Source organism: Marmota monax, unplaced genomic scaffold, assembly GCF_021218885.2.
Source record: "Marmota monax isolate L192 unplaced genomic scaffold, Marmota_monax_Labrador192_F-V1.1 WCK01_AAM20220418_F8-fsc00185, whole genome shotgun sequence".
Taxonomy (NCBI): Eukaryota; Metazoa; Chordata; class Mammalia; order Rodentia; family Sciuridae; genus Marmota; species Marmota monax.
The window spans coordinates 3,092,060-3,223,925 of record NW_026693278.1 but is presented as its reverse complement, the minus strand read 5'-3'; the positions used below and the strand labels follow the sequence as shown (position 1 = coordinate 3,223,925).

The 131,866-nt window shown below is 42.1% G+C and overlaps 7 protein-coding genes across 10 annotated transcripts; 4 read left to right on the top strand and 3 right to left on the bottom strand.

The window, feature by feature from the left end:
* The first annotated feature begins 14,890 nt into the window (after positions 1-14,890).
* On the top strand, positions 14,891-17,133 carry Pop5 (POP5 homolog, ribonuclease P/MRP subunit). Its single transcript, XM_046456435.2, has 5 exons — positions 14,891-14,957; positions 15,034-15,176; positions 16,241-16,390; positions 16,562-16,645; positions 16,750-17,133. Exons 1-5 carry the CDS (start codon positions 14,938-14,940, stop codon positions 16,860-16,862), a joined length of 510 nt encoding a protein of 169 aa, XP_046312391.1. The 5' UTR covers positions 14,891-14,937; the 3' UTR covers positions 16,863-17,133.
* Positions 17,134-18,794: 1,661 nt separating this feature from the next.
* Positions 18,795-54,754, bottom strand: Rnf10 (ring finger protein 10). Of its 2 annotated transcripts, none has more exons than XM_046456433.2 (17): positions 54,132-54,754; positions 43,547-43,743; positions 38,485-38,684; positions 36,534-36,624; positions 34,568-34,752; positions 34,352-34,488; positions 30,837-30,997; positions 29,959-30,084; positions 29,296-29,566; positions 28,950-29,083; positions 26,708-26,825; positions 26,384-26,485; positions 25,101-25,256; positions 23,026-23,126; positions 20,212-20,269; positions 19,954-20,112; positions 18,795-19,352 (listed from the first exon to the last, which is right to left on the bottom strand). In XM_046456433.2, the coding sequence occupies exons 1-17, from the start codon at positions 54,286-54,288 to the stop codon at positions 19,276-19,278; spliced, it is 2,430 nt and encodes an 809-aa protein (XP_046312389.1). In that variant the 5' UTR covers positions 54,289-54,754; the 3' UTR covers positions 18,795-19,275. The 2 variants fall into 2 exon arrangements, with proteins under 2 accessions (XP_046312389.1, XP_046312390.1); XM_046456434.2 differs by lacking the exon at positions 54,132-54,754 and adding an exon at positions 49,532-49,631.
* A 3,587-nt stretch (positions 54,755-58,341) lies between these two features.
* On the top strand, positions 58,342-79,650 carry Coq5 (coenzyme Q5, methyltransferase). The gene is made up of 7 exons (XM_046456432.2): positions 58,342-58,562; positions 59,240-59,389; positions 62,421-62,642; positions 68,321-68,427; positions 70,945-71,033; positions 72,675-72,786; positions 72,869-79,650. Exons 1-7 carry the CDS (start codon positions 58,376-58,378, stop codon positions 72,968-72,970), a joined length of 969 nt encoding a protein of 322 aa, XP_046312388.1. The 5' UTR covers positions 58,342-58,375; the 3' UTR covers positions 72,971-79,650.
* On the bottom strand, positions 78,277-110,062 carry Dynll1 (dynein light chain LC8-type 1). 2 transcript variants are annotated; one of them, XM_046456549.2, is made up of 3 exons: positions 109,764-110,062; positions 80,206-80,343; positions 78,277-78,697 (listed from the first exon to the last, which is right to left on the bottom strand). In XM_046456549.2, exons 2-3 carry the CDS (start codon positions 80,335-80,337, stop codon positions 78,560-78,562), a joined length of 270 nt encoding a protein of 89 aa, XP_046312505.1. In that variant the 5' UTR covers positions 80,338-80,343; positions 109,764-110,062; the 3' UTR covers positions 78,277-78,559. The 2 variants fall into 2 exon arrangements, with proteins under 2 accessions (XP_046312505.1, XP_046312504.1); XM_046456548.2 differs by lacking the exon at positions 109,764-110,062 and adding an exon at positions 80,548-80,704.
* A 168-nt stretch (positions 110,063-110,230) lies between these two features.
* On the top strand, positions 110,231-117,018 carry Srsf9 (serine and arginine rich splicing factor 9). The gene is made up of 4 exons (XM_046456544.2): positions 110,231-110,481; positions 113,330-113,490; positions 114,946-115,118; positions 116,524-117,018. Exons 1-4 carry the CDS (start codon positions 110,294-110,296, stop codon positions 116,665-116,667), a joined length of 666 nt encoding a protein of 221 aa, XP_046312500.1. The 5' UTR covers positions 110,231-110,293; the 3' UTR covers positions 116,668-117,018.
* Positions 117,019-118,015: 997 nt separating this feature from the next.
* Gatc (glutamyl-tRNA amidotransferase subunit C) lies at positions 118,016-126,504 on the bottom strand. 2 transcript variants are annotated; one of them, XM_046456545.2, is made up of 5 exons: positions 126,382-126,504; positions 126,128-126,300; positions 121,685-121,753; positions 119,427-119,530; positions 118,016-118,458 (listed from the first exon to the last, which is right to left on the bottom strand). In XM_046456545.2, the coding sequence occupies exons 1-5, from the start codon at positions 126,460-126,462 to the stop codon at positions 118,355-118,357; spliced, it is 531 nt and encodes a 176-aa protein (XP_046312501.1). In that variant the 5' UTR covers positions 126,463-126,504; the 3' UTR covers positions 118,016-118,354. The 2 variants fall into 2 exon arrangements, with proteins under 2 accessions (XP_046312501.1, XP_046312502.1); XM_046456546.2 differs by lacking the exon at positions 121,685-121,753.
* Triap1 (TP53 regulated inhibitor of apoptosis 1) lies at positions 126,472-128,826 on the top strand. The gene is made up of 2 exons (XM_046456547.2): positions 126,472-126,711; positions 127,853-128,826. Exons 1-2 carry the CDS (start codon positions 126,496-126,498, stop codon positions 127,934-127,936), a joined length of 300 nt encoding a protein of 99 aa, XP_046312503.1. The 5' UTR covers positions 126,472-126,495; the 3' UTR covers positions 127,937-128,826.
* The last annotated feature ends 3,040 nt before the right edge of the window (positions 128,827-131,866 follow it).

Sequence of the window (131,866 nt, the reverse complement as noted above, 5' to 3'; positions counted from 1 at the left end):
GGAGAGACTGGAACTAATCAAGGTCGGATTTATCCAAGACTCCATCAGGGAGAGGCTGTGGAGAGGCTGTGTGTCTCCAAGCAGGGACTGCAGGAGAGGAAAATAAACAAAAGATGTGATTCGCAGCTTCGAGGGGCTGTCGTCTTGGAAAACGGTGCCAAGCATAGAAGCGAGTCTTTCTAGGTGCTCATTCGGAGTGGCGCCTGTAGCCAGCATTTATCATGTGCCTACAGTGTGCCCTGGACTGCAACGTATGGCTAAGATTGGGCTCCAGAGTCGGCCTGCTTGGATCAGAATCCCTGCTCTATTTTTTGCTGTGGGTCCCTGGTGAAGTCAATGGCCTACTCTGAGCCTGAGGATCCTTACCTGGAAAGTGGGGATGATTCAAACCTGCCCCAGAAGGGAGTTGAGAACAGCAGCTCAATGTATGCAAACCTTTATCATGGATCTTCCCAGCAGAGCTGGGAGAAGACTGTTAGGTTTCTTTCCTTCCTTTCCTTCCTTTCCTCCTTTCTTTCTTCCTTTCTTCCTTTCTTTCCTTCCCCTCTCTCTCTCTCTCTCTCTCTCTCTCTCTCTCTCTCTCTCCCTCCCAGGGATTGAACTTAGGATCACTTGACCACTGAGCCCCATCCCCAGCCCTATTTTGTGTTTTATTTAGAGATAGGGTCTCACTGAGTTGCTTAGCACCTCGCTTTTGCTGAGGCTGGCTTTGAACCCATGATCCTCCTGCCTCAGCCTCCCAAGCCACTGGGATTATAGGCATCTGCCACTACTCCCGGAAAGTGTTATATTTCTGTCTCCCTATCTGAGGCTCAGAGAGCTCAAGGGGAAATGCCACCATTGGGGTTCAGGCGAGTCTGAGCCAGAAGCATGAGGAGCCAGGCAGGGGTTGCCCGCTGTCATTCCAGCAGCTGGGGAGGCCATGTCAGGAGGATTGCGAGTTCAAAGCCAGACTCAGCAACTTAGTGAGGCCCTAAGCAACTCATCAAGACCCTGTCTCTAAATAAAATATTTTAAAAAGGGCTGAGGATATAGCTCAGTGGTTAAGCACCACTGGGTTCAATCCATGGTACCAAAAAATAATAATAATAATAAAGAAGAAGAAAAGGGTCACTGCAGGCAGCCTCCCTTCCTTGCAGAATAATCCAGTAACCTGGTTTATACACTCACTGGATTATCCCACCACTGCTGATCACTGTGTGCCAGGCTCCGATCTAGGAGCTGGATGCAGCGGTGGACAAAATAGACCAAACCACCATCTTCCTGGGGCTCTCGTTCTCATTGGGGGAAATGGAAAAAAACTAAGTAAAGAACTCATAACCAGGATAACTTCAGAATGGGATAAGTGCTATGTGAACGACAAAACAAAACAACAACAGGAAAAAACCTTTAGGACTGGGCATGGAGCTCAGGGGTAGAGTGCTTACCTACATGCTGAGACTCCCTAGTAGGGCAACAATAACAACTAAATCTTTATAAAGCATCTACTGTGGGCCAGACATTGCTAACAAATGTGGAATAATTTAACCCTTACTACAACCCTATAAGATATATGCTATTATCATCACCCCAAACTTGTAGCTAAGGGAACTAAAGCACAGAGAGGTTAAGGAACTTGCCCAGGCCACACAGCTAACAATGAGGGGCAGAGCCGAGTTTCATTCCCAGGCCATCTGGCTCCACGGTGCTGGCTGGTGGGGAGAGCATTAAGTAGGGCAGTTTGTCCAGGGAAGAGATGTCTAGAGAGGTGACATTTGAGCTGAGACACGATGTTAAGACATGGGAAGTCCAGGAGGCAGAGAGTTCCAGATGGAGATAACATTGAGTGCAAAGGCCCTGAGGCAGGTAGGGCTTGGCAGCTTGGGAAAAGAGCAAGGAGGCTAGTTGGAGCTGTGGCAGAGGACACATGACAGCAACAGAGTGCTCAGCACAGACACGTGGGGGTGAGAAGGAGCTTGCTTTGTCCTCTAGGACGTTTCAGATCCCTGCTGCTTGTCCCACGGATGCTCAGGAAGCCTGGCCTAAACCAGTTCTGACAGGCGCAGGCCCCTTCTCTCCCAGAATCAGGCCGATTAGGCTCAGGCAAAGCTGATTTCCACCCTGGGCTGGGAAATGGCCCAGGCTGGGCCACTCAACCTCTTTTAGCCTCCACCCACAGCGCCCCCAGGCTGGTGGGCCAGGGAAGGGCTCCTCTCCTTCCTCACCCTAAATCTCCATCCTCCCTGGCCAGAGCCACAGAGGAGAGACTGCGGTCCTCAGCTGAGACAGGACCTCCTAGCTCCTGCCCCTGGGCTCCAGTCCTATCCAGGACAGAGGAGGGATGCCATGTTCCCCAGACTGGTCTCTGTGGGTCTGAGAGAGAAACCTAAAAGGGCGGATGATGGGTAGGGCTCCATGTTCCTATTAGATTCCAGATTCCTCCCCTTTGTGGTCCTGGGAATGTGGCTTCACCTCACCAAGTCTCAGTTTATTTCTCTGAAAAATGAGGATAATAATAATAACTAGCTCACAGAGTTGCTATGCAAATTGAATATAACATGCCCAAGAGGGAGATTTCTGGGGCCTCAAAATGTTCTAAGTCTCTCCCTGAGCAGTGTACATAAAAATGCAATGAATTATACATTTTAGATGTGGGCATGCATGTATACATTCTATACATTATAGCCCAATCATTTATTTATTTATCTATCTATCTTTTTATTTATTTATTTTTGGTACCAGGGATTGAACTCAGGGGCACTCAACCACTGAGCCCCATCCCCAGCCCTATTTTGAATTTTATTTAGAGACAGGGTCTCACTGAGTTGCTGAGCACCTCACCATTGCTGAGGCTGGTTTTGAACTCACGCTCCTCCTGCCTCAGCCTCCTGAGCTGCTGGGATTACAGGTGTGTGCCATGGTACCAGTTTTTTTTAAAGGGTAAAGTAGGACTGAATGGATGTAGCCCAGTGGTAGAGCACCTGCCTAGCATATGCAGAGGCTTGGCTTCAATCCCCAGCACTGAGTAACATAAAAAATAAAAAAGCAAAGTATGGCCTTGTTCATGGTTAGTACCCCATAGATGTTTGCTAGGAATAATAGTATACGAAACATTCCATAAATATTTGTTGAATATATTTGTTGAGAAGGCCCTAGTACCCTTCCATACTTATTTATTTGATTTTTCAGTGCCTAAGGCAGCTCAAATTCAAAAGGTCCATGATTGAGTTCTTCCCTCACCTTGGTCTTGCTCCACTCCCAGATTTCCTAGCTGCCCAGGGGCTCAGTTGAGAAATGTAGATGTCACCCTTTTCCCTGCTCTTGTGCCTAATACCTCACTGCCAACTTACTATTATTTCAGTAGTGGACTGTCCTCAGAGATGGCACCCAACACCCTTCCTATGAGGGCATGCTGACCCCATCAAAAAGTCATGGACATGATGGCCCTTGCCTGTAATCCCAGCAACTCAGGAGGCTGAGGCAGGAGGATGACAAGTTTGAGGCCAGACTCAGCAACTTAATGAGGCTCTATCTCAACAACAACAAAAGGCCAGCATGTAGCTCAGTGGTGGAGTGGGCTCCTGAGTATCAGGGAGGTGGGTACAGTTTAACCGCTTGCAAAAAAATGAAATCAAATCCTTACCTCACTCCACAAATGAAAACGAACTCAAGCCAGGCGTGGTGGCACACGCCTGTTATCCCAAGTAACTCAGGAGGCTGAAGCAGGAGGATCACAAATTCAAAGCCAGCCTCAGCAATTAAACAACTCAGTGAGACCCTGTCTCTAAATAAAATACAAAAAGGGGGCTGGGGATGTGGCTCAAGCGGTAGCGCGCTCGCCTGGCATGCGTGCGGCCCAGGTTCGATCCTCAGCACCACATACAAACAAAGATGTTGTGTCCGCCGAAAACTGAGAAATAAATATTAAAAATTAAAAAAAAAAATACAAAAAGGGCTGGGATGTGGCTCAGTGGTTAAGCACCACTGGGTTCAATCCTCCATATAGAAAAATAAAAAGCCAACAACAAAAACTAACTCAAATTGGATCAAGAACTTAAATATAAGAGCTAACAGTATAAAACAATTAGAAGAAAACACAGGGGTGGATCTTCATTAAGCTGGATGTGGTGGTATAATATAATATAATCCCAGCAGTTTGGGAGGCTGAGACAGGAAGATCGTGAGTTCAAAGCCAGCCTCAGCAAAAGCAAGGCACTAAGCAACTCAGTGAGACCCTGTCTCTAAATAAAATACAAAATCGGGCTGGGGAGGGGCTCAGTGGTTGATTGAGTGCCTCTGAGTTCAACCCTAATTCTCCTCCCGCAAAAAAAAAAAAATCTACATGACCTTAGATTTGGCAATGCATTCTTTATATATATATATATATATATATATATATATATATATATATATATAACTTTATTTTACTTGTTTATTTTTTTATGTGGTACTAAGGATCAAACCCTGTGCCTCATACATGCCAGGCAAGTGCTCCACCACTGAGCCACAACCCCAGCCCCTTGGCAATGCATTCTTGATTTGATATCAAAAGCAAGAACAATAAAAGAAAAAAAAGTTGGACAACAAAGTAAAAGTAAAAATGTATGTGAATCAACAGATGCTATCAAGAAAGTGAAAAAAAAAGCTCACATACTGATAAGAGTCTTAGTGTCCGCATGAATGAAGAACTCTTACAGCTCAACAACAAAAAAGACAAACAAACCAACTAAAAAATGGGCAAAGTAATTGAATAGACATTTCTCCAAAGACTAGATGCAAATATATGCCAAAAAGCACATGAAAAGAAGCTCAATATTATCTGTTATATGGTAATTGAAAAACAAAACTACAATGAGATACCACCTCACACCGGCTAGAGATGGCCTTAACTCTTTTTTTTTTTTTTTGGTGGTACTGGGACTTGAACCCAGGCGCACTTATCCACTGAGCCACATCCCCAGCCTCTTTAATATTTTTTTTTTAAAGAGAGAGAGAGGAAGAGAGAATTTTAATATTTATTTTTCAGTTTTTGGCGGACACAACATCTTTGTTTATATGTGGTGCCGAGGATCGAACCTGGGCTGCACGCATGCCAGGCGACCGCTTGAGCCACATCCCCAGCCCTTAATATTTTCTTTAAAGAGATGGTCTCACCGAATTGGTTAGGACCTCACTGAGTTGCTGAGTCTGGTTTTGAACTTCCGATCCTCCTGCCTCAGCCTCCCAAGCTGCTGGGATGACAGGTGTGCACTATCATAACCAGCGCCTTAACTTTTTTTAAAAAAGATGGTGGCAAAATAGGGATTTTTGTTGTCTTAGCAAGTTAGGTTTGTCTTAACAAAGTACCATTTAGGCACAACAACCTATGCCTGTGATCCTAGCTTCTTGGGAGGCTGAGGCAGAAGGATCTCAAGTTCAAGGCCAGTCTGGGCAATTTAGCAAAAAAATAAAAAACTTTTTTTTAAGTAAAAAAACTTTTTAGAAGTATTGTAGGGGCTGGGGTTGTGGCTCAGTGGTAGAGCGCTCACCTAGTATGTATGAGGCACTGGGTTTGATCCTCAGCACCACATAAATGTAAAATAAAGATATTGTGTCCACCTAAAACTTAAAAAAAAAATATTGTAGACTGGATGGCTTATAAACAACAGAAATATATCTCTCACAGTTGTGGAGACTAGAAGTCCAAATCAAGATGCCACCCGAGCTATTTTCAGACCCTGTCTGAAAGTAAAAAATGAAAAGAACTGATGATGTAGCTCAGAGGTAAAGACCCTGGGTTCAATTCCCAACACACACACACACACACACACACACAAAGCCAGCATGATCCAGTTCTGGTGAGGGCCCTCTTCTGAATTGCAGACTGCTGATTTCTCATTAGATCCTCACATGGCATAGAAAGAGCAGAATTGCTTTCTGGGGTCCCCTTTATAAGGGCTGCACCCTCATGATCTCATTAACTCCCAAGATCCCACCTCCTGATGGTATCATGTTGGGGGTTAGGATTGCCACAAATGAATTTTGGGAAGACACAAACATTCAATCCATGACACTCGTACTTTGCCAGCAGGAGTGTAAAATGGTGCAGCCGCTGTGGAAAACAGTTTGGCGGTTCCTCAAAAAGTTAAACATAGAGCTACCATATGACACAATAATTTCATTCCTAAAAGAATTGAAAGCAGGGACTCAGACAGATACTTGTTCACCAATGTTCACAGCAGCACTATTCACGATAGCCAAAAGGTGGGAACAACCCAGATGTCCATCTGCAGATGAGTGGATAAACAAATTGTAGTGTGTATAGACACAATGGAATATTATTCAGCCACAAAAAAGAAACGAGGGGCAGGAATATCCTACAACTTGGATAGTACTTGACAATACTATGTTAGGTGAAAGAACACAGATACAGAGAGTCACATATTGTATGAATCCTTTTATATGAAATGTCCAGAACAGATCTATCTGATGAAATAAAAAGTGAATTAATGGTTGTCAGGGGCTGAAGGAAAAGAGCATGGGGAACAATTGCTCAAAGGATATGGAGGGTACAAATGTTTTGAAACTAGGAAGAAGTGATTGTTGCACGTTGTGAATGTGTATAAATGTTACCATATTGTACACATAATTATATGTATATAGACTAATCACTGTAATAAAAGAGGTTAGCTTGTTTACCCTCCCCTTGAATCAGACTGGTCTTGAGACTGATGTTGACCATTAGGCTGCAGCAGAAGGAATGTTCTGGAACTTCTGTGGCCAAGCCTTAAGAAGGCTGCTTCTGCTTTTTGGAAGTCAGTTGCCATACTGTGAGCAGTCCTGCCCACAGAATCCTAAGAAATTAAAAAGATAGTTGTTTAAAGCCACAAAGTTGTGGGGAGATTTATTATGCAATAACACGTAAACAATTCTACCTCTAAAAACTTCTCAAGGCCAGCCGGGCACAGTGGAACACGCCTGTAATCCCAGCAACTTGGGAGGTTGAGGCCGGAGGATTGCTCAAAGCCAGCCTCAGCAATTTAGCGAGGCCGTAAGCAATCTAGCAAGACCCTGTCTCTAAATAAAAAGGGCTGAGGATGTGGCTCAGCGGTAAAGCACCCCTGGGCTACATCTCCAGTACCTCAAAGAATAAAAAAATAAGAACTTCACAAGGCCACCTATTTCTCTGTCTCCCCACCACCCTAGTCTGAGTCTCTCATCTCCCTCCAGACAGCAGACTCCAGCTAGAGTTCCGGATCTCAGTCCAGTTCTGGAACTTCACCTTCCCTTGTAGCCAGAGGGAAGCTTCTAGGCCCATCTCATTCTCTCAGTCCTCCAGATAGTAACCGGGCTCTTTGTTGTGAGCTGCAAGGCGAATGCCCCGTCCCTGCCCATCTCCCCAGGCCCAGCGCCCTCACCCACCTCCACCCCCTACTTTTTGCAGTTCCTGGACTCAGCACTTCCCCTCCTCAGCAAAGGCTGTTCCCTCCACCAGAACGTTCCTACCGCCTTTCTTCCTTCCGGCTCACTCTTTCTCCTTTGGGAGGAGCTCAGCTCAGACACCAGTGGCTCCAGGAAGCCCTCCCTGACCCCCAAGCAGAGTTAGGTTCCTCCTCTGGGCAGCCGTTGGCCGTTTTTATTCCTGTCCTCACAGCAGCCGCTTCTGGATGGTTCTTGCCTTTTAGAACCCGTCTGTTTCACCATGCCACGAATGATTTCAGGACAGGGAGAGACTAGTGTGGGGCCGGCACCCAGAGGTACTTATGGAAACCCAGGGAAAGGAAGAGAGAGGTCTGTGGTGTGGGCTGGGGCTGTCTAACTTCTCAGGTGGGACTGTTGTGTGAGGGCTGGGCTTCCCCCACCCCACCTGGCCCTGGCCACCTGGAGAGGCCTGGAGAAGAGGTCATGGAGGAACTGCTAGGGGCTTGAGTGATAAATGACAAGGTGTTGGGAGTGGAGTGCTCTTCTATGTGCTCAGCATCTCCTACCCAACCCCTGTACTGCAGCAACCCAATGGCTTATCCATCTCCCCAATAAAGAGTGTCATGCAGAGCTTATTTGCATAGGCTCTGCAGGTAGGCAGACCAGCTTTCAAATCCTGCCTCCGCTAGCTCCCAGCTGTGTGAGCCTGGAGGATCACTTCACCTCTCTGATCCATTCTCCCTTCATCTGTAATAAAGGGCATGATAATGGCACCTCATAGGTTGTCATGAGGATTAATGAGATAATGTGTCTAAAAAACACTTGTCACAGTTGCTGGCACACTGGCAGGTTCCCTGAAACGTTAATGAGATCACTTCCTGTCACCCTGTGAGCTGTACTCACCTAGGTCCAGCACTGTGCCTGGCGTGTGAGAGGTGATCAGCCAATGCCTTAGGAATGAAGGAGTGAGGGTTCCAGAAAGAACACAGGAGCGATCATAACTGCATGTAAATACCCACTCATTCATTCAGTCTTTACAACCTCTAAAGGACTCAGGTGGTATTATTGTACCTTCTTTATTGGAAAGGAAACTGAGGCTTAAGGGAGTGCAGGAACTAGGGCGTGGAGGATGGATTTAAGCCTGGCATTGCAAGTCCTTAGTCCTTGAGTCACCAACCCATGCTGTGCTGCCCCACTAAGCACCACGTTCACCTCTCCTGTCAGTGCGGCCTCTATCCCAATCTGTGACCTCAACCATGTGCACCTCTCGCTGGGCCAGTCACCCAGGGTACCAAAAGAGGACTGGAGGAGTCAGGGTTGAGGGCGCTTCCTACCAGTTTAATAATCTAGGCCTTGGCTGGCGCCTGCCCTTGCTAGTGACCTGATGACAGGTGGGTTCATGGGCTGGACTGTCACCAGGGGGTCATTGCAGGTAGACGGCTGCACTGTCCACACATACACACTGGGGGGGGGGGGGTCTAGCCTCTGCCTCTTCCTAGCCCCCTGAAGGCCCTGAGAGAGGCTGAGACAGCCACCCCCAGATGTCTATTCCTGTCCCTGGCCTAGTGCCGCGCTGGGGAAGCAACAGCTATTTTGAGGCCCTTCTCCCTCCAAGCGTGAGTGGTGGGAAGGCGCTGGGAACATCCCGAACTAGGAGGCTGCCCATCGCAGCCTTGCCCTGGATCTTGGCCACCCCAGGCCTCCGTGGCTCTGCCTCAATTTTTCAGCAAAGGCATTATGACCATCTCTGAACAGAGCCACCACACTGGGATAGCCCAGGGGAACTGATCCCAGGGGACTTCTGGTGTCTGGAGCACAGGGTGACTGGGCCTGGCTCTGTGGGGAAAGGACTGCAGCAGCTATAGCTGGACCCACCCAGCTGGTCTGAGCTTGACATTGGGAAACAGAATTATCAGAACAATGGCATAAAAATACCTGACGTTTCTTGAGTGCTCACAATGAGGCAGGCTCTGTTCTAAGCACTTGACACAGAAGTGATTTAACCTTTGCATAGAGGAAACTGAGGTTCAGAGAAGGAAAGCAACTTGCCTGAGGTCAAACAGCTGATGAGTGGCTGTGTCGGGACTAGAACCTAGGCAAGCTGGTTCCAGAGTCCATGTTATAACCACTTTTCTTCCCTTGAGCCCTCCAGGCCCAGGGAACTAATGTGAATAAGGAGAACGAGGCACTGGCTCCAGAATCAGTTCCCCTTTTCAGGTTTCCACCCACAGCACTGCTCCCTCATCTGGAAAATGGAGATAAGGATAGCGCCCACTTCCAGAGTGGAGGTAAACATTAGTAATATCATACTTTTAAGCTGGGGCTCAGTAACTTCTTAAAAATTGTGGAATTAACATGTATGTGCCCATTCATTCGTCCAGGCTGTCATAACAAAAACACTACAAACTGGGTGGCTTGCACAACAATTTATTGTTCATGGTTCTGAACACCCGGCAGTCCAGAATCAAGGCACCAGCAGATTGAGTGTGTGATGATGGCCCACTTCTTGGTCCATAGGTGGTGTCTTCCTCCTGTGCGCTCACATGGCAGGAAAGGGTGAGAGAGCAATTGGCATCTCTTACATAAGGGCACAAATCCTATTCTTGAGGGCTGCACCCTTATAACCTGATCCCTTCCAAAGGCCCCACCTCCTGATACCATCATGTTGAGGGTTAGGATTTCAACACAAGGATTTGGTGGGAGCTAGAAGACACAAACATTCAGTGCATAACAATGTGGTAAAATAAAATGGTACAAAAGGTACCAGGGATTAAACACGGGGCACTCAAACACTGAGCTCCATCCCCAGCCCTATTTTGCATTTTATTTAGAGACAGGGTCTCACTGAGTTGCTTAGCGACTAGCTTTTGCTGAGGCTGGCTTTGAACTCAAGATCCTCCTGCCTCAGCCTCCTAAGCTCCTGGGGTTATAGGCATGTACCACTTCGCCTGGCAAGTCCCTCTTCTTAATACACATTTTTTAATTTCTCTCCCCAGAGGTAACCACCATCAACAATTTCTTGTGTCACCTTTTGGAAATGTTCTATGCAAAAAAAGTCAGAAAAGCTCTATAGAATAATAGTTACAAACACAGTCTTCCTGGTCAAACCATAGCCCTGAGCTTCTAGCTTCAAGAAGCTTGGGCAACTTACTTCTTCTGAGTCTTTGTTTCCTCATATGTAAAATGGAATTAGTAAAATTAAGTACAGACTCGAGTGTGGCTCAGTGGTAGAATGCTTGTGTAGCATGTGCAAGGCCCTAGGTTTGATTCCCAGGACTACAGTGAAATAAGTATGTACTTTATAGGTAGCTGCAAGGACAAATGTATCAATCTTTGCAAAGTGTCTACAACACTCTCTGGCACATAGCTGTCCAATCACTACACATTCTGATAAACATTGAGGTGACTTTTTGCCATTGCAAACAATGCTGCAAGATACATCCTTGCTCACCTGTCCTCTGGCATATGCAAGAATCCTGTGGGATAAATTCCTGGTGGAGAAATTGCTGGGTCAAACAACAGTGCCCTTGGATTCTCAATTAGTTTTTGGATGAGCCAATCTCACAGGACACAGGGGTGGGATTGAGTGAGATGCAATGTTCTATCTCTGAGGTTCAGGGAGGGCTGTGTCTGCTCCAGCAACCTGGAGGAGGTGGTGGCTCCCCAGGCCCCCGGCCAAACAGACGGAGGGTTTAATTTTATCTAGATTGTCCCCATAAGTCTTTACAGGAAATTGGTTGATAGGATTAGAGGAGCAGGAGCCCCTAATGAGCAGCGGTTGCTTTCCAAAATGCTGAAGCAGATACAATTTTCCTTTGCCACCAATTTTCCAAGGCAGCATCCAGATGCTGGTTGGGACTTCCTAGATGCCAAAGGCACCTTAGAATGGCACCAGATCAGACTTTCCTTCCTTGAACATCCTTCTAGTTCCTGGACATCCCAGAGTTGGGAGTAGAGAATAAGGGGATAAGAGCACAGGTTTGGGGGTAAGAGAGAAGTTGTCCCAAATTACAGTGACCTTGGGCAAATCACTTCCCTTTCTAACCCTCATGGGTATGGAGTCACACCCAGAACAGAAAGTATTTATTTATTTATTTATTTTTAAAGAGAGAGTGAGAGACAGAGAGAGAGTGAGAGAGAATTTTTTAATATTTATTTTTTAGTTCTCGGCAGACACAACATCTTTGTTTGTATGTGGTGCTGAGGATCGAACCCGGGCTGCACGCATGCCAGGTGAGAGCGCTACCGCTTGAGCCACATCCCCAGCCCACCCAGAAAATATTTAATGCAGTGCCTGGTACATGTGAGAGTCTAGTAAATGGCCCTGCAGGAGACAAGCATGAAGAACAGCAGCTACTCTGGATCCCGCATCAGAAGACCCAGGGAACATCCCTGCCCCCTGGTAGCCTCCTACCCTCACCTAACTGCAGCTGCCCCAACCGCCTCCTAGGGAATGCTCCAGATTTTCCAGACTATGAAATGGGTTGTGTGAGTTGTAAGGAGCTAACATTCTGTTCTGTGTCTGATCCAAAAGGGTAAATGGGAGCAGGAACCCTCAGACAGGCAGGAGGGGAGGAATCCAAAGGAAGTTTTCCAAGCCCCAGCTCCGCCCCCCACCATTTATCTGATCTGATTTAGGATCTACGACTGTAATAAAGACAGTAATAATAGCAACTACCCCATTGATCCAGGCGGCAGATGAATCTGTTAAGGGCACAAGCTCCGGCTCAGGCTCAGACGGACCTATTCTGGAGTGAATCATGCTCAAGTTCACTTCTCTAAGCCTCAGCCCCTTTCCTCACCCTAATGCGGGGTAAAGGGATGGGAACCAGGAGGAGGCAGACTGGCGCATTGGGGACCGGGAGGCCGCCGCCCCTCCACGCCTCCGCAGGCGGAGTCCCCAGCGGCCTCCCGCGCCGCGCGGCGGGGACCCGGGTGATTGCAAACAGCCGCCGGCCTCATTAGGAGACGTGTAATTAGCGGCTGATGGAACCCGAGCCGCGCAGGCTAATTATCCTGGGAGAGGCTGCTCCGCCGCCGCGCGTCTGCACCCCAGCGGGGCCGGGAGGGGCCGGACCTGGTTCAGAACCAAAGACCGAACCCGCGTTTGCTCCCCGGGCCGTGCTGTGCATCAGGAGTAAATCGTTCATTCAAAACAGCGTTTACTATGCGTTCACGGTGCCGGGCACAGTGCCCGTGTAATCCCGCTTAAACTTCCATTCTAATAATTACTAATAATAGACACCATTATTAACCTATTGCAGAGATGGGGAAACTGAGATCTAGAGATGTGAATTAACCTCCTCGACAGCACCTGGCTAGTAAGTGAAAGAGGGGCTAGAACCTACGATGCCATCGCTCCATTTTATTACACCAAGTGGACTGTGAAACGGGGCACCGGAGGACAACAGTCGCGTAGATGGGATTAGAGACACTGGAGTTGGAAGATTTGGGGTTCGAATTCTGCGCCTGCTCCTTATTGAATACTTGACTCTATTCTGGACCCCAATTGCATCTATAAAATAAACGCGGCGTTAGGATTAAAGGAACGAAGGCTGAGAAGGGTTAAGGATGGGTATTTTTAGAGAGGTAGGAAGCTAGACACTCAGGCTGAGTCAGGCTGGGTCTTGAGCTCTCGGCAGAGGGCCTCTTGCGCCCCCTGCTGGCCAGAGGACGCTGGAGATCGTGTTTCTGGATCATGAGGTAGTTCTACAGTCATTGATCCCTACACAGCGCCACCACCTACCCTCCCGTTTTTCCTTCCGGTGGAAAAAAGAGTAGGGAATGATTGTCAATTATCAGTTGTGAAACCTGTCTCTCTTCTTGAACCGCACAGAATGAGCGTCATGACAAATAGGGGTGGACGTAAAGACCTAGCTAGCTACACGGCTATCCATCCAAGTATTGGGTGTAACCAAAAAATCTGGAGATGTTTTAAACGTCCATCAAGGGGATATTGACTAACTTATCAGTGATTCATTCAGACAATGTAATAATGCATAAGAATATTGTAACAGAACAACTGATATGATAAGTCAAACAAGAACGAGTCTTACAATGATGTTGGATGAAATAAGCCAGACACAAAACATGCTGTAAATTTTTTATATAAAGTTCAAGAACAAGCAAAACTAATCTATTGTAATAGAAGGCAGTAGTTCCTTCCTAGTAAGGGCTTTGACTGGGAAGAAGTCTACACACACATAAAAATTCATTTAGTTGTACATGTAAGAATATGCCATATACATTTTTTTTACATGAAAAGGAAAGAAATAGTATGATCCTCTATTCTTCAGTGTTTTATTTGTCTCAGGATTCCTATAGAGTCTTACTGAGGATTCCAAAGGATTTTTTTTTTTTTTTTGCGGGCTATTTCTATCAATATTTACCACGAACATTGGACTTTTTGTGTGCGTGGTGCTGGGGATTGAACCTAGAGCCTTGTGCATGCAAGACAAGCACTCTGCCAAATGAGCTATATCCTCCTCTCCTAAAACTGAGAAATGTTTAAAATAAATACACAATTCCATTAGATGTCAGAGCAATGGTGTCATCACATGTCACTCAACCTCTGGAAAAAACTTCACTGTCCATTTTGAGAGAATGAAAAAGGCAAATGACATCTTAATGCTATTATGAAAGTAATTTTGAAGCTGGGGACTCCTTGAGCGGTCTCAGTGGTCCTTGATCCATACTTTGAGAATCCCTGGCACAGGGGGAAAATGATGAGAAAGAAAACACTTCATGGCAGTTATTCTCTCTCCGTGCTGGGACTACAGTTTATTTTATTTGCTTCTCTGTGTATAGTTAAAAAAAAAAAAAAAATCCGGAAAAATGGGCTGGAGTTGTGGCTCAGCGGTAGAGCACTCATCTAGTATGCGCGAGGCTCTGTGTTCGATCCTCAGCACCACATAAAAATAAATTAAATACAGGAATTATTTTTAACTAAAAAATAAATATTTTAAAAATCCGGAAAATACAATGACTATATATTGTTTTTTTGCTAACAAAAAATGTTACTAAAGCATCCACCTTCATAAGACTGCTGAAAAGCCCAAATAGTAACAGAACTTTTAATTGTACAGAAGAAAAATCGAGCTCTAACCTGAAAATAAGAGTCCGATTTCCCGAGTGTTAATCCCTGGGCCTCAAGATTTTGGCCTCAAAAGTTCCACCGTCCGTTTGGGGGACAGAATATAATGGCATACATAACTGAACCGGAGGGTTCCAAGGGCACCAAATAGGGCGGCTGACACCAAAACTGTAAATCCCGGTGTGGAGCAAAACCACCCATCACGGCCACAAGCCACTCAATTGCCGAGCCCTGCCCCCAAACTAATTTAGGAAGGCTCCGAGGACGCACGCGCCCTCACAAGCGCAAGGGAAGGCGGGGCTTTGAGGAGACTGACACAGAACTCGGCCTCTCAAGGGCCTGGTTCCGCCCCCGTCCTGCCTCCCTCTCAGAGTGGCTGCGAGGCCGAGAAGGCCAACTTCCCATTGGCCACGGGCGGGACCGACATCCGGTGTGTACGTCGTGCCTGCTGGGGCGAGGCCGCCATGGTGCGCTTCAAGCACAGGTAAGCGGCTGCTGGGGCACCCCTGCCCGGCCCCCAGAGCCCCACCTCGCGCTCACCGCCTTCTCGTCTGCTGCAGGTACCTGCTCTGCGAATTGGTGTCTGACGACCCTCGCTGTCGCCTGAGTCTGGAGGACCGAGTGCTGGGCGGTCTTTTTCGGGACACGATTGCCCGCGTACACGGGACTTTCGGAGCAGCCGCCTGCTCTGTTGGTTTCGCGGGTGCGAGGGCGCTGGGGGACGGCGGGATTTGGAGCAGGCAGGCGCCGTAGAATGGGGAAAGAAGGGGCGCGAGCGACCCCTGAAGCAACCAACTCCCACCATCCTTTGTATTGGAGGTTTTGGGCGTCTGGGACCCGGAGCGGGAGATCGCTAGGAACCGGAAATTGGACAAAGAGCTTAGAGTGGGGACCTGAAGGCACTGGGTCTTTGGACAAGAATCTTTTCTGTACCTGACTTCTCTTGAAGATTAATACAGTTGAGGGAAACCATATATAACTCCTGATAAGAGCTACTATTTGGATGTATTGACACCACACGGAATGTGTCACAATTACCCCCTTAGACACACACACACCTGGAAAAACCTTGAAAGAGTAATATAGAACTCGATTGCTGTGTATATAAATGCAGAACGAGCCCACGCAGAGGCCCTTCTTCCAACAAGTACCACATAGTTTACAGTTCTCTTCCTTCCTAAGCCCAAACTTGAATTCTGAAAAATTAAAGGCATGTAGACATCACAGGTGAAGACTCATCTGGCTACTGAAAGAACCCACACAGCATAATCCCAGTTACTTGGGAGGCTGAAGCAGGAGGATACCAAGTTTCAGGCCAACCTGTGCAGTTCAGCTAGACCCTGTCTCAAAATAAACATACCCAAGAAAGGACAGGGTGTTGGTGTGTGGCTCAGTGGTAAAGCACCCCAGGGTTCAATCCCCAGTACCACAACCAAAAACAAACTAGAGCCCAATTGTAGTACAACCACCTGTTTTTCAGGTAAGGGTCCCTCTGCCCAGTGAGGATGGACCTCTCCCATCCCATTTATTTGGTCAGGGACAAGAGTATTTTAAATTCTAAATTCATTTTCCATTCATTGTGTACAAGGCAATGCCTCTCCATAAATAAAGGTTTGTCCTAAGGTTTTCTTTCAGGGATCCGTTTTTTACTGATGCATCCTCCCAAGTGCCACTTGTCTAGAAGTCTCTCTGGTACATAGGCTTTTCTCCCAAGATTATTACCTGCTGTGAATCCAAGGTTTTCCAAAAGTTTTTCTTTATTTATAGTTCGATACATCAATGCTTATACTGGAATAGTGCTACTTCGGTGTCGAAAAGAATTCTATCAGCTCGTGTGGTCAGCTCTTCCCTTCATTACGTACTTGGAGAACAAAGGACACCGTTATCCTTGTTTTTTCAACACCTTACATGTGGGAGGTAGGAGTGCCATGTGGTATGGCTGATGATTTTTAGTAGGTGACAGATTCAAAGATCAATCATGACAAATGGGTGGGCGGGCTTCCTGCTGACCCATTGAGAACAAGATACTTCTGCCTCTCTCTCTTTTAGAAACCTTTCACAAGCTGTTGACCACAAAATCTCTTTCAGGTACAATTAGAACTTGTCAGAAGTTTCTGATTCAGTACAACAGGAGACAGCTGTTAATCCTGTTGCAGAACTGCACTGATGAAGGTAAGCAACACTAGTTCAGTGCCTACCAAGCAGTGACTGAGCTTCAGTTGAATGAGATGCTCCCAAAGACATCCTTCATCCCTGGTTTGTATGCTTTTCTCCAGGAGAGCGGGAAGCCATCCAAAAGTCTGTCACAAGAAGCTGTTTATTAGAGGATTCTGGTGAGGAAGAGCTTTCAGACAGTGGTGGTGAAGAGGCTGCTGAAGCAATGGAGTGAACTTCTGCTTGCCACACAGAAGGCTACACTACTGTTCAGGCCTACTTGTGGAAACAGAACATTCTAGGAGGCACAGCATCTACATACAGTTCTCCAAACTGGAAGACTACCAACCAGAAGACAAGTAACCAGCTTGAAATGAAGGACTTAAGTTACCTTTATGTAACATCCCTTGGATCCTGGTCTGCAGGTTGTAAAGGCTCTCTAGTTACATTTTTGTATCTAATTGCTTGGTTAAACAATGCTATAAATTATAAAAGGGTTTACAGAATTCATGTGTGGCCAAGTCTCCCCATCTACAACCTGACCTTGGTGAGAAGACTAACTCCCTCTGTGGTATTTATTTTAGCCTTCCACTTGAGGCTTTGTACTCTCAACCCCCAAATTGGATCTTAAGCAAAACATGTCACCTGAAGTAGAAATATTAAGACAGCAACTAAACTTTGTACAGACCTATAGCTAATCTAATCTTGGCTTTATAAATACCAGATTCCTTCCCAATATTTAATCAGGTGACTTGATAAGAAATACAACTTTTGGGCTGGGGATGTGGCTCAAGCGGTAGCGCGCTCTCCTGGCATGCGTGCGGCCCGGGTTCGATCCTCAGTACCACATACCAACAAAGATGTTGTGTCCGCCGAGAACTAAGTAAATAAATATAGAAAAAAAAAAAGAAACACAACTTTTGCACTTTGGAGACTGGCCTCACTTGCCCTCATTATTTACATGGCCCTAGAGCACCTGCCAAATTCAGTGTTCTACAGTTCCACTCTTTTCCTGTGGCCTTAAACGTAACACCAGAAGAGACTGCCACACTCATAGGAAGGAGTAAAAAGTCTTGTGACCACATTTAGCCTGCTACCTCCTAATGACATCTCTAGGATCTCTTTTCTCCATAATAAAAGGATACAGAAGTTTTTTGTTTTTCTTGGTACCAGGGATTGAACCCAGGGGTGCTTATCCACTGAGCCACATCTCTAGAGCTTTTTTAAAATTTGAGACAGGGTCTCATTAAGTTGCTTAGGGCCTTGCTAAGTTGCTAAGGCTTGCCTCAACCTTTAGGATCTTCCTGCCTCAGCCTCCAAGCTATTGGGATTACAGGCATGCACCATCACATTTAATAGAAAATCTTAACATTTAATAAAGATTTGTGATATTTACTTCAGTATACCCCGTATCTAAGGCTAAGCACCTTCCTTGACCCAGGATTTCTCAAAAATGATAAAGCTAAATCCAGCTTTAAGCCTCATACCAGAGATGTTAGTCCATGCTAGCTGCTATGAGTTTGCACAATTCTGTTTAATCTAGAAATAATGTGCCTAGCTGACCTGTAAACTTTAAAAAACAAAAAAAACCCAGTATTACTTGTGCAGGTGATTTATTGCAACTTTGTCTTTTTTTAAGCAGCAAAAAGATTCTGAGCTAAAACCCAGGCATAGGAAGCTGCTCTAGGGCTGGGTATTGTTCCTGTTCCTGCTAGCAGAGAGGCAAGAGGATCCCAATTTTGAGGCCAGCCTGGGCAACTTAGCAAGAAAAAAAATAAAGGGCTGGCTAGAGCTCAATGGCAGGCCACTTGCCCATGATGCCTTGGATTCTACCCCCAGCAATCGGTATAGGGTTTGGGAGGATGGAGCTGCTCTAGATAAAAGAGAGGCTAAGTATTGGTGACCTGGCTATTAGCCTGCTCTCCAGGAGTGCTGGACTCTTTCCCATAATTCATGCTACTGTCAAAATAAGCTTGTCCAAAAGGAAGGGATGTCCCAAAGGCTTTCTTAGTGACAAGTACAACTTTTTTTTTTTTTTTTTTAAAGCAAAGCCAAGTTCAAGGGGCAAAACTCCCTCACACATGGCAAGTGTCCATCAAGCTGCCAACTCAAGTCTGGCACCACACCCTGGCCATTTGTCAGAAGAAAAACTTCAATTCAAACTGGGTGTCCTAAATCCATTTTATTCCCATCCCTCTGTTTCTTTAACAAGGAGAACTGAACAGGTAGGAAAGATTCAACCATTTTTAAAAAGACAACTAATAGTATGCAGAGAGACCAGGAAGCCTGACACATGATGTCACAGCAGAGCAGTGTTGTGGTTTGGGCTGCTCCAAGGGGTGCTGAAGGGGCTCAAAACTTGTTTGGGGTTAAATTACACGTGGATCAAAAAGGCTAACCTGGCAACAAACTAAAAGCTTTGGCAGGGAGAGATCTCATGTGAGTGTCAATACTTTATTTTGGTGTAAAGACGGGAAGCTGGAAAATACACTGTATTTAAAATTTTTTGATTCCCCCTCACATTGTGGAAACCCCCTCCCCCCACCCCAAGCTAATCTGTTCAAACTCAAATACTTAAAATTACAGCAGCAAAACAAAAGCACAGAAAAAAGAAAACCAGATGAAGAAGGTAGCCTTGGCCAGTAGTGTCACTTGGTATGGACAACTGAGGTGCTGAACAGGAGCTTCTGCTTCTGTTTTTTCCTTTTCTTCCCTCCTTTCTCTTCTAAAGGAAAACAGAAAAGAGAGCTCACTTAATTTACAATGCCATCTTGGTTCCCTGGCCTTTCCATTACCAAGTCATTCAATGTCAGCCAAAGTACAGGCTCTGGAATTACACTTCTGGACTCAAATGCCAGTAGCATATACTAATATTTGTCTTGATGCTACCTCCCTGGCCCTGGCTTTCTCAACTCTAAGAGTTACACCTATTCAATACGGTTGTCGGGAAATTAGCACAATGCTAGGGACATATAAAGCACACCATAAATTTGTAACTCTTGTTTAATCGTGAGTACCAGGGTGGATACTGACTTACACATCTATGAATTACCTTTTACAGACTGGTCGACCAGTTTAGGTCTTCAACATAGTCAAGTATCAACTAATTTGGTTTGTCAGAACCTGTTTACCAACCCACATAAATTCTTGAGGCCTAGAAGGAAAATTTGGATATTTTTTTCTTCCAAGACAGTGGAGAGTAGATCCTGCCTACACTTAGAATCTTGAGTTGGTAGTGTTTGCTGCAGAGTACAGGCAGGAATGGCAGCACCTGTGTGGTAAGTTTTTAGAGTCCTGTGTTGAGAACTCCAGTTCTCTGCCCTTACCAGAGAGGGGATCTGAAGTAGCTGGTGTGTCCAGTTTCATGAAGGCTGCTTCAATAGCTTGGCTGAAGGAATTTTGGAAACTGGGCACAGGAACACGGTCAGAGTTATCACTCTCTCCATCACTGTCCACAGGGGCAGGAGGAATTAAGCTGTTCTCATCTGGGGGAAAAAAAAAAAATCAGTATTACACTCCTATGAACAACTAGCATTTTAATGAAAAGAGGACAAACTCACCCTTCACCAGCAGGCCCTCCTCACCTTTCTTTGGATTAGGTCTGGGCCACACATCTGCTTTTGCTTTTCCAACTCTCAGCATCTATGGAAGTGGAAAATGAGGTAAGTTTTTAGTTCAACTTCTTTTCCAGACACCAGCCTTGACATCAACTGGTTAGGAGGGCACAGAACCAACCATCACCTGTGAAATCTTTTCTCATTAATATACTATTTCAGTCACATCCATTATTATCCTGTGTAAACCACAAAGTGGTAAGGCCAATCTGCTCCTTTGGGAAACAGGTAAAGAATACCACACAGAAGGAGTAAGCGTTTCTTACTCAGATGCTCAAGCTGGAAATGCTTTTTCTAATCAACTTTCCTTTTCTCCTTGAAACCCCTAAAAACATCAAAATGTTGGAATAAGCAACATCGTACCCCCTCCAGTTTTAAAACCATGTGGCTACTGAACTTCAGTTATTTAAAGCTATAAAACTCAATTTTATCCTGAAAGAGTAAAACAACACTCATTCATTACTTTTTTTTTTTTAAAAAAGGGTTTTTAAAAATATCATTATTTATTTTTATATGGTGCTAAGGATTGAACCCAGGGCCTCACACCTGTGAGGCAAGCACTCTACCACTGAGCTACAGCCTCAGGCCCTCATTCATTACCTTTTAATCTTTGCTTTTTGTATAGCTTAATCATTAACTTTCAGATTCAGCCACAGACCTATAAAATTCTTCCAAGTATAGTAAATCAGAACAACCCTTCTGTCTCTGGATAACTGGCTTCATCTCAGTCAAGGCCATGTTTTTTGGTTTAGGGTTTTTTTGGGGAGGGTGGGGGAATATTGAGGATTAAATCTAAGGGTACTATACTGCTGAGTCCTCTTCCTTTGTCCCACAAGTAGCATGGCATCTGAATTGTCTTAAGATGTGATTAAAACATATCTATCACCTATGCTTTACTCTTACCAAAAATGGTTTTCTAAGTATTTAACCTGAATCCACTCATGAGAAAACAAGCAGACAAATCTAAACCATTTGATGTTCCGTGAAGCAACTTGCCTCGATGCTTCAAAATTATCCATTCAAGGAGGAGGGGGAAGGAGGTCAGAAGAGCTGTTATGGACCAAAGGAAGCTGAAGAAACTTGGCAATTAAATGCACACAAGTAATCTGACTGCACCCTGAACTTAAAAAAAATGAAGATTGAAACAAATGGGCAAATAGAAACATGTACTACATTATTACATCCAAAAAATTCAAATTTTATGCTGTATAACTATAGTTTATAGGAAAATGTCATTTTACTTGACATGTATCCCCTAAGTACTAATGAAGTATCATGCTGTCTAGAAATTATTACATACATAACAGAAAGCAAATATAGCAAAAATAAAAATTGGTGTATCTAGGTGAAAGATGTGACTATTCATAATATAATTCTTTCAAGTCTTAAGTTTCTCAAAGCTGAAAGAAGAAAAAAAAAGTGGTTGAGGGCCCCCTGAGTTCGATTCCCAGTACTACTACAACAATAAAAAACCTAAGCATTTGGCCTAATTCCTGAAAGCCACTTGGTTTTGCCTATGAAATTCAGTAATTTTCAGAATTGCCCTCAATTATTTTCATCCTTCCTGCCTTTAGGACCTTTCTTACCCAAGTCTAATTCCTATTTATGTCAGCATAAACTGTCATTTCTACATGAGAAAATCCATATCAACTGCAGACATTAGGTCTTTTTTTTTTTTAAGAAAGAATTTTTAATATTTATTTTTTAGTTTTCAGCGGACATAACATCTTTGTATGTGGTGCTGAGGATTGAACCCAGGCCACACGCATGCCAGGTGGGCGCGCTACCGCTTGAGCCACATCCCCAGCCCCAGACATTAAGTCTTAAGATTAACAGTAACTTCTTACAGGGGTGTCTGTCCATCATCTTTAGTTATATGGATGCAGGAATGCTGAAGGTTAGCATGTTAAATGAATATTTGCTTAACAGAGTGATCTGACATCCAATCTCACTAGCTTGGTGTTTTCCCACCTTGCTCCATAAGGATGCTGCTTTGGCTAGTTACAGGATAACCCAGATAAACTTTCCCTTCTCAAAGTGCAGAGGAATGATTTATTTTATGTAACAAATACCAGTTGAACAAGAGATCCTAGAACTAGAGAACCATTAAAATTAATTGATGTATTCCCTAGCCTTTAGGACAGTGTCTAGTTTACAATGTAGTGGTTTATTTTGTTTTGTTTTGTTTTTTAATAATTAAAACTCAAGATTTTTCTTTCAGCTATTCTTGGCCTCTTTCCTGGGTAAGTCTATAGTAATTGTTGAGACTAAACCCAAGAACTTCCCTCTTAAGAAAGCCTCCAAAAGCTAGGTACAGTGGTACATGCCTGTAATCCCAATAGCTTGGGAAGCTGAGGTAGAAGGATCCCAAGTTCAAAACCAGCCTCAGCAACTTCACGAGACCCTGCCTCTAAATAAAATATAAAAAGGGTTTGGGATATGGCTCATGGTTAAGCACCCCGGATCCAATCCCTGTTACCAAAAAAAAAAAAAAAAAGAAGAAGAAAAGAAAAGCCTCTAACAATTATGTATTAGAATCAATGCAGCTTAAGCCTTAAGGCCCTTCCCTCTATCAGAGGGGATATCCACAGAATCTACTCTTAGCCACTCCTGGTGGCATACAGCTCCAAGAGGCAGGCAATTTCCCTCATACCTATTCAAAGGACTAAATGGGTTCAGCTGTTATTAGAATGAGGAACAATAATCCCTGGATGAAGTTCCCAGAAAAACCAGCAGCCGAATTCATGTTACATACCTTGGGCTGCTTCACAAGCAAATTATTACCTGGGCAAAAGAAGGAAAGGGAGTGTCTTCTTCCAGACTCCCAACGCAAAATGAAGGACTGCCCTGACTGGCAGTGGGTGACACAGGGGTCAGCAGAAAGTCTGAAAAAGAACCAGACACCTGATTATATAAGTTCCAAAAAGCTAGCACCTATGAAATGACGAGATGAACCCTTGAGTCAGATCTGAATAATTACCAAAACCCACCCATCCCTGGCCAAAGAGAACCTTGATCCAACCTTCAATTCTGCTATTTTTCCAAAGCCAAGAACACTAATGATTGTTTACATCAGTGATCAGTGGAGGGAGAGAAAAAGCTTCAGTTATAATGCTTTTAATCTGTTCCTACAGCAAGAATAACCCTTTTTCTTATGAAATGCTACACTTTTCCACAAAGAAACGTGATAAAATTTAATTAGATAAGACTTCATGTTCCAGCCAGCAGTTAATAATGTGGAAATGTTTGGTTAAGATTCACGACAGATGGTGGCGCATGCCTGGAATCCCAGCTGAAGCAGAGACAGGAGGATCGCCAAGTTCAAAGCCAGCCTTAGCAACTTAGCAAGACCCTGTCTCAAAATAAAACGAGTAAATAGAAAAGACTGGGAATGTGATTCAGTGGTTAGGAGCCCTTGGGTTCAATTCCCAGTAATCATGCACCCTCCCCACCCCAAAAAAGAGATGTCTAAAATGATGGTCAATAACTCTTTGTTTCATTTCATAACATGGTTATACTTAGGAGTGCTTGTCTAGCACATGTGGCCCTGGAGCCAATCACCAGAACTGGGGGGGGGGAAAAAAAAAAGGACAAAAATGAAACACTAATACATTTTTCTATAAGAATAAAGTGAGTATGTGTGTTCATTTTTTTACTTTAAAAAGGACAAGGGTGGGGCTGGGGTTATATAGCTCCAGCGGTAGAGCACTAGGTAATGGGTTCGATCCTCAGCACCACATAAAAAATAAATAAGATAAAGATATTGTGTCCACTTTAAAAAAAAAAAAGACAAGGGTATCTTTGAAAAATCTTTCAATCCTTATCCCAGAGTACTAGTCTGGAATGTACCTGTCCCAATATTCTATACACTTAGATAAATGCACAATGAAATGCTTTGTTACTTTTTTTAAAACCCACAAAATTCTACAACTGTTTTTTTGAGCAGTACATGGATTAAAGGCAGGGCCTCAAACATCCTAAGCAAATGCTCTACCGCTGAGCTACAACTAGCCCTCTACAACTTCCTTTTATCTTTCCATGGTTCATAAAGACAGCTATTATTTTCTTCTTCAATATGAAGTATTTCATAGGGAAATGACTAAACTGTAGCATTTACGCTATCAATAGATTCTGTAGGCCATTTCTTCTTTATTATTATTATATATGCTACTACAATAAAGAAATACATACAAAGAGGCTAAAACAAAGGGTAGTATCCCAAATGTGAACACTAGAGGTAAAACAGCTGGGTCAAAGTAAATTTCCTACATAGTGAGCTACCTTGAGGTTTTTATTTTTATTATTCCTTGGTACTGGGGATTGAACCCAGGGGCACTTAACCACTGAGCCATATCATCAGCCTTTTTTTTTTTTTTTTTTTAATTTTGAAACAAGACTTTTGTTACATTGTTAAGGGCCTCACTAAGTTTCTGAGGCTGAATTTAAACTTGCAATCCTACCGTCTCAGCTTCTCCAGTCACTGGGATGACAAGTGCCACCACCCGGCTACCTTGAGCTTTTTAGAGGTTGGCAAGGTATAAAAAGTCAGTACAGGGGATGAGTGGCTCAGTGGTAGAGCGCTTGCCTAGCATGTGTGAGGCACTGGGTTTGATCTTCAGCATCACATAAAATAAAGGTATTGTGTTCATCTACCAAAAAAAAAAAAGAAGTAAAGTCAACGTAAAAAGTAAATCAAATGGCAAGAATTTGATGTAGTTTAGAACTACCCAAGTAAAAGTCATCTGCCTGAAGAGAGCACCCCATGTTTATTGTCCACCCGAGTAAGTAAAACCCTTTAAGCAGCTGTGACCTAAAGTCTAACCAGTGGCTGAATATATTAAATCTCAATAGTTATTTACCTGTATGGGAACCTGGACTTCTGCTAAGAGGAGAAAGGGAGAGGGCTCCAGGCCCCTGGATGCTGGTAGGACCCAAAGCAGAATCAGAGGAGCAGGTATAGGAATTGAAGGCAGGAAACTGCTGTAGATTTTCTAGGGGAATGTGGACTTCTGGATCTGCAAAGGAAGACAATAACAGTAGGACCATTTACAATTCCTCAAATTTTCCCAACAGCTGAGGAAAGCCAGTATGTATAAACAACCTCAAGGTTCTGAAAGATGCAGACAGAAATTTAACAACTCAATTTATAGCAACTGCCATCCAATAATTCAGTTTTTTTTTTTAATTTATTTTTTTAGAGAGAGAGAGAGAATGAGAATTTTTTAATATTTATTTTTCAGTTTTCGGCGGACACAACATCTTTGTATGTGGTGCTGAGGATCGAACCTGGGCCGCACGCATGCCAGGCCAGCGCGCTACCGCTTGAGCCACATCCCCAGCCCCAATGATACATTTTTAATATAAAAATGCTTGTTCTAACTAGTCATAATTGAAGGTGGACGATAAACATGCGGTGCTCTCTACCTGCTTGTCTGAATATTTCCATAAAAAAGTTAAAACAAAAATCCTGTTCTGTAAACATTTGTTTTCTCCAAGTTTAAGACATGTTCCAAATATCTACAACAGTTTTGAAAGCCCAAGTATATATTTGGCACAGTTTGAGAAGTAAAATTTAGTGTTTGCCATACCATATGGAATCACAATAACTAAGTCCTTTCCCTACCCAAAGACTCAAATCCTTGTTTTCTAGTGGATAATTAGGCCTGTGGGTCACACTAATCCAGTGGATTCTCTTACACAGGAGAACCAGATCAGAATACTCTGTGCTTACTGACACAAGAGCTCTCAAGTTTAACTTCCTGCATGCATTTCCTGGTTTTCAAAGTTTCTACTTTATTAGACATTTCTGGCACTCACTGGCACTGTTCCCTTTAATAGCTTGGAGGTAAGATCCATGATCTACAGATCACACGGGACAACTGCCCCCAGCTTTCTCAACAGAGTTTCAATTCCCTTCCCTGGAACAGATTTTTGTCACTCACTATGCCAAGGTGAATTTCATTTCCATATGAATTGTGCTATGCACATTGTGACACATGAACTCATTAAATTTATCAAATGAGCCTATAAAGGAGGCTTTCATGACCTAGGTAAAAACTGAAGAACAAATGACAGAGCGAGACATGAACACAAGCAGCCTGGTTCCTGGTCACAGAGCCTTGTTGAGAGCTCCTGAACTTACACTTGCCCTGTTTCTTGTTCTCCTCCATTTCAATCCTACGCTCTCTGCGGCGTTCCTCCCGAGCCTTCTTCTGGCGTTGACGCTTCCTCTTCTCAATGTCATCTGTGGGTTGGTCAAGCTGTGAGAAGGCAGATCCCAAACCACCTGGCCATTAACTCTTCCCAGCTGATTAGCTGCTAAGCCCACACCAGTGGGCTGAGCTGAACTAGATAAATGGGGTGAGGTGTCTCAGGAGGAACTGCCCGCATTTGGTTTCCAGCATGATTTCCACCAAAGTCCCCGAACCCCACCCACTATAAAGAAAAGCAAAATGGGCGTTCTCACCTGAAAACATCTCTAGGGTTTCCTTAGAGACCACAGGAGGCTGCAGAGCCAGTTCACAGATGCTGAACTCACAGGTGAGAGGCAAGTGAGAGAGATATCTATGACGCTGCCGAACATCCTACATGGGAAAAGTGACCAATACTCCAGTAAGGCGTGACTTAACTCTTGAGAGTAAAGGCTGCCAACTCAGATTTCCAACAGTATACATACACTCACAGACAGCACTGGGCTTAAAGAGTAGTTCTCAAGTTACCATCTTTTTGAAAAGCAAAGCAGAAACTATGGATACAGTCAGGCAGAAAAAGCAACCAAATTCAGTTTTTGCTTGTGCTACAAGTGAGTAAATTCAGCCTGGTAACAATCTAATCAGCTGTTTCAGATTGCCTGGGGTCCACAACTGAGGGGAGAGAACAGGGAAGATAAAAGAAGGAAGATAAACATTTCCCACCGGGCGTGGTGGCGCACACCTATAATTCCAATGGCTTGGGAGGCTGAGGCAGGAGGATTGCAAGTTCAAACCCAACCTCAGCAACAGCAAAGTGCTAAGCAAGTCATTGAGACCCTGTCTTTAAATAAAATACAAAATAGGGCTGTGGATGTAGCTCAGTGGTCCAGTGCAGAGTTCAATTTCTAGTACCAAAAGCAAAAGAAAACAACCAGATTTCCTTACTAAAGTGTGGCCTAAAACAAAGAAGCCCATCAATTTAGTTTTTTTTCTTTTCTTTTTCTTCACATTTGAAAAAAACTGATAGTACTCAAAGAGTTTCTATTTTGAGGCATATAATAAATTTGTCATCAATACAGGATAATATCCAAAGGGAAAAAAATTCACATATGTGAATTATAAGACCATAACTCAGATATCTGCTAAGCTAAAAATGCATTTCAAGCCTATATACCTAACTTAAAGCCTCCATAGATTTTTTCAGGGTTTTTCTTTCGTTTCATTTTTTTCTGTATGTTTGTGCTGAGGACTGAACCTAGGGCCTCTGGTATGCTATGTATAGTGTTCTACCACTGAGCTACTACTCCCTCTGGACATTTTTTTTTTTTAGTTGTAGATGGACACAATACTTTTATAGTTTATTTTTATGTGGTGCTGAGGATTGAACCCAGTGCCTCACACATGCAAGGCAAGCTCTCTGCCACTGAGCCACAATTCCAGTCCCTGGACTTTGTTTTCAAGATTCCCACCTCCCTTCTCTGGTACTCAAGATAGAACCTAGAGGTGTTCTACCACTGAGTTAAATCCCCAGCCCTTTATATTTTGAGTCAATCAAAGCTACCTAGAGCATCACTAAGTTGCTGAGACTGGCCTTGAACTTGCAGTTCTCCTGCTTCAGCCTCCTGAGTTGCTGGGATTATATAGGTGTGCACGACTGTGCCTAGCTCCCAGGCCTTTTTATTTTTTACTTTTGAAACAGGGTCTCCCTAAGTTCCTGAGGCTGGCCTTGAACTTGCAGTCCACCTGCCTCAGCCTCCTGAGTTGCTGTGATGACAGGTGTGTGTTACCACACCCAGCTTCTTATTGTTTAAGAAATATCCTAGCTGAAGTCAGGTACAATGTTGCATGCTGGTAATCCTAGCGCTCAGGAGGCTGAGGCAGGAGGATCACAAAGCCAGCCTCAGCAAAGCGAGGCACTAAGCAACTCAGTAAGACTTGTCTCTCAATAAAATACAAAATAGGGCTAGGGGGATGAGGCTCGTTGGCCAGTGCCTTTGAGTTCAATCCCCAGTAGCCCCCACAAAAAAGGAAAAAGAAAAAATATCCTAGTTTAGAGGCCCTCAGCAACTTACCAAGGCCCCGTCTCAAAATAAAAAAAGCTTGGAATGTAGGTTGGTAAAGTGCATCTGGATCCAATCCCAAGTACTAAATAAATAAATGAGGAATGAGAAGAAATCTATATCTCAACACAACAAATGTACCTGAGAAGCAGGGGGCATAGAAAACTGACTTAACAAAATGCTGGCACATTAAGGAAGAACAATCTAATTTAAAAAAAAAAAAAAAAATTTCACAGCACCATCACCAACAAAAACAGACTTCAAAATACATAGGGCTGGGGGTATAGCTCACTAGAATGCACAAGGTCCTGGGGTTGATCCCCAGCCCATCACACACACAAATACATCAACTAAAGGCCTTGAAGGTTTAGGAACTTAGGCCAGCTCAGTCTACTCTAAAGAAATTAGTTTAATGTTGCTTCCCTAGCACCTCCTCTCCTAAAAGGCAAGCCCTTACCTCAGACATGGAGTAACCAGCAATCTCTACCACAGTCGCTGAGATCTTCTCTGGGCTCTGTTCCAGGCTGCCATACTCCCGCACGAGGCAACGTACATTCACAGGGTGCAGGAACATGTGTTGCCCATCCTCGGCTGAAGACAAGAGCTTTATCAACCAACAGTCTCTGCCAGCCCTCAGCACAGACCCTCTCATTGCTAGGCCCCCCTCCTTCCCAATGCTGAAAGGCACAGCTAGCTATCCAACCCCCAGGACCAGGAAAGAACCGTCTGCTCAGAAATCCAGGCCATCCCTCTCAAACATATCTATGGTAGGAAACCCCGTCTTCCTCCTTGGGGCCCCTCACCTTGGTAAAAGTAGTAACAAGGAGAGCTGCTCAGGTGTGTAAAGCCTGGCTTGGTGATGGGTTCCTGCTGGCTGGACTCAATACGAATGGTCCCTTCTCCAAGATTGTCAGCAGCTAATTCCAAGTCATCACAGGCCTCTGACAACCCCTCAGGCTCTGGTTCAGATACTGCTTCCTCTTCCTCTACCAGAGGGAGAGCAAGAGGATGAGAGTCCAGAGAACAAACTTCTGTGGTTTCTTCATCAAGAGCAGACAGATACTCTAGAACACCCTGTTGGAACAAACTCTAGGTCAACGGAAAGTCTATGTCCTGTTTTCAAGAAGCAATGCAACGGATTGGGGTTGTAGCTCAGTAGTAGTAGTAGAGTATGGGTGAGGAACTGGGATCGATCCTCAGCACATGAAAAAATAAAGGTACTGTGTCCATCTACGACTAAAAATATATTTTTTTAAAAAAGCAATGTGACATAAGGAGGAGACATAAGAAGCTCCCTAGATGTTTATCATATCGACTTAATACCCACAGTAAAAAATTACAAACCAAAGATAGTCATAGTCCACTCTCCTCCAAATAAAGTTGAGGTTTCACAGAAATACCTACCAGCTTAATAATAGCAACTGAAGAATGGCTGTCACTTAAGACTGTAACAGGGGCACACTAACCTTCCTGGGTTGAAAAACGGACTCCTTCGCCAAGGGAGCCATCAGCACCAGTTGTTCCAGAGCAGCCACAACACCAGTGACCTTCTCTCTGCTTTCACTCAATCCTGACAGAGCCTCTTCCCGAGTCTAGGGCCAGAGAAACCAGAGAAGGCTAAGTTTCCAGAAACATACTCAGTGTGGAGAGCAAGGACTCAGAATGGCCTTTCAACATGAGCTAAAGCCTGAATGGACTGAGGCTATACCTCAGTGGTAGAGCATTTGCCTTACACACATGAGGCAATGGGTTCGATCCTCAGCACCAAATAAATAAAAATTTTAAAAAGTGGGGGACTTCTTCACTTGGGTAATTCTTGCTACTTAAAGGATCCTCATCAGGTATTGCCAAGGCCCAAATGGGCAAGCACTAATACTTTCTCCACATTTCTCTCAAATAAAACATCTCTAAAAACAAATCTAAAAGCCTACCTTGCTTAACTAAGAGCAGGGCTAACCTAAAAAACCCTACTTTCATAATTAGTCATAAAATTTGAGATACTTTTTATTTGAGAAAGGATCTCACTAAGTTGTTTAAGGCATTGCTAAATTGTTGAAGCTGGCCTTGAACTTGCAATCCTATCTCAGCTTCCCTAGCCAGTGGGATTACAGGTGTATACCACTATGCATAAAATCATTTGAACTATTCCTTTCAGCTCTAGAAAAAGTTTGAAAAACCTCAGCTCTTCCCTTCCATTACAACATAAAGCCCAGAGCAGAATGCTTTTTTAGCCATTCTGGCTTATTAGCCTCAATGTGGGGTTGAAGTACCTAGGTCCCACTGTCCATCCCTGAATAGAAAGGTTTAACATCTCTGGCTTTTAGTTTCTAATGCATCCTCTGACCTTGAGTTCCTGGATAGCTGCCTCAATAAAGCAGGACTCGGGAGTGTGCTTCTCCTCTGCCAGTTGCTGCTCCAGTGCTACTTTCTCTTCCAGAACTACCCGGTGCAGCACCTGTTCCTTAGAGGCCAACAGTAACTTGGAGTACTGGCTGTGCTGTTCATCTACAAAAAAGTCAGTAACATCACAAAATGCAACACTCAATGTTTGTGACAATGTAGTTAAACAACTTTCTCACACGCACCTTTTTTTCCTAGGATTAAGATGGGGGTAATTTAACCTAACTTCCTGAAAAATAATTTAACAGAAATCTCAAAATAAGGTTTATAAGAGAAAGTAATCAAATGTTTATTGTATAATGTTTAATTACAGCATTACATGTAATATCAGAAAATCTAAAAATAACCCATAAACCCAACAATAACAAATGGTTTGCTACATGATGAAATATTTATAGAGAATTCCTCTGACACTAGAAATGGTTTTCTAAGAGAGCAACTAGTGAGACTTGGAGAAATACCTACATTCTGTGAAAAATGAAGATGTCAGATCACTCTAATCCAATCAAGTAGAAACATACATACATAGAAAAAAAAAGTCTGCATTTAACATTTTGGGGCACTTTCAGGTAAAAGGATCATAAATGATTTTCTTTACTTCCTTCCCCCATATTTTCTGTACTTTTACAAAGTTTTAAAAATGTTATCTTGAGGGCTGGGGATGTGGCTCAAGCGGTAGCGCGCTCGCCTGGCATGCGTGCGGCCCGGGTTTGATCCTCAGCACCACATGCAGAGATGTTGTGTCCGCTGAGAACTAACTAAATAAATAAATATTAAAAAAAAAAAAAAAATGTTATCTTGACAGTGGCTTGGGAGGCTGAGTCAGGATTCCAAGTTCAAGGCCAGCCTCAGCAACTAAGTTAGGTCCTAAGCAACTTAGAGAGATCCTTGTCAAAATTAAAAATTAAAAAAAGCACAGGGATGGGAGGGGAGGGGAGAAGGGGGGGCATAGGAAGGGAAGCACAATACAATAGACACTAGTATGGCCCTATGTATAAACGTGGCTGTATAACCAATGTGATCCTGCAATCTGTACACGTAGAAAAATAAGATTACGTACCCCATTTGAATCAAATGAATGATATGTCAAGATCACTGTAATGTTTTGAGCAACTAAAAAAAAAAAAAAAGCATAGGGGATGTAGCTCAAAAGTTAAGCACACCTGGGTTCAACCTCTGGTACCAAAAAAATGTTATCTTGAGACCCTCTTAAAATGCCTTAAATATTTGCCTTTCCTATCCTGGTGCCATTTAAAAGATGCCATTTACAAATTTGAAATGTAGCCTTCAATTTTTTTCCTATATATTTATACACATGTTCAGAAAAAAGGATTTCTTAAAAATGATAAACTGTGCATGTTGTTCTGCAGCTTATTTCTCAAAAATCTTCTATGTTGAAACAGATCTACTTCATCCTCACCTTCCAGTATGCAATGATGAACTATAATAAAGTACTTTTCACACAACATTAGATTACTGTCAATTTCTCACCATTACACTGTAACAAAAAAATTCTTCATGCCTATTAAGAATTTTATGTACTAATGTTAGATCAACTATTATAACTATCTTTAAATCTTACAAAATTGCAAAAGCCTGTTATTAATTTACACTGCCAAGAACTAGAGCCCCCACTTTCCCAATTCTTTACAAAATCCAGTGTTACTAATATTTTGGGGGGGGGGGGGCAGTGAATGCAAATCTGATGGACATCTCAGATATGTAGAAGTGGGTTTCCTTAACTGGGAAATGCTGTGTTACATGCTTAACTCATTCTTCCACTGAGTTAAAATAATTTATAGAACATCTCTATGTTCTGGACATTAATCTTTAGAGCACCCCTGGGTTCAATCCCTCGTACAAACACACACACACACAAAACAAACATACCAGTCTTACTTTATAGCATTTATGGTTTCAGCCTGGTTCAAAAATGAGAATATTAAATAAGAATGTACAAAGATAAAGTAATCAAATGTTGTCTTAGGGCTGGGGGTCTATCTCAGTGTCAAAACATCAGCTTAGCATAATTAAGGCCCTGGGTTCAAATCCCAGTACCAAAGTTAAAAAAAAAAAAAAAAGAAAGAAAGATATCCAATATTTTGTTTGTTTAGATCCCTTTTTTCTTTAGTTTTTTTTTTTTTCCTTTTTTTCTCCTTTGGGACTGGGGATTGAACTCAGGGGCACTCAACCACTGAGCCACATTCCTCGCCTTATTTTGTATTTTATTTAGAAACAGGGTCACACTGAGTTGCTTAACACCTCACTGCTGCCGAGGCTGGCTTTGAACTCATGATTCTCCTGTCTCAGCCTCCCAAGCTGCTGGCATTACAGGCGTGCACCACTGTACCCGGCACTTTAATTAGGTTTTGACTGCCATCCATTCCCCCGACCCTATATTTTCTTTTAAGGTTTAAAATTTTTGGACTTTAAGTTCAAGCTATCTGGAAGTACCTTTTATGACTGGTACGAAACTGGTATCTAATTTCATATTTTACCATGAGATCAGTCAATTGTTTCAAAAGCACTTATTGAGAGTTCCACCTTTACCCTAAAGATTGAAATGTACATATCACACTCTTATCCTGATGGCCTTTATGTGTGTCTACCAATGGCCTCTTCTTTTAGACTACCGAGTTCCTTGATGACAGGTGCCAAGACTTGCTGACTATGGAACCCCCAAGACTGGGCACAATACCAAACACTGTGCAGGAAAGCCTGGTAAAGCCGGGTGTGGGAGTACATGCCTATAATCCCAGCTACTCACAAGGAAAAGGCAAAAGGACTGAAGTTCAAGGCCAGCCTGGGAAACTCAGTGAAACCCTGTCTCAAAATAAAACGTAAAAAAGGACTGTGGATATAGCTCAGAGGCAGAGCACTTGCCTAGCGTGCACAAGGCCCTGGCTTCAATCCCCAGTACTAAAAACAAATTAAAAAAAAAAACAAATAAAGCTCAGTATAAAGAAAAATTAAAGAGAGAGATGTGTGTATGAATGAAAGAAATCTGAAACCAGAGTTAAACCACTCCATGCAAACTCTAACCTACTAGTATTCTTTCTTATTACTTTTAAAAATTTATTTATTTATTCTAATTTGTTATATCCTACTGGAATTCTTGACTAATCTGGAAATGCTGGAACTAGCTTGCCCAAAGGCTAAATTTCTTTTTTTTTTTTTTGTCAATACAAACTATTGAACCCACCCAGAGGCATTCTACCACTGAGGTACATCCTCCATCTCATCCTTTCCTTATTTTATTTTTTTGATCAAGATCTTGCTAAATATCCCAGGCTGGCCTCCAATTTGCCATCCCCCTACTTCAGCCTCCCAAACAGCTGTGATTATAGGTGTGTGCTACCACCTCTAGCTAAAGGCTCAATATTTGACGCTATAAAGATATTCAATAGTTTTAAAAGAGCATACTTGAGATTATCTGCCCCCAAAATTAATAGAACTCACCTCCTAGATGAATAGGGTGATCTACATTCATCCACTTGGATTTGGGCAAGGCCACCAACACTCCTTTCTCCCTCTTCATCAGCTGCATTGTAATGGTATCACCGACAACATACTGTCGAGATTCTGTAGCAACAACACTGTAACATGGATATTTAGGTGAAGCAGAACAAGGAGCAGGCTGACTGAGGTCTAACCCAATACATAGCTCCATCTTACCTCTTGAGATCCTTCTTATGCACAGAACTATAACAGATGGGACATTTACTCCAGGTCTTTTCACTCAGTGAAAGATAGTGCAGGATGCATGCCCAGCAGAAGATGTGTCCACAACGGGTTATCTTGGCTGCAGTAGGTGGATAGAGGCATATTGGGCAAGATGGCACTTCATGGCTACAGATGCGCTAAAACAAAATGCCACAATTTCATTACTTCTGGAATGACTAAGAGCTGTCAAAGTTAAAAGTCTCTCCTCTCTCATCCCCACACATTTGTACTCAACACATCTTTTTTTTGGCACTGGGTGCTTTACCACTGAGCTACATCCCAGTCCTTTTTATTTTAAGACAGGGTCTCACTAAGTTGCTGAGGCTGGCCTTGAACTTGCAATACTTCTGCCTCACCCTCCCAAGTCACTGTGATTATAGGTGTGTGCTACTGCACCTAGCCACTCAACACACCTTTATGTAACTGCCTAACAATGTAAGTATACAGATGACAGCACCTTTTCTTTTCTTTTCAGTACCAGAGGATTGAACCCAGGGGCACTTAGTTTAACCACTAAGCCACATTCAGAGCCCTTTGTATTTTTTTTATTTTGAGACAGGGTGTCGCCAAGTTGTTTAGGGCCTAAGTTGCTCAGGCTGGGCTGGAACCTGCAATCCTCCTGCCTCAGCCTCCCAAGCCACTGGCAAATGACAACACTTTAAGCAAATCATTAAGAAAACAAAAGTAATGATTTAATAAAACAAATACATAGCTGGCTGCAATGGTACACACCAGTAATCCCAGCAACTCAGGAGTCTGATGCAAGAGGATCATGAGTTCAAGGCCAGCCTGAGCATTTTATCAAGATCCCATATCAAAATAAAAATAAAAAACAGCTGAAGGGTGTAGCTCAGTGGTAGAGCAACCCTGGGTTCAATTCCCAGTACTGCCCAGTATTGGAAGGAAAGAAGAGAAACAAATACATAATGGGTATTCTGGAGGCTTTACATTAAAGGAAAATATGACAAGACATATAATATCAAAAAAAATACGTAGATACATATATAGAAAGGCATTGAGAAAGGTCCCGCAGTAATCTATCAGTAATTTCCAAAACACTAAGATTTTCACTTTATATTTTATTCAGTGTGTATCATACACACCCACACCGCAGACCCCCCCCACCCCCCCCACCCCCCCCCACCCCCCCGGGGTTTAACCCAATGGTGCTCTACCACTGAGCTGTATCCTCTTATTTTTTGAGATAGGGTCTTGTTAAGTTGCCCAGGCTGGCCTCAAACTTGCAATTCCTCAGTCTCAGCCTGAGCAGCTAAGATTACAGGCGTATTGTGCCACCATACCTGGCTATATTTTTGAACCATACATATATAAAATTTAAGTTTTATAGACCTTCTGTCATTCTCAGATGATTTTATAAATTTTCACAATAGTGAGCCCAAGAGTTGGGTACTTATTTTAAAAAAGAGAAAAAGAAAAATAATCAAATTTAGTCTATATCAGATTCCCTGTTAGGATCAACAGGGAGACACTGAGAGTTCATAACTTCAGTGCTAAACAAATAACAGTAGATTTGATGGAAAGTGCAGCTGTGTGCTAATTTGACACTGATTACACAAAGGGCTGCCAATGAAGAAATGTCCACATAATCGAGCTCCTCTGGGTAAGGAGGGAAATTAAGAGTCTCTCTCTGGGTTACTACTTCCCAGTAGTAGCTGGTAGACAGATCTGCTTATATACCTTTGGATCAGAGCCTTCTACACTCAATCTCCTGAGGCCAGACCAATTAGTAATAAAATAAACTCCAGGAAGAACCAGGAACTGACCTCTGAGAATGTCTATCATAAGGCCAGACAGAAAAGGAACTCAATCAGCAGTTAACACAGCCAGCAGCTGCTTTGTCACCACTGTCCCTATTTTGTTCTCTCACCCACAACTTAAAACTTTTTGAGCTACTTACCACTTGTTCCACAAAGTCCCAGTTGACTAAGGTATCAGGATCAGCAAAATGAGCTGTGTAGTCTTGGTCTTCAGACACCACAAATTGGCAGCTAGAAATAGGGAAGAAAACAGAAAAAAGGCCGACTGTGAGAATCGCCACATCCTCAGCTGAATTCAATCAGCTCTTCATTTAGAATTCAAATATAAGTCATTAGCAGCCCTGATTTGTGAAGTACCATCTTCACAATGCCTCAATTGTGAACCCTGAACCCTGATTCTGGAAGAAACTCAGCAGACCGAGGTCCAAGGCCAGCCAAGTTTTCTGTTGGTCTCCTTTGAACTAGAAGTAAACAGATTTCCTCCCTCAACCCCTGGAATCCCAGAACTCGACTCATTTTCAAGGAAGCTGAAAACTGTTCTCAAATCATCTGTGATCAGTTTTATAAAGCATACAATGGTTACTTCAGTCTCAATACAAGGTCAAACCATCATACCTAATGCCACACATGAGAAAACAAAGGGGAGCTGGGATGGAGTCATACATCCCTAGTCCCAACTACTCATAAGGGTGACACAGGAGATCACTTGAGCACAGAAGTTGAATGCCAGCTTGGGCACCAACACAAGATCCCATCTCACAAAGTGGGGAGGAGGGCTGGGGTTGTAGCTCAGTGATAGAGCACTTGCCTAGCACATGTGAGGCACTGGGTTCAACCCTCAGCACCATATAAAATAAAGTATTTTGTCCATCCATAAAAGTGGGAGGTGCAGTTGCGCATGCCTATAATCCCAATGACTCAGGAGGGTAAGACAGGAGGATAGCAGTTCAAAGTCATCTTCAGCTACATGGCAAAGCCCTGAGCAAAAACTGTCACAAAATTTAAAAAAATAAAAAGGGCTGGGGATGTGGCTCAGTGGGTGAGAGTCCCCTGGGTTCAATCCCTGGTACCAAAAAAAAAAAAAAAAAAATGCAGAGGTGGGGAAAAGTTGGGGATTTAACTCAGTGGCATAGCACTTGCCTAGCACATGCAAGGCACTGTTTTTGATACTCAGCAATTAAAAAAAAAAAAAGGAAATCAGTATTTCAGCAAATGTCTGCTAAGCATTTCAATCTGTCATTAAATTATTCCTTAAGAAATTTCCTCTTGGGGGCTGGGGATGTGGCTCAAGCAGTAGCGCGCTCGACTGGCATGCGTGCGGCCCGGGTTCGATCCTCAGCACCACATACAAACAAAGATGTTGTGTCCGCCAAAAAACAAAAACAAAAAAATAAATAGTAAAAATTATCTCTCAAAAAAAAAAAAAAAAAAAAAAAAAAAGGAGGAAAAAGATAGGTAGAGGCCTCCTTTAAAAAAAAAAAAAAAAAGAAATTTCCTCTTCTACGGGCTGAGATTGTGGCTCAGCTTGCCTCGCATGTGTGAGGCACTGGGTTTGATCCTCAGCACCACATAAATAAACATAATAAAAATATCGTGTCCAACTAAAATATAAAAATATAATTTTTTTGTATATACACACACAAATTTCCTCTTCTAGCCAGGCACAGTGGTACACACCTGTTAATTCCAGCTACTCAGGAGACTGAGGCAGGAAGAATACAAGTTTGAGGTCCCATCTCAAAATAAAAAATATAAAGGGGTGGGAATGTAGCTCAGTGGCAGAGGTCAAGGGCATGCTTACAATGTCCCACCCTAGGCTCAATCCCCAGCACCAAACCAGAGGGAAGAAAAATCTCTTCTTTATAAGGAGATTAAAATCAGGTCCAATTCTACTTTTTCCACCTTTTCAATATACTAATGCCATTTATTAAAGCACCAAAAACATCTACTTGGAAAGAAAATGAAAAAGGCAAAAAAGAGGCATTGGTTTCCTTTCTGCTTCTCTCCTATAGTTTAAAGGAGTGCTCCTCCCAGCAACCCAACTATCTCGAGTCTCTCAATTCCACTTTCTCCCCCAGAAGCAATACTTACTTGGCCTGTAAAAAGAGTTCCTTGTTAAAAGGCTTATGTCCCCACTTGTTCCTTTTTCCCCAGCTGCCATGTCCACTGCCTTCAAAGTGACCTGTCTGGCCACGAGGTTCAAAAGTGAAATTCAACAAGTGATTCAGGTTGATCTTCTTAGGACCAGAGAACTGGGCAGGGCTAAACTCTGCCCGTTGAGCCTCTGCTACCTAGGGAGAATTAAAGTGTTTAGGATCAGGACAAAACCAATTTATAGTAGAAACCAAAACAAACCCTCCTTTGACACAGCTTAAAATATTAAAAAAAAAAAAAAAAAAAAAGACAAATATTATCTTCCTAGGAGGAGATAATGCAAAACCCTATTCCAGACCTAGATGAGAGTGAAGTGGGTCGGGGAGAGCCTTTAACATTCCCATTACTTATTTAGTCTGTGCTTCAGTTTGGAATTGTTGAAGACTGAAATTATTTAGTCGGCGCTGCTAAATGGCAAATCAACCATTAAATGACAAAGCCCAGCACAAACTCCTCCTAGCTATCTTAAAGCTGAAAGATCTGTTTACTGGATTAATCTTCCCATAGTCCTATAGGACTCGTAAACCTCCATTCTTCTGTTTTTGTTGTTTTGTGGTGTTGGGATCAAATCCAGCACCTTCACCATGCTAGGCAAGTGCTCTACTTCTGAACTAAAACCTGAAGTCCACACCTTCATTCTTATTAGCTATTTGTTTTGAGGTTTTTTTTCTGACACAGCAAGTCTGTTGAGTCACCCTCTGGAGGCAGTCCAAAGGCCACTGTAATTGCCATAGGTTTCTGGATCCTGCAAGAGACTTCCTAAGACCCCATTGCTATTCCTGGTTAATTAAAACTGACAGAATTAGAACACCTAGACAGACTACCCTTGTGTCCAGAAATAAACCCAATCCGCAGATTCAGAAACAGTTTACAAAGTGGCAAAAAACCATATATAATAGTGCTGCATACAAAGATGAAAGAAATGTCAGGACACATTTCAGTCTTCAACAATTCCAAACTGAAGTGATAAAGGTAAGTGCTAAGACAGCTAAGTACATTTCTCACCCCCGCTTTCCTATTGAATATTATAAAACACTCTGCCATATTAATATCAGTATACTATCACTTTATGTGGCTGTATATCATTACATAATATGGGCATGCCATATTTAAATGCCTTATTTATGACAGTGTAATTTTCCCACTATTACAAATTGTTTCAATAATCACATTTGTGGATAGATTTTTGTACACAAATATGAAGGCACCTGCAATTTATTTATGCATGCATGCATGCATGCAAGGGATCAAATCCAGGGCCTCACACATGCTAGGCAAGTGCTTTACTACTGAGTTATACCCCTAAACTCCAATTATTTCTTTTCAACATACAGTAATAATTATTGGGCCAAAGGAAATACAAATGCAAGCCTTTTGCTGCTTAGTCAAATTACTGTGCACATCCATGGTGAAGATTCTAAAGAGTACAAAAAGGAAAACTGTACATTCTATTCCAAAGGCAATAAATATGCCGAGACATTTTATGTATACAGAATCATAGTACATGACCTTTTAAAATAAGTATAACAAAAATAAATAAAATAAACATAAGCCATGGCATACCAGACTTTCTTTTTTACCTTAACAACCTATCTTGGAGCTTGCCCCACCCTGTTTATGTAAATCACCACAGGAAGCACCAGGCTTCCCAGATATCCCTTATCTCTTGTGTCCAGGACTCTGTCTACATGGCTCTGATCTCCCCTAATTAGTCTTCCATCCCCAATGCCCCAAACTTAGATCTGAGAGCTTGTGCTCAGTCAGCAAAACCTTACCCATTCTCCATCTTCTGTCTTCAACTATTGTCCTCATTGGTTCACTTTCTACGGTACCATCCATTTCAATTCCCAATCATTTGCCCAAGATGCTGACCTATCAAGTTCTCTTCCAATGAGCCTGCCTCACCCCATTTGAGGCACCCACTCCTAGACAGGTATACCTTCTAGAGCTGTTATCAAATACAGGAGCCACTACCTAGATATGCCACATATTAAGTTTATTTAAGTATACTTGGTTAAATATGTCAAAATTAATTTAACTTGGCCGGGAGCAATGGCGCACGCCTGCAATCCCAGCAGCTCAGGAGGCTAAGTCTGGAGGATTTTGAGTTTAAAGCCAGCCTCAGCAACGATGAGGCTCTAAGTAACTCAGTGAGATCCAGTCTCTAAATAAAATACAAAGACTATGGACGTGGCAGTGCCCAAGTGCCCCGAGTTCAATCCCTGGTACCAATAATAATAATAATAATAATTAATTTCACTTGCTTTTTAAATTTTAATTGTTTTGGAAACAAGGTCTTGCTATATTGCCCAGGTTGGCCTGGAACTCCTGGACTCAAGCAATCCTCCTGCCTCAGCCTCCCAAAGTATATAAGACTATAGTTACAACTGCCTAAGCTTGTTTCTTGTTTTTCATTTTTAATGTGGCAACTAGAATTTTAGATACACGATTTGCTTTTCCACTACGGAGCACTACTTTATAGAGTAGATCGTGCTTGTTAATGATCATATCATTAATTTTGAGCACCCTACTGTCCAGCCAGAAATTCATTCTGTTCAAGGGTTAGTCCTTATTGTAATTCTTTACCCTTAGGTCTCCAAACCAAGGATCCAATCTCCTAAACTGCCTTGCTTTATTTGGCTTAGATCCTGTAGTTCATTGCCCTCTCTCTCATCTGCTGTATTCACCTTCACCTCCATAGCAGCCCAAAGGCAGCAAAACATAGCTAAAAATCACACAACTGGTCTCACCAAAGAAGCCCTTTACACAGCCTAAGATTCATACTGCAATCCTACTATTCTTCCATAGTCCTTTTAGTCTCCTATTCTCCCAGACAACTCCTTCATGCCTCAGGCTCTCCAACCTCCTCTTTCAGCTAACTTTATATATTTCACTAACAAAATGAGCATGATATTCAGATAGAACTCCAATATTCTGCTAACAAGTCTTTCTCTTATTACTATGGATAAGCTGACAAAACTCCTAAACCAATTCTTTCACTCTACACTAGATCACAAGAACTCACTGTTCAGCATTCTCCCCTTTTCCCCTCTTATCATTTTTTCCCTCTCATCATAATCATTAGGTTAGACAAGATCTAACCTTCCAAATCTTAACATTCCTGTCAACATCATATTCTCAAGCTACTATCTCACCTTTTTACTTCTCAGAGCAAAGCCACTAGAAACTATCGTCTAAACTTGCCATTTCTTCTTCCCGTCCTACTTTTCTTTTGGTACCGGGAATTGAAGCCAGGTGTACTTAACTACTGTCACATCCTCTCAGTCCTTTTTTTTTTTTTTTTTTTTTTAATTTTGAGACAAAGTCTAAGTTGCTGAGACTGGGTTTGAACTTGCAATCCTCCTGCTTCAGCATCCCGAGATTCTGGGATTATGGGTACGCACCACCACATCCAGCCCATCTCTTTTTTTTTTAAACTTTTTTTTTTTAGTTGGAGATGGACACAATACCTTTATTTATTTTTATGTGGTGCTGAGGATAACCAACGCCTCACACATTCTAGGCAAGCACTCTACCACTGAGTTACAACACATCCCCATCTCTTTTGAATCCATTTGAGGCACCCACTCAACACATCCCCATCTCTTTTGATCAGTTTTGGGGTTGTTTTTTTTTTGTTTTTTTTTTAAACTGGGCATTGAACCCAGGGGTGCTTTCCCACAGAGCTAGCCCTTTTTGAGACAGGGTCTCACAAGATGCTAAAGCTGACCTCAAAGTTACAATTCTGCTCCTGCCTCAACCTCCCAAATTGCTGGGATTACAGGCATGACACCACCACTTTCAGCAACCTATTGCTGTTTTACAATTTAACTCCTTAATGATACAGCTCATTTAGTTTCATAGTTCTAAAAAACAACTATATGCTACCAGCTCTTCAACCTGGGTCTCCTCTTTAAATTTCAAATTCATAATTAACTGTCTACTTCTATTAGATGTCTAATAGGTATTCCAATGAAAATATAACATTTCCAAAATAAAGTTCTTGATTTCAATCTTTGTACCTCCTCCCTGCAAAAATCTGTACTCCTCTTGAAACCTTCCCTACTATAGCAAATGGTACCTGAATTGACCTCATGCCAAAAACATTACTCAGCCTTTTCTCTTAGTCCCCATATCTAGCAAATAAAATACTGTTGACTTTAAGAGTATCTTCACCAGGCTGGGGGTGTGGCTCAGTAGGAGTGGGCTTGCCTAGCATGAATGAAATCCTGGGTTCAATACCCAGCATCAGCAAAAACAAACAAACAACAATAAAAACATCAACTCAGAAGGATCAAAAGTTCAAGGCCAGCTTAGGCAACTTACTGAGACTATCTTAAAATAAAAAGCATGCCAGGTGCAGTGGTGCACATCTATAATCCTAGCTGCTCAGGAGACTGAAGCAGGAAGATCACAAATTCACAGCCAGCTTCAGCAACTTAGCAAGACCCTGTCTCTAAATAAAATATAAAAAAGGGCTGGGCATGTGGTTCAGTGCCTCTGGGTTCAATCCCTGAGGCAAAACCAAAAATTAATTATTGTCTCTCCAAACTAGAATATAAGCTCCCAAAGGACAAAAAAACCAATTTTTTGTTTAATGCTGTATCCCCAACTCCTAAATGGTATTTGGTGCAAGTAGGCAAGGAATAAATTCCCAGTGACTGAGTGAACAACTATTTTATTCTGTAATGGTTACAGAGTATGGACCATTCAAGCAGAAAAATTAATCAGTCTTGCTGACAGGCATTCAGGTTAATATACAAGTAAGGTCCCAAATTATGCCATAATTTCTCACATTCCATAATTATGAAACCTTCTTCCTCAGAAAATTTTAATAACCTTCAGAAGAAAAAAGAGGCAAAGCTCCAGACCTAGTTAAATCTAAACTACCCAAGATTGCTTTGGTTACCCATTCTTCTACCTCTTGCTCCCCTCAACTACAGGAAAAACAAAAAAACTCATGCTCATATTCTAGGAATGACAATCTCAAAGTCCATACCTCATCTCGTCTTCCACCATTAAAAGAAGAGCTAAAGAGTTTGCTGCTGCCGCCGCCCCTTTGAGGAGGCATCTTATTAAAAGTTTTGCTTTTCTGTGAATTGGAGCGACGGGACTGGTTGCTAAAATTTTCATTTTTGGGGTAGGAAGGTTCACGCTTGCGATTATAACGCTTGGATCCACTTGAATTCTTTCCATCTGAAAAGAAGAAACACAAAGGAATTAGTTAAGAAGTTACATATTTAAATAAGTGAAATATTTTTCTCCACCTCCCAGAAAAATTGTGTTTAAATAAAGAGAAAATGGACTTTTCCACAACTTCCAAAAAATATGCGTTTAGCCAGCCATTGGTGCTTTGAGGAAGACAACCCTTATGCGGGATTTTTGTTCTGATGACAGCCTAAGGAGTCCCTCCCTCAGGACAAATAGAGTACAGATCAAACTATGGAGATTACCAGTTCATAATGTCTCTTGTACAAGCCTAGGCATGTATCTTGTAAAAGTCCATTCAGATAAAGAGGAAAGGAAACAGCCATTCTATATTAAGAAAAAGTACTTTATTTGGCAGCAGGACAGAAGACATTATTCTATACTGCAAGGGCTGACCTAGGCTTAAGCAGATATAGTCAAGAGGCATAGAAGCAAAACAACATCTATGTTTTAGAAGCCAAACTGAGAAGCTAATAAATTGACAGAACAAAAGTTGAGCTCTAAAAGAATACTAGACGAGTCTGATTTATATCCAAGTTATATCCTTTTTAAAAATGTTTCTTATGCCAGGCATAGTGGTTCACACCTGTAATCCCAGCTACTCAGGAGGACCATGAGTTCCAGGCGAGTCTGGACAACTTAGCATGACCCCGTCTCAAAATAAAATTTAAACTAAGGGCTGGGGATACAGCTCAGTGGTAAAGTACTTGCTTGGCTTTGAGGGAAACTCCAGGATAAATCCCAACTATTGCAAAAAAAAATAAATTAAAAAAAAAAATGGCTGGGCACATAGCTGAATGGTAGAGTGCTTGCCTTGCCTGTGTGGGGCCTAGGTCCAATCCCTAGGGCAAGGGAAAAAAAGTCTCTTGTTTTTTTCCTTCAATTACATAAGAATATTAAATTTTGAAATTATCCAAGAATAAAGTTGCCAGTATCCACAAAACACTGACTTATTAATAGTTTTAATTTCCTTTCAATATACTTGCCACATGTTCTATGTAAAACGGCAAGCATACAAGATACACTGTCTTTTACTTGTTACTCTGAACATTTTCACCCATTCCTAGACTTCAAAAGCATAATTAACGACTGCACTACTGTCTGCCATACATTTATATTAGGTAGCATCTAAAATTTTATATCTGCCAGCACAATATATTAGGTAGCATCTAAAATTTTGCTGCTTTATAGACTATGTCAAATTCTCAGAATGAAATTAGCTGATAAAATATGATCATTAAAAGTCTTTTACACATCTTCAAGTTGCTTTCTAAAACTGTTATACCAATTTATGTTCTAACAGCACTATAAAAGAGAATGCTAGTTCACTTTACTCTTGCGAATACTCTAACTTAAAGGTCAAAATGCCTTAATTTTAAACCTGAATTTCTCATAACTAGCAATAGGGAGGATTGCGGGGATTAAACTCAGGGACACTCAACCACTGAGCCACATCCCCAGTCCTATTTTGTATCTTATTTAGAGACAAGGTCTCAGAGTTGCTTAGCACCTTGCCATTACTGAGACTGGCTTTGACGCCACAATCCTCCTGTGGGTTCGCACAATCCCAGCCACTGGGATTACAGGCTGTAATCTGCTGACCATGTGTATTTTGTGTAAAGAGTCTTTTTATATTCATTGCTCCATTTTTTCCACTAGAGAACTGCATGGGTTTTTTTTTTTTTGCCCCAAATTAAAGAACCTTCATGAGCATACTTCATACATGCTAAGTTTACCAACTTAAAAAAAATAATAATAAAACCAAACCTATCTGAGAACCATATATAACTTAAAGTAGAAAAAGGTTGAAGAAGGTTGAAGATGTAGCTCAGTGGTACATTACATGCCTATGTGCACAAGGCCCACAGTAACACCAAAAACAAAGTTTTTCCTAAATCACCCTATTATTATACTATTGCAATATGGAAATATGAACCAGTCTACATAATAATGACTAAAAGCAAAAATTTAGAGTGGAAAGTGAGGGTGGCTTTTTCAAAGAGCAGGCCTGAACTCCTGGGCTCATACTATACTCACCCTTTAACTTTTTGAGTAGCCGAGACTATAGAATAGGCATGCACTGAGCCTAACTGAAATTGGAGGACTTTTCATTTAAAAAAAAAAAAAAAAAAGATCCATCAGTTTTATGCTCAGAATTAAGGGTTTGATAGTGATAATTTATAAAATTAAGAAATTCCAGCATGAACTTCAGAAACTACAAAGATTCCTACCCTCCCAAATATAGTTTCATCTTGCTTATATTAAAAGTATATAAATTAAGAGATTCATGTAAACCAAGGAAATACACCACACTGTTAATGACAGTTAATTTGGGGGAAATGGAGCCATTCACTTTCATCCTATTACAGTGGTTTTCAATCCTGTCATTCACAGGAATCATTCAGATGAACTTTTTAAGGGATTCCTGTGCTCAGGCCTCACCTCTAAGATTATGACTTAACTACATAGAACTGCTGTTCTGAAGATTTATCTGAGTAATTTTTAAAACTAATATTTATAAGAAATTTTTCCCAGATAAGTAAATTCACTAGCTTACTTTACAGCAGACTAAATAAATTCAAATAAAAGGAAATATGAGTTCAATCAACTAATGGGATAAATGAGAGATAAGCCATCCTGTCCAAACCTAACCAACTACAACCTGGAAACTGAACCAATAACAACATGAAATGGCAGCAATGTAAACGGAATATACCATTACAGAAACACAGCCAGGGTAGGCTCAATCCACTAATGACCATAAAACAGGGAGAGTGACCAGAGTTTTAACCTAAAGAACTAAACTTTTCCCTACTCCTCGGTTGGCAACAATTAGCAAACACAGCACCAGTGGTAGCAATTAGAAAGTAAAGCTAAACTGGGCAGGTGATACATATCTGTAATCCCAGCAACTCAGGAGGCTGAAGCAGGAGGATCTCAATCTCAATCTCAAATTCCAGGCAAGTTTGGACAATTTAGCATGACCCCGTCTCAAAAAAATTTAAAAAAAAAAAGACTGGGGAGGTAGTTCAGTGGTAAAGCACCTCTGGCTTCTCATCCCAGTACACCGCCCCCCGCCCTACAACACACACACACACACACACACACACACACACACACACGAGCAAAAAGTAAAGCTTCGGGTCTCATTGACATTTTGCCTTATCCTCAACCAACGAAGTTAGTTTCATGAAAAAATTTCAAATATGAACTGGGAGTATAGCTTGGTGAGAGCACTTGCCTAGGATACATAAAGTCAATATCTCAAGCACTGTTAAAAAAAAATTTCCCATATAAATGAATTCAGGGTATACAGAACTCCAGGCTAACTCTTCCCCCGCCCCCAGTTGTGTATGAACTGCATGTCTTTATTTTGTTTTTATGTTGTGTAAGAATTGAACTCAGTGCCTCACACATGCTAGGCAAGCACTCTGCCTACAGTCCCAGCCCAACTCTTCACCACTGAAAACTAACCTCAGCCATTTTCCTGCTTCATTCTTCTTAACCCCATTTCACATCAACTCATGATAACAAATGAAGTCTTATAAGAGTAGACATACAAAGAAAACAGGGGCTGAGAGCATAAAGCTAAGTAATAATAGCTTGGCACATGCAAGGCCTTTAGTTTAATTCCCCAGCATTGTAGGAAAAAAAAGAAAAAGAAAACATTCCCCAAACGTCATCATTCAAGGCTGTTTCATATGATCCTGCATTTGACTCAACTTATTTTCAAGAGAAGCACTTTTCTAGGCCAGGCACCATGGCGCATACCTGTAATCCCAACACAAAATAGGGCTGGGGATGTGACTCAGTAATTGAATGCCCCCTAGTTCAACCCGAGAGAGAGAGAGAGAGAGAGAGAGAGAGAGAGAGAGAGAGAGAGAGAGAGAGAGAGGAGAGAGAGAGAGAGAGAAAGAGAAGAGAGAGGAGAGAGGAGAGGAGAGAAGAGAAGAGAGAGAGAGGAGAGAGAGAGGAGAGAGAGAGGAGAGAGGAGAGGAGAGAGGAGAGGAGAGAGTAGAGGAGAGAGGAGGGGGGAGGAGGGAAGGGGAGAGGAGGGGGGGAGGAGGGGGGAGGAGGGGGGGGAGGAGGGGGGGAGGGAGGAGGGGGGGAGGGAGGGAGGGGGGAGGGGTAGAAGGAAGCACCTTTCTACAGGCACAGTGGCACACACCTGCAATTCCATAGCCTTGGGAGGCTAAAGCAAAAAGATAACAAGTTTGAGTACATCCTCAGCAATTTAATGAGACCCTCAGTAACCTAGCAAGATTCTGTCTCAAAAAATAAAATAAAATAAAAAGGGCTGAAGATATTATAGCTCAGTAGCAAAGCATCCCTGGATTCACTTCTCATTACTCCCCAAACAAACAATGCACCTTTCTGGGGATGTATCCCAAAAGTAGAGCACTTGCCTAACATGCATGGGTTGGATCTCCAGCACACACACAAAAAAAGGTCAGAGGATCCTCCACCAGAAAGGCACTTCAGTTTCCACAAATTTAGGTGAAGCCAAATTCTACACTGTAAGAGCTTAAGAAAATAAACTAGCATTCAGCAAGAGGACTGTTTTCATTTCTTCATTTATTACCACACTAGCAAGGAAACCATTTCATAACACTTACAGAAATGCTCTCTGGTGGACAGTGAACTGCTTGCTCATTTCTAAATCAGATTATATGACAGATCACGTAAGTATTTGTGATTTTAGTGGCTAAAAATCAACTCCCTCCTTCTACTTACTTGAGGATATCAAGTCAGACCTTTCAAGAGACTGTGGCTCTTATCTCTCAATCCAGGCAGTAAGTAGCTAAAGATTGAAGGAACTGTCCTGCCTGGGACCCAGAGATAAAATTTAGTAGTGCTATTTGAGATATTTTGTAAACAGCTTGCCAGAATATATATACAGAATTCACGCTCTTTTCTCTAATAGAAGCAATGAGATGATCTACTTTAGATTTTGGAAAACAAAGTCAAGTTCTTGGGAAAAAATGTCTATGATGACATTTTTCTTTTGGTCGTTTAAAAAAAGAATTTATTGTTCTTTTTGTTTTATGGTGAAGTTTTAGACCTCAGCATGATGGCTCTCAATCCTTGCTGCACAACAAAGTCTCTCTTCCAGTTTTAAAATTATGCACACCCAGGACCCTAAGGTCCAATCCAGACTTAAAGAATCAGATTGAATTGCCAGGAAAAGGCCCCACAAGTATTTTTAAAAAGTGTCTTCAGGCTGAGCATAGTGGCCTGTATCTTTAATCCCAGCAACTCAGGAGACTGAGGCAGGAGGATTTCAAGTTCAAGTCCAGCCCCAGCAATTTAGTGGGACCCTATCTTAAAAAGCAAAAAGGACTACAGATGTAGGAGATGTAGCTCAGCAGGAAAGCACCCCTGGGTTCAATCCTCAGTAGCAAAAAAAGAAAAAAAGGTCCTCAGGAGATTCTGATGCACAGAGCTAAGAATAACTGCTAAGAATAAATAATGTTAAGACACAATCCAGACAGGACAAGAGTATTAGTTAAATGGCTCAAGTCCAGAACTTTGGCTCTCAGGGTCAACAAAAGACTTAAAAACAATCCAGTGTCTTAGTTTTTCCACACTTCCCAAATGGAAAGTAACAGCAGTCTCTTCCCCCATTAAGGGGCATGAGTTTTCCAGAATTAAAATTATTTGGCATCATCAACATTTCTAGCTCTAGTTCTAACAGGTGGCACAGCCTAGAGGTCAGAATACCAGCCAGGAAGTTTCTGTTGCTGATTCATGCTGTAATCACAAGCAAGTTGCTTACCCATCATCCAGAGCGGTTGACAAGCACCTCCAGAGGGGCAACATATGGCCTTACTACAGAATCAACTGACAACAAATTGAATCCAGCTGTAATTAGTAATTCTGAATGAAAGGAAGAGAGAGGTGGTATCAGGAACGATGCATGTGCCAATAAGTTTGCTTGGTGAGTTTATTATATAAAGTATATTTATAAACGTCTCCTAAGATTCCATAAGAATTTACTTGACAAACCAACTCTAATGCCTCTTAAGCCCTGGTTTTCTCACCTGTACAATGGGACTAATACTTTACCCTCCTTCCTCACTGAATAAGAAAAAACTTCTGTAAGATGTTTACTATAGTGGCTAGCCCACAGTTGCCTTGATTTGAAAGCCTAATAAATAAAAATCATTCTAGACAAGAGTACCCACTAAACTTCCAACTTGTTAAGCCACATAATAAATCAAGGACTCCAGCCAACAGAAAAGTTATAAGAATTTGAGGGTCTAAGTGGTTTTACTGAAGGCTTTAAAATCACGATTTTCAAAGTCAAAACTGCCAGGTCCACTTACACCTCAGAGGTATTCTTCAAAGCAGATTACCTAGTAACCTAGCTTCTGTTACCAGAATGACAGGAAGAGTATCAGGACGGTGCTTCATACCACCAACCTCAAAATAACTGCTTCATAATAACTGACCTTCCCTTAACCTCCATGACAGTGCCATTGGCCCAGGATGGGGCAAGAGTCTAGTTCCTGGCCAGGGTCCACTCTTAGGCTATAAATTGCCTAGCCTCTTTCTACTTTCTCTATGAATTCTCCAACTCACTAAACATCTCTCTCCTCTGAGTTTTATATTCATGGGATATTCACTGTTGAAATGTTATAAGAACAGCATGTTAGCCCTACTGGAATAAAGCTATAGAAGTATACTCAAGAAAAAGAATGTTTTGTAAATATTTGAAGCAATTAGCCAAGGCAAAGAAACTGTGGCATGCAATTCTGGCCGGAAAGATCAAGAAAATCCCAGTACCAAATTTATCCATTTCCTGTGTACAAATGAAGCACAAACAAGCCAACCACAGAAACAAAGGCTCAAGCAAATGCAGCTATGTAGCTAGGAAGCAAATGACCATTTGTGTCTCACATGATTTAAAGTATAGAAACAAAAGTTTTTTCCTCATGAGGTAGGAAAGGGAGACAGAAAACGATTAAATATTTAAGTATGAAAAATCTTTTGTTCTTTACCTTAAAAAAAAAAGGCAAACTATGTCTTTGCATCTCACCCTCCTTTTTTCCTTTAACTCGGTACTCTAAAATTTGAGGCTGTCCTTTCAATAATTCCCACCAGGATCAACTATATCAGGTGTTTAGTCAGCTTTTGAAATACTTCAGAAACCTTTTCATGAAATCATGCAAAACCTGAGTGTACCTTTTCCTTAGCACAACCATCTCTGAGTCATTGTATCAAAGGTTATAAGTATCTGTTGTAACAGCTTTGGCATCAGCTGTATCCCCTCCCCCATCATTTTGCTTTCTGAGACAGGGTCTCCTTATGTTGCCCACTACTGCCCAGGTTGGCCTCCAACTTGCTATCCTCCTGCCTCGGCCTCCCAAGTATCAGAATTACAGGTGCCTGCCACCCTGCCCCACCCGGCTACAATGCTCTTAAGGCAGCATTTGCTACCCTTCAGATCAACTTTAAAAATCAGCCAATATAGACAGTTTGCTAATTTTTAAAAATATTTATTTTTTTAGTTGTAGGAGGACATTAATACCTTTATTTTGATTTATTTTTATTATTTTTTTTATGTGGTGCTGAGGATCGAACCCAGGGCCTCAAGCATGCTAGGTGAGGCTCTACCGCTAAGCCACAACCCCATCCCAGTTTGCAAATCTTTTAATCCCTTCCCATAAACTATATTTCTAAATGCAAGCTATTCCTAAATGCAAGCGGTACATTGTGGTTGGTATAGAAGTGTATATTCAGCCAAAGGAACATTTGCTGACAAGGGCAAACATGGTCAAGCTTTCTAACAAACACTTAAAAACTAATGCCACCTGAGAGCACACTTATATACTTCATGAAATCTAACATCCTTGACACGAATTTTTTCTTCCTCAGAAGTTTCCAATTAAGAAGGTGAACTAGTGGTGCTTGCCTGTAATCACATAGAGAGATTGAGGCAGGATGATGGCTCATTTGAGGACACTCCAGACATTTAGCAAGTCCCTGTCTCAAAAAGTAAAAAAGGTTGGGCATATAGTTCAGTTTTAAAGTGCCCCTGGGTTCAATTCCCACTACCAAAATAAATAAAGGGAACCAAAGTTTTAAGTTCACTTTGTAGTATTTAAACACATTAAAAAAACAGAAATCGGGCTGGGGTTGTCTCAGTGGTAGAGTGCTCCCCTAACACTTGTGAGGCACTGGGTTCGATCCTCAGCACCACATAAAGATTGAAGTATTGGGTCCACCTACAACTTAAAAAACAAAACACACACAGAAATCACTTTAAAAACTCAAGAGTGAACCAGGCATGTGGGGTACACATACAATCCTAGCAACTTGGGAAATCAAGATAGGAGGATCCAAAGTTCCAGGCCAGACTCAGCAGTTTGGCAAGACCCTGTCTCAAAACAGGGCTGGGGATGTATCTCAGAGGTAAAGCGCCCCTGGATTCAATCCCCAGGACAAAAAAATAAAAAGTGAGAATGAACCAAACAATACCTATCCAAATTAACTGTTAGAAATATTAACACTTAGCTGGGCACAGTGGTGCATGCCTGTAATTCCAGCGGCTCAGCAGGCTGAGGCAGGAGGATTGCAAATTCAAAGTCAGCCTCAGCAACTTAGGGAGACCCAGTCTCAAAAAAAAAAAACAAAAAAAAAAACGAAAACAGGCTGGGGATGTGATTCAGTGGTTGACTACCCCTGGGTTCAATACCTGGTACCAAAAAAAAAGAAAAAAAAAAAAAACACTGACAAATTATTTGCTTTGGTCAAGCTATAATAGAATTCACACTGATAGATAATCAGCTCCATTAAACATTCAAAGGGCATAGGAGTAAAATGCCTTAGACACCTCAGTTTTTGTTGTTTTGTCTGGGGTATCACAAGCTTTCACCTACTGCTTACTAAAGAATAAACTTTTTAAACAATAAAATTTATTGCAGCTGACTCATGAATGTTTGTTAGTGGCTTAAAGAAGGGTCCTAGAAAAAAACTGAAAATTCAGATAGTTGGAGATCCAAATCATTATATAATATCATACCTGGAAAACAGTGCAAAAGAAAAGCTATTATCAACTGCCTTGAGAAATACGCAGACCACACTAAACCAATTCCAACACTGGCCAAAATGACTCACTATCCTTAATCTTTGGAGGGATCATGATAAAGATCCACAGTATAAAACCCCCAAATTAGTCTACATACAAGTTCCTGATTGGCCTGAGAGTTTATGCTAATCCCTGAAATATGTAAAGCATTATTTTATTATGGAGACAAGCAGTTTCCACCTGAGTTCCATCAGCAACCTCTACAAGTCCTCAGGCACAGCAGGTAAACAAGTTTGTCATAACCAGCTGGTAAACTCTGAACTCATCAGTAAACCTTAGAGTTTAAGTTAGCCTTCCAGTTTTTTAATCTTAAGTTTTAAGCAACTGGACCTCTACATTTAAGGATTCCAAATGTTTCCCTCTGCCAAATACCCCCCACCACCACCAAAAACACCTTTTTAGTACCATTAATATAATGGAAATACAAAAGAGAAGAAATTAGTACACAGGCTTTGAAATAAGATGGAGAACAGACTCCAGACTCTGCCAACTCCTAACATTCTACCTTTTCAGCTTGTTCCTTCCTTAAATAGGAACAATTCTACCTTGCCAGACAAGTTAATGACTGGAGTAGTGATAACAGATGCAATAGCCTAGACTAGTACTTGGTCCATGGGAGCCCTCAATAAATGCCAGCTATCGTATGGTCACAACTTAAATATGACCAGAAATATCTTCCCTGTTAAAACACAAAAACAGGCATAATGTTTTGGGTGCCTAATAGGTGTCAGGTACTCTTAACTATTAATTATTTAATATTATATTAGTTCCACCTTGAAAGATAAGGAAATTCGGACACTCAAGGCCTGAACCCAAAAATTTTGAATCCAGAGTCTGCACTCTTCACTGCTAACTATATTAAATAAAACTGTATTAACTCTATTAAATAAAACCATTGAAAGATGAGGACCCTATCCGGGGTCGAATTTTTAAATATTAGACTTGAGTTTTAAAAGTCCTTGGGCCCCACCCTCTCGTTTAAATTTGAATACTATCTAATGCTAATTCAACATAAAGGTACAACAAACTTAGTAGTTTTTAGAGCATGGACTGATGAGTCAGTCAAACCAGGTCTCAAGGCCTGCTCACAGCTGAGTGACCTTACCCTTTTCAAAATTCATCTAGAAAATGGGGAAAGGAATAGCATCTACTTTACCAGCTGTTTTAAGTTTGAGCCATGAAGATGGTGGTGAGAAAGGAAATGGAGTAGACAGTGTGGTTTGTCCCTAGGGGACCCAACAAGACAGCAGTCGCCCCCAGCCCGCTCCCGTGGGCCCGATCTTACCGCTCTTGGGTTTAGACTCGCCGGCTGGCCCCGCCGAGGCGGAGCGGGGCGGTTGTTGTCCTTTGCTGCTGCCCGAAGAGGCGGAGGAGCTGTTGGAGCCGCTGTTCTTGTCCATGTCGGAGGCGGTGGCGGCGGCGCTGGGGGAGCTCTGCGGCATCAACGGGGGCCTCGGCGGCGGCGGCGGTCGGAGCGGAGCGGGCGCGGCGGAGACCCAGGCTCATGGCGTTCAGGGCCGGCGGGGGTCGGCGGCGGCAGCGGTTCTCGGCCTTCATGGCGACATTTTTCCTTGTTTCCTTCCTTGGCTTCTCAAATTGGGAGGAGAAGCGGCAGGCGGGGCTATCGAGCCCAGAGACGGCAGTGACCAAGAAGGAGGAGTAGGCCGGGGCTCGGGAGTCCGGGCCGGGCCTGGCGGGGCGGAGGCTTGCAGGGGAAGGGGAAGCGAGGGAGGGTGCGCGAGCCCCGCCGGCCGGCCGGACACGCTCTCCCGCCGCGGGGCAGGAGAGAGAGCTGGCTGTCTTGGTGTCGGGGACGAATGTCTCCGACACAGCGACCGACACTCGCCTCTAGGCCGAGGGCGAGCTGCTCCGGGAATGGCGACGAGTCGCCAAACAGCATCTCGAAGAACCCGGATGGAGTATTTATACTGGAGAAGTAGGAGTGGTGCATTCTGGGAAACGTAGTTTTCACTTACATCCGGGTGCGATGATTATCCCCCACTACCCTCCGCCCATCTAAGAGCATGGGATCCTGGGATTTTTAGTTTCTGCCAAGTCCGGACTTTCTTAGCATTTGTTACTATTATATAGATTGTTAGAGTACTAACAACAATGCAGACAAACATTGAAATACTAATAGGACTCCTTTATGGACTTATTTGATTTATGGTTCTTTTTCTAGTATTAATATCAATAGATATATAGCATTAAGTTCTCTTATGTTATTATAAATACTAGTGTTAATAATAATGACAGTACCTGCCGGGATTGGTGGCCCAAGCCTGTAATCCTAGAGACTCTCGAGGTTGAGGCAGGAGGATTGCAAATTCAAGACCAACCTCAACAATTTAGCGAGGCCCTAAGTAATTTAGCAAGACTCTATCTCAAAATAAAAAAAACTGAAAGGACCCTGCGGGTTCAATCCCACTGTCACAAAAGAAAAGAAAGAAACTTCCTATGTGCCAAGCATCGTGCTGGGCACAAAGAATGCCAAAGATTATAAAGTTAAATAAAACTACAATACAAGAACATGATAAGGGATACAACATAGTTAACTACAAAATGCTGATCAGAGTAGACACAAGAGAGAAGTACTGACAGTTAAGAGGAGTAAAGGACTTCCCATAGGTGATGTCACATGAGCTGAACATAGAAAGATAAGCGCAATTTCATTTATTTATTTTTGGATGCTAGGAATTAAACCAGGGCCTCATGCATGCTAGACAAGTGAGTTACCACTGAGCCACACATGATGTGAATAAGTGGAATTTAACTGTCATTTCAGAATGAATGGGCAGACATGATAACCTGCACCTGTAATCCCAGCTAGTTGGGAGACTGAGACAGAAGGATGTCAAGTTCAAGGCCAGCCTGGGCAATACAACAAGACCCTGTCTCAAAGTCAAAAAAAAAAAAAAAAAAAACTGAGAAAGGGGATGGGGATGTTGCTCATTGGTAGAGTGCTTACGTAGCATATGTAAAGCCCTGGGTTCTAATCCCCAGTACTACAAAATAATGATGATGATGATGATGATGAAGCATCTCTAATTGGGCCTTCTTGGCTCCTTATTAGTCATTGCATGGAATACAAGACATTAATAAGCACATAAATAAATAACTTTCTTGGAATTAACAGTTTAAACTAGGATGAATGAAAATAGCTGTGTGTGTGTGTGTGTGCGTGTGTGTGTGGAGATTAAAATCAGGGACATTCTACCACTCAGCTACATTCCTAGCTCTTTTCATTTTTTTTTTAATATATTTATTTATTTTTAGTTTTCGGTGGACACAACATCTTTGTTTGTATGTGGTGCTGAGGATTGAACCCGGGCCGCACGCATGCCAGGCAAGCGCACTACCGCTTGAGCCACATCCCCAGCCCTCTTTTCATTTTTTGAGACAGGATCTCCCCAGATTCTTCAGGCCAGCCTCAAATTTGCATTCTTCCTGCCTCAGTTTCCAGAGTTGGTAGGATTATAGGTGTGTGCCACTATATCTGGCTGAGTACCATATTTTAAAATTTGTTTTAAATGCCCTCTATCCATTCTTTTCCTGCTTCCCTTTTTATAGTTCCCCTCCACATACACAAATAATGATGAAGTAAGAAAATAGCTAAACACAATTAGTCTGGAAACTTAATTTTATGTCCAGAAGGATCAGCCCCAAATCCTGGGGTCTATTCTTTTATATAACTAGGTGTGGAGATTTTACCAATTCCCTGATAAACCTTTACTTCCTTTAACAAAGACATGAAAATTCTGAGTTCATGGATGAATCATTTCTTCCTTCTATCATTCACAAAAATAAAAGAGAAGGAAATCTGAGTGTAGTAGGTGTCCATCTGTCAGGCTATATTAAACCAGGAAGAGACTTTTCATTTCAAAATAGTTTCTTTGGATCCTTGGCACTTTCTCCTTGTACAATATTTACAGAAAATATACATTTAAATAGGGAATTAAAACAGAAACATACAGAAATTCAAGCAAAACAACAACCTACATTCTCTTTTGTGCAAGATGGTCTACGTTATTCTTTCCATATAAAAATAAAAAGGACTGGAAATATGGGGTTTAAGTAAAACACTCATGACATGCCAATTGAAGCTAAAAATGTGGCGTGGATCAGCAGGAGACAAAATGTGCATAGTGTTTGGTTCTAGCTTTCTAAAATGATACCAGAATTTTCATTCCCTTTAGAACTTCCTAGGTTCACAAAATGGACAGGCCAAAGAAGTCTTTCCTATGTTTATTTCTCAGTGTTTTTCCAGAATGGTGTGCAAGCCAGGCAAGGATGTGCAGGACTGTAATTCCAGCAATTTGAGAGGCTGAGGCAAGAAAGATCACAAAATTCAAGGCCAGCATAGGCAATTCACTGATACCCTGTCTCAAAATAAAATATAAATACGGATGGGGATGTAGCTCCATGGTAGTGTCCCTGAGTTCCATCCCCAGTACCAAAAAAAAAAAAAAAAAAAATCTGTAAAGTGTAAAGTCTGTTAATCTCTTCCATCATAATCACCAGAGAAGTTTATTCAAATAAAGATCCCATGCCTGTCCAGTATGCCCAAGGCCCTGGATTCCACACACACATACACTCACACTCCAGGGATACATACCAGATTTACTGATTTAAAAATTTCTGGTAGTTGGGGTTCAAGAATCTGTATTTTAAAATTAAATGAGCCAGAGGCTGGGGATGTGGCTCAAGAGGTAGCGAGCTCGCCTGGCATGCGTGCAGCCCGGGTTCCATCCTCGGCACCACATACAAAGATGTTGTGTCCGCCGAAAACTAAAAAATAAATATTAAAATTCTCTCTCTCTCTCTCTCTCTCTCTCTCTCTCTCTCTCTCTCTCTCTCTCTCTCTCCTCTCTCCCTCTCTCTTAAAAAAAAAAAAAATTAAATGAGCCAGGCAGGCCTGTAATCCCAAAGACTCAGGAGGCAGAAGGATCGCAAGTTCAAAGCCAATCTCCTCAGCAATTTAACAAAACCCTAGGCAACTTAGTGAGACCCTGCCTCCAAGTTAAATATAAAAAAGCCTGGGTCTGTGAGCTCAGCGGTTGAATGCCCCTGGTTTCAATCCCTGGTACCAATAAATGAAGCTCAAACGAGGTGATTCTTAGACTGAAGTTTTCAAGAACTGACCTGGTGACCTTAGTCTTTTAACTACACCTTGCCTCAGTTTCCCCCTTTTGCACCAGAAAAAAAGAATTACTAGTTATCTTGCAATTTTTGGTCCTAATATATCTGTTGTCAGAATTAAGACACGTCTGCTGAGAGGTGATTGGGTGCTCACCCTGAGGTCTCCTCATACCTGGCGAATTCTAAATTCAATCTGGGAAAAGAGATAGGAAGGGCTTTCGAATGGATGTTCAAAGAGAAAGTAGCTTCTGGGTCCCAGAGATCAGTCCGTGCCTCTTTAACATCTGGTTCCAGGCGCGTTCCAATACATAATGTCTCCAGCCGGCCTCCGTCGCGCATCTCGTGGTGTAACCTGACGTAAGCTTTGGCCCCGGTCGCCCGGCTGTTAAGATGGCGGCGCCCAGGAGCTGTGCTCTATGGAGTTACGCCCGCGCGATGAGGAGCTACAGGTTCCCAGGGCTTCGTAGCTCCTGGCCCGGGGGCCTGCTGAGTGCCCGCCTTTTGTCCCAAGAGAAGCGAGCACCGGAAACGCACTTTGGGTTTGAGACTGTGTCGGAAGAGGAGAAGGGGAGCAAAGGTGAAAGGGGCGAGAGGGCGAAGGGAGGGATCTGTCCAGCCGTGATCTGGTTTTCTTCTGTCCAAGTAAGGGTTGATTTAACTCCTTTTAACTTCATTCTGTTGTCTGTAAGGTTGTGACATCAAAGGACTATCCCACTGCCCGACCTGGCAGAGCTTAGCCGCCCGCCACTTTATTATTATTATTATTATTATTATTTTGGTACCGGGGATTGAACCCAGGAGTATTTAACCACTGAGCCACATCCCCAGCCCTTTTTTATATTTTATTTAGAGATAGGATCTTGCTGAGTCGCTAAATGCTTCGCTAATCTGCCGACTGAACTCATGATCCTCCTGCCTCAGCCTCCCAAACCATTGGGATTACAGGTGTGCACCACCATGCCCAGCTATTTTTTATATTGAGACAGGTTCTCACTAAGTTACTTAGGGCCTCACTAAATTGTTAAGGTATGCCTCAAAATTGTGATCCTCCTGCCTGCGCCTCCCAAGTCACTGGGATTACGAATGTAGACCACCACACCCCGCCTAAGGTATAGATTTGGGCATCAAGCATTATGATTTAATATCACCTTTCAAAGACAGGCGTGTTCAGAGAGTGGCGGCAGAAGCTTCCTTTTTTCCAGGAAGGATTTTCTCATTCCTACTAAGAGCAATTGTGTATTTCTCTCATATCAGTCTATCAGGTGTTTGAAAGTGTGGCCAAGAAGTATGATGTGATGAATGATATGATGAGTCTTGGTATCCATCGTGTTTGGAAGGATTTGTTGCTCAGGAAGATGCACCCATTACCTGGGACCCAACTGCTCGATGTTGCTGGAGGCACAGGTAATATTGAATTTGGTGTCCTTAGGTACCATTGAGGATGTATTACAGAAATTAGTTTCTCTTGTTGGAATGAGTTAGCCCACCTACTGTTTTAGTCAGCTTTTTCACCACTGTGACTAAAAAAACCCACTAAAACAATTGTAGAGGAGGAAAAGTTTGAGGTTTCGTGGTTTCAGAGGTCTTAGTCTATAGAAGGCTGGCTCCATTCCTCGGGCCTCTAGGTGAGGCAGAACATCATGGTGGGGGAGTATGGTGGAGGGAAGCAGCTCACATCATGGTGATCAGGAAACAGAGAAAGACTTCACTGGCCAGATACAAGGGGACATCTCACATCCAAACCATAATACCTACCATTAGTCCAAAGGTAATAAATGAAAATCTGAATACTTATAAAATCTGAGAAGGGTTTGCAAAAATATTAGTCAAAAGCAGCTTTAGGGCTGGGTTGTGGCTCAGTGGTAGAGCTCTTGCCTAGCATATGTGAGGCACTGGGTTCGATCCTCAGCACTGCATAAAAATAAATGAATAAAATAAAGGCAGTGGCACACACCAGTAATTCCAACTACTGAGGAGACTGAGGCATAAGGATTGCAAGTTCAAGGCCAGTCAGGGCAATTTAATTAAGATCTTGTCCCCCCAAAATAATAAAGCCTGGGGGTGTAGCTCAATGATAAACCATTTGCCTAGCATGTGCAAGATCATGGGTTTAATTCCTAGCACTGGGGGGGGGGGGGGAGAGCAGTTTTGTGCTTCTCACTTTTCTGTTAAAATAGGATTTCAAAGTAAAAAGACTAGTTTTTGACTCTAAACACTTTCCCATCTAAATGACTGGTTTTCTTTTTTCTTTTTTTCTGGTATGTGGAACAGAATCCAGGACCTTGAACATGGTCAAGCAAGTGGTCTACCACTGAGCTATACCCCAACCTGTTTTATCTTCTTTTTAGCCCTCAACCCACTTTTCCTCTCTATTTGGGGAGAAAGCCTCTTATCACATTACATAAGCTTTCTAAGAAGCCCTTTCTACCTAATCTGCTATCACATCAGTTATCAAAAGCTTAATTGTTATGCACAGTCCTTTGTTATTTGTTGTACACTGGGCATCTGGGGAGAAAAATGTCCTGTTTTCTAAAACATATGTTGATGACTAGCACGCAGTGAGGCCTCAGGTTTGATCCCTAGCACTGTAAAACAGAAATCTAGTATAATGTAAATAGTTATTGTTCTTAATTGTTTAGGGTATGATGACAGGAAAAAAAAATCTGCACATATTCAGTATAGTCAAAACCATTGTAGGCCTACTACATTTTGTTTATTTATTTATTTTTTTATTACTAGAGATTGAACCCAGGGCTCACACATGATGGGCAAGCACGTTTCCATTCGGCTGTGTCCCAGCTGAGAGCCCAGGGAGAGTCCCACAGACCCACTGAAGGCTGTCCCTCTAACTTGCTATCCTCCTGCCCTGGTCTCCTGAGTGATTAAGATTATAAGTATGCACCCCCACATCCAGTGCTAATTATAATTTTTTGGTACTAGGATTGAACTTGAGGGGACTCTACTAGTGAGCATCTCCAGCCCTTTTTACTCTTTTGGCGGGGGTGGTTACTGGGGGGGATTGACCTTAGGGACACTCGGCCACTGAGCCACATCCCCAACCCTTTATTTAGAGACAGGTTCTCCCTGAATTCCTTAGTGCCTTGCTGTTGCTGAGGCTGGCTTTGAACCCATGATCCTCCTGCTTCAGCCTCCCAAGCCTCTGGGATTACAGGCATGTGCCACCACACCTGGCTCCTTTTTACTTTTTTATATTAAGACAGGGTCTCATTAAATAGTCCTAGCTAGCCTCAAACCTGTAATCTGGGACTAGGGATATAGCTCAGTTGGTAAAGTGCTTGCCTTGCATACACAAGGCCCTGGGTTTAATCCCCAGCACTACACAAAAACAAACAAAACCTGTGATCTGCCAGCCTCAACTTCTCCAGGCAGTGGGATTACAGGTACGCACTACTGTGCCTGTCTCTGACTGCATTTTTTTTTTTTTTTTTTAACAATTTAACCTTAGGCAAGCACAGTGGCACACACCTGTAATCCCAGCAGCTTGGGAGGTGAGATAGGAGGATTGCAAATTCAAAGCCAGCCTCATCAACTTATCAAGGCCCTAAGCAACTCAGCAAAGCCCTGTCTCTAAATAAAATATAAAAAAGGGCTGGGGATGTGGCTCAGTGGTTGAGTGCCCCTGGGTTCAATCCCTGGTACTAAATAATAATAATAGTAATTATTATTATTTAGACTTTATTTAATTAATTTATTTATATGTGGTGCTGAGAATTGAACCCAGTGCCTCACTCATGCTAGGGAAGTGCTCTACCACTGAGGTACAACTCCAGCCCTCTAACTGCATTTTTGATCCATAGTTGATTCAGTCTTTGGATGCAGAACCTGCAGATACAGAAGATCATCAGTATATATTTGTGTTTCTGTTATAAAAATTATTTCATGGGGCTGGGGATGTGGCTCAAGCAGTAGCGCGCTTGCCTGGCATGCGTGCGGCCCGAGTTTGATCCTCAGCATCACATACAAACAAAGATGTTGTGTCTGCCGAAAACTAAAAAACATTTAAAAATTCTAAAAAAAAAAAATTATTTCATGGGCCAGGTGTGGTGGTGTACACCTATAATCCCAGCAATTTGGGAGGCTAAGGCAGGAGAATCACAGATTCAGAGCCAGCCTCAGCAACTTAGCGAGGCCCTATTCAAAAAATAAAAAGGACTGGGAATGTGGTTCAGTGGTTAAGTGTCCCTGTGTTCAATTCCCAGTACAAAAAAATATATAAAATAAAAAGTGCTGGAGACATAGATGTTTGTACAAACAAAACAAAGAAGAGTTGTTGAAAAAAAAAGGTTAACATTGAAAAAAGTAGAAACTTCTATTTTCATGCACTCATCCACTCCTTTTGTTACTCCTTTTGGGTTTAGGAAATGCTTTTTTTTCTGTTTTGGTTTGTATCTTTCCTCCTATTGGCTTCCCACAGGTGACATTGCATTCCGGTTCCTTAATTATGTTCAGGCACAGCATCAGGGAAAGCAGAAGAGGAAGTTAAGAGCCCAACAAAATTTATCCTGGGAAGAAATTGCTAAAAAGTACCAGGATGAAGAAGATTCCCTGGGCGGCTCCCGTGTCATGGTCTGTGACATCAACAGGGAGATGCTAAAGATTGGAAAACAGAAAGCGTTTGACCGAGGATACAAAGCTGGTGAGTCTTACAGAAAGTTGGCACAGGGTATGTTTATAGAATTAGGTGGATTACATAACATTGAAATGGTTTTTAAAAAATATTATATGGGGGCTGGGGATGTGGTTCAAGCGGTAGCGCACTCACCTCGCGTGCGTACAGCCTGGGTTCGATCCTCAGCACCACATACAAATGAACATGTTGTGTCTGCCGAAAATTAAAAAAAAAAAAAAAATTCTTAAAAGTTCTCTCTCTTTCTCTCTCTTTGGAAAAAAAGAAAAAAGAAATCTGAAAAAATATTATATGGTATTTTTTCATATTTTTTTGGCACATATTGATGAAATTTGTTGTTATATAATTGTACTGAAATGCTCCCTCACCAATCTTTTGGTATTAGGAATTTAAACCAGAGGCACTCTGCCACAGACCTACACCACCAGCCCTTTTTAGTTTTCATTTTCAAACAGGATCTCACTATGTTGCCAAGGCTGGCCTCCAACTTATGATGCTCCTGCCTCAGCCTTCTGAGTTGCTGGGATTACAGGCATGTGCCACCACACCTGACTCTTGAAATGCTTTTTATTCCAGCTTTCAGAAACTCATTGTTAGAAGTTGAAGATCATTTATGTGACTAATTCTACATGACCATGGTATTCATTATACATTCATTATACATTACTATGGTGTTCATTATACATTTATTTCAGCAACCTGTTGAGCTAAAAAATGACTAGCCCTATGTGACAAGGAATATAACCAGAGCCCAAAAGGGTTAAGGTTCTTACTCAAGTCACAAAACTTAGTGGCAGATCCTAAATTGGAGCTGAATCTTTGGATCTCAGCTCTTGGACCCTAAAATGGAAGTTTTGCTTCCAACTCTCAGCCGCTCTAGGATGACCTCAGCATATCATTTCTATTCTTAATTCATTCCATTCCCTATCAGTACTAGGATGGCTTGATTCATGTAGAATGTGAGCAAGCTGCTCAGATTTCCTGGGAAGACAAAACTTGCCCTTCAGCCCCAAGACTACACTTGGTTAGCCCTTCCACTATTACTAATTTATTCTCTCCCTCAGATTTCAAGCAAGGCCAAGCTCTTTCCTGGCAGCCCCCAGACCACAACTGAGCACTATGGAGTTTCCAGGGCCTGCACATTTCCCAAGCAGGACTCTTAACAGTCAGTCTTTGCTCCAAAGATCCCTAATTGAGTAGACTGAGGCCTCATTACAGCTGCATCAAGGTCTAAAGACTTTTCCTACTTCCTCTTTCTATCTCCTTCTTTTACCTTCCCCAAGTATTGCCCCTGCCACCACCAGAAAAGCAAAAATGAAAAAATCTTTCTACTCCTTCTTCTGTTTTGGCATCTGTTTCTCAGAGGTCATAAATGACCCAGAGAAACATCCATACAGTACTCCTCAAACTTCCTTACTTTCGCATACACCTGTAATCTCAACAACTTGGGAGGCTGAGACAGGAGGATTGCAAGTTCAAGGCCAGCCTAGCAATTTAGCAAGACCCTGTGCTCAAAAAAAAAAAAAAATCAAAAGAGCTAGGAATGGACCTGGCACAGTGGTGCACACCTGTAATCCCAGTGGCTCAGGAGGCTGGGGCAGGGGCTGGGGATATGGTTCAGTTGGTAGAGTGCTTGCCTTGCATGCATAAAGCTCTGGGTTCAATCCCCAACACCACCAAAAGAGAGAGAGAGAGAGAAAGGAGGATTGTAAATTCAAAGCCAGCCTCAATAACTTAGTGAGACCCTGTCTCTAAGTAAAATATGAAAAAGGGCTGGGGATGTGGCTCAATGGTTGAGCACCACTGGTTCAATCCCCAGTAATAAAAAGGGAAAAAAAAAAGGGCTAGAGATGTACTCAGGGGTAGAATGCCTCTGGTTGCAGTCCCCAGTACCAAAACAACAACAGTTTCCTTACTTTAGTAGATCAGGCAGATTGGTGACTGCAGGAGCCCTCTGCAAGCTCAAAATGGAACAAACTCAAAATGGAACAGTTGAGCTCCAGCATGAAATATAAATTTTAGGGGAGCTGTGGATGTAGCTCAGTGGTAGAGCATTTACCTAGCATGTGTGGGCCTGGGTTCAATTCCAGCTCTCTAACAAAAAAAAAAAAAAAGAAAGAAAGAAAATGTAAATTTTACATTTGTCTTTCCATTTATTTTAATATTTTGAAATATTTCTGCCCCCATTTTTTTTTTTTAATTGTTGGCTGTACCCTGTTGACCCAGCTTTTCAAGGCCACTGCATTGCCCTCTTCTTAGCTGGCCAGGCACTGCAGGCAGCCACAGAGAGACAACAGTAGGCAACAAAGAAAAGAAAGTACCTCACGTCAACACCTGCATTTGTCCTTTCCTCCTGCCCCGCTTGAATGTCTGTGGTTATTTTAGCCCAATTCTTCTTCCTCCTCCTCCTCTCACCCTCAGAAGGAGCTGCCTAGACGAACTACAGCCTACTTGGCCCCCAAGATGAAAGGCTCTTTTGTTAACCATCAACACTAACCAGAAGGCAGACAGTCACTAGTGTTTTTAGACAAAGGCACTATGTTTTCTAACTCCTACTGATAACCCTATTCCCGTCTCCCTGGTGTTCACCCCTAAAGAATGGAGAACAAAGATATTGAAATGAGAGGTAACATTCTATTTATGGAATCATCTCTTAAGTAGTAGCTTGCCTTCCAGGCTCTCCCAGCAGCCAGGCAAAATGTACCTGCATAGGAATTAAGTTTTCCATAGTATGGTTTTCTTTCCTTCTTGCTTTAGTAACATCCAGTAATGCTTTTGCAAAACATTTCATGCAAAAACAAATTGAAACTAAGTAAGGGGATCTTAGAAATTATTTAACAGATGTAAAAGTTAACATTTAAGGGAATTTTGTATGTCTAATACTATTGTATATTTTATAGATACACACACACACACATATTTGTGCATACATTAGGGATCAAATTCAACCCCCATACCAAAACAAAAAAAAACTCTTGTTAGATGTTGTTTATTTGCTTTCTGGACAGTTTGTTTTCATTTGCCTCCTCTAGCCTTCTTTTTATATTTTATGTCTGATTGGATACAGGTGAAAAAGACAAAATTACAACAGTGTAGTTAAAAGATCTTAATTGGTGTCATTTGCAATTTTTTACTCTGGCAACCCTTCATTCCATAAAAAATAATAATTGTGTTCCCATGGGCCAAGCAAAAGAGGTTAATTTTTTTGTTTCATTGTTTTTTTGTGGTACTGGGATTGTACACAGGGGAGCTCTACCACCAAGTCACATCCCCAGTCCTTTTTTATTTTTTATTTTGAGACAGGATCTTGATAAATTTCCCAGGCTGTCCTCAAATTTGTGATCTTCCTGCTTCAGTCTCTCAAGGAGCTGATATTGCAGGCATGTACCACTATGCCTGGCAGGATGTTGGTTTCATAAACAGATAAAGGCTGAAGAAAGCAGCTCGGTGGGCTCACATCTGTAATCCTAATGCCTCAGGAGGCTAAAGTGAGAGGATCACAAATTCAAACCAACCTCAGCAATTTAGTGAGTCCATGTCTCAAAATAAAAAATAAAAAGGGCTGGGGATGTGGCTCTGTGGCTCAGTTAAGCACTCCTGGGCCAAATCCACAGTTATGGGCCGAGGGCGGGGCATATATATATATAAGAGTTACTTTCTTTGTACTGAGGTTGCCCTTGAACTTGTCATCCTCTTGCCTCAGCCTCTCAAATTGCTAGGGTTATAGGTATCTGCCATAGTGCCCAGCTGAAATTACTCTCCTTGTAAAACAAGGCCAAAACAATAGAAAAATAACTGACTGGTCAACAGCAGATTATGTCAGATTTTTTTTTTTGTTAGAATTAAAGTCAGAGAAAACTTCATGACCATGCTGATTGAAACTAGACTGGGCCAGGCACTGTTGTACACAACTGTAATACCAATGACTTGGGAGGCTGAGGCAGGAGGATTGCAAGATCAAGGCCAGCATCAGCAACTTAGTGAGGACCTAAGTAATTTAGTGAGACGCTGTCTCACAATAAAAAAATTAAAAGGGGAGCCAGGCACGGTGGCATACACCTGTAATTCCAGCATCATGGGAGTCTGAGGCAGGAGGATCTTGAGTTCAAAGCCAGCCTCAGCAACATAGTGAGGGCCTAAGCAACTCAGCAATACCCTGTCTCTAAGTAAAATATAAAAAAGGGATGAGGATGTGGCTCCTATTCCCAGTACCAAATAAAATAAAACTAGACTGAGAAATTTGGCTGTTATTTCTCATTTCTTCTAGTTTCTCAGAGGGTCAGATAAACAGCTTATTTTCAGCGTGGTGATGTAGAACTTTTGTATGAGTGACTCCAAGTTTTATTTTTAGCCTGGTCGGTGGGGACTTAGTGCAGGAACTCCAAAATAGTATCATCCTGTAATTTTTATTTAACAGCGTTAAAGTCAAATCATTGTCCTTAGAGGAGATAGTATGTTTCTGAATTTAAGACTATTCTTGGGGTCTAGACACTTTCTCTATGACTCCAATAGAACCAGTATAATAATTCTTCAATATCCACAAATAATTTATTTTAAGAACTCCCAGCAACTTAGTGAGACCCTATCTCAAAATAAAACATAAAGACTAGGGATGTAACTCAGCTGTACAGTACCCCTAAATTCAATCCCCAGTACCAAATATAAATATACACACACAGCTAAAGCTGAGAGTGTGGGTCAGTGATAGATTGCTTGACTAGCATGATCAAGGTTCTGGGTTGGATGCCCAGCACTGGGGGGGGGAAAAAAAAAAAAATATATATATATATATATATATATATCTCGCTAATGATGAATCTGGTATTAGAATCCAAGCAGTCTAACTTCAAGAACAGGACTATTAACCACGTGTTCTATCCAAAGCACTTAGTTGGATAAAAATTGCTTGAGGGTGGAGCTGGGTATATATCCCAGGCTAAAGCACTTTGCCTAGCATGTGTGAGTTCAATCCCTAGCATGATTTTTTAAAAATAATGCTCAAGTTTAGTATAAGTAAATAAACATCAAGTTATACTCTGAAACCCTAGGAGGAAAGACTTAGATCCTGCTAAACTTCAAGGATACCAGCTTCAAGTGTTTAAGATTAAGCCAGATGGGTTGGCACATGCCTGTTCCAGCAACTTGCAAGGCTAAGACAGGAGGATCACATGTTCAAGGCCAGCCTGGGCAACTTAGGGAGACCCTGTCTCAAATTCAGAACTAAAAAATCCTGGGGTATAGCTCAGTGATAAAACATTCATGAGTTCAATCCCCAGTCCTAAACAAAAACAAAAAAAGACTTCTTAAGATTGAAGGACCGTGAAGATAGTGGCCAGGAATCAAATGGAGAAGGGAGGTTAATCATGTTTTCTGACATCACTTCTGACACCAGATGTGTGTGTCTTCCCAAAACCAAACAATTCTTCAGTTTGCTGACACCTAGTAGGTGTCCAACAACTCAATACAGTTCAGTTCTGACAATACCAAGTTTGTATCATACTCCATAGATTTAAGGGCTCAGTTCCACAAAACTGCCTCTACTTCAGATGTTAGTCAAAAATTGGCTAGCCTAGGCTACTCACAGTTCTGCCTGGCAGACTACAGATTCCTCAGGTTCAGTAATTCACTGGGTACAACAGGGTAGATAGCTACCCAAACTGAGACCCCAAACTGATTTTGTCTTCCAGGACTTGCATGGGTACTGGGAGATGCTGAAGAACTGCCCTTTGATGATGACAAGTTTGATGTTTACACCATTGCCTTTGGGATCCGGAATGTCACACACATTGATCAGGTATGGATGCCTGCATCCTGAGATTGTGTGACTGTCAGCACCAGGCAAGATGGTACATGCCTGTAATTCCAACAACTCTGGAGGCTGAGGCAGGAGTACTGGAAGTTCAAGACCAGTGTGGGTAATTTAAAGAGCCCTGTTTAAAAAAAAATTAAAAAGATAGGGGATGTAGTTCAGTGGTAGAATGCCCCTGGATTTGATCTCCAATACAGAAGGGGGAAAAAAAAAAATATATATATATATGTGTGTATGTATAAAAATCAGTTCTCTGGAGTGGATCTATAGCGGGTGAGGGAAGGAGATTCTGCTCTGGGTTCAGCACTTGAGTGGAGTGAATATTTTAAGCTTACAGGCTTCTTCCTTAAAATTGCCAACATTCACAGGGTATGGCGGCACATGCCTGTAATCCCAATAGGAGGTAGAGACAGGAGGATCAGAATTTCAAAGCCAGCCTTGGCAACTTAGGCCCTAAGCAACTTAGTAAGACCCTTGTTCAGAATTTAAAAAAGGACTGGGGATGTGGATCAGTGGTTGAAAGGCCCTGAGTTCAATCCCTAGTACAAAAAAAAAAAAAAAAGCCAACTTGCCTAGTTATAAAATTAAAAAGGTCAAAAATCACAGAGCAGGGGCTGGGGATGTGGCTCATGCGGTAGCACACTTGCTCGGCATGCGTGCGGCCCGGGTTCGATCCTCAGCACCACATACAAACAAAGATGTTGTGTCCGCTGAAAAACTGAAAAATAAATATTGAAATTCTCTCTCTCTCTCTCTCTCTCTCTCTCTCTCTCTCTCTCTCTCTCTTTTAAAAAAAAAAAATCACAGAGAAGCTCCCATAGGAGTGTTTGTTGCTTGGGTTGACATTTACATCTTTGGGATAGTTAGTCTTGCCCTGGCATTTCATCTGTTTCCTCTCATTTATGAAGCTGTGTGAGCTTACAGACGATCAGAGAGATGATCAGAGGCTGACACTGAAAAATGTACTCAGGTACTATTCTGTCAGAAGGTAGCTTCATGGTTCCTCTGCAGGGAGAACGGAATGTTCATTTCTTAATCTGCTTCAGTTCTTTATTTCTATTTTAGTATTCTCTTCAAAACATTTGCTAGGGGCTGGGGTTGTGGCTCAGTGGTAGAGTGCTTACCTAGCATGTGTGAGGAACTGGGTTCGATTCTCAACACCATGTATAGAAAAATTTAATAAATAAAAGATCCATTGACAACTAAAAAATATTTAAAAAGAAAAAATTTGCTAGCTGGGCATAGTGGTGCATGCCTGTAATGGAATTTGGAGGATTGCAAGTTCAAGACTAGTCTTAGCATCTTTTGCAAGATCTTTAGCAACTTTCAAAATAAAAAATTAAAAGGACCGGAGATGTAGCTAAGTCTTAAAGTGTCCCTAGGTTTAATTCCCAGTACCAAAAAAAAGCAATATGTAATTATTACAATTATAAATAGTAAATGTTTATTATAAATAACACATTAAATGATATCATTAGATATATTAAAAATATAGATAATGTATCTATATTTTGTTTTGTTTTTTACAGGGGAATGAACCCAGGGGTACTTTACCATTGAGCTACATTCCCAATCCTGTGTATTTTTTATTTTGAGAAGGGTCTTGCTAAATTGCTGAGGCTGGCCTCAAACTTGCCATCCTCCTACCTCAGCCTCTTGAGTTGCTAGGATTGCAGGCATGTGCCACTGTGCCTAGCCTTATTTTTTATTTTGAGACAGGGTCTTGCTAAGTTGGTGAGGGCCTCCCTAAGTTGATAAGGCTGACCTGGAACTTGTAATCCTTCTGCCTCAGCCTCCCAAGACGTTGGAGTTATAGTCATATGCCACCATGACCAGCTGATTTCTCCTTTTTAAAACAGCTGAATAGATTCCTTTTGTGTAGCTATTCCCTAATTTAACCAGGCTCTCCTTAATAACTAATTTAAGATGCCTCTAATCACGTGCTATTCAAATAGCAAATTACCCTTATTCATGTCATTTCCACAGCAGAAGCATTTCTGTAAGATTACTTAAAGTAAAATTGTTATGTTGAAGAGGATATCCAGCCAGGTGTGGTAGTACATGACTGTAATCCTAGAGACTCAGGAGACTAAAGCAAGAGGATTACAATCTGGAGGCCAGCTTTAGCAACTTAGCAAGACCCTGTCTCAAAATCTAAACTGAAAAAGACTGAGGCTGCAGCTCAGTGGAAGAGTGGTAGAGTGCTCCTGAGTTCCGTCTCCAGTACCAAAGAAAAAGAAGATATCCATTGATTTTGATCCCCAATTCTAAATTTGCTCTTGATGGAATTTTACCAATCCGTATAGTCAGTAAACTTCTCTAGTTATGGGCAGCATTTAGGATATGTAGGGTTATTTCTGCTGTTATCATTGTCCAACTGAGAGTAAATCAGGGATTTGTAGGAATTAATATTTATAATGCCCACAAAACTAACACTGTTCTCAGCTACATTGGAATTGAGTGAGGTTAATGAAGCATGTGTCCTGTTCTTGTCTTTCTTAGGCTCTCCAAGAAGCCCATCGGGTCCTGAAACCAGGAGGGCGGTTTCTCTGTCTGGAGTTTAGCCAAGTAAACAATCCCCTCATATCCAGGTTGGTATTGATAAAAGGGCTTTATCTTCATTGTCTATCCAAAGGGTTTTCCACCCCAAAATGGATAGAAAATAGCCAGTAAGCTGTAACAATGAACTTAAAGATTGAGTCCTAGGGCTGGGGTTGTGGCTCAGCAGTAGAGCACTGGCCTAGCAAGAGCAAGGCCCTGGGTTCTATTCTCAGCACCACATATAAATAAATAAATAAATAAAAAGAAAGGTATTATGTCCGACTACAGCTAAAAAAATAAATATTGGGAAAAAAAAAAATTGAGTCCCAGAGTCCCTGAAAGACCTCAGAGGTCAGGCAGTTGGGAGTGATGATTCTTAGGCCAGAAGAGACCCAAGCTGGCCCACATTATATATTTTGTTTGGCTTATATGGTATTTTAAGAAATTGACTTAAAATATGGAAATTTTATGCCAGGCATAATGGTGCATCCCAAAAACCTCCGTGACTCAGGAGGCTAAGGCAGGAGGATTGCTAGTTTAAGGATAACCTCAGCAACTTCTTGAAGCCCTAAGTAACTTAGTAAGACCCTGTCTCAAAAAAAAAAATTAAAAGGACTAGGGAGGAGCTAGGGTTGTAGCTCATTGGAAAAGCACTTGCCTAGCATGGGTGAGGCACTGGTATAATCCTCAGTACCATATGAAAATAAATAAGATAAAGGAATTATGTCCATCTACAACTTAAAGGGGTGGGGGTGGTTAGGGAGATAGCTCAGTGGTAAAGCACCCCTGGGTTAAATCCCCAATACTAAAAAATAAAAAGTTGGAGGCTAGCCCCAGCAACTTAATGAGACCTTAACCAAATAAAAATTTTTAAAAGGCTGGGGATGTTGCTTAGAGGTAAAGTGCCCCCTGGGATCAATCCCCAGTCCAAAATTGAAATTTGAAAAATCAAAATTTTATGTGAAAATTTTAGTGAAGGAGTTCAGCTTCACTTGGGAAATCAGATACCTCGTGGCAACCTTGGGTAGGCCCATCTTCCCACATGCAGTAGTCAGAACTTAGTATTAACTGCCTCTTCTTACTTTTTTGGTACTTCCTAACTGAACCTGTCACCATACTTCTTGGTCTTACACCTGATCCACTTCCCTTATTTTTTTGAGAAAAAGGAAAAAGAAGTTGTATTGCTTTGCTAACAAAGGAGAAATACAGGGGACTTCCATCCCAGAGGCTGTGATTCTCCCCTACTTCCCTTATTTCAGGTATTTGCTCAGCCTCCTCTAGGCATGAGAGGAATTGTGACCTGAGCCTTACTTAGAACCTGGATTCTTTGTTGTTGTTGTTGTTGTTTGTACTAGGGATTGAACCCAGGGCACTTTACCACTGAGCTATGTCCCCAGCACCGCCCCCAACCCCCTTCCTTTATTTTTTTTTTCTTTAGAGACAGGGTCTCCTTAAGTTGCTGAGGGCCTCACTAAGTTGCTGAGGCTGATCTTGAATTTGAGATTGAGATCCTTCTGTATCAGCCTCCTGAGTTGCTGGAGTTGCATGCCCCATACCCAAGGCAGAACCTTGCTTCTTAAGGGAAGAATTCAGGCACTTTTTTCTCTTTTTTAAAAATTTTGATAGAGTGTCCAGTAAATGAATGCAAAGCATATTCTAATCTTAATCTTTTGCCTTTTTTGTTTGCTTAGGCTTTATGATCTATATAGCTTTCAGGTCATTCCTGTACTGGGAGAGGTTGTTGCGGGAGACTGGAAGTCCTATCAGTACCTTGTAGAGAGCATTCGAAAGTTCCCATCACAGGTACAGTATTTCTGTAGCTTACAACAAAGAGCCTAAAGTTGAAATCCAGACAATTCTTGGTGTACCTATCCTTCTGTTTTAGGAAGAATTCAAGGAGATGATAGAAGATGCAGGTTTTCAGAAAGTGACATATGAAAGTCTAACTTCAGGCATTGTGGCCATTCATTCTGGCTTCAAACTGTAACTCCTTTTCTATCCTGGAACATGAACCAGTCATGCCTGATAAATGCCTGGAACTGAAGAATAATCTGACTGATGAGGCAGCAGCTGAGCAACTTAAGGATAAGTACCTTGGACTCAAGTTCTGAATCAACTAGTCTCAAAGAGGAAGAAACCAATTCTGTCATTTTCTGCAGCTTTCATTAGGAGCTGCTTGGGCCTTCTCCCAAAGGCATTGGTCTGTTGTTTGGTTCAACTCCTGCCAACTTCTCTTAGGTATGCATTGTTGGATTCAGGTAAAACTAGCACTGAGCACTAAAGCACAGTTTTGAGGTACATTTGTAGCTTTCTAACAGTGCTGCCTCCCAAAGGAAGGATCATTTGAACCCAATGATGATTTTGAGTCAGAAAGCTTAATTGCACCTGAATCACCTTTCAGCCTAGGACTGAATCTAGGGCCAGAAGCCAAAGCCCCAATCAAAAGGCTAACAATCAACACTTGAATTCTGGGCTCGAGGAATATAGCACAGTGGCAGACTCTGTGCTTGGCACTTGTGAAACTCTAAGCTCTATGCTCAGTATTCTCCCCACAAAAAAAAAAAAAAAAAAAAAAAAAAACCACCTTGAATTGTATGTTGAACTGGTAAATCAGTTTACAATTTGAGTGATTAGGAAAATACATTTTTTATAATTCTTTCAATTCTTTCTGGTGGAAGAGGTTCCACCAGAAGACACTATTGTGTACTATGTCAGAAAGAAAAGGACTCCTAGCTTGGTGTGGTAGCATACACCTGTAATCCCAGCTACTCAGGGAAGATGAGGCAGGAGGATGGCAAGTTTGAAGCCAGCCTAGGTAACTTGGTAAGACCACATCTCAAAATAAATATAAAACAAACCTGACACGGGGGCACACATCTGTAATCCCAGCAACTCAGAAGGCTGAGGCAGGAGGATAGCAAGTTCAAAGCCAGCCTGGGCAACTTAGCTGTAAAAAGTAAAAACAGCTGAGAATGTGGCTCAGTGGTAAAGTGCCCCTGGGTCTAATCCCCAGTACTAGCAAATAAATAAATAAAGTATAAAACAACAGGGCTAGGGGTGTAGCTCAATGATAGAACATGCACAAAGCCCCAGTACCACAAAAAATAAAAATCACTCACTACTAAGTCCTTTTTGATAGAATAAATGTACTAGCAAAGTCCTGTTTTCATGTCTTGTAAAGGGAGTTTCTTGGTCAGAATATATTTGAAGAAAGGGTAATAGCAAAAAAAAAAAAAGTTTGAAAACTATTTATGTAGCCTAACCCCCACTTCAATACTCTGGGATGGATCTGGGCAGAGCTCATCTCCTTACTACAGTTCATTGTTTTTTAAGAGGCCATAAAAACTGGGCACATATCTCAGTGACTCCAGGGGCTGAGGCAGGAAGATCACCAGCTTAAGACCAGCCGGTGCAACTTAGCAAGATCATGTTTCCAAAAAGAAGTGGATGAGGGTGGGCATGGTGGTGCATGCCTGTAATCCCAGTGGCTGGGGAAGCTGAGGCAGGAGAATTGCAAGTAAGTTCAAAGCCAGCCTCAGCTTTAGCGAAGGCCTTAAGCAATTTAGCAAGACCCTGGGGATGTAGCTTGATGGCTGAGTGCTCCTGGGTTCAATCCCCAGTACTTAAAAAAAAAAAGATACTGTAGAAATTCATCTCTGAGTTGGCTAACAGTCTAATTATAGATAACTTCATTCAAGGTTTTTTAAGAGGCTTCAGATATGCTCCTTGGCTCAGCACAGTAGGGACAAGATCTTGCCCTGTCACTTCCAGGTATAGGTAGCTACAAACAACTGTCTCAAATAAGAGCAGCTAAGAGCATTTGAGAAAATTCTAAACCTTAGAAAAACTTAGCTTATTTTGTTTTCAGCCAGCCAGCTGGAGCCTATAGGGTTTTGAAATAAATAGGAAAGAGTGGGTCCTGGAAGGAACTTCATAAGCCATCAACTCAGTTTTGTGGGATTTTTTTTTTTTTTAGTTGTAGTTGGGCATTTATTTATCTTTATGTGGTGCTGAGGATGGAACCCAGTGCCTCACATGTGCTAGACAAGCACTCTACCGCTGAGCCACAACCCCAGCCCATTAACCCAGTCTTTATCTTCATAGCAATATGGTTTCCTCACATCTGAATCAAAAAGTGGAAGTTAAAAGTTGCCAACTTCCTGGCAGTAGATAAGGTACAGAACACTTAGGTTAGAACTCTCATTGTCTACCTGTATGGTCTTGAATCAGCTCAAGGGTCTATTACTGAAGACTGATCATCTGTTTGGAGTAGGGCTAACTGAACAAGATAATAGCTTTGGAAACCAAATTCCTGTTGTTCTTTAAATAGAAATATAGCCAGGTCACCAAAGAGAGAAAGGGGATAGAAAAGAGATGATTAATGGGAACATTTTTAATCTGTTTACATAAAAACAAACCTAAATCACCCCAATTATAGTCTCCTTCCTCAGTACTTTATCCTTCTTTCCTGCAGATAGCAGGGGGAAAACTCAACTGCCCCAAAAAATAGTAAAATAAATTTTTGTACCCCCAACGCTGAAACCCTTCCAGTCCTAATGTAGCACAACTTCACTAGGATTCTAAAAGTGCTGGTCAAAAAAATTACAAACTTCCAAAGATGTTACTAAGCTAATGCCACACTTAAGACAGAGTCATCACTTATCAATTCAAATCTAGGACTCAGCCATGCACAGTAGTGCAAACTTTGTAATCTCAGCAATTCCAGTGGCTGAGATAGGATTACAAATTCAAAATCAGCCTCAGCAATTTAGCAAGTCCTCAAGTAACTTAGACTCTGTCTCAAAAAAATAAAAATGGGGCCGGGATTTTGGCTTAGTGGTAGAGCACTTGCCTGGCATGTGAGAGGCACTGGGTTTGATTCTTAGCACCACACATAAGTAATAAGGTCTATCAACAATTAAAAAATTAATTAAAAAATTAGTAAATATGGGGCTGGGGTTGTGGCTCAGCAGTAGAGCACTTGCCTCGCACGTGCGAAGTCCTGGGTTCGATCCTCAGCACCACATAAAAATAAATAAATAAAATAAAGGTATTTTGTCCAACTGCCACTAAAAAATAAATATTAAAGAGACAAGTTACTATTAAAAAAATAAGTAAATAAAAAGGACTGAGAATGTGGTTTTTGAGGCAAATCTCCTGTGTTCAGTCCCCAGTAGCCAAAAAAAAAAAAAAAAAGGTAATAGAAACCTCAGGGGTTGCTCCGAAATTTCGAGATTTTTTTTTTTTTCTCATAGATTTCTTATAGATCTTGCATCTTGTAGATCCCAGGTCTGAAACAAAAGCCTTATCTCATGTGAAAATTATGTAGGAAGGGCTGGGGTTATGGCTCAGCGGTAGAGCGCTCGCCTAGCATGTGCAAGGCCCTGGGTTCAATCCTCAGCACCACATAAAAGTAAATAAATAAAAGTATTGTGTTCAACTACTACTAAAAAATAAATATTTGAAAAAAAAAAAAAGAAAATTATGTAGGAAACCTTAAAGTCAAGATTTGTCTTGAAATTTCCCAAGATGGGTACAGGTTGTCTCAGCTCTGTTTCTTGGTGTGGTCCTGGGATTGAACCCAGAGACACTTTACCACCAAGCAACATCCCTATCCCTTTTATAAATTTTGAGACAGGGACTAAGTTGCTATAGCTGTCCTGGAAGTTGGGATCCTTCTGCCTCAGCCTGCAGAGTCCCTGAGATTGCAAGCATACACCATTAGGCCCAGCCCCCACCCCCCCTTTTTTCCCCTATCTACAAAAAAAAAAACAAGTCTCAAAGCCTGGTGCCCACACACCAACTCAAGGCAACTCAGGAGGTTGAGGCTGGAAGATCCCAAGTTCCAAGCCACAGTCAGCAATTTAGAGACCCTCAGCAACTTAGTGCGATCTTGTTTCAAAATTAAAGTCTGGGGTGTAGCTCTGTGGTAGAGCACAAATTCAATCCCTGGTACCAAAAAGCTAAATCTCTCTCATATGTGCTTTTCTTCATAAGACTACTTGGTCTCCATAAAATTGGGAGGAAACTTTTGATGGTTACTTTTTTGGGGGGGAGGGGGGAGTTACTGGGAATGGAAACCAGGGGCGCTCTATCACTGAGCTACATTCCAAATTCTTTTTATTTTGAAACAGATCTCCCAAAATTGCAGAGACTGGTCTTGAATTTCCAATCCTCTTATCTTGGCCTCCTGAGTCACTGGGATTATAAACATGCACCACACCTGGCAATGGTTACTTGTCCACAACTTCAACTGGGTTCTTTAAAGAAATCAGTTTGAGGACTGGGGTTGTAGCTCAGTGGTAGAGCGCTTGCCTAGCATGTATGAGGCACTGGGTTTGATCTTCAGCACCACATAAAATCAAACAAAGATATTATATCCATCTACAACCAAAAATATTAAAAAAAAAAAAAAAAGAGTTTGACCACAGCCAATTAAAACAGTGAGTACAGCAAGTATAAAATTCCAGCAAAGGCTTTATTAAGTGAACATGGAGAATGACTGCTCAGAAAATTTTGTTTTCCCCTTTTCAGGACCACCTTCTAGAGCTGGGGATGTAGCTTAATGGTAGAATGCTTACATATGACAAGCCCTGGGTTCAAATCCCAGCAAAAATAAAAGACTACCTTATACCCAGGCATCTACCTGGGAAGTGGAGGTTGAGGTAGGAGGTTTCCAAGTTCAAGGCCTGGGCCATTTAGTAAGACCCCCTTCTCAAAAAGGGGATATAGCCCAGTGGTAGAATGTACTTGTGATCAGTCCCCCTTACCGTCAAAATCAAACCAACTTCTATCATTAAGTGTAGCCTTTGGGAGAATAGGGTAGGAGCAGGGAAGACAGCCTACACAGCGTACATTTTCTTTTCCCAACTCTGTAATGAGCTATTACCATTTAACAGCCATAGAAAGCTTAAAGAAGGCTGGCCTATAATCTCAAGGAGGGAGCCAACTGTTGTAAAGTGCACCTGGGTTCAAACCGCAGTCCCCCACCAAAAAAAAAAAAAAAAAATGCATCCATCCACTCCACTAGGGCTTGAAGCACAAAATATTCTTTTGAAAGAATACTATCCTTAAATGCCATTTCCTCAGATATAAGACAATCTCAAACTTCTCTGCCATGCGTTTAACATGGACAGCTGTTGCAGGATGGGTAAAAAGACTCAAGAGTACTCTAATGGCTAGTTCCATAGAAATTTGACTTTGAAGACTCACTCTCACCAACCTGGTCACCTGACCCAATTAATAGGCCACCTTCAATCTTGTTATTTGAACAAATTGTACTTCACACACATATACATCTCCAACAGATTTATTTTTTAAAGGAATGGATTGAGAGAAAAAAACATGGGGCACAGAAGTATGGAATAGAAAATAAATACAAATGTAAGCTGTTTTGCTAATTGTTTTATAACCACAACAAACTAGTACAGAGAATGCCCTGTACAAAACACAATAAATGTTCAAAGATCAAGCTGTTCCCTTAGCAAGGCTAAAGATTTCAGTCTCTGGTATTTGGAATTTAGGCTGCAGTCCTTATTTTTGGATGGATCACTGGTGTATGGCACAGTCCATGCTTTTAACCAGATTTGAACAGAAGAATGGCCACTTGGCCCAGGTAAAAGTAGATGAAGTGCTTGGTTTCGTGTGTCACGTAACTACCGAAGTTCCTCCCCACAATGCAGTGCCAGGTGGGGTTGTACTTCTTGTCAAACTCCTGGGAAAAAAGGAAAAAAAAAAAAAAAAACTAGAATTTTAGTTCTAAACCAGAACCTGTAGGAGCAGAAAGGAAGAACAACAGCATCTGCAAATTCTTAGAATGAAAGAATGAATGTTCCCTAGCTCCAAGTCGCCCACATAGTACATTAATGCAAACATGCTTGCAGTCTGAGCTAAGATGGGAATGGGAGCTGAGGCGGCCAAAATCAGAAAGGTCAGCCTCAAAGACAGGGTGCTTTGTTATAATGATAATTACACCTTTCTATCTTCTATAATATTCTTAACTCACTGACAGCAGGTGACATCAGCAGTTATACTTCATTATATTCTCTGGGTAAACAGACCTAAATTGTCCTCCCACTACATTTGCCATGCATCCAAAAAAAAAAAAACTTAAAAAATTGAGCCAGTTTCAAAAGATTCTTAAGATTCTTAACTGCACTCCTGCACTACTATAAACAAGACTTCCAAAGGACAAAGCTTCAATTAGCAACTAAACCAAACAAGTGCAGATCAAAATTTAGATTTAAGGGGATAAGATTCTATGAAAAGAATGTTGGCAGCTGGTCAAATTTTATCTTTAATCAGAACTTAAACTACCTCCCCCAAAAAAACAACAACCAAAAACCTCCTTTCCATAGCTATATGATGCTAAACCTATTACCTGGTCCTCAAGGTTAGCAACTCTTCCCTATTTCTCCCACTCCAAAAGGCATTGGGACTAGTAAACCTGTGCCAACTTCTTCACTAAACTAATGTGTAGGCAAAGACCAAATATAATCTCTATAAATTATTAAAATTCTTTTTATGGTGAGTTAACAAAATTTAGCTTCTATTGCATGCAGTGTGAAAATCTCTGTTAGGTCTACTAAGGAGACTATCTGTCCTACAAGCTAGATGCACATACTGCTGCGTTTGTCAATAAAGATATTGATTTCTGTTCCATCTTAAGTCTTTCATCTTCCATTCTCCACTGGAAGGGAATCTTCCCAGGCTTAGGCTGCCAGCTTCCTTCTCTTCTAGCAAAAGGTAGCTCGAGAAGTCGGCAGTCCTGCCAGGTTTCTGACTACCACGTACCAAACCCCTACCTACCCCAGGCGCCAACCACTATCACCACCCACTTGCCTTAACTGCCGACTAATTCCCCCTGGAAGACTGGCAAGATCTCCCTCTGGCCGGGCTGCAAGCACCCACGCAGCTCCCCCCTCCGGAACACCCAGATGGATCCCCGGTGCAGGAATCCTACAGAAGGGGGAACCGCTCGCTGCTCCCTGATCTTGGAAACCGTTGCTAGGTGGCGCTTTCCCCCAAGGAGATGGGTAATTAAAAAAAAAAAAAAAAAAAACTTGGGGCTCTGAGGGTCTGGTCTTCCCAAGAGAAGCGCAAAATCCATTTGCGTTCTTTCCAGAAATCTCTACGCCCCGAACCCTAAGAATCTCTCCTAGATGCCTTGAGGACGCAGGATCGGGAGAAGGAACTAAGTTATGACGCGCGCCAGGTCCTCACCTTCTTGATGTGGGCCGCAATATCCTTTTCTATATTATATTTCTCCAACGCCTGAGTAGCGCACTCCACCGAATCCTGTTGCATCTCTTCCGACATGTCCGCATTTTTTATCACCGCCTTTCTGTCGCACATGGTTACCTGGGGGACAAGGACGGCGAAAGGAGTCAGGGAATAGGGTCTCGGGAGCGCCTCTGAAGCGCCGGTTCCCCACCCCCGGCCCGCGCCATCCCGGGACGCCACCCCCACCCCACTTTTCAGGAAACGCGGATCGAGCGGACCGCACAGCGAGGGAAGTCCAGCAGGTGGGGGTGAAGCCAGGTGGCGGGGACGCCTGAGTCTCACCGTGGGGGCAGCGGCTGGGCGACTGCAACGGTCTCCTGAGGAAGGTGCTGGCGCAGCTCAAGCCCAGACGGAGTTGCTATCGCTACCGAAGCCGTGGCGCATCTAAGCAGCCCCACGCCAGCCGCCGCCGCCTAGTGCTCAGGCCCCGCCCTGCTCCCGCCGGCCCCGCCCCCACCGCACGTCCCTATTGGCTTAACGCAGCCTCCATAATTCTCCCATTGGCCCAAGGACTCAATGGTTCCCTCAGGATCTTTCGCCTGCATTTTGTTGCAGACCACAATGCACCGCTCACGGCGTCGGTTGCCCTGGCAATGGGCTGGCGCACGAGGTGAGGCCCACACACCCGGAAGGTGGAGCCTGGGCTAGGTGGAGAGGACCGCCACCTGTCTGGAGAGCTGCAAGGGGAGCTTTTGCCCTAGCCAAGCGAGGTGATTCAAAATTCACAGAGGGCGTGTTGTCAAACTTGACAGCCTCAGGAAATTGGGTGGCCACCTCCCCATGTCCCTCCCACCCCCACCCTAGATCAGAAAAATTTACGGATTTTGAGGAGGCCTTCCCTTCACTGAATGGATATCTGTGAAGCAGGGCCGGCTTCTTGGGAAGCCCACGGTGCAGTCGCACAGAAGAGGTTCTCGTGCGTGGTTTAATACTCTGCTGTCTCATTCTTGAAATTTAGTATTTAAACAAGGGGCCCCACATGTCCATTTTGCACTCGGCTCCCTGTGTCGTCGATCCTGCTCTGAAATATTTGTTGTGCGGAGGAGGGTTGGGGACAGTCTCAGGACTGAAGGAGGGTTTCAGGAAGGAAATGAGTTTCTTTCTGAATTAAGGAATTTCCTCGGGAGTGGGGTCTCTCTGCCAGGCAATGCAGACTTAATTTAAGGGGCTCAAGATGGATTTAGGAGGGCTGGGGATGTTACTCAGTGGTAGTACACTTGGCTGGCATTTACGAAGCCGAGGGTTCGACCCCCCACCACCACCCTATTCCATACCGCAATAAAAAGGGGGGTGTGTGTGTGAAAATTCCAGGTGGATTTGGAGTGTTGAGCCTTGAGGTGTTTCCAGAGAGGGGCTACTTGGCTCCATTAATGGAGACTTTCTTGTGTAGGAGAGTTTCTTGGTCGGATCCTAATGGACAAGAATGGGGTCCTCAGAGGTGTTTCTTGGCTTAGGGAGACTGAGCACTAAGAAAATTCTTGGGGCTGAGAATATAGCTCAGTGATAGAGCCCTGGATTGGAAACCCAGCGCAGCAAAAATAAAGCTCAACATGGTGGCACTGGTCTCTAAATCCCAACATTTAAAAGACTAAAGCAGAAAGACCAAAAATCTGTTTAAGGCCAAACCAGGGTGGTGGCGCACACCCCTAATCCAAGCAGGGAGGCTAAGCCAGGAAGACAATTGGAGGCCAGGCTCAGCAATTTAGGGAGACCTCAAAGTAAAAAATAAAATGGAGCCAGGTGTGGTGGCCCATGTCTCTAATCTCAGCAACTCAGGAGGTTGAGGCAGGAGGATCCCAAGTTCAAAGTCCACTTTAGCATCCTAAGGAGACCCTCAGCAACTTAGTGAGATCCTGTCTCAAAAAAATAAAATAAATAAAAAGGTTTGGGAATGTACCTCAGTGATAAATCGCCCCTGGGTTCGATCCCCAGTACAGAAATAATAATTTTAAAAGTTTGAGGCCAGTCTGCACATGCCTGTAATCTCAGCTACTAGGGAAGCTAAAGGCCAAGGCCAGAGGATCATGAGGTTGAGGCTAGCTTCAGCAGAGTAAGAAGACCCTGTCTCCAAAATAAAAAGAACTGGGAATGTAACTCCATGGCGGAGCACTTGCTTATTCTGCATGAGGCCTTAGATTCAATTTTCAGTACTGCCTAAATAAATAAATTGCAAGGGTGCCTGGCTCAATGGCCTACACCTGTAATCCCAGCAACTCAGGGGACTGAGGTTGGAGGATCTCAAGTTCAAGGCCAGCATCAGCAATTTAGGAAGGCCCTAAGCAATTTTGTGAGACCCTGTCTCAAAATTAAAAATACAAAAAAGGCTGGGGATTTGGCTCAGTGGTAAAGCCCCCCTGGGCTCAATCTCTAGTACCAAATAATAAATAAATAGCAAGGACTTCAAGAAAGTGGTCAAATCTAGACCTAAATCCCAGCACTGCATTATGTATAATTTTAATACACCAATAAAAAATAAACTTAAGAACTATCTGAACCTCTGTTTAAATCTATAATAAGAAACTAAATGTAAAAGGAAACCACTTCATAGGCTTGTTGGGATTATTAATGAACTAATGCTTTTAAATTCTCAGCACCGCATGTAGGAAGTAACTACAAGTTATTGTCAGTTTAAAAAACAGTCCCAGTCAGACACAGTGGCACAGGATAATGATGCCAGTGACTCAGGAGGCTGAGGAAGGAGGATTGCAAGTTTGAGGCCAGCTTCAGCAATATAGGGAGGACCTAAGCAATTTATCAAGAACCTGTCATAAGGTCTGGGGATAGAGTTCAGTTGGTACAGTGCTTGCCTTGCAATGCATAAGGCCCTGGGTTTAATCCCCAGTGAGCTCGCACGCGCGCGCACACACACACACAAAATGTTTTAAAGATTTAAAAAAGGCTGAGGATGTAGTCTTGTGGTAAGGCCAAGGGTTGTTTTGTTTGTGGTTTTTTTTTTTTTTTTTTTTTTTTTTTTTTTTGTGGTACCAGGGATTGAATCTAGGGGCACTTAACCACTGAGACATATCCCCAGTCCTTTTTATTTTGAGACAAAGTCTTGCTAAATTACTTAGGGCCTTACTAAATTGCTGAAGTTTGCAACCCTTTGCACTCACTGTTACTCCTCACAGCAGCTCTGCCTGAGACCCCTTTCCTCTTACCTCCCTCTTGGCAAAGCTATTTCCTCATGTGGACTTCAGCTCAAATGTCACCTTCCCTGAACTCCCCTCTCTCCACTTCCCCACCACCAGCTTTCAGTTATGCTCTACAACACCTGTGTGTGTGTGTGTGTGTGGTGCTGGGCATCTAATCTGTGGCCTCATGCATGTCAGGCAACCATTTTACCACTGAACTATGCTCCTGACTCCTCTAAAACACTTTTTTTGTGGAGGGGCAGGGATTGAGGATTGAACCCCAGGGAAGCTTTGCTTCTGAGCCACATCCCATTTATTTTTATTTTGAGACAGGGACTCACTAAGTTGCTGAGGCTGGCCTTGAACTTGTGATTCTTCTGCCTCAGCTTCCCAAATTGCTGGGATTACAGGTATGTACCACTGTACCCAGCTCTACAACACTTTTAATTCCTCCACCATATTTGCTTCATTTATTCTTTCAGGGGAATTACCTTATGTATTGGTTTGCCTAGATATTGCCTATCTGCTCCTGACTCTTTTGGTTACTAGTCCATCTTCGGCATTAATTCAGTGTCCAAGACCAGGGATGTAGCTCAGTGGTAGAGCTCTTGCCTAGTATTTGCAAGGTTCTGGGTTCTAATCCCTAGCTCTGGGGAAAAAAAAAAAAAGAAAAAATTCAGTTTCTGGCACATAACAGATACTCAATAAATAGACTGAATTTAAGAAGTCAAATAGTATGTCACCATCTTACATATTAGAAAATTGATTTCCAAGGACATGCTGTTAATAAATGAAAGTTCATGTATGGATTACTCTAAAATCCATTCTCTAAACTTGGGTATTATATTCATACATTTAGCAGAGTAGGCAGTTTGCCTTTTTCTTATTTATAACTTTGAAGGAGTTTGAAATGGAATGATGGTAAGGTTTTCTAAAACATAACAGGATTTCATTTAATAAAGGATGCTAGTTATTTCTCAGTTGTGACTCCTGCCCTTTCCTGACATCTGTGTTTATACTGCTCATTCTCAACCAGCTCTTAGCCTGAAAGAAGGTGCCATCAGAAACCAGGGCCTCCTTGGCCTATGTTAGTCCCCATTTGGGGAGGGGGGATTGTCCACCTAATTTGGAGGGAATTTTTTCTAGGAACCAAAAGCATTTCTACCTTTTTCATACCTTTATCAATCACTTCTGTAGATTGGTTCATTATTTATCTACCCACTCTGAGTAAGGCAGGCAGCAAATATCTCCTGATTATCAGAGAAAAGTACTGTGCTGCATTTGAATGCTTGAAATTTGTGTCTAGAATCAGTCACAATCCCCTCCATAAAGAGCTTCTAGTCAACAATAAATTAATCCTTTTAGGGGCTGGGGCTGGGGCTCAGTGCGATGTGCTGGGTATGATCCTAAGCACCATATAAAAATAAATAAATAAAATAAGGGTATAAGAAAATCACAATATCTTTTAAAAAATTAATCCTTTTGGTATCTTAGGTTTGGGTGTTTTAAGGAAGTTTAGAAATATAGGGATTTAGCATTAATAAGGAAGGCAAGTGGCATAATAGGGAGTGGTAGGGAGTGTGGTAAGTTGAAAAACCCTTTTCAATGGTGCCAGATATATTTTGCCATTTTGGAATGCTGGCCCTTTGATTTTAAAGAGAGATTAGTAATCTCAATTATTTTCATGGGAAATACTCCATTTTACTTTATTTTGCTTTATTTTATTTTGGTACTTGAGATTGAACCTAGGGGAAATTAACCACTGAGCCACATCTCCAGCCATTTTTATTTTTTATTTTCAGATTTTGAGATAGGATCACAATCACAATAAGTTGCTTAGGGCCTCACTAAGTTGCTGAGGCTGGCCTTGAACTTGCAATCCTTCTGCCTCAGCATCCTGAGTCACTAGGTTTACAGGCCTTTGCCACTGGGCCCAAGTAAATACCCATATTTATTTGCCTATTTGTTTCCTTATTTATGAGAAAAAAGAAAAAAAAAAAAAAGCTTGCTAGCAAAGGAAAAACACAGGGACCTCAAGGCCCAGAGGCTGTGATTCTGCCCATCATAGAGGAGAGGGTTTTTGTTTGTTTGTTTTTTGTACTAGGATTGAACACAGGGAGGCTTAACCACAGAGCCATATCCCCACCCTTTTAATATTTTATTTAGAGACAGGGTCTTGCTGAGTTGCTTAGGGCCTCACTAAATTGCTGAGGCTGGCTTCAAACTCCCAATCCTCCTGCCTCAGCCTCCTGAGCCGTTGTGATTATAGGTGTTGCACCACTACACCCACTTGGGATAGGGTGGGTGATTTAAAAAGAGGTGATTCAAAGGGTGTTCTCTGTATGAAGTTGTAATTCCCTTGTTAATTTGGGAGATAGTCATTTCTTAGATCTCTGGTGCCATCCCCAAAGTCTAAATTACTTGTTCCTCTTGTGGGTGTATGTTCAAAGACAATATCTCTGCCTAGGATGGGGAAGAAAGGCAATTCTGTTTTCCCTGAGATTGAAGATGGGGTGAAGTTAGGGAGGGAGAAGGAGAGAAGAGGAGAAAGAAACATGTCCATTTTAAAAATAAGTCACAGGGCTGAGGATGTGGCTCAAGTGGTAGCGCGCTTGCAGCCCGGGTTCGATCCTCAGCACCACATACAAACAAAGATGTTGTGTCTGCCTAAAACTAAATAAATAAATAAACAAATATTAAAAAATTCTCTCTCTCTCTCACTCTCTCTCTTAAAAAAAATCTTAAAAAAAATAAGTCACAGTGGCAGAGCAGCAGGTGTTATATTCAAAGTATAAAATGGACTGCTGTTACATTTTCCCCACTGTCAATTTCTACCTTCCATTTCTATGGAAAAATGGGCGAGAACATCATCTCTAAGCTACTTCCTGCTGAGAGGGGCAACTTGGGGGAAGTGACCTGAAGTCCTTGTTTTCTATCAGGTATGGTATAGACAGTTAGGGGAAATACCCATTTAAAAATATAGGCTATGAGCCAGGCATGGTGGCACACATCTGTAATCCCAGCAGTTCAGAAGGCTAAGGCAGGAGGATCGAAAGATCAAAGCCAGACTCAGCAATTTAGCAAGGCCCTAAGAAACTGTTTCAACATAGAAAATATAAAGGGCTGGGGATGAGACTCAGTGGTTAAATGCTGTCGAGTTCAATTCCTGGTACAAAAAAAAAAAAAAAAGGCAGGTTACAACTTCATTTGTTAAAACACTGTGCGGTCTAAATATGGCTTGTGGACTTCCAGTGAGCAACCTCTTATTCAGTTTGACCTTATATCTAGTGCTTTTTCCTTTGTATCAGACAGGTTAGTTTATTCTTGGGCATCAGAGACTGAATGCTTCCTGGGGATACATGGAGCATGAGCATGGACTACCTAACTTGGCACATGATGTTTGCTGAATGAATCCTGAATGAATGGATACAGCAGCAAAATGCCTGCACTTAGAGCTGCATGAAGGCAGTATCTAGTACAGGGATTTTTTGGTGGTGGTTGTTGTTGTTGTTGTTTTGGGTACTGGGGATTGAATTCAGGAGCACTTGACGACTAAGCCCCATCCCTATTTTGTATTTGATTTAGAGACAGGGTCTCACTGACTTGCTTGGCACCTCTCCATTGCTGAGGCTGGCTTTGTGGTCCTCCTGCCTCCCTCTCCGAGCTGCTGGGATTACAGAGGCTGGCTTGCAGTTTTGATTGGCATCAAGAAGGTTCCATTCAAAAGCCAGATGCGTTGGTGCATGCCTATAATACCAGTGGCTTGGAAGGCTAAGGCAGGAGGATCATGAGTTCAAAGCTAGCCTCAGAAACTTATGGAGGCTTTAAGCAACCCAGCAAGACCCTGTCTCTAAATAAAATACAAAAAAGGGCTTGGGATGTGGTTCAGTGGTTGAGTGCCCCTGAGTTCAATCCCCAGTACCAAAAAGAGGGGGGTATTCCATTAATTGTGGATAGTAAGAGAATTCCATAGGAAAACAAGGAGAAAAAGTGATCTATTTTTTGGTTGATAATAACCACCCCAGTGGGTGCGCTGATGTATGCCTGTCGTCCCAGCAGCTCAGAAGGCTGAGGCAGGAGGATCTTGAGTTCAAAGTTAGCCTCAGAAAAAGCAAGGTGCTAAGCAACTCAATGAAACCCTGTCTCTAAACAAAATACAAAATAGGGCTAGGGATGTGGCTTAGTGGTCAAGAGCCCCTGAGTTCAATCCCTGTGCCAAAAAAAGGAAAAAGAACCACCCCATCAGATTCAGAATAACCAAGAATAGGTCATTTCCAAAGTTATCTGGAAGTGCTGCTGATGCTAAAGCAAAGCCTCTGTGATTCTACCAAGTAGAAATACTGGAGAGGCCCAGTGTGATTAGAACTTGCCTGTCATTCCAGCAACTCAGGAGGCTGAGGCAAGAGGATCACAAATTTAAGCCCAGCCTGGGATATTTAGTGAGACCCTGTCTCTTAAATAAAATATAAAAGGAGTACTGGGTTAAGCAGCCCTGGGCTAAATCCAGAGCACTACCAAAGAAACAAAGATAAAAAAATGCCAGAGAGATTTCCTAACTCATCACCATGATTTTTTAAATATCCATACTCTACCCTCTATTATTATTTACTTAATATTTTATTATAAAAATTTATATGTAGGGGTTGGGGTTGTGGCTCAGTGGTAGAGTGCTAGACTAGCACTTGCAAGGCACTGGGTTCAATCCTCAGCACAAAGTAAAAATAAATAAATAAAACAAAGGTACTGTGTCCAACTACAACTAAAAATTTTTTTAAAAAATAAAAAAGATTATATTAATATAATTATGGTTTACTAATAGTCTTTTCTATAACATTTAATATTTTTCTTTAAACTCCCATTATATTTTGTGTTTTACTTACCCCCAAAGGCATAGACAGAGATTTATTTAGGAAAGCGCACACATATTCAAGGGAGAATGAGAAGCTCGGGATATAAGTTAGTGGTAAATCACTGATCTAGCATAAATGACCCCTGGCTTCAATTCTTAGCAAAACACATACAAAAGGGAAGCGAGGGTAGTCTCAAGAGAGAGATCCCTTTGAAGTAAAGCAAGGACTACACATTCAAGGAAGAATGCAGGCTATCTGCAGAGGGAAGGCCCTCTTTATATTTTGTTTCAATTTCATTGACTGAATAAGAGTGTATTTTTATTTTTTAAATTTTAAAAATTTTCTATAGATCAAAACCAGATTCTCTGACAAGCTAAGTAAGTACTCTTACCACTGATATACATTTCTGATCCAATAAATTAATATTTATTTTATTTTATTTTTTTGTTTATGGGATTGAATTCAGAGTTGCTTAACCACTGAGCCACATACTCAGCCCTTTTTATTTTATTTTATTTTTATTTATTTATTTTTGTGTGTGGTGCTGGAGATTGAACCCAGGGCCTTGTGCATGTGAGGCAAGCACTCTACCAACCGAGGTATATCCCCAGCCAGCCTTTTTCTTTCTTTCTTTTTTTTTTTGAGACAGGTCTTCCTAAGTTGTTCAAGGATTCACTAAATTGCTAAGACTTGCTCAAAACTTTGCAATCCTTCTGCCTCAGCCTCCTGAGCCGTTGGGATTACTGGTGTGCACCACCATACCCAGCTAAGGAAGATTCTTAAATGGTGTCCATGGATGGATTTCAAAGGTTTCAGAAGACCCTTGGAATTGTGCACAAAAATGTGTTCAGGGTTCAAAGACATGTTTCACAAGCAGAGGAGCCATAGTTCCTATCAGATTTATGAAGGAATTCAGAGCCTGAGGAGTTTGGAAAACACCTAATCTAGAATAATCCAGAATCCTGGGATGAGTGCCAGATTGCTTCACCAGGTCACACTGAATTGGCCCATCTCTTATTTTGACAACTCACTCTATTTAATTCCTAACTGCTAAATTTGCCTGAAAACTTGCTCCTTCCTTCCTTCCTTCCTAGGATTAAATCCAGAGGTATTTTACCACTGAGCTACATCCCCAGCCCTTTTTATTTTTAACTTTATTTTTAACTCCCCAAGTTGCTGAGGCTGTTTTTGAACTTGCCATCCTCCTGCCTCAGCATCCCTAGCTGCTAAGATTACAGGCATGTGCCACTGTCTGCATTTTTCATTCTCAACACAAGAAATGATAATTAAGAGGGAGGAAACATTACCAAGAACACAGCCTTTGGAATCAGATGTGGGAAAACCTAAATTGTGATCTTCAAGTTCATTAACCTCTCCAAGATGCAGGTTCCTGATTTTTTTACATCTTCTTTGTAGGGTGGTAGCAAGATTTATATTAAATAACACATGGATAGATGTATTCAAACTGCATGTAGGGGCACACGCCTGTAATCCTAGTGACTCAGGAGGCTGAGGCAGGAGATCACAAGTTTGAGGCCATCCTGAGCAATTTAGCAAGGCTTTCCGCATAACAAGAGCCTGTCTCAAAATTTAAAAATAAAATAAAAATTAAAAAAGCTCTATGAGGTAGGAACTGTTTGTCTCTCCATGATGCAGATAAGGAAAATAAAGCTCAGAGAGATGAAATCCCTCACCTAAGTTTATACTACTAGAAAGTGTCAGGGATGGGATTTGAATCCTGGTGTGTATGACTCCAGAGTCCCACATTGTAGTATTACCGATAAGACCTGTGAGCTACAAGACCTTCCTAGATAATCAGGGCTGACATTTCAGAAGAGAGTAGTGTCCCTGCAGACTCAGAGCATCCCTGGTCCCTGTGGGAGCTCCCTAAATATGTGTTGGACAGTTGAGTGAATGGATGGAAGAAAGAATGGATATTGTTTTTCTTCTTTCCTTCCTTCCTTTTTCCTTCTGTGAGGGCCTCACAACATGCTAGGCAGGCACTCTGCCCCTGAGCTACATCCTCAACCCAAGAATGGCTATTTCTTTTTCTTTTCCTTTCTCCTTCCTTCCTTGTATGCTAGGCAAGCATTCTACTACTGAGCTACATCCCCAGCCCCCAAGAATGATATTTCTACCTAATTCAGCATTCCTTCCTCTGCAACAAATATCACAAACTTGACCCTGGATTAGTCCTTTACTTCCTGAACAGAAATCCTTTTCCATTTTGGCTATCAGACTTTCCCAGGGCTCCCAGATAGCAGTTCAGAGTTGTCATTCACAAACAGGCTAAGGGATTCCTTGCAGGGCCTACAGCTCTACCCACTCACAGTCTAGAAACAGCAGTGGTCTGCCCCACCTCCACCCCACCACTGCCTTAGCAGAGCTGTGTTCCCAACCCTGTCCAGCATTCACTTTTCAAGCCTCCTGAGATCTTGAGCCTTGTGACCAATCAAGCAGCTCAAATCCTCTCTAATCTAAAAGGAAGTGTGAGGTGACCTTGTAGCTCCAAACTTGATTTAGGCACCCTTTCCAGAAAGGAGGGGCCCCATGGGAGAGACAGTAAGGTCTAGGTCTGAATCTGGAAGCTTCCTCCCCGTGGAGAAGGGCTGGCACTAGTCTGGGGCTGGCAGGGAAACTGAGCTTTGGAGCCAAGGACTGTGCTGCAGTGCAGAGAGTGAGGCCAAACAGGCTGAGGAATCTCAGGGAAGAATTCCCCTCTGGCCAATAACCAAGCATGACCTGAGTGACAGATAGTCTGCTGTCCATGGATGAAGCAGATAAGTCAAGTGTATCCAGAGAGGTCTAACAGAGTAACCCAGAGCATAGGTGAAAAGAGGCCAGATGGTTTCAATCAATCCCACCTCTGACCCATGTAAGTAGTATGGCCTTAGGCAAGTGAGTCCACTTCTCTGAACCTCGGTTTCCTCATCTGTAAAGGGATTTTGATACTCCTTGTTTCTCAGGGATGATGTGGAGATTAGATGGTCCATGTTTACTATGTAGTATAGTATTAGAGGCATATGTCAAAGATCAATGAAGCCTACTACTAATTATCATTAGTATTAATCAGGATTTCTTAACTTTAGCACTGTTAACATTTTGGACCAGTCAGGCATGTTGGTGCATGCCTTTAATCTCAGCAACTCAGTAAGCTGAGCCAGGAGGATTGCAAATTTGGGGCCAGCCTCAGCAACTTAGTGAGACCATGTCTCAAAATAAAAAATAAAAAGGGGTGGGGGGTTGGGGATGTGGCTCAAGCAGTAGCACGCTCGCCTGGCATGCGTGTGGCCCGGGTTCAATCCTCAGCACCACATACAAACAAAGATGTTGTGTCCGCCGAAAACTAAAAAATAAATATTAAAAAGTTCTCTCTCTCTCTCTCTCTCCCTCTCCCTCTCACTCTCTCTTAAAAAAAAGGGGGGGTGGGGATGTAGCTCAGTGGTAAAGGGCCATTGAATTCAATCCCCAGTACCAAAAATATTTTTAACCAGAATGATTTTTTATTGTTGTTGGGAAAGCTATACTGTGCATTAAAGAATGTTTGACAGCATCCCTGGTCTCCACTCATTAGATACCAAACCCACTGCACTCCCAGTATCAACAACCAAAAATGTCTGCAGGTGGTGCCAGATGTCCTCTGGAAAGAGAAATCACTCACCCCCAGTTGATAAGCACCACCCCAAACAATCTGGACTGAGTCTGATGTTACAGATTTCATACTCACAACCCCAAGGTAAAAGCCACAAGGTAGGCAGGCCTATTTAAAGATGAAGGGATGGGGCATATGGTAATTACAGATCAGGCTAGCTCCAGTATAGAATTCGAGGCAGGATCTGCGTTCTGCTCTAGGAGCTATGGAGACTCCTTTGACTCAGTAGATGACTTCAGTGTCAGTCTTCAATTACATGCAAAGTGATCTCCAGTTAACTCTCAATTATTCTAGGACACGTAGCTGGTATCTGAGAATGGCGTCTCCATTCTGATTCACCAGAACAAACTCTGACTCTCCAGAACTGAAGAGTTCCTTCAGACCTTCATTCAGGATGACTAAGAGATATCTGAGTGAGAATTTAGTGTCAGGCACTGTTCTAGGTGCTACAGAAACACAAGTGAACAAAACAGTCAGGCTTGGAGTGTAGTTCAACCGTAGAGTGCTTCCATAGCATGTGCAAAGTCCTGGGTTCTCCAGTATTGCGTCACACAGACATACACACAAAGGCCAAACTCCTTCTTCTTGGAACACATATTCTAGCAGGAAAATAAGGATTAAAAAAAATTCAGACCCCTAAGTGCAGAATAAAAATAAAGTATAATAAGAGAACCAAGGTGTCAGGGTGAGGAGTTTTGTTTTAAATAGAATTTTCAGGAAGGCTTAAGAAAGTGCCATTTGAACCAAGATGTGGTGACCTGGCTAGTAGGTGGAGGAGAGAGTCTGGGGAAGTCAGTAGCAACAGAGGCCACTTGTAGGCTATAGCAACGCCCAGGTGAGAGGTAATGGTGACTTGGACCAGGATGGTAGTCACAGAGGTGGGGATAAGAGGTGGTCAGATTTGGGCTGTATTCTGAAGGTTGAATTGATATATTTGCTGATAAATTGAATGCAGCATTTGAGGGAACAAGAGCACTCAAGGATGTTGTGGCTGAAAAATTAGAAGAATAAATTGAGACGGGAAGGCTGGCAGGAGAAACAAAAAGTTCTGTTTTGGCCATGTTTAGTTTGAGATGTCCCTTAGACATTCCAAGTGGAAGTGTCAAATAGGCTCTATGAGTTCTGGGAAGAGGTCCAGACTAGAGCTATAATTTGGGGAGTCATCAGCTTATAGATGGCATTTAAAGCTATGGGAATGGATGAGATCACCACTGAGGGAGGAGTACATACAGATGGAAGAGGAAATGCTTATTCAGCTCACAGGATTCTCTGAGCATTTGCTGTGGGTCAGGCCCTGAGTGAGGTGCCAGGTACAGATGCACTTCCCTGGGCTGGGGATATAGCTCAGTGGGTAGAGTGCTTGCCTCAGATGCACTTTCTTAGGCATCTTCCCAAGGGGAGTCCCAGTACTGACTGACTTTTTCCTGCCGAGGTGCTTGGGCCATTTAGAGGACGGGCTTCAGAGTTTGTGCCCCGCCTCTTAGTCGCTTTTTTTCCCCAACATTTATTGAGCACCTTCTTGATATAATAAAGTCCCCATGTAGGCACTAGGGACATGGAAGGGAACTAGTCACACATGCTCCTGTCCTCAGGGGGAGGCAGCCCTTGAACAAGGAAGCACACGGGAGGTGATTACAGTTGTGTCAGAGGCAACAAAGGAGAGAGAGGCCATTGCTGGGGGCTCTGCTCTAGCCTGGGCACCAGGGAGGCTGAGGACCAGCGTGTTCAAGGGCCTGATGCCTGAGGGAGGTTGGCAGCCCAAAAGGCCACCTGGCCTACAGAGAAGTTGTTGGGCGAGTGTGGGAGAGACGAGGCCCGAGGGTGGACATCAGTGAGACCTTCTGGGGCTTGTGAGCCTGGTTAAGGCACAAGGACTTCATCCTGAGCCATCAGCTGCCCTACGGTTTCAGGTGGGGCCCACGTGATCAGAGATCCCCTGAGGAGCGTGGGTCAGCAGGGCCTGATGAGACTCCAGGGAGGAAGGAGGTCCTTGCTTTAGTCTCAGCCCCCCACTGTCAGCAGCCTTTGCAAGGCCTGGTTCTCTTGGGGTGAGGAGGAGGTGCCCGGAGTTGTTCTCATTAAAAGCAGAATTCCTGGTACCCCTAAACTTGTCATTTGGGGATCACAAAGAAAGAGCGTAAGGCTGGACATAAAAGTCTGTTTTCTTCCAGAACTTGCTTCCCTGCAGAAGCTTCAAAGGTGCTGCATGACTTCATTAGCAGGGGTGCCAGGTGGGGTGGACAGTGCCTCTCTGACTATTTTCCATTTCAGTCTGTATAAATCAGCGTCCCCTTGGATTTATGGGCCCTTTACTGCCAGGAAATAAAGTAAAATAATGTAATTAGTGCAACCAACTGGGGCTGTTCTTAGACTTGATGGCCAATCCACAATGTGGAATATTTACAGAAGTCTTAACCAATCAGTTTTTTTTTTTTTTTTAGGGGGTGTTGGGAATTAAACCCAGGGCCTTGTGCAAGGTAGACAAGTACTATACCACTGAGCTAAGTCTCCATCCCCCTGATAACCAATTTTTATTAAAGAATGCAAAAATAATAAATGTAATACTAGAATATACAGAACACAAAGATTATAAATTTTAACTATACAGAGATAACAATATTTTGCACTAAATCAATATTTTTCTATGTATATGTGTATATATATATACTATATCTTATGTGTGTGTGTGTGTGTGTACATATATATCCATAGTATCAGGTTTTTCTTATTTTTGTTTGTTTGTTGTTATTGTTGTTTGTTTGTTTTATACTAGGAATTGAACCCAAGGGCACTGAGCTATTTTCCCAGCCCTTTTTATTTTGAGACAGGGTTTTACCAAATTGCTGAAGCTGGCCACAAATTTCAGATCTTCCTGCCTCAGCTTTGAGAATCACTGGGATTACCGGAGTGTGCCACCACACCTGGCTCCTCCTATTCTCCCTTTTATCCACTGCCCCAAAACAGTTCATTTATGTCACCAGTGACCACCGTGCTGCTAAATACACTGGCCATCTTCAGTGCCCTTCATCGACATACTTGTCATGTTTTTTTTCTTCCTCTCTAAAGCTTACTGAGGGACCCTGCCTGGCTTCTGGGACCCCCACCCCTCCACTCTCAGTTCTCTTTACTTACTAGCTGTTCCTTCGAAGTCTCCTAGTTCTTCTACTTCTTCTCTCTGAGACCAAAAGTAAGGAGTGTCCCAGGTCTTCCTTTACTGGGCCACCTCTCTGTTTAAACTCTCCCTTGGTAGTCTCCATAACTTTAAATACCATCTCTATATTCATGATTCCCACATTTGAATTTCCATCCCAAACTTCTTCCCTGAATGACCATCCCTTGTTTCTAAGTCCTTCTTCCCTGAATGACCATCCCTTGTTTCTAAGTTCTATTTGAATATCTCTGAGATGTCTAATAAGCATCTCAAACCTAACACACCCAAAACAGACCTGCTTCAATCCCAAACCTGCCAATCCTGCAGTTTTTCTCATTGTAAATAGCAATCCATTTTTCTACTCCATTTCTACTCAGGAAAGAAATCTAGAAGTTTTCCTTGACTACTATATGTTCCTCAATTTTTATATAAAAATTGTTTTGGGGGCTGGGGTTGTGGCCTAGTGGTAGAGAACTTGCCCGGCAGGTGTGAGGCACTGGGTTTGATTCTCAGCACTGCATATGAATAAGTGAATAAAATAAATGTCCATCAACAATTTAAAAAATATTTTAAAAAATTGTTTTGGACCACACTCTTGCACTAGGCCCAAGCAGAACAGATTAAAAATCAGAATGGGTGTAGCTCAGTGATAGAGCACTTGCCTAGCTTGCACAAAGCCCTGGGTTAAATCCCCAGCTTCACACACACACACACACACACACACACACATAGTAATAACTAGGAAAAAAATTATGAAAAGTAACCTGATATTAACCAGTTATTTTTCTATTGCTCTGTCTCTCTGTCCCCCATCTTTCCAGGAAAATAACTTTGAAATAACCAACCTATGTAAGCCAATTAAGATTGTTAGGGCCAGGGTTGTGGCTCAGTGGTAGAGTGCTTACCTAGCATGTGTGAAGCATTGGGTTCAATTCTCAGCAACTCATACAAATAAATGAAATAAAGGTCTATTGATCACTAAAAAATATTTATGTGTTTATTTATTTGGACAACTAAAAAATATTTTTAAAAGATATTTGATTTTTAAATCAAGCCCAGGTGTGATGGTGCTAAGTCTCTGATCCCAGCAACTCAGGAGTCTGAGGCAGGAGGACTGCAAGTTCAAAGCCAGCCTCAGCAACTTACCAAGGCCCTAAGCAACTTAGGGAGAACTTATCTCAAAATAAAAAATAAAAAGGGCTGGGGATGTGGCTCAGTGGTGAAACACTCCTGTTTTGTTCAATGCCTGGTACAAAAAAAAAATTGCTAAATCAAATTATTTTAATTTTAAATGGGATAGGATACCAAGTTCTTGGATAACATGGTCAAATAATGCAAAAAATAAAAAATAATTCCCTGTCTAAATTTATAGATTTAAATACTATTCTAATTAAAATGCCAACAGGATATCATACAGACTGAATAAAATGATTCTAGACTGTGTTTAGAAAAATCAAAAGGCAAAAATACTCTGAAGATAATAAAGGAGCATTGGGGTACACAGGCCTTTTATAGGCACAAATTGAGGGGAAAGTACTAGATTGGGTCAAAGGTCTAGGCATCACTGACATCAATAAGTGAAGGTCTGGGAGAGCCTGGCCAGGCAGATTGGGGAGGCAGAGGCAAGAGAGAAACAGGTTCTAGGGAGAGGAACTAGGCCATGCCAAGGCTCAGAGGAAGGGAGGCACAGGCTTCCAACAGATCCTACAGAACCTGGCAGGGGAGTGGCACCAAGTGAGGAGAAACTGTTGGAGGCAAATCTTGAAGGCCAAGGTAAGGGTGTGGAAAGAGATGGGGCCCTCTCCAGGGAATAGACACTCTGTCACCTCCTCTGCTGGGTCCCTAGTATCTAGCACAGGACGCACAAGAGGTGTTCCATGGATATCTTGAAGATCTTTTCATATCTGCACACGTGGTTTTGGTCTTTTATTCTCCCCAAGGATACTTTACCACTGAGCCCTTTATATTATTCCCAGCCTTTTATATTTATCTATTTACTTATTTATCTTTATATTTATCTATTTACTTATTTAATGTTAAGGCAGGGTCTCACTAAGTTACTGAGACTGGCCTTGAATTTGAGATCCTCCTGCTTGGTCCTCCCCAGCAGCTGGGCAAATGCCATGGTGCCTGGCTATGGTTTTGGTCTTTTTTTTTTTTTTAATATTCATTTTTTTAGTTATAGGTGGACCCAATACCTTTATTTTATTTATTTCTTTTTGTGTGGTGCTGAGGACAGAACCCAGTGCCTCACACGTGCAAGGCTCTACACCTGAGCCACAACCCCAGCCCTTCACATTTGTTTTTTACATTTAAAGAATGTGTTTGACTTAGAACTGCCATTACCAAATTATATTGATATAGTTCATTAATAATCTGCCTAGTACAAAATTGATTTGGGTCCAGAAAAATGAGAATTCTATTAAACAAATGCAGCATTTTGTTGCATCAAAAAACATACTTAGCCAGGTGTTGTGGTGCATGCCTGTAATCCCAGCTACTCTTTAGGCTGAGGCAAGAGGATAGCAAATTTGAAGCCAGCTGGGCAACTTGGTGAGCCACTGTCTCAAAGTAAAATTTTAACAAGGGCTGTGGATTGATCCTGTGGCAGAGCATTTGTATAGCGTGTGAGGTCCTGGGTAATCCTTAGGAAAAAAAGTTTAGCATTGTTTATCTTCTACTTTTTTGCTTGTGTTTCCGGTTTGCTGTGTCATACAGTAAGTCTCCAAGTGATGTGACAGAATGGAGTATGTTTAGGGGAAAGTTTTGGGTTGAGGGGGAGGAATATGGGGCTTAGAAAAAAAAAACATTTACAAAGAAAAACATAAAAGTGAACTTGAGGAACCCATTTGTCATTTTGTACCACAGCTCCCTCTTTCTGGAGCTAAAGTAACTCTTCTTTATATACTAGTTAATAAAATCAACAGGTGTATAATAAGCACCTAATTTTATTTATTTATTTTGAACCCAGGGGTGCTTCTACCACTAAGCCACATCCCCAACTCCCCCCCCCCCCCGTTTTTTTTTCAAAGTAAGAAAATCTTTATTCTGATTGAGTAACAGGCTTGTTTTGGTTTGGTTGTTTTATTTGTTTGTTTTTAATATTTTTTAACCCAACCCTTTTTAAAAATTTTTTTTAGTTGGATGGACACAATACTTTTATTCATTCATTCATTCATTTTTACGTTGTGCTAAGGATTGAACTCAGTGCCTCACACATGCAAGACAAGCACTGTCACTAAACCACAATCTCAGCCCATCCCCCAGCCCTTTTTTATATTTTATTTAGAGAGAAGGTCTCGCTGAGTTGCTTAGGACCTCCTTGCCCAAGCTGACTTTGAAATCAGGATCCTAGGGGGCTGGGGTTACGGCTCAGCCGTAGAGCGCTTAGTACGTGCGTGGGAGGCCCTGGGTTCGATCCTCAGCACCACATAAACTAAATAAAATAATGGTATTCTGTACAATTACAACTAAAAAATAAATATTAAAAAAAAATAAAAAAATCAGGATTCCTACTGCCTCAGCCTCCAGAGCTGCTGGGATTTCAGGTGGGTGCCACCGCCAGGCTAATAAGCACCTACTATTGCCAAAGGAGAAGAGATGTCTCCAAAGAGGGCCCTGAGGGCTGGGCATGGTGATGCAAGCTTGTAACCCCAGTGGATAAGTAGGCTGAGGCCGGAGGATCGCAAATTCAAGGCCAGCCTCAGTGATTTAGGGAGGCACTAAACAATTTAGGATCTATCTCAAAATAAAAAAATAAAAAGGGCTGGGGATGGGCTGGGATTATAGCTCAGCAGTATTGTGTTTGCCTCCCACATGTGAGGCATGGGTTCCATCCTCGGCACCACGTAAACATAAATAAAATAGAGTAAAGATATTGTGTCCACCTTTTAAAAAAATCTTAAAAAAAAAAAAAGACTGAGAGAAAGGGGAATTCACTGCAGGACCCAGTGGGGTTCTTGGTGTGTATGACAGAAAAGAATTAAGGCACGTGCCAGTCAAAAGTATAGACAGTGGGGCTGGGGTTATAGCTCAGTTTGTAGAGGGCTTGCCTCAGTATACAAGGCCCTGGGTTTAACCTCCAGCAACACACATACACACACACAAAAGTACAGACAGTTTATTTAGGAAAGTAGTTACCTATTTAAGGGAGAAGGCTGGCCATCTCCAGAGGGAGAGACAACAGACTATAGTAGTTGTGGGGTGTTATAATTTATAGAGGGACAGTTGCTAGGGACTGGACTCCAGGTGGGGTGGGGCAGAGTCACACAATGTCTACCAGTTTTCCTTGCATTTGCAAATTGCCCTTCTGTTTCTTTCTTTCTTTTTTTTTTTTCTTTTCTTTTTTTCAGGCAAGGACATGGTGGGGTCAAGGCCAAGGTCCAAGGGTATGGATTAGGTCACTCAAGGGTTTCAACTGTTCTTGGGCCCTTTCTGCATTTCAATGTTCATGGGTGTTTCCTGCTTATCAAATGAAATGGTTCCTGTTTGTTTTCTTTGGAACTCAGTATCTTTTCTTTTTTTGTGTGGGGGGGTACCAGGGATTGAACTCAGGGGGCACTCAACCACTGAACCACATCCCCAGCCCTATTTTGAATTTTATTTAGAGACAGGGTCTCACTGAGTTGCTTAGCAGCCTCACCACCATTGTTGAGGCTGGCTTTGAACTTGTGATCCTCCTGCCTCAGCCTCCCAAGCTGCTGGCGTGAGAAGCGTGCACCACCATATCTGGCTCCTTTTTTTTTTTTTTTAAACCTCCAAATTCCTGTTTCACTATGTGCCACAGTAGTTGCTCCTAGTGATTCTTGGCCTTTTCTTAAGGGTAGTGGAAGCATGGTTTATAGACCTTTGGTAATGAATTCCAAAGAAGCTCAGGTGGTAGAGTGTGTGCTTAGCACACGTAAGGCCCTGGGTTCAAACTCCAGTACATTCAATCTCCAAAGACACATCAATTGTGAGTGAACTCCTATACTGTCCTAATGGTAGTCACTGGCATATTTGATAGTAAAATTCAAATTAAGTAAGTACAATGAAGTACAATTTTAAAAATTCAGTATTTTAGTTGCAGTAGCCACTTTTTTTTGAGGGGGGTACTGGGGATTGAACACGGGGTGCTTCACCACTGAGCTACATCCCCAGTCCTCTTTATTTTTTGAGACAACATCTTATTAAGGGTCTCACTATGTTGCTGAGGCTGGACACAAATCTGTGATCCTCCTGCCTCAGCCTCCCCAGTAGCTGGGATTACAGGTGTGCACCACCATGCCTGGTTTGCAGTAGCCACATTTTAAATGCCCAGTGGCTATAGTGGATACAATGGAGAATATTTCAGATCATTGTAGAGGGTTCTATTGGCCAGCCCTGCATGGATATTCTCCCCATAATGAAAAGACTATCTGTTCTGGTACATTATTTTCTATATAACTTGTATAAGTTTTCAGGGTCAGGGTAAAGGAGTTAAAGGTTAGGAGAACAGGGAGATAGCAATTCCTGATCCTTGGAACCCATGAATCTAAGAAAAAGAAGCCCAGATAGGAAAACATCTTTGAAAATAAATGCACAAATAAATAAAGTGGGGGAAAGGAAGGGGGGGGAGCTAGTTGAAAACATCTCAGAATATAACAAGTTTGCAAAAATAGAGCAACCAAGCTGCTACAAATTCAGTATGCTCACTTCTTTAAATAACCTCATATAAAACCAGGCCCTTGTTTTCCCACCTGTTTGGCCACATTTAAAAAAAAAAATTCATTTCCTTCATTATCTAAAAATAATTGAAAAACAATGTTGAAGATTTCTGCAGTCTCTGAAGAAACCACCAAAGGGGAATTATATTCACAACACACTGCAAATCTTCTTGAATTATCTTTCCCATCTCTGTCTTCTCATCCTCCCACGCTTGGCACATGCTTCCCTAAAGCTCCCTGTTCCCCATTCCAAACTCTCCCAATCTCCAATTCTGCTTCTCCCTTTCCTCCCCTGCACAGCTCAGTTATTATGTAGCTCTCCAGAAATATTTTATTTATTATCTTCTTTTGCGTGCTGAGGATTAAATTGAGGGCTTCACACACACAGACAAGGGCTCTATGACTGAGCCACCCGCAGCCCAAGTTTTTTTTTTTTTTTTTTTTGGTACCAGGAATTGAATTGGCTCTTAACCACTGAGCCACATCCTGAGCCATATATATATACATAGACACACACACACACACACACATATATATATATATATACATATTTTTTAGTTGTAGATGGACACAATACCTTTATTTGTTTTTATTTTTATGTGGTGCCGGGGATCGAACCCAGTGTCTCACACATGCTAGGCAAGTGCTCTATCATTGAGCTACAACCTGGCCCCCAGCCCTTTTTATATTTTATTTAGAGACAGGGTCTTCCTAAATTACTTAGGGCCTCCCTAAATTGCTGAGGCTGGATTTGAATTCACCATCCTCCAGCCTCAGTCTCCCAAACCACTGGGATTACAGGTGTGCACCACCACACCCAACCCAGAAACGTTTTATTTTGCCCCATCTCATAATAAATATAGTGGCACATGACAGAGAACAGTCTCCAGGCTGCTGTGATCAGGAACACATTCCACAGTAACCTAGTCCTGCTTTCCCTGCCAGCCTGGACCAGCTTCTCTGAGATGACTCATTTTCCCACTCCTTATCACTTCCCCTTCTGCCTACGGTTGCCAAGGGCCAAGGTCTGGAAGAAGCTCATGACAGCCTGAACACAGAGGAAGGAAACATTTTGCTGGGATGCCAAAGGAGACTCATGTTACAAGGAAAGGGAAAAAACCAGATGGGCAGGTTTGAAGGATGTTTTAAAGCAGGTGTAAACTGTTTGTTGTTTCTGTTTTTAAATGGGCACTGCCATACTCTCTGGTACAGTAAATGGTTGGCTGTAGGAAGGAAATGTCTTTTAACTTTTTTTTTGGTGGGGAGTAGGGATTAGGTACTAGGGCCCTTTACCACTGAACTAAATCCTTAGCCCTTTGTATTTTATTTTTAAAATTTTTTTTAAAATTTTAAGACAGGGTCTCGCTAAATTGCTTAGGGCCTCACTAAGTTTCGGAGGCTGGCCTAAAACTTTTATCTTCCCTGCCTCAGGATTACAGATGTGGGCTACCACTCTGGCAGTTATTGACTCTTTTTGTTTGTTTTGGTGCTGGGGATTGAACCCAAGGGCGTTTTACCATTGAGCTACTTCCCCAGTCCTTTTTATTTTTTGAGACAGGGTCTCACTAAGTTGCTTAGGGCCTCACTAAATTGCTGAGGCTGACCTTGAATTTGCGACCATCCTCCCTCAATCTCGCCAACATGCCTGACAGTTACTGACCTTTTTTAAAATTTATTTTTAATTTTTTTTAGTTGTAGATGGACACAATACCTTTATTTATTTATTTATTTATTTATTTACATTTGGTCCTGAGGATCTAACCTAGTGCCTCACACATGCTAAATAAGTACTCTACCACTGAGCCATAACCCCAGCCCAGTAGGCCAAGGTTAAATCTGAGAAAAGCCCATTGGTACCTTTCCTATTATTTTAGTAGGAATGATGAATATTTATTAAGCTTCCATATATATATTTTTGGGGGGGTTACCGGGATTGAACTCAGGGGCACTAGACCATTGAATCACATCCCCAGCCCTTTTTCATATTTTATTTAGAGACAAGGTCTCACTGAGTTGCTTAGTGCCTCACTTTTGCTGAGGCTGGCTTTGAACTAGCAATCAGCCTCAGCTTCCTGAGCCACTGGGATTACAGGCATGCACCACCATGCCTGGCTTGGCGCTATATATATATAAATATATAGGCTATATAGGAGATATATATATATCTTATTCATTTATTTATATACGGCACTGAGAATTGAACCCAGTGCCTCACACATGCAAGGCAAGTGCTCTACCCCTGAGCCACAACCCCAGCCCATTGGTCCCATATATTTTAAATCAAGGATTTTCCCTATCAAGGGATGCCTGGCATCATCATTAGGTTGTATACCTGAAGTTATGTTTTTTTTTTTTAATTAGAGCTTTATGGTTACACATAGTGGTTGGGTTTATCCTGACATACTCATACATGTGGAGTTATGTTTTCAGTGGAGAGGGCACATAGAGCTTAAAGCCACTAAACCTCCTTACCCTTCCTTATGTTCTCCACACGCATCTGAACTTATCATTATCCACTCCTGAAGATCAGCTCCTCCCCTGCAGATCAATTCTTCTGCTTTCTTTATTCTCCATCTTAGAATGTTACCATTACCCAACCAGTTCGCCAAGCCAGAAACCTGAGAATCAACTTGGACATTTCCTCCTTTCTCAGTCCCCATGTCCAATCCATCTCCAAGTTGGGATTTTTCTCTGAGAGCTCTCATCTCCTTAGTATCTCTTTACCTCCATCACTGTACTGGGGATAGAACCCACCAGGGGTACTCTACTCCTAAGCCACATCTCAGTCCCTTTTGATTCTTGTTATTTTTTATTTTGAGACAGAGTGTGACTAAGTTTCCCAGCCTGTCCTCAAACTTATGATCCTCTTGCCTCAGTCTCCCAAGTGGCTGGGAGACTATACTACAAGTGTATGTCACCACACCTGGCTCTATCATTTGACATCAGGCCATGGGCATCTCATACTTGGAAGACAGCCACTGTCTCCCAGTAACCACTCGGATGTCTTGCAACTCCACCCTGTTACTTTCCTGAGTAACCTGCTAGTCAATGGGCCATTTGGGGATATCCCTGACTTACTCTGTATTCACCCCTCAGTTAATCTGAGCACACTGGCATATTCCTGAGAGCACTAAGAATCCAACTCCAAAATCGTTTATAGGTAATGTAGATAATTTTAAACAACAGTATCTCTGAAGTCACAGGAGGGAAATTTACGCTATAAATACATAGTGTGCTTCCTATTGCAGTCCCCTAAACCATTCCTCCCTTTTTCATAGGTTCCCCCATAACGGCAGCTGCAGTCACATCTCCCCCTTGCTCCATTCCCTTCCTCTGCTATCCTGCAGCTGCTCCCCAGTCAAATTAGCTCCCAGTGTCCTCCTCACTTTATTTCTCCAACCCTCTTAGCTGTCACTTCCCATTGACAGACTCTCCACCCATTATAACTCCTTAAAATCCTATAGTGTGTATGCACTGCTCTCAGCAGAGTCCAAATGCCTTAAGTATTTTTGTACTGGAGCTTGAAACCAGGACTTCATGCATGCAAGGCAGGCACTCTACCACTGAGCTATATCTCCAGGGGTAGGGTAGAGGGATTTCACCTGGCCTGTGATATTTTCTTCTATCTGGGTGATCACTCATTCTATTCTTTTGTCTGAAATGCCCTTCCCTTTTCTCCTCTGGTTAACTCCTACTAGTCCTTTAGGACTCAGCCTAAGCTGGGCAGGGTGGCACACACTTGTAATTCCAGCAACTTGGAAGGCTAAGGCAAGAGGATTGTGAGTTCGAGGCCAGCCTCAGTAATTTGGTGAGGCACAAAGCAACTTAGTAAGACCTAGTCTAGGGCTGGGGTCGTGGCTCAGTGGTAGAGCGCTTGCCTAGCAAGTGTGAGGCACTGGGTTCGATCCTCAGCACCATATATAAATAAAAAATAAAATAAAGATATTTTTTTAAAAAAAGACCCAGTCTCAAAATAAAAAACACAAAGGACTGGGGATGTGGCTCAGCTGTAAAGCACTCTGGGTTCAATTCTGAATTTAAAAAAAAAAAAAAAAAAGGATTTAGCCTACACATCTCCTCCTGGAACCTTTCCTTAGGATCTCTAAGACATTGTCAGATGGCCCTCTACCATGGTCTCAAGCAATTTACCCCCTATCACAACTGTATTCTGCATGACTTTGAATAGCACCTTGTATATAGAACTTGAGGACAGAGTTTAATTACTACATGTCCTGGGTCTCAAACAGGGCCTAAATTATAGTTTGTATTCAAAGATGTTGAATAACTTGATGAACAAATGCTCAAAATGGCATTCCTGACTAGAATCTGTGGCTTTAGCAGAGAATAGAGCCCATGAACCCTTTGTTCATGAAGTCATAATTTTGTACTCATTTGTGTTCTCACCTGAAAAAAATCGGTATCTGGATTCAGAGGAACAAAATTCACCTCTGGAATTTCAAGAATGAGCATAAATGCCTCTTAACAAATGTAGCTCTTCTCTTTATAATCCAAGAATTTGCCACATCCTGCATCTTCTGTGCTAGGTAACTAACCCCCTTCAGAAGATTTTGCACAATATAATGCACTCAGTCGTTACTATTCTTACTATTCGTAAGCAGTCTTCCACCTAGAGTCTTATAGGTCATTTAGTTAGCGCCTCTCTCCCTAGGAGACTGCCCAATTGACTCCAACAACACTTTCTTTTTTTTTAATATTTATTTTTTAGTTTTAGGTGGACACAATATCTTCATTTTTTATTTTTATGTGGTGCTGGGGATTGAACCCAGTGCCTCATGCATGTAGGCAAGCGCTCTACCTCTGAGCCACAACCCCAGTCCAACACTTTTCTTAAAAAAAAAAAAAAAAAATCTATACAGGCAATAATTAAACAGGAGTGATAGGAATGAGAATGGTATTATCACACCTACGTACACCCCTAAAAATGAGAAGGCATATGGACTATGAGATGCCTTTAGGATAGGTAAGCTCCTAGAAGATTGCACACTTAGACTTTGGATCATATTTGGGGTGAGCATGGCAGTGCACATCTGTAATCCCAGTTACTCAGGAAACTGAATAGGTTAGGTTAGACTGGGAAATTCAGTGAGTCTCTGTCTCAAAATAAAATTTAAAAATGGGGGCTGGGGATGTGGCTCAAGCGGTAGCGCGCTCGCCTGGCATGCGTGCGGCCTGGGTTCGATCCTCAGCACCACATACAAACAAAGATGTTGTGTCCAACTAAAACTAAAAAATGAATATTAAAATTTAAAAATGGGCTGGATGCAGCATTCAGTGGTAGAGCACTTGCCCAGCATGTGTGAGGCCCTGGGTTCAATCTCCAGTGAACACACACACACACACAAAATCATATTTGGCTAGGTATCTTTTCTGCTTGCTTTCTGAAGCCCAGCAGAGAGCAGTTGGAGGCAATACATAATCCAGAATATAACACGCAGTCTGATGTTTTATTTAGAAATCATTTATTTTTATTTCAAATTCAAAAGTAGTACATGCTAGATAAAATTTGATACAGAAAAGAATAAAATTAGAGAAATCAATATCATCAAGAGTTATCTCCACAAATTAACTAATTTATTTTTGGTACCAGAGATTGAACCCAGGGGTGCTTTACCAGTGTGCTACATCCCCAGTCCTTTTTATGTTCTCATTTGAGAACATAAGCTGGCTTCGAACTTATGATCCTCCTACCTTAGCCTCCTGAGTTGCTAGGATTACAGGTGGTGCCACTGTGTCCGACTTCTTCACAAATTTAAAAAAAAAGGAAAGAAAGAAAAAGAAAGAAATATCTCCAAATTATTTGGAAGGTTATTTTTTTTCTACACTTTTTTGTAACAAGCAGCAAATATATTGTATTAGAACTGAGAGAACATTTTATAACATTTGATTTCCTTTTTTGGTTTGTTTTCAGTGTATGAAGATGGAATATAGTTGCAATAGTTGCAATAATCTTAAAAGTCTACAGAAATGTATGTCATCTAAAGTGAAAAGTTTCAGCCAGTATTGGTGGCACATACTTATTATCCCAATGACTCAGGAGGATTGTAAGTTCTAGACCAGCCTGGGCAACTTAGCAAAACCTTGTCTAAAAATAAAGTAAAAAGGGGTGAGGGTGTGGTTTAGTAGTAGAGGGCCTCTGGGTTACCTGCCCCCCACCCCCTACTCCCATCAAAATAAATGAAGTGAAAAGTTTCCACAGTGGCATGCTTTTTTTGATTGCTTGTTTTGTTTTGTTGTGGGGATTGAACCCATACCTCATGCATGCTGGGAACATGTTCCACCACTGAACTTACATGCCCAGGCTTCCATTGTTGCTTTTTTTTTTAGTTTTAGATGAGCACAATACTTGTATTTTTATTTATTTATATGCGGTGCTGAGGATTGAACCCAGGGCCTCACACATGCTAGGCAAGTGCTCTACCACTGAGCCACAACCCCAGCCCAACACTGTTGGATTCTTTATAGACAACTGGTATTAACTAGTTTACTAGATGTTTTCAGAATATATATTTACATGTATACATATTAGACATTTTTTGATGGGGTGTGTTACTGGGGATTGAACCCAGGGGCACTGTTTTTTCACGTCTCCAGCCCTTTTTATTTTTTCAGACAGGGTCTCACCAACTTGCTTATTAAGGCCTTGCTAATTGCAAAAACTGGCCTTAAACTTGAGATCCTCCTGCCTCAGCTTCCCAAATCCCTGAGATTACAGGTGTGCACCACCATTCCTACTTAAGCACAATTTTTAATTCACTTTAATTTTAACTAAAATTAATGTGACCTTAATATCATATTAAAACATGGCTTAGCTGGGTGTGGTGGTGCTTGCCTATAATCCCAGTGGTTGGGGAGACCAAGGCAGGAGGATTGCAAGTTCAAAGACAGCCTCAGCAACTTAGCGTGGCCCTAAACAACTTGGCAAGAACTTGTCTTGAAATAAAAAATAAAAAGGACTAGGGATGTGGCTCAGTGGTCAAGCTCCCCTTGGTTCAATCCTTGGCACCAAAAAAAACAAAACAAAATAAAATTAAAAAAACATAGCTTGGGGCTGAGGTTGTGGCTCAGTGGTAGAGCGCTTGCCTAGCATGTGTGAGGCACTGGGCTAGAGTCTCAGCACCACATATAAAGAAATAAAAGTCCATCAACAACTAATAAAATATTTTAAAAATATGGCTTAATAACTAGACAACATTTGATGTTATTGTATTGAACCACTCTCATTACCAGGAATTTAATTTTTAATTGCACAGAATACAATGATAAATATACATAATTACTGTGTAGATTTTTTTAATGATAAAATCGTTCAAGCAGAATTACAAGATCAAAGGTATATGTAAACCAGTATGGAGTCGAACACATATGTAAACCAGGTATGGAGTCACACACCTGTAATCCCAGTGGTTTAGGAGGTTGAAATGGGAGGATCTCAAGTTCAAAGCCAGCCTCAACAACTTAGCGAGGCCCTAAGCAACTTGGCAAGACCTTGTCTTGAAATAAAAAAATAATAAGGACTGGGGAAGTGGCTCAGTGGTGAAGCGCTCTTGGGTTCAATCCCCGTACCAAAAAAAAAATATATATATATATATATAGTATATGCATATTATCAGGAACTCATGTACACTATTAATTTGCCTTGGAAAATGACTATTCATTATTCAGTAGTTACTTTGTGGGTGACTTATTTTAGTTGTTGTATTTGTTTTGTTTTTGTAGTACTGGAGATTAAACTCAGGGGCACTCTACCATTGAGCTATACCCTCAGACCATTTTGAGACAGAGTCTCCTAAGAACGGAATTGTGATTCTCCTACCTCATACTCCTGAGTTTCTGGGATTACAGGTGTGTGACACAGTGCCCAGCTTTTTAAAAGAGGCTCAGTGGCATAACCAGAAATCAACAACCTTCTGACTAAATGTTGACGTTATTCCCTTGATACTGCTAGCATTAATGGAGTCTGTTTTTAAGAAATTTTCTCAACCAGGGGAAGTGGCCCATACCTATAATCCCAGCTACTTGGAAGGCTGAGGCAGGAGGATCACAAGTTCAAGGACAGCCTGGGCAATTTAGCAAAACCCTGTCTCGAAAAACAGAACTAAACAGGGCTGAGGATGTAGCTTTGTGGTAGAGCATCCCTGAGGTCAACCCCATACCAGAGGGAGGGGAAGAGAGAGAGAGAGAGAGAGAAAGAAAAAAAAATTCATATCTCCTTCAATATTTTATTATGAAAAATTTTAAACAGAAAGGTTGAGAGAATGGTACAGTGAACACCCACACACTCACTGGCTAGAGTCCATAGTTAACATTCTGCTATTTTGTCCATCCATCAAGCCACCACAGTTTCTTTTTCTTTTCTTTTCTCTTTGGTGATCAAACCAAGGAACTGTGCATGCTAGGCAAGTGCTTTACCAAATGAACACCCCAGTTGAAGTTTTGTTTTTGTTTTTGGTACTGGGGTCACATCCTCAGTCCTTTTTATTTTTAAATTTTGAGACAGGGTCTCTCTAAATTGCTTAGGGCCTTGCTAAATTTTTGAGGCCGACCTCGAATTTTCGATCCTCCTGCCTCAGCCTCCCCAGTTGCTGGGATTACAGGTATGCACCACCATGTCTGGCACAAGTCCTCAGTTATAATGTCCCAGGTTACAATGCTCTGTTTTAAAGGGTTTGAATGTGAACTGCAAGGTGGGAGTTTAGCTGGGTTCTGTATTTGCACTCAGGATGCAAATAGGGGGCATGGCTCTAGATTCTAATCCTGACTCCACTCTGAGACTTCAGTTTTCTCTCCTGTAACACGGGGGGCGGGGGGTCCCTCCTTCCTGGGTAAAGATTCAAAGCACAAATCACCAGATAACATTCTAACAGTAATGGCTGTGATAGTTCTCATGTAATCTTTTACACCCTCATCCCCCACAACCACAAATCCAAGATCTAAGGACCACCTACGGTTTACACCATCAGGTTTAAGCAGCTGTTAAATGAGCAAAGGGTGGGCCAGAGGGCTACTGACCTGAGGCTGAGGACCGCGTCAGCCCACCGCTCGGGACTCGTTCGGTTCGCTGCAGGTCGGCCTGCGATCGGGCCTGGATCCTTCCCTCCGGCGCCCGGCACGCAGAGTGACAGCTGCGCGCCGATCCCGAGCGTGCCCGCGGCACCTCAGGGAGTGCTCATAAAGGCCTGTGAGGTAGGCGGCGCTACAGAGGGAGAAATCGAGGCTCAGGGAGTCTCTCGATCAATCCAAGCAGCGGGTTAACGAACTGCATTTGAGGATTGAACCCTAACTGCTCTACCTTTGGCGTCTCGGAGACCCACCTGCACCTACAGGGGGCGCCGACAGTCGCGCATGCGTAATCATCGCGGCCGCGTCCCCTTTAAGAAATTCCTTTAGCCTGGGACCCCTTTGCTTCCGCTCCGCGTTCCCACAATGCTGTGCGGCTGAGCGCCTCGGAGCCCGCGGGGACGCTGCCGGGGAACCCGGGCTGAGGCGGCGGCGGCGGCGCGACGTGGGCTGCGGCGGGCCCGCGGCGTCGGGCGGTGCGGATGTCGGGCTGGGCGGACGAGCGCGGCGGCGAGGGCGACGGGCGCATCTACGTGGGAAACCTTCCGACCGACGTGCGCGAGAAGGACCTGGAGGACCTGTTCTACAAGTACGGCCGAATCCGCGAGATCGAGCTCAAGAACCGGCATGGCCTCGTGCCTTTCGCCTTCGTGCGCTTCGAGGACCCCCGGTGAGGCCCCCGCGGGTCTGCCCGCCTGCAGGCCCAGCCCCCGCCCGCGCTCCGCTCCCCTCCCCCCGCGGGCCTCCCCTCCCCCTCAGCGCGGACCCCTCGCGGCGCCCCCGGATGGAGGAGGAGGAGGCCTCTTCTCGCCGCGGGCTTCGGGCCGTCCTCTGCTCCGTCGTCACTTCCTTTATTATTATTTTATTTAGAAACACAAAATCGAAGCTTTTGGAAGGCCAGATCCCGCCCAAACTGGCCTTGGGGATGGTAAAAATTAGCATTTGCTCCTTCGCGGCCGGGGAGGCGTCCGTAAGGGGTCGCGGACCGGGCTAGGAGAGCTCCGGCCCCTAACTAGCCCCGGGGGAGACTCGGCGGGGTGCAGAAGTAACCCCCGCCCACCCCTCCTCCCGACCGAACTCGCCGTAGGGGGGAACAGACTGCGGGGGCGTGGATGTTTTGGGAGGTGGCAAAGAGGGCTCTAAGAAGGCTCGGTGATGGACCCGATCTCCAGCCCGCGCGCGCCTCTCCACAAGGCCAGAACCTGACCCCGATAAAGGACTCGGGGTCTTAGGGGGACTTCTGAAACAGCTTGAGGGACGGTCTTTCATCCCACTCCCCTCTAATGAGGGAGGCCTTACTAGATGCTGAAGGTCCCAGGGATGTGGAAACTTTAGATCCCTAAACTTGCTCGAAGGGAACTTTTGCAAACATTGTTGGGATTCTGGCCGGAAAAAGCCCAGGAACTTTCAAAAACTGCGGTCGATGCTCAGAAGCTACTGCTCTGCACTGGTCACTACTATTTAGCTGGGGTTAAATAGGAGCCGACCCCATTTTCCCAGCATCGTGTCGAGGAAGGGTTCTCTGCCTCGCTGCCAGGAATATCCGTAGCGTGTGTCCTGCCTGCCGGGAGAGCATCTGAGGTTGAGGTGGCAGGAAGCACCCTGAGGCTTTGATGGCTGAAGACTGACAGGGCTGGCTGCTGATGTCTTGCCATTTGCCTCAAAAGTGGAAGGGGGCATTTTTACACCTAAACGAGAAAGGGCTATGTCCCCGTTATTAGTTACAGTGCCACTGTGTATTTTCCACAGTGTGTCAGATCCATGCTGTATACTTAGCATTTTCAGTAATCTATAGGGAGATACTGTTAGCCACATTTTATAGTTGAGGAAATGAGGATTTGGAGAGTTGTGATAAAAGAGTCTAGTAAGGGTTCAAATCTTATTTGTTCTGCCCTTAGAATACATACTTGCTGTGTGCTGTGTTACATTGTCATTTCTTCTTTTAGTCCTTTCATAATAGAAAAGCTTTATTCTGATATCAATGTGTGAGAAGTTTCAAAGTATTTTGCACATTAATATCTCATTTTATCCTTACAATAACTCTGTGACGTTAGTATACTGTTCATGTTAGAGATTTAAAAGCTTGATTACACTTAACCATGGGTGATTACTAGTAAGAGGCAAAATGATTTAAAGTCAATTTTTTGTTTCATATTGGGGATTGAACTCAGAGACACTCTATACTGAGCAGCATCTCTAACCCTTATTATTATTTATTTTGAAACAGGGCCTCACTAAATTGCTGAGGCTGTCCTCCAATATGGGAACCTCCTGAGTAGCTGGGATTACAGGCATATACCACTATGCAACTTCAATTTATATTCAAAATCTGCTCTTAACCCTAGCAGCTCTGCCCCTCCCATATTGCATTATAATCCAGGTTGCTCTGGGATGTGGTCCTTGTTGCTTTTCATCCTGGAATATCTCAGGGTTTTTTGTTTTGGAGTTTTTTTGGTTTTGTACTGGGAATTGAACCCAGAGGCACTTAACCACTGAGCTATATCCCCAGCCCCCCCTTTTTAATATCTTTATTTTTTAGTTGTAGATGGACAATACTTTATTTATTTATCTTTATGTGGCGCTGAGGCTGGAATCCAGTTGCTCACACATGCTAGCCAAATACCACTGAGCCACAGTCCCACTCCCCCAGCCCTTTTTGTTTATTTTGAGGCAAGGTCTTGCTAAGTTGCTTAGGGCCATATTAAGTTGCTGAGGCTAGTTTGCACAGTGATCCTCCTGCCTCAATCTTGTGTTGTTGGGATTACAGAGAGGGGACACCATGCCTGGCTCTTTCTCTAGTCTTTAAGGCAGCTGGCCTTGTGGAATAACTTCCAGGGGCTTATGTTTGGTATGCATGGTGGTGCACATCTGTAGTTCAGCTACTTTGGGAGGCTGACGCAGGAGGATCAGTTGAGTCCAGGAGATGGAGACCAGCCTGGGCAACATAATGAGACCCACTCTAAAAAACCACCACCAACAACAAAATATAACATGAGAAACAGCTCATCAAGGTTGAAGGAACTGGATTATTGGCAAAATTAGTTGTCTGCCAACAACTTACATCTTCTATAAATTAGTCCTCTTAGAATTTATCCTTTTACCTGTCCATTATCATTTCATACCTAGAAGACTGTGTTTGACAGCTCTAAAGTTTAATTCAATACCATGAAAGGTTTTCATCCAAAGCAAAGGTACATTAAGATCCTGTTTTATGCTGGGCCCAGTGACACTCCTATAATCCTAGTGACAGGAGTTTGAGGCAGAAGGATCACAAGTTGGAGGCAAGCCTGGGCAATTTAGTGAGACCTTGTCTCAAAATGAAAAATTAAAAGAGGCTGTGCATGTAGCTCAGTGGCAGAGCGCCCCTGGGTTCTATCCCTAGTATACCCCCCCCCAAAAAAAAAAAAAAAGAAACTGTTGTTTTCCCCCTTTACTTTCCATTTATACTCACTTTATGCCTCTCATTGGGAAATCAGTCAGCTTCCTGGACAGCACTAATTTCAAACCTTTCTTTGCAGAGATGCTGAGGATGCAATTTATGGAAGGAACGGTTATGATTATGGCCAGTGTCGGCTTCGTGTGGAGTTCCCCAGGACTTATGGAGGTCGGGGTGGGTGGCCCCGTGGTGGGAGGAATGGCCCTCCTACAAGAAGATCTGATTTCCGAGTTCTTGTTTCAGGTATGTTCCTTTCAAACTTGATGAAATGATACATACACCACTTAGTGTAGAGTCTGGCTTCTAAGGAATTTAGCGGTTATTCTTCACTGCATGGAATATGTGGGCTTTCTTTTCAGTAACCTGTGCCAAAGCCCTGCTCTGGCCTGCCAGTGAGGAAGGTATCCTGCAAATGATATTGCAGTAGTAGTTCACTCTGGGTAGAACATAAACCTGATTATAAAGGAGTTACCTAGTGGTGATAAACTTTGATGTTAGAACTTTGAAGTTGATGTTAGAACCCTTTGAGTTTCAAATCTGAAGATGTTTTCTTTAGGAACATACCTTGTTATCAGACTTGCTAGAAAGACATCACAGGAGCCAGACTGGAACAACTTACTCAGCCTTGGATCCTTAAAAAAGGCGAGATTTTGTGGTGATTTGAGAATTATATTAAAAACAAACCAAAGAAAACTCCACAACCAAATCTTACTATATTGGAAAGTATGAAACATTTCTGTTTATCAACAAGTGATAAAATTCTTAGAGGTTTATGTATCTTTGAAACATTAACACAATGGTAAAGACCCAAGGTCCTCTACACATTGCAGAGAAATATTAGGGCCCTAGTGGAGTGAAATGTATTGAGGAACCTGGCACCTTTTTAATATGTGAATGTTCTACAATCACAGCCAGTTACCATGTGCTTAAAAGTGATACTCAGTATCTGCCTATCTTGTGTCCCTTTGTAATTTTTTAACCCTAGAACTCTATTCCCTCCTTCAGGATGTCATACATTATCTTTTTTTCTCTCCATGCTGCTCTGAAATCCTGCTTAGAAAACTATTAGGAAATGGCTGCAGTCCTGAGCTGTGAGCGGTAAACACAGCCTTTGAAAGCAGGAGCACATTTCCCTTTCATGACACCAGGTAGGGTTGTATGACTCCCGACTAGTTTTAGCGTCTGAGTATTACCTTTCCCCCCACTGTAGTGAAGAATGTTGGTGATCTCTTAAGAGGTACTTTGTTTGGTTTGTCAGTCACTTGCTCCTATGAGAAAACAAACTTTTTTAGATTTTTGTTGTTAAACTTCAGCTACACTTTGGTTATTTTGTTGGCTTATTTCAAAATTTCCATGTCCTGGGAAAACCTGCAGGCAAGAAATAATTGGTACTGATAAATTTCATAATGGGAAGTTTTGGGAGTTTGACATTAACTATGAAGAACAAAGAAAGAGGCTATGAATTTTGCTCTGTTGGGAAGGTTTGGTCTCTAGAAGATAAGACTAGGACCAGCTTCTCAATTACCACACATGTATCTCAGTGCTTTTCTCTGGTTTTGAGTCCCTTATCAATATTTGCGATTTGGGGACCCTTAGGAATTAAGCAATTCATAGAGAAGAGACCATAGATATTGCTGACTCTTATCAGGGCAGTAGACATGGCTGAAGGATGTGGGTTCTTATGTTTTCTGTGCCTAGGACTTCCTCCTTCAGGCAGCTGGCAGGACCTGAAAGATCACATGCGAGAAGCTGGGGATGTCTGTTATGCAGATGTGCAGAAGGATGGAATGGGGATGGTTGAATATCTCAGAAAAGAAGACATGGAATATGCCCTGCGTAAACTGGATGACACCAAATTCCGCTCTCATGAGGTAGGGCCTTCCTTACCTTCTATTTCTAGGTCATTCGACCCAACTCTAACCTAGCAGTAGTACTAACAGGCTATGCATTTGCTATTTGTTTGATGATCTCACATTACCATTAAAGATCTATTTTAAGTGAAAAAAAAAATTGCCATGCCTAAAATACTGATGCAGTCTATCATAATGTGGTGGATTACCCTGTGATACTACCCCCTGTACCACTGGCTCAAACAGCAATTTCTCTTATAACTGTCCCTCTTCTGTGTCTAGTCTGGGATTTATAGGCCAACCTCTTCCCTTATTAGTACTGCTGACAGTACAGTACTGAGTTGTTACTTTACTGTTCCTTTTCCATTATAGTGCAGGTCTCTTTTGAAACTTGAGCCACCTTGCCATCATGTTGTAGTAGCCACCTCATCCTTGAGGCAGAGTTCCTGATGTTCTTCCTTTAAGGAAGACAGCTGCTGCTTTGGATCTCTCAATTTGATTCAAGTGGTGACTGTCCCTTTGGTACCATTTTGCCCAGACACCAGACTGTCAATTGGACATTGACCTTCTTTTCTGGTTATCTATCCTGAGTTGCTATGGTGTTTGGGGATACCTGGGGAAGATAGATCTCTAGACTCATTTCTTTTTCTGAGAATTCATATAATTCTCTAGTTTTATGATTTGGAGGCTGGTCCTTGCATGGCTTAACAATGCTTTAGCTCAGACTGTCATTTACAGCTTGAATTTGGAAACAAAACAGTACCTGGTCCTCCCTATAAGGCAGGGCTTCAATAAGGGTAAATCCAATGACTGACTTTTACCTAATGTGACAAACAATTGGTTGAGAACAGAGGGCTGAGAGATAGTCCAGCCTAGATATGATTCTTCTTCTGGTTATTAATTTTTTAAAAAATATTTTTTAGTTGTCAATGAAACTTTATTATTAAATTTGTTTATATATGGTGCTGAGACTTGAACCTAGTCCCTCACACATGGTAGGCAAGTGCTGTACTACTGAGCCACAACCCCAGCCCCTGGTTATTAATTTCTTAGATTGTGTCTATGTGTAAAATAGTTTCATAATAACCTGGTCACTGGACTTATCAGGAAGCTAATCTAGGAGGATAACGAGAGCATTAGCCCAGGACCTAGGAGGTAGTAAACAGGAGGTAGCTTCTGTAGATGCACATTTAAAATGTCAAATTGCCACTTATTATTTGTGTCAGTCTTCATTTTCTTCCTTTTTGAAATGGGATAGTAAGAGTACCTACCTCTATAACATTGTGAGAATTTAATAAGAGAGCACTGCCAGGTATGGTAAGAGCTAAGGACTTATTGTTAGGCAGCTGATTAGATCTTGGTTTGCTTATTCTTCTGGCTCTTATTTTTATTTTTTTTTCTTTTCTTTACTCTGTTCAAATTTCAGGGTGAAACTTCTTACATCCGAGTTTATCCTGAGAGAAGCACCAGCTATGGCTACTCACGGTCTCGGTCTGGGTCAAGGGGCCGTGACTCTCCATACCAAAGCAGGGGTTCCCCACACTACTTCTCTCCTTTCAGGCCCTACTGAGACAGGTGATGGGAATTTTTTTCTTTATTTTTTAGAAGAACTGAGCTGCTTTGTGCTCAGAATCTACATTCCAGATTGATGATTTAGCGTCTTAGGAAATTTTTTTAATTTTTTTTTTTAAGGAAAAAGAAAACTACATAATTTCTACCAGGGCCATATTAGCAGTGAAATGTTTAAACTGCAGAAATTGTGGTTTTGGTTCAGAAACAAGTTGTATATTTTTCACCCCTGATTATGGGAAAAAAATCAGTGCTATGTCTTTGTGGGTTGCTCTGCTATGGAGATCAGCAGTTACTGTGACTGAGTCGGCCCATTCTGTTTAGAAATATATTTTAAACGTTTAGTAATTGACATGTGTTGTTGTCCTTGATTAAGTACATAGATTTCACCTAAGAGGTACACTGGTTTAAGGAAAAAAAAAAAATCATTGAGTCATAGGAGCACCTTGTACCAAATTTGTTTTTGTATTTTGATGCTGGGAATTGAACCTAGGGGTGCTTTTACCACTAAGCTACATCCCCAGCCCCTTTTTATTTATTTTGCTTAGGGTCTTTTTAAATTGCTCAGGCTGGCCTCCAACTTGGGATCCTCCTGTGTCAGCCTCTTGTACCCAGTTGGTAAGGAGTAGATATAGATTGTTTTACTTGGGGATGATAGTTGCTCTGATAGTGGTTTGAGAACTTCAACCTCAAGTACAGATTCAAAATTCTAATTCAAGGCCAACCTTGTAAATTAAATTGCCTAAAAGAAAAAAAAAGGGAGCATTGCAGATAAGGGAATGGGAAGAATCAAAATGCCCAGGGCTTTTTTTTTTTTTTTCCCCTCTTTTGGTAGCAGGAATTGAGCCCATGGTTGCTTAACCGCTGAGCCACATCCCCAGGCTTTGAACTTGGGATCCTCCTGCCTCAGCCTCCTGAGCCACTGGGATTACAAGTGATGGCCACTGCAGCCTGCTCCAGGACTATTTTTATTTTTATAAGTTTTTTTTTTTTTTTCCAGAAAGAGAATCTAGTAACATATTTGCATATAATCACTTTGTGGGATAGAAGAAGGTTTTAGGTTAAGAGTTCAAGCTATAATCTACTTTTTTTTTTTTTTTTTTTTTTTTTTAATTTTGAGACAGGACCTCACTAAGTTGCTGAGGGTGGTCTTGAACTTGTGGTACTCCTCCCTCAGCCTCTTAAGTGGCTAGAATTACAGGTGTGTCACCACACCCAGCCAATTTGAACACTTTTAAGACCTGAGCAGAAAGTTAGTCCTCTTTTTCTGAATAAGGTGAATACCCAAGAACAAATGTAAGTACAACTGGTAAGGGAAAGATAGATGACAACTCAGGTTGTCACAGTAATCAGATACTGTCTATCAGATTTTTATTAATATTCTACCAGAGTTTTTATATATATATATATATATATATATATATACAAGTTCACTTATATAGTTTGGTAGACAGTTTTTTAGGAGGAAATAATGTTTTCCATACTGAACAGGTCTGCAAGCAAGTACAAGATTGATTTCCTTGGAAGCTGACTTGTTCTTTACCATCAGGAATTCAGTGCCTTGTTTTGGCCAGATTTTTTCCAGTTCTGTCTTCAGAAGAGTCAGATACTAAGAAATGCTTAAACATCCATTTTTTTCAGGTGATTAAAAAAGTGGGAACGATAGGGTTCACAGTAACAAAATACCATCATTGCTCTTCCACATGCTCATGGGGTATCCCCTTTCCAGAATGACTACTCGAGTCTGTTGGGAAGGGCAGTTGTTCACCCAGCTGTGGCAAAGAGATATTACCTGTTTGAAAACAATAGGAAAGAATGTTACAGCTGAACCTGCTATCTACCTGGCTCTAGCCAGATCTAACTAATCACTTGTTTTTCATGGAAGTAAGTGTGGCTTCAATCCCATTTTCCTGGGTATCTGAAAGAATTACAGTTATAAGTAAAGCCAAGTTAATGCACACTTTTCAATAAGGAGTAGAGATAGACTGCATTCATTTTGTTCCAACAAGTGGTCTGAAGCAAGGTTTGTTTGGAAGTTAGTACGTATTTGATCAGTAATCATCTGCTAAAGCAGTGACAAGTTTATAAAATTTCTTGTCTCTAAGCGAATCAAAGGCATGTTTTAGAATTAGGTCGTAAGTTTGCTAGCCTGCCTTTCTATCCTTGTGGCAACCAGAACTGTCCTAACCTGGATGGTCTTAATGAGTCCCTTGAAGAGGTAACCTCTGCACTGACTAGAGCTGATGTTTTATGTGGAGGCTGCCCAGAACGCTTCTCCCCCAAGAGATGTCCCATTCTCAATTGCCAAAGGGGTGCAGCAGCTCTGAGTACTGACACATATGCACAGGAGATAAAAACACTCAACCTACCCATGATTCTGGATTTTATTGGCCTGGAGTTCTTTTAAAGCTCCTACAGTAAGGTTAAAGATGATAGTCTCCAGGAATCTGGCTTGTAGGTATGTTTTATTTGGCCTGCATAGTACTTCATTGTTTTTAATTTGAATTGATTGCCAACAATTAAAATTTTGCAAATATCTTACAAAAATGCCAGATACCCACATTCTCTGGAAAAATGGGCTCACATTCCTGCTTGATGGTCTCAAAAGAAGCAGTGAATGCCAGCTATTTCCTTAGGCAGTGCTTCAGATTTGCCACCCACCATAAACTCCCAGTCCTGTTTTGCTGTTTCCCATTGCTTACTACACCATAGAGTAAGTATGATACCTGGACTCTACTGCCCTCCTAATGCCACACATACCTGGGGGGGCCACAAAATACTCTTCCACCACATGATGGGAGTTTTGCAGTAGTTCTTCAGCACAGTTGCCTTCTGCTATGTTGTCGGATCTCAAGTACAGACATCTACAAAACCCAGAAGCTCAAAGTTACCATTGGAGAGAATGGGGCTTCTAGGGCAGTGGACAAGGTCAAGAACGGGAGAACAAGGGAACAGCATATTGATTTATGGTCACTGCTCCAGGATAAAGGAGCTATGCTCGGGAGTAGACCAAATATTTCATCTACAGTTTATAGATTCTCCCAACAACTATGAGGTAAGTGGTAATTAATTTTCAGAATCTATTTTTCTTTGCCACTGGTACAAGGAATTGAACCCAGGGTCTCACGCAAGCTAGACAAGGGCTCTAGCACTGAAATACATCTCCATCTCTTCTTTTTAAATTTAGAGATAGGGTTTTGCTAGTTGCTGAGGCTGGCCTCCAACTTTGGATCCTTCTGCCTCAGCCTCCAAGTCACTGGGATTACAGGTGTGTGCCACTCTGCCTGTCCCTAATGGGATTTGAATTTTGTCACAGAAGGGCAGGAATAACATGAATACCTGGGCAAAGGCTGCCTGTATATGAAGGCTAAGTTAAAAGATTATTTTAGGAAAGGACTAAAAGAATCCTGGCATCCATCCCAGAGCTAGAAACAACAAATATTTACTCATACTACGAGAGTTGGTCTTAATCTATCTTAACTGTGTCCTTGAAGAGTGATCTTATCAGACCTTAAGTTTGTTCAAAAAATGAGGGCTGTGTGTTGGTATTTTTAATGGGATTGTGCATTCATTTAAGACAACTTGGAGAACAAAAATAAAAACCACCCATAAAGGTAACCACTGGACTTTCTTTTTTCTTTTAATATGTCTTTTTTTTTTTTTTCCCCGTGTCATACTGGGGCTTGAAACCCAGGTAAAATGCTTCATGATTGCTGGGAAGATTGAAAATAATGGCATTAAAAATAAGACCAGGGGCTGGGGATATAGCTCAGCTGGTACAGTGCTTGCCTTACGTGCACAAGGCCCTGGGTTCAATCCCTAGCAGCCAAAAAAAAAAAGTGGTGGTGGGAGGGCTGTGGCTCAGCAGTAGAGTGCTCGCCTCACACGTGTGAGACCATGGGTTCAATCCTCAGCACCATATAAAAATAAATAAGTGAAATAAAGGTATTGTGTCCAACTACAACTAAAAAATAAGTGTTTTTAAAAAAATTAGAACTGGGGTAGTGGCTCAGTGGTAGAGCCCTTGTCTAGCACTTGTGAGGCACTGGGTTCAAGTCTCAGCACCATAAATAAATAAAGGTCCATCAACAACTAATAATTTTAAAGGAAAAAAGATCTGATATTGATGGGCCCACATTCCTTGCAGTAAAAAGTGGGTGCTGAATGGCATGTTCAATTTTCAGAAAGAGCCAGTAACCTACTATACCTTGGTCTCCATCACTTATTTGAAGTATTTGAATGTTCTGACAAAGATTCTGCTATCAACAACAGAAGCTTAAAAGCCACTGCTTCCCAACAGGTTTAATAGTAATTGATTTGTTCAGTCATTGGATACAGGTTTCCTATGTAAGTGAGATTCCCAGGAAAACAAAATTCACATCTTTAAATAAATACCACGTTTCCACTTAATTACTATTTACAGTGAAGTCATTCCTAATAGATACACACCTTCCCCATTTTCTTCTTCATCATGTGCTAATGAAACCAGCACCTCTTCTAGTGGCACAGCGAACCCCTTCATTTGGCAAATTGCTTAACTTTCCTGTACACCAGGATCTTATTTAAAACAGAAGCAAATGAACTATTCTGGTCTTTATTGTTTTTGTGGTATTGGGGATTAGATGCTGTGCCTCAGATCAGTTATTGCTTGAGAAAGGTCCACTTCCTTTCTCAATTAGAGTTCTACAAGATAAGTTAATATAGGGGCTAGGGTTGTGGCTCAGCGGTAGAGCACTCATCTGGCACGTGTGGGACCCTGGGGTTGATCCCTCAGCACCATGTAAAAAATAAATGAGTGAAATAAAGGTATTGTGTCCAACTATAAAAATAAACATTTTTTTTAAAAAAGATAAGTTAATATAAATACTCCTAAGGCATCCATTTTGTGAATAGATTGATTTATTTCCTATGCATCGGGGCTAACATTAGTTATGTACTATTTTTGAAAGAAATGAAGAAAATACTTCATTTTTTTTTCTGTGTTCTGATCAGATGAGGAACCCTGGCAGAGTGCTCACCTAGCGCATGCAAGACCCTGGGTTTGATCCTCTGCACCACATAGAAATAAATGAAGGCATTGTATCCAACTACAATTAAAAAATAAAATAATTAAGAAAAAATTCCCTGCCCACTAAAGCTCCAAAACAAATCACACCAGAAGCTGAGGAAAATACTACTAAAAAAACAACAACAAAAAAAACATGGAAAGTGCTGTGATAGCACAGAATAAAGAAAAGTGACTCATTTGTGCTTCTGCTGATCCTTGGGCTAGCTGATGGGCCAGTTCTGCCAAAGCTCTTTTTATTTTTATTCCAGGGGTGGGGGTAGATTAGTAGTGGGGATTGAACCCAAGGATGCTTCACCACTGAAGTACATCCTCATCCCTTATTTTGTTTTGAGACAGGTTCGCAAGTTACAACATAAGTTGCTCAGAGCATTGTTGAAGTTGCTGAGGCTGGCTTTGAACTCGAAATCCTCTTGCCTCAGCCTCCTGAGCCACTAGGATTATAGGCGTGCACCTAGGGGTAATGAGAGAAGAGGATTCTCTAGTACCTGTGAAATTCTGAGCCTTTACATCTAAAAACATGTCTTTCAAGGTTGTGATAACTGAGATAATGCATATAAAGTCCCTAACATTAAGCACACTAATGCTTTTTAGCTCAAACCAAATGATATGTTATTAGTATGCAAAGAAATTTCTCTTGGCCAGTCAGGACTTTTACACCTAGTATTGACTATTGCCTAAAACCCTGGTGAATACCTGTCTTCACTTTACCAGGTTCTGTTTCAGATTCAGTCAGTTTGTTCAAAAATTTAAATCCCACAAATATCACATTTAAATAATAATAATTGTTAACCCAAACAATTTAAAATTTATGGAGACAGTGCAGGTCAGTAACAGGCCAAATTGAGATTCCAGCTGCAATTTCCTTGTTATCTTTTTCACAAACTCTTTCTAATGGAAATGTAATAGATTATATCCACCCTGTCCTCTTCCCAGCTGCTATGCATTTCTTTACAGTTACACACTGGTGACTTAGGAAATCCTGAATTCTTTGTTCTGTTTTCTTTTAACAAGGATATTAGTAAAGAACATTCATTCAGCCAGGTGCAGTGGTGCACACCTGTAATTCCAGCAATTCAGAAGGCTGAAGACAGGAAGGTCACAAGTTGAAGGCCAGTCTCAGCAGTTTAGCAAGGCCCTAAGCAATTTGGGAAGACCCTGTCTCAAAAAGGACTTAGGAGGTGGCTCAGTGGTAAAGTGCCCCTGGGTTCAATCCCCAATACCAAAAAAGAAAAAAAAATTTTCATTCAGCGAAAATGGAGTATCTACTCAGTGCTAGGCATTAAAAACATCAGGAGCAAAACCAAATATGCTCCCTGCATGAGCATGAGGAGAGGAGTAGACAATCAACAACCTTCATATAGATGTATAAATACAAGTGATTATCAGCTTATTGAACATCACGAGAGCCACATGTCCTGAAAAATACCCTAACTCATTATGGTTTGTATCTGGAATGGTCACCTCAAGTTTCATAGTTTCAGGCTGGGACTGTGGCTCAACTGTAGTGCACTTACTTGCCTGGCATGTGTAAGGCACTCAGGGTTTGGTTTTCAGCACCATATATAAATGAATAAAAGATCTATCAACAAGAAAAAAAAAATTCATGGTTTTGGGTGGGGTTTTTTTTGTTTGTTTTGTTTTTTTGTAGGGATTGAATCCAGGACGCTTTTCAAAATAGACTGTTTTTAGCTGGGCACAGTGGCACACATTTCTAATCCTAGCAAATCTGCTCAACTCAGGAAGTTGAGGTAAGAGGGTCAGCAACTTAATGAGTCTCTAAACAATTTAGTGAGAACCTGTAACAAAATAAAAACTAAAAGGGGCTTAGGATGTAGCTCAGTGGTAGAATATCCCTTAGTTAAATCTCCAGTACCCCTTCCCCAACAAAAAAAGAATATTTTTATTTTTAAGTTGTATTAAGAGTTAGCAACAATTGGTGGGTAGAAGCTATATCCTTTTTGTATTCACAAGCCAGTTTGTCAATGACCTACCCCCGAAAATTGTACTACACTACTTCACTAGGTATTATTCTTCCCCCTTAGGCCTTTATGTTTGGGGTCCCTGGTATAAAATATATATAGTATAAAGTTTCCTTCCACATTCCCACCTTTTTTTTTTTTTTTTTAAAGACCAGTTTCCTGTGTTGCCTAGGCTGACCCTGAACTAGATTCAAGCAAAGCTCTAGCCTTAGCCTCTGGAGTAGCTGGGAGTACAGTGTTGGCCACCACATCCAAGTTCCTGTTTCCTTTAAAACTGGTTAACAGTATTCTTGTATAAAGAATATATAGAATATAAAAATAGGTTACATAAAAGCATCAAATACTCTAATTTTTGGCCTTTTTATTGAATGTATCTTGGGGACTTTTTTTTTTTTTTTTTAAATACTAGGGAGATTGAACCCAGGGGAACTTAACCACTGAGTTACATCCCCAGCCCCTTTTATTTTGAGACAGGGTCTCATTAAATTACTTAGGACCTCACTAAGTAGCTGATACTGGCCTTCAACTTGCAATCTTCTTGCCTCAGCCTCCTGAGCCATGCACTACTACATCTGGCTCCTTTTTCTCTTTGGGGACAGGGTCTCACTAGGTTGCCTAGGCTGGCCTCTATCTTGTGATTCTCCTGCTTCACTCTCCCCAGTCACTAGGATTATAGGTGTGCACAACCGCACCTGGCTTATTTTAATTTTTTTCTTTTTCAGGTCCTGGGGATAGAACCAGGGGCCCTTACCCCTGAGCTACATCCCAGCACCCCTGCTTTTTTCTTTTTAATTTGAGACAGGGTCTTGCTAAGTTGCCCAGGTTGGCCTCTAACTTCCAATCCTCCTGCCTCAGCCTATCAAGTAGCTGGTACTACAGGTGTGCACCACCATGCCTAGCTTTTCTTGGAGACATTTCCATATACACAGTTACTTGACTTATATGCTGATAATATGTCATATAAATAACATGTTTCTTTTTTTAGGGAGGTAGTGGGTATTGAACCCAGGGGCATTCCACCACTGAACCACATCCCCAGCCTCTTATTTTTGAGGTAGGGTCTGGCTAAGTTGCTGAGGCTTGCTTAGAATTTGTGACCCTCCAGCCTCACCCTCCCAAATAACTGAGATATCAGGCAAGCACAACTCTGCCCAGCTAGTTAAGTTACATTATTTTGAACAACTGCCAAATATTACATTGTATGATGATGTATTTGTTATTTATTTAGGTTGTTTATGGGTTTGGCTTGGTTTGGGGTGTTATAAACAGTTTTGCAGTGGACACTGTGCATTTTTATTTTTTTCTTTCCCACCCCCTGCCACCAACTGGGAGTTAAACCCAGGGCTTCCCAAGTGCTCTACCTTGGAGCTAGATTCCCAACTCTTTGCATCTGTATCTTGATGGACTTTTACATATCTTTCCATAAGAAAACATCAGGTCAATTTGTACATTGTACATTTAAATTTTTGAAACAGTAATAACACTAATCAAGGCAGAAAATTAGCTCACATTGTAATAATTAGAGACATAAATCAACAAAATATAAAATGTTGGCTAGGGAGAAAGCTCAGTGGTAAAGCACTGGCCTAGCATGCATGAGGCCCATCACCACATAAATATCACAACAACAAAAAAAGATTATATATGTAAAAAATAAAATGTCAAGGAAACAAAAGGATAAAGAGTGAGCGGTTGGAAGGAGAGAGCAGTTGCAGCGGTGAGGAAAGGCTCTCTTAGAAGAGCTGAGAATCAAGTGCCGAGAAGGAGAATGCTATGCAACGATATGGAGGCCGATTGGTGGGTGGGGACAAATGCAAAGATCCCAGGGACGGAATGAACTTGACTTAGTGGGAAAGCAGTTAAGGAAGCCAGTGTGTTTTAATCCCAGCGGCTCAGGAGGCTCGCAAGTAGACAGCCTCGGCAATTTAACAAGGCCCTGAGCAACTTAGCCAGACCCTTTTTTTGAAAAAGGGATATTTTTTTGAAAATAACAAAGTGCTGGGATTGTTGCTAAGTGGTTAGAGCCCCTGGAGTTAAATCTCTAGTAGCAAAAAACAAACAAAAAAAATAAATAAATAAAATAAAGCCGGAGCGGGGCGGTGTATAGAGAGGGAGGGACTAGTATGTCAGATTGGTTAGGCAAGGACTAATGTAGGGACTGAAAGGTGATGATGATTAACAAGCAGTTCGGATTTCGCCCCTCCGTACGCTGGGAGGACTCGTGGATTCTAAATGGGAGTGACAGGATCCATAATGAACAAAGCGAAGAACGAAGCCACTTACCAGCGGGGTGACAGTGGGCAAACTCCCAATCGCGCTACAGCTCTTTCACCCTCTGAAACGGCACATTAACCGCCGCCACAGACCGCTGTGAAGGCCCACAGTCAAGCCTTCGGAAACCGCAGCGACTTTACCTGTCCTCCAGTACCGACTCCATGGGCTCTACCCCGTCAGTGTCCACAGCGCGGAGCCGGTCAGCGAAGGCGACGGCTTTCTCCAGCCGCACCACCGCCTCGCGGCTGCCGAAGTCCACCAGCGCTAGACGTTCCAGGTGCTCAATCACGTAGGCCGTGATCCGCCCGCTTCCCTGAGGATACGGAAGGGACGTGGATCACGGAGAGGCCGAGGCCATCTCTCAGCCGCCCTCCTAGACGCCCCTGGCCTTTACCTGAGAATCCGCCTGGCAGGTGAAGCCCCGGCGCCCGCCCAGCGGGACCCGAAGAGCCAGCCACACCGCCCTCGCCCACATTTCTTCCCTTTTCGGCCCCCGTAGTGCGCCCAAATGAACTGCCCAGCGACACGTTTAAGAGTGATGACATCAGAGTGCGCCTCCGTCGCCTCCGCCATAGCCATGAACAGCGTCGGGGAGGCTTGCACCGACATGAAGCGCGAGTACGACCAGTGCTTCAATCGCTGGTTTGCCGAAAAGTTCCTCAAGGGAGACGGCTCCGGGGACCCGTGCACCGACCTCTTCAAGCGCTACCAGCAGTGCGTGCAGGTGAGCCGCACCCGAGTCCTGGTCTACCCCTAGGCCCCGCGTTCTCCGCTGTGTCCCCAGCCACAAGCCTCGCGTCTGACGGACGTTGGCATCAGGAGGGTGGAAGAAAGCCGCAGTGAGGCCGGTGGCAGCAGCCCTCTCCCCTACCATCACCACTGAGTCCCCCGAATGTCTCTCCGGTTCAACGTTTTTGCAATGCTTTACTTTTTACGGAGCACAGTACATTCGTTGGTTCATTTTTTAGGTGCTCTTCCTGAACTTGCAAAATGGCCACAGTTATCTGTATTTTATATGTGGGAAACTAACACTCAGAAGCGTAAATTAATTGGCTTAAGTTCACTAGTACTAGGTTTCCGTGATTCTTTTGCCCGTGGCGCACCTTTCCACTGTTGCTGTAGGGTGGGCCAGGTGGTTACCGTCTTCTGGCCTGTTCCACACTATGGAGGATCCCGTTGTTTTCGTATAATTCCTTCCTTGGCCTGTTTTTCGGACCGGTTACTAACTAGAGCTAATAAAGCTTCATTCTTGCGCAAGGGGCGTATAAGTGCTCTGCATTGTAAAAAACAGCCCTGGGAAAAGCATTTCCCTAAGTTAACCTAAAATATCCTTCTGTTATTCCACCAGGGAGTTGCTGCCTTTACCTATTTTCAGATGAGGACAGTGAGGCTGGCAAAGCCAGTAAGCCCTGGAATCCAGATTTGAACTCATGTCTATCACTAAAATAGTGGGGATGGCATTTGTCAGATTTCACTTCTGAATTTTGAATTTTAACGGTTCCCTTCGCAACTCCTTTTGAATCTCTCTGTTCTTACACTTACTTTCTTTATAATGGTAATGTTAAAAAAGTATGTCATTTGAATCTTGGGTTGTGAGTCTATGTAGTTCATTCTTTTTTTTTTTTTAATGTTTATTTTCTAGTTGTAGTTGGACAGGATACCTCTATTTCATTTATTTTTATGTGGTGCTGAGAATCGAATTTGGGGCCTCACACATGCTAGGCAAAAGCTCCACCACTGAGCCACAACCCCAGCCCCTATGTAGTTCATTCTGATTTTACCTTTGTGGCAACACATTTTATTTACAAAGTTTTGATTTTAAGTTTCCTATACAACTTTATAATGTATTTTCTTTTTTCCATCAGAAAGCAATAAAAGAGAAAGAGATTCCTATTGAAGGACTGGAGTTCATGGGCCACGGCAAAGAAAAGCCTGAAAACTCTTCTTGATATTAACTGTCACCTTGAAAATGGATTCCTATATCAGGAAATTGAGGACTCTGGATTTTGTCAACTAAGGCTGTGAAGATAGCTGTAGGATTCAATTAATATAGGAGGAAATTGTTTCATTTCTTCTCTATTGATGTTTTCCTCTCACTTGTAAAAGATGATGAACCACCACTCTGCTTTGAGATGATTTCTCACTTGATCTGGCATCTTCCAGAACCTCAGTGGGCTAAAACTGAACAGTTTCTTGGGATTATGGTTGCAATACCTGGTCTGAAATCAGCTTTAAATATATCTTGTATATAAATTATTGATAAACTAGTCAAGATGAGCAGGGTTGCCTGACTTCTTGGTTTTGCTGCAAAGGACATTAGGTACATTGTACTGGGGTCGTTGTTCATGAAAACAATTGGTTAGGACTTCTTTCTTCTCTCAGGGAGCTAATGCTTTAAAAAAGGGATCCAGACACAACAGTTTCATCCAGTTTATTTTTGTAACAGTTGAAAAAGATTGCTGGTGGCCTGGGTAAGCAAAGAGGAAGACATTCTTTAACAGTTCCCTGCCTTAATAAGAGGTGTCCAATTAAGACATGAAAGCTTCAAGAATGTTAAAATGAACACCATTTCAGAGCTCACAGCATAGTTCTGGAATTACGTTACTTGGAGTTGCTATGGCAAAAGAATCCAAACTACAAAAATTTGTTATTGCCAGTTATCAACCCAAGTTAATGAATTAAGTCAACCTGCGTATCATAAAAATGTCAAAATGCTGCATCTGGTTAAATGGAGGGGAAAGGTGCTTTCTTCATTTGCCTTGTTTGCCCACCCTGCCCTATATATAATGTCTGTAATCATGATGATGAAATAAATTTTAACATTTAGTTTTTATCATTATTTGCCCCTGGAATTCAAGTGTACTTTATGGAATACCTTTTACTTTGTTACCCTACATAATCTCATATATACACTGAAGAGAGGTTTGTGCTTTATAATTTAAAGCTGAAGAAAAAAATGAGAATTAGCTGGTGTGGTGGCACAGCCTATAATCCCAGTTACTTGGGAGGCTGAGGTGAGAAGTTTGCAAATTTGAGGCCAGATTGGGCAACTTAGTGAAACACTAATCTTAATTAAAAATTTTTAAAAAGGGCTGGGTGCAGTGGTGCACACCTATAATCCCAGCAGCTTGGGAGACTGAAGCAGGAGGATCGTGAATTCAAAGCCAACCTCAGCAAAAGCAAGGCTCTAAGCAACTCAGTGAGACCTTATCTCTAAATAAAATAAAAAAAACAGGGCTGGTGATGTAGCTCAGTGGTAGAGCATTTGCCTAGCATGTATGAGGCCCTGGGTGGAATTTCACAATTCTGAAAAAAAGAAAAAGTGAAGATTTGTCTAACTTAGGTAATATGGTGTAGAACCGTGTAGAGGTGAGGTATAGAAACCTCACTTTTTCCTAAAATTTATATCATAGTAGTCTACACAAAATTTTCTTATTTTTGGTACTGAAGATTGAAACCAGGGGTACTTAACTTCTGAACCACATCCCTAACCCTATTTTGAGACAAAGTCTGCTAAATTGCTTAGGGCCTTGCTCAGTTGCTTAGGCTGGTATTGAATTTGTGATCCTGCTGAAAAAGGATCCAACTCAGCCTCCTGAGATGCTGGAATTACAGGTATATACCACCATACCCCACCACACTTTCTTAAAATAAATTTGTATTTCATTACCAGAAAATGTCAGGAACAGATGATTATTTACGTACTCTAGAAAGTAATGTAATCCCCACAAATACCTATCTTGAAGAATTTGGTTTATTATTATGTGCCCAAAGATAGTATGAAGTTGATTTTCAGAAGGCCTAAATTCTGTTTTTTTCTCCACTTGACCAATTAGAACTTCATATTTAATGTGACTGGCCCTTAATGTCATTTCAAAACATATTATAGAAAAAATAGAAAGGACTGGGGATGTAGCCCAGTGAAGTGCCCCTGGGTTCAATCCTTAGTACCACTAAATGTATGTATGTATGTGTATACATATATATGTATGTGTATGTATCTATCTATATTGGATATATACATACATGTTTATTTATTTGTTACTCAGTTAAGGAAAGCCTGACAGCAAGCTGAAATTAAGTACTATTAAGTACTTCTATCCTAAATTCAGACTGGCTACTAACACAACAGCTTTGTAAGAACTGAGTGCAGCCAAGTGTGGTGGTGCATTATCTGTAATCCCAGTGGCTTAGGAGGCAGAGGCAGGAAAATCGTGAATTCAAAGCCAGCCTCAGCAATTTAGCGAGGAGCTAAGCAACTCAGTGAGACCCTGTCTCTAAATAAAATTCAAAATAGGGCTGGGGATTTGGCTCAATGGTTGAGTGCCCTGAGTTCAATCCCCAATACCAAAAAAAAAAAAAAAAAAAAAAAGGAACTGAGTGCAAGATGGTATATCACAAAATGCAAATATGATTCCTTTTTTTCTTTTTTGCAGTACTGGGGATTGAATCCAGTGGTGTTGTAATACTGAACTATATCTCCAGTCTTTTTATTTTTCATTTTGATACAGGGTTCACACTAAGCAGCCTAGACTGGCCTCAAACTTGCAATCAATCCTGTCTCAGCATCCTGAGTAGCTGGGATTACAGGTATTCGCCACAGCATATATTATCACTGATTGCCAAAACAGATCTGTTAAGAATTCTTTGCTGGGTGTAGTGGCACACACCTGTAATCCTAGTGAATAGGAGACTGAGGCAGGTGAATCACAAGTTTGAAGCCAACCTCAGCAGATTTAGTGAGCCCTAAGCAACTTGGGGAGACCCTGTCCCAAAAAAATTACAGGGCTGGGGGTATGGCTCAGTGACAAGGCACCCTGGGTTCAATTCCCAGTACCAAAAACAAGCAAACAAAAACCAAAACAATCCTTCAAGTTGCATGTGCCAATAGTTCCATCCACTGGGGTGCTGAGGCAGAACTGTTTAAGCCTAGGAGCTTGAGACCAGCCTGGGCAACATAGCAAGATCCCATCTCAAGAAACTTCTTTGATGTATATTTAAAAGCTTATCATATTCAAATTATTGTTAAGTCTAAAATATCCCCATATTAATAGCTTTCTTGCTTCATGGACACATTCTGGCAAAAGGAATATTTAAATTGCTACTCAAAAAATAATTCTGACTGTTCCTTATCCTATTTTGACTTCATCTTCTCCAGATGTGACTCTAACTACCTCAGCTACTTTAAAAGTTTTCAATTTTGATGATAAATTCATCACCCTTTCAAGGCAATTTTGTAACTATTACTATTTCTAATTCTTTTTTAAAAATATATATTTTAGTTGTGGATGGACATGTTTGTTTTACTTATTTTTATGTGGTGCTGAGAATCAAACCCAGTGCCTCATACATGCTAGGCTAGTGCTACACCACTGAGCTACAGCCCCAGCCCTGTTTCTCCTCATTCTTAATGGTTATGGGATCATTTTGATTTCAGAAATAAATAAAGCCAAGACTACCAAGCAGAAATGTGTCCCACTGACTGTATTTCTAAAGGTTTCTGGCCTTTCCAACCTTGAAGATGCTAAATCTTAACCCCAAGATGAAAACAACTCCTCTGAAGAAAATTTTCCAACCATGCAGAGGATTCTGCACCAAATGCTTTGGACTAGGACATGAGAAAGCTGAAACCCAGAGGAAGCACCTCCTACTGAATCACAGGTATCTCAAGTATAAACTGCAGTCAATCTGCTGGCCATTAAATGTCTTGGCACCCCCAGTCTGTCAGGAACCTCTCTTAATACTTCATTAGCTCTGGTGCTCTGTACACTGGTCCCTTGGCTTTATCTACCCTAGGCACAAGAAACCAAGAATCTGTTATAGTTATTTAGTGAGGTGAACTGGATCTTAAATACTATCAAAAGCAGACATAGACCTTC

What these genes read in the sequence shown, in the direction of transcription:
- Rnf10 (XM_046456433.2), bottom strand. Translation starts at nt 54,288, where the DNA reads ATGCCGCAGAGCTCCCCCAGCGCCGCCGCCACCGCCTCCGACATGGAC. An exon ending in GAACTCTTTTTACAGGCCAA is followed by an intron (nt 36,625 to 38,484) that starts GTAAGTATTGCT and finishes CCCTATTTCTAG; the next exon opens with CTGCCAATTTGTGGTGTCTG. An exon ending in AACCCTAGAGATGTTTTCAG is followed by an intron (nt 26,486 to 26,707) that starts GTGAGAACGCCC and finishes ACCAACCCACAG; the next exon opens with ATGACATTGAGAAGAGGAAG.
- Srsf9 (XM_046456544.2), top strand. Translation starts at nt 110,294, where the DNA reads ATGTCGGGCTGGGCGGACGAGCGCGGCGGCGAGGGCGACGGGCGCATC. An exon ending in GTGCGCTTCGAGGACCCCCG is followed by an intron (nt 110,482 to 113,329) that starts GTGAGGCCCCCG and finishes CTTTCTTTGCAG; the next exon opens with AGATGCTGAGGATGCAATTT. An exon ending in TTTCCGAGTTCTTGTTTCAG is followed by an intron (nt 113,491 to 114,945) that starts GTATGTTCCTTT and finishes TTCTGTGCCTAG; the next exon opens with GACTTCCTCCTTCAGGCAGC.
- Coq5 (XM_046456432.2), top strand. Translation starts at nt 58,376, where the DNA reads ATGGCGGCGCCCAGGAGCTGTGCTCTATGGAGTTACGCCCGCGCGATG. An exon ending in TGACCGAGGATACAAAGCTG is followed by an intron (nt 62,643 to 68,320) that starts GTGAGTCTTACA and finishes TTTGTCTTCCAG; the next exon opens with GACTTGCATGGGTACTGGGA. An exon ending in ATGTCACACACATTGATCAG is followed by an intron (nt 68,428 to 70,944) that starts GTATGGATGCCT and finishes TGTCTTTCTTAG; the next exon opens with GCTCTCCAAGAAGCCCATCG.
- Gatc (XM_046456545.2), bottom strand. Translation starts at nt 126,462, where the DNA reads ATGTGGGCGAGGGCGGTGTGGCTGGCTCTTCGGGTCCCGCTGGGCGGG. An exon ending in CCTGCCAGGCGGATTCTCAG is followed by an intron (nt 126,301 to 126,381) that starts GTAAAGGCCAGG and finishes CCGTATCCTCAG; the next exon opens with GGAAGCGGGCGGATCACGGC. An exon ending in GTATTTTGTGGCCCCCCCAG is followed by an intron (nt 118,459 to 119,426) that starts GTATGTGTGGCA and finishes GTTTTCAAACAG; the next exon opens with GTAATATCTCTTTGCCACAG.
- Dynll1 (XM_046456549.2), bottom strand. Translation starts at nt 80,337, where the DNA reads ATGTGCGACAGAAAGGCGGTGATAAAAAATGCGGACATGTCGGAAGAG. An exon ending in TTGCGGCCCACATCAAGAAG is followed by an intron (nt 78,698 to 80,205) that starts GTGAGGACCTGG and finishes CTTTTTTCCCAG; the next exon opens with GAGTTTGACAAGAAGTACAA.
- Pop5 (XM_046456435.2), top strand. Translation starts at nt 14,938, where the DNA reads ATGGTGCGCTTCAAGCACAG. An exon ending in ATGGTGCGCTTCAAGCACAG is followed by an intron (nt 14,958 to 15,033) that starts GTAAGCGGCTGC and finishes CGTCTGCTGCAG; the next exon opens with GTACCTGCTCTGCGAATTGG. An exon ending in CAACACCTTACATGTGGGAG is followed by an intron (nt 16,391 to 16,561) that starts GTAGGAGTGCCA and finishes AATCTCTTTCAG; the next exon opens with GTACAATTAGAACTTGTCAG.
- Triap1 (XM_046456547.2), top strand. Translation starts at nt 126,496, where the DNA reads ATGAACTGCCCAGCGACACGTTTAAGAGTGATGACATCAGAGTGCGCC. An exon ending in GCTACCAGCAGTGCGTGCAG is followed by an intron (nt 126,712 to 127,852) that starts GTGAGCCGCACC and finishes TTTTTCCATCAG; the next exon opens with AAAGCAATAAAAGAGAAAGA.